This window comes from Chionomys nivalis, chromosome 23 (genome assembly GCF_950005125.1).
Source record: "Chionomys nivalis chromosome 23, mChiNiv1.1, whole genome shotgun sequence".
NCBI lineage: Eukaryota > Metazoa > Chordata > Mammalia > Rodentia > Cricetidae > Chionomys > Chionomys nivalis.
The window spans coordinates 39,446,573-39,589,340 of NC_080108.1; the positions used below are offsets into that span (position 1 = coordinate 39,446,573).

The following is a 142,768-nucleotide window of genomic DNA, read 5'->3' on the forward strand; positions in this document are numbered from 1 at the left end:
CGTTCACGCGCCCAGAAAAGAAGGACAAACCTCCTCAGCCCCCAGGAGGTTGCATAGAGGTTGCATGGCAGCCTGCTAGCAGACGCCATGGCCTGCCTGACACACAGGAGTGTGGTGAGGGGGGATAGTGTGCCAGGCAGATAGGGCGATGCTCTGTTCATCTCTGCCACTTGTTCAATCGGGTTGGGAAGACCACCAGGTTTTGAGTGAAAACATTGGCGAGGTGAAGGGATCAACACCTTAGCCCGGGAGCAGCGGATGCAGCTGCTTCTCTTTCCAGGAGTGACCTCCATTGCTGAGGGCACTGGTGGGAGGTGAAATTCCTCTCAGGAGCAGCCATGCACACCATTTCTGCAGAGACTCCCAGGTCAGCCGAGAATGTCAGCGTGAATAGGAGAGCCCCACACTCCACTGATGCCCCGGCAACACTCCCTCCCTACGACATTCCCCTCCCTAAGTCCTAAGACTGGGAGGCCTGGTGGCAAGACACCTCCAAGTCCCTTGCATAGGAGGCCCAGAGCCCTCACTCCCCCAAGTGTGCCAACAGCCAACTAGCTCAAATGTGGGAGGGGCACCTTACAGCAGACCTGCCACTGGAGCTGAAACAGGACTGCAGGGACTTTCCAGAGCCACTCGTGACCCAGTGTTATGAGCAGAGGAGAGAATTTTACCTTCACAGTCAAACTAGTGTCGGGAAAACAAAGGCACGTGGTGGTGAAGCCTCCTGAGCCAGCACTCTAAACTGACTCTGTTTCGGTAGCACATGCTATTCTTCAAAGTATGTTCCTTTGCACTCGGTACATCTGTATCACATCCTCTTCCCCCAAGGCTCAGAGACCATTGCAAAAGAGGAGGCAGAAAGACTGCAAGATCCAGACATGGTGCTTGACGCAAGGAAGCTCTTTTCCAGACACAGCCCCTGCTTGCACATGTGGACTCACAGAGCAGCGACAGTGACAGCATGCTCAGTATCGGCACACGCTCAGATCAGACAAAATCTCCACTTGGAGGGGGGAGAGAGACACAAAGTCCCCCTAGCCGAGGAGCTGATGGCAATTGATAGCCACTGGGAGAGGAAGGGTGGATTTTCTTTAAGGGTTCAGGCCCTACTAAGTCAGCCATGCTGCGGTGAATGGCCACACACTCAAGTGTATATGAGCAGAACAAATTGGGTTTGGTGGATTAAAATAATTCAAGAGAACACAAAGGTGGGTTGATAGAGAATGCTGGGTGGGCCTGGGAGGAGTTGGGGAAAAGAATTAATGAGTTTTCTATTGCTGTAGTAAACACCATGACTGGGGTGGCCTGAATGAAATCGGTCCATAGACCTGAATGCTTGGTCCACAGTTGGTAGAACTGTTTGGGAAGTGTTAGGAGATGTGGCTTTGTTGGACAAGGTGTACCACCTTTGGGTGGGCTTTGAGATTTCAAAAGCCCACACACCATTCCCAGTGAGTGCACTCTGCATTCTGTCTCTCTCCATTCTCTCTCTCTCCGTTCTCTCTCTCTCCGTTCTCTCTCTCTCCATTCTCTCTCTCTCCATTCTCTCTCTCCATTCTCTCTCTCTCTCTCTCTCTCTCTCTCTCTCTCTCTCTCTCTCTCTCTCTCTCTCTCTCGTTATCTTAAAATATAAGCTCTAGGCTACTTCTCCAGCACCATGATGGTCAGCCTGCACCAGGTTCCACACTGTGATGGACTCACCCTCTGAACTGTAAGTGAGCCCCCAATTAAATGCTTTCTTCTATAATTTGTCTTGGTTATGGTGTTTCATCACAGCAATAGAAAAGTAACTAAAACAATGACCAAAAGTAGCTTGTGGTGGAGAGAGTTTACATGGTTTGTAGGTTACATACAGTTTATCCTCAGGAGAAACTAAGGCAAGAACTTGAGGTAGTAACTTGGCATCAGAGGCCTTGGAGGAATTCTGCTTACCAGATTGTTCTCTACGACTTGCTCAGTCCACTTTCTTTCTGTCTTTTTTTTTTTTTTTTTTGCTTTTGTTTTCAAGATAGAATTTCTCTGTGGAGACCTGACTGTCCTAGAACTCACTCTGTAGACCATTCTGGCCTTGGACACAGAGATCCACCTGCTGCTGCCTCCTGGGGGCTGGGATTAAATGTGTGCAGCACCACTGCCCTGCTCAGCCCTGCTTTCCTGTACAACCCAGTATGGCCTGCCAAAGGACCACACTGTCCCAGGGGCCTATGACCTCTGACAACAACCATCAATCAAGAGAATGTCCTACAACGCAAGGCAAAGTGACCCACACTTTAATCCCAGCATTCAGGAGAATATTTGTGAGTTTAGAGACAACCTAATCTATACAATCAGTCCTAAGCCAAACAGGGTTATATTGTGAGAATTTACTTTGAAAGAAAGAAAAAGTGAAAGAGAAAGAGAGAGAGAGAGAGAGAGAGAGAGAGGTGAGGGGAGAGAGAGAAACTCAATTCTCTATTGAGGTCCCAATTCCCAGGAAATTCTAGCTTGTGTCAATTGAGAAAAGGTCAGTCAGGATGGAATGCTAGGATAAAGTAAATTATTGGAAATTCTCAAAGAAATAATAAACAGTGAGGGGAAAGAGAACTAAATTTTAGTCTGATCATCTAGCTTTGTCAGGTATGCTCTCACATGCACATGCACACACACACACATACACACACACACTTTCTTTTTGAACATACTCAAAAACAACTAAGACAGACCCATTATATTAATAAGATACATTTTCATTGAGTATAATATAAAGGATCTGAATGATAAGAGCCCATTATCTTAGTTTAATTGGAACCATGTTTTTCTTGCCAGTGTGTACATAAGTGTGCATCTTTCAGGCTTTGATTTTTCACCTCTACATGGTATGTTTCTGATAACCTTCCCTGTGAGAAAACAGTGTGTGTGTGTGTGTGTGTGTGTGTGTGTGTGCGCGCGCGCCTTATTGTGATACAGGGTATCATATATCCCAGGCTAGCCTCAACTTACAATACAACCAGGGCTGGCCTCTACCAGCCTCTACCAACCCCAGTGCCAGGAATATAAGTGTGTACCAACACCAGGTTTATACAGCTCTAGGGATACCTCTAGGGATTCATGCGTGCTATGCAGGCACTCCTAAACTGGAATCTACCTGTGGTCCCCAGTGCAGTGTCTAGGATAGGATTCCTAGGGTAGGATGAGGCTTTCTCAAAGCAGTGTTCTTCTCTATATGAGAAGAGGCCACAGATGACAAGGTCTGGAGTCAGACTGTGCACAGAATGTGACTGATAAGGCAGAGTGGCATCACTACACAGAAAAGCCTGGGAACAACGATGACAAAAACAGAGATGCCCAGGTATGACCAGAAGAAAGTATGTCTGAGATTTTCACATTTCTATCCAAAAGTTCAATCTGCAGAGTATTTGTTGGCCATCTCTAGCTTCTCCGTGGCTCCTGTGGACACCGAGAACAAGGACATCCTGTCATGTGGAGGGGAATGTGTCTTATGGCCCAGTCCCCTCAGTGCAGCCTATGTAGGAGGCTCAGAACTTCTCAGGGAGACCATTGGGTCTGAAGTAATTAGGGTTCTTGCCACTTCGGCCCCATTCCTCAGCTTTCTTGGTAGACTCCAGGCTTTCCAGTCCAAAGTTTCTCATTCCAAAATAATACCGGTTTAGGAGGCCTTGAACGTATTTCTTGCTGGTGCTGAAATCCAAGGGAGACAGGATATGAATGCCAGAGTGAGACAGCCCCACCTCAAAGGTCCCTCCTCCTCACCTATCAAGGAATGACCCAGAAAATACTGGAGGAGGAAAAATTTAGCCACAGGAAAGAGGAAATATCAGTCCCTTGGGGAAGGGCCTCTGCCTGCTTGTCCTTTTCACACCCTTTGATATGATGGATTTGACACCGCATCTTGGTGTTCACTGTTTCGTTGTGGGTGTTATCCATCCCCACTCCCCATCCTTCCCTCCATTTCTTGCTCTCCAGACCACCCAGACCCTGCAAGCACAGACAGTGGGAGAGGCCACAGGTAGGAACAGTGAGAGGCATGAAGCAGCAGGACCATCACCTGATTATTTTAGCAGCCCAGATGCCCCCAGCTCCCCTCTTTTGAGTCTCAAAATTTCCCCGAGCAGAAAAGTATCTGTCTGAGTTTGGATAGTTGGCTTCTAGATTGTCCCGATAGGCTCTCCACAAGTCCCAAGTCCCTATAAAGAAAGGAAAGTTACAAAGGTCAGCCTGGGGTCATTGGAGAAGTGGAAAAATGCAAACTTTCTGTGGATTTCCACATTTCACCCCTTGGCAGCTTAATCCTTTGAAATGTCCATGGAGGCGAGTGTATGTCCCTGGGATGTCTTCCATGGTGTTCATAAGCAGGGCACTGCTCCAAGGATTATTTTGGGTTGAGAGATGATTAGCCTTGGCTGTGTGTCATATAGATCTGTGTGTGCTACACAATGTAGGGGTGGACCTGTCAAGTAAGAGAACCAAGAGGTGACATTGACATCATACAGGTAAGATCCAGGGACAGATTGTGCCACAAGAAGAGATGGAGAATGCATTTTAACCATGGCCACTAAGAAAAACACAACCAAGAATGTGTATTAACTACTTTTCTCATGCTGGTGACGAAATCCCTGACAAGCAACTTAGGGAACTGGGCTGTATTTTGTCTCCCAGTTTGAGGAGAACACATGGTGGGGTGACCAGTGTAGAATACATAAGTAAACCGCGGTATTGAAATACACGAGGACTTGCAATGTTGAGTGTCCAGGAGTCCTACATCCTTGTTCTTGGTTGTTGTCTAGAAAAGGAAGGGAATTGTGTAGAAGGCACTATCTGCAGGTATGTGCACATTTACTAAGCGCATGTGTCTCTAGGACATACTGAGTGCTCACTTACACTTCAACACTGGTAAATTTGTGGTCTGTGAATTTGCTCTGTGGAAGACTCTCTGGAAGTCCCGACTCCTCTGGATCAGTATCAGCAATACAGAATGGACCTTGTGGCCCTGTCTGAGGATCCTTCAGAAGGTGCCAAGTGACCAGTGTAGAGTCAAGAAGCCACATAAAGCCACAGTCCTTCCCTGACTCCATTCTAGGTTTTAAATGCGAACCTGCACTGGACCGCAATGTGGCCTCTGCTCAGCGTGCATCCTGGAACAGTTAACTGTGCCCATCACCTCTTACTTCTTACCTTGTATGGCCTCCTTGAAGAACGAATACCAGCCGTCACCACTGACTCCCATGAACAAAGAGCAGAAGACAAGGACTGTGGCAAGCCTCATGGTGCTGCAGAACTGTGAGAAAAGACCCGCAGGCTGATGGTGCACACACCTGTAGATCCAGAACTCTCAAGGCAGAGACACGTGAATCTCTGACTCTAAGGCCAGCCTGGTCTCCTAGGCAAGTTCTTGGCCAGCTAGATCTACACAGCGAGACCTTGTCTCAAAGAAAAAGAGATTCACACTTTCAGCAGTAAATTACAACAATCTAATCTGCATTTTTATCTTTCATCTCTGAATCCTTGCTGCAAGGATGAGATTACTGGACTTTAGGACTCTCCTCCAGATCACTGACTGAATAAACAGGAGTTTCAGGGAACTGTTGGCTTGCAGCCCACTTGAACGTAGTGAAGCTGACTAAAGCCGATCAACAACAGCCTTTCCAGAGGCCCTCTTCCGCTGAGACCTCAGTGACACAGACATGCACTCCATACCGATGTCAGTCCATAGCCTGTGCTCCTAGGATGTCTGAGGCCCAGGCTTTCATCCCCAGCCTCACCACACAAAGCAATTCCAGCAGCAAAGGCCTTTGTTCCCAGAACTTGGAAGGTGGAAGCAGAAGGATCAGACGCTTAAGTCCATCCACAGCTACAAAACTGGTTCCAAGCCAGCATGGGCTCCGTTAGACCCTATCTCCAAGGGGAAAGCCACTAGAAAACATAATTGTTTCCAATTAGAACTTACCAACTTTATACGAAGTTGTTTTCAGGAGCACAAGACCAACACTCCCTGGAAAGGAGTGCCAGCTACACCCCTTTCTCCAGCTGAAGTTCCTGAGGACGCAGGGCTGCTAGGACCAAGAGGCCATGGAGCAGCTGCGCTCTCTCCTGGCTCTAACATAGATAAGAAGAGCGCTGTTAAATCCAGCTTGGCAGAGTCCCTCTTGCTCAATCATTCCTGTAAATACACAGCACAGGCTGGGACGGCAGTTCAGAGGAAGAGTGCTTGTCTAGCCTGCGTAGAGGCCCTGAACTCAGTGTCCAGCAGCAGAAAGGAAGAAAAACTAGTCAAGTGCTGCCGTGTTCATAATAGAGTTTTTCTGAATTACCCCAAAATGTTTGTCTTTTGACTTGTTTTCTTAATTCCTACCTCCTTGCCCTAACTACCCTGGATGACACACAGCAAGCTGTAAGCTGGAATGAACCCTTTCTTCCCCAATTTGTTTTGGGTCATGTTTTCTCACACCAATAGAAACCCTACTAAGACATAGGCACAGTTCTGGAAGGCCAGAGTCCTAAAGGTCAAGGTCTTGGTCACTGTAGTTGCTTACATGGAATCCCTGTTACTTGATATAATGCCCAGCCAGCCTCTAGTTTCATTTCTGTGGCCGGGATAAACACCCGATGAAGAGAGATGCAGAGGAGGAGCGGGTTTATCTGGCTCACAACCTGGGTTGCAGTCCATGGCTGCAGGGAGTCGCAGCAGTAGCAGGGCAGACAGCTCACCACACCACGTCAGGTCAAGGGCAGAGAGAAACGAATGCACCCCTGCTGTCTGCTTCCTGTGGCTCTCGGTTAGCTTTCTTCTTTCTTACACAGCTAGGACCCAGCACATGAAAGGGAACCGCTTATGGTCAGGGCCAGTCTTCCCACCTCGCTTAACCATCAAGACAACCCCCACAGACAGGCCCACAAGCCCATCCGATCTAGCAATCTTTAATTGAGACTCCCATCTCGGGTAATTCTAGGTTATGTAAATTTAAAATTTAAAACTCACCAGCCCAGGGCAGACTGTGGGGCCACTGGCACTGAGACCAGGATTTATCTCTACCATTTGTTCTGGCTTTTTGGAAACCATTCTCTCTGGAGGGATACCTTGCTCAGCCTAGACATAGGGGGAGGGCCTTGTTTCTGTCTCAAGGCAATGTGCTAGACTTTGTTGACTCCCCATGGGATGTCTTACTCTCTCTGAGGAGTGGACGGTGGGTGGGATGGAAGGTGGGGGGTGGAAATAGTAGGAGAAGGGAAGGAAGTGAAGGATGGATTTCGCATGTAAAATGAAAAAAGACATCTTTTAAAAAATAATTTTTAAAAAAAGTTTAGATTTGTGATTTCTTTAAGAGCCCTTAAAAGATTACCTTTCAAAATAAGCAAAAAAGTGATTGGTCCTTTCTTTGTAACTGCAAAATACAGCCTGTCCCTAAAGACCTGACTGAGAAGAATATCTTGCTTGCCTACATGGTTAATCTTTAACAAGTTGTTTGAGTATTAATGTACATTGGTTTTTGGGATAATTTTTTTCACCTCTAATACATGAAATGATTAATCATATAAAAACTGCTATTTTTACTGTAAAAAATAAAACTCCCAGCCCACACAGCTCCAGTATGTCTGAACACATTGGCCAACTGTACACATGGAAGGACCTAACTGAAGCTTCTAAATATTTCCTCATGCAATGATGATTAAAATGACAAGTAGCAACAAAGTCAGGGTGCTGACCCAACATTTAGGAGGCTGAGATAGGAGGTATGTGAGTTCTGAGCCAGTCTTGGCAACATAATGAAAACAAGTCTCAAAACAACATTAAAAAGGCAGAAAGTAGGCAGTCATGTTGGTAGATGCTTTTAATTCTAGCACTCAGGAGGCTGAGGCAGGTGCGTCACAGATTTCAAGGCCAATCTGGTCTGTACAGTGAGTGAGTACCAGGATAGCCAGGGCTACACAGAGAAAACCTTTCTTAACACAAAACAGGCAAGTTTCTTTATTTGTCTAAATCATGAGGCACATGAATTGAAGCCATGAAATTAGCTTTCATGGATAAGGCTGCAAATAATCTCTCTCTCTCTCTCCTTCTCTGTTGGAGACCTAGGTAGCTGATAGGCTCAGGTTCTCATTGGCTTAGCTGATGCCCAGTCACAGAAGAGGAAAATCTAATTTGCTGTGTACATGAATTCAAATGCAATCCCACTCACGAACATGCCCACACACAAACTAGCACTCAATATGATCCATTTGAGGACACCGGTTCCCTCACATTGAAACACCCTGGGACTTAGTTTAATCAAGGTACATTCTGAAGACTTGAGGGGGCCTTGAACTTTAGGATGTCTGCTGATGGGATATCTGTTTTTGGTGTGCATGTGTGCAGATTGCTGCTGCAGTCACTTCTGTAGTCTTTCCTGCTTCCCTCCCTCCCTTTCTCTCTCCCTCCTCCCCTTCCTTCTTTCCTTTCCTTTCTTTCTTATTTTTTTGGCTCTTACAATTAAAGCTTGCCTGGAGATCAGAGGGCTAGCTAGCCACTAGTTAACCATAGGGGCCAAGCAGTGGTGCTGCACACCATTGATCCCAGCACTTGGGATCTCATGCCTTTGATGAAGTACTTGGGAGGCACACATTTAACCCCAGGACTAGGGAGGTGGAGACAGGATTTAAAGCCCATTCAGTCTGAGGATTCATAGAGACAGGACCCCCACCCATCCAGTCTGAGGATTCATAGAGACAGAACCCCCACCCATTCAGTCTGAGGATTCATAGAGACAGGACCCCCACCCATTCAGTCTGAGGATTCATAGAGACAGGACCCCCACCCATTCAGTCTGAGGATTCATAGAGACAGGAGCCCCCATTTGGTCTGAGATTTAGTAGAGGAAAGAGGAAAGCTGCTCTGCTTCTCTGATCTTTCAGCTTTCACACTAATATCTGACTTGAGATTTTTATTGATTAAGATTAATTAGGATCACACTTCATTTTCTTTCTTTTCTCTTCCTCCATCTCTCCCTCCCTCCCTCCCTTCCTCCCTTCCTTCCTCCCTTCCTTCTTCTTCCATTTGTTTAAAGTATAAATGTCTGTCATTATTGGTGGAAATGATAAACAAAAAGAAGAGTTCTGGAGGATTGGTGAGGACTCAATGACTTGTACATACTGTGGAAAATGCTCTGAAATTGGTGGACTAAAGGACAAATTGGAAAGGTGAGGAGATGGTGTGTTAGGAATGATCAGAAGATGCATATAGACAAGACAAGATGTGATAATTGCTGGGATTTTTGCTTTCAATTTCTAGTGCAGAAGCTAAGCTGATGCTAGGAAACTTTTCCTACATTTGTCTTGGAAGCAGACTCCCCTAAGACAAATTAGCTGAAAAAAATTAATGACACACAGAACAGCTGTGTTTATATAAGAGGAATTTTTTTGGAAGGTGTCAAGATGCCTAAGAGTACTTAGGCATAGGTAAGGGTGCAGGATTCAGACCTATGGTGAAATCTTTTCATGGAACCAGGACACAGCAGTAGCCAGTGCTGTTGGACCAACACACAGAGCTTTGGAAGGAGTCCTGAATTGTGCTCTGCACATAGCACTGGGGAACCAGGTTATAGCACACCAAGGATTGTCAGTGATGCTGACAGGGTTAGAAGGGGAAGGAGGTACTAGGAAGATGATGTTACCAAGGAGAGGTCCTGAGAGGCTGATTCTGGTCACCCATTGAAGTCTGTGCACTGAAAGCCAATCCATGTGAGGGGCTAAGGAAATAAATATTCAGAACTCAGGACTGAGGCAACAGCCTTCCTTCTTCACTATTTGGGGGCTTCATGGGATGGTTGATACTCTGATGTCATAATGACATCCTTCCCAAAGATGAAATAGACTGAAAGTTGAAACCATGGGGATGCCTTGTCGGTTTTTCTGATTAGGGCCCAGTCTACACTTCAAAGCAGTTTCAGGGTGTGTGGAGGAATCAAGGTGTGGCTAGCAGAGATAGATATGGAGTTATCATATTTTTAATTATCCCTAATAATAAGTGTTTATAAGCAAGAAATTTTTTTCAAAGATGACATCCAGCATGCAGATGTGGGTGTTGTGCCAGAGACATGGTCAGGGGTATAGGGTTTGCTTTACATCTGAGGTTCTGAGTAACATAAAATCATATAAAACACACAAAAATTCATTCAGAAGAGCTTGTAGGCTACCTCTGCCCTGAGTGATTCTTGAATACAGGACAGTGTGTTCAAGTTTCACCCTAAGGAATGGAATTCATGTGTGAGACAGTCACACTCAACTCATTCCTTCTGTCATGATCATGACCATCCGAGGACAGACGCTGTTGCACAGGAGAAGAAACAATCTATGTCCAAGTCCATTTCTCTGAAAGAGCCTGTAGGTCTACAGTAGGCCTACAAGGGTCTGCAGGATTGATTCAAGGACCAGCACCCAGAACACGGCAGCCCTCAGCCACTTCTATGACTACTCCAGCTCTCTATTTCAGAACCCTATGAGTGTACTGCTTCCTGGAAAAGATGGCCCACCCCTTGAAAGATGAAAGGTGGCTCACAGAAATTCTAGGATGGGTGGCTTAGTTTGAAAGAAGGTCATGGGTCACAACGCTCTAGTTTCAGGCAGCAAAAACCAGGACATTGTCCCTATGGTGTCCTTCCATGACCCAAGGGAAATTTCTATTACAAAACACCAGAGAGCCTGTCCAGGAAAGGCCTTGACCCTGATTTCCCATCACAGATTATAAAATCCAGCTACATAGATTTGGAAACAGCATGGTCCTGAGGTAATGGGACACTTTGTTTCTTGGGTTTTTAAACCTACAGGGACTTCAGCTAAGCCCTAAATTGATACTGTGGGAGACATTGAATGTCATGTAAAAGAAGAGCTCATGACTAAAGGAAAGGGCGGGATGCAAGGGGCCCATTTATGTTCACTCACAATCCCAGTGGGATTCACAGTCTAGGAAACTGAGCATCAGTGGATCCGTGCTTCTGTTCTCCTGGCACTGCACAATGCCCCCATGGGGTGCTCTCCTGCACGCATGCATTGCTGAAGGAATGTTGTGGGGTGCCCACCAGAGAAGACCACCAGACGCAGGTTTAAGCTAAGAGAAAGTCTTTATAAAAGAAGAGTGGGTTGGTGCCTTCTCTTTTTTTCTTTTTTTTATTCATTGTTATTGAGCTCTACATTTTTCTGTGTTCCCTCCCTGTCTCTCCCCTCTCCTTCAACCCTCTCCCAAGGTCCCCATGCTCCCAATTATTCAGGAGATCTTGTCTTTTTCTACTACCCATGTAGATTAGATCTATGTATATCAGCACTTGGAAGGCAGACCAGGTGGATCTCAGTAAGCTTGTGACCAACCTGCTCTTCATAGTGAGTTTCAGAGCTGGATAGTGAGACCCTTTCGTGATAGGAAGAACCTGTCTCATGAAAAACCAAAATCCAAAGATGAAGAAAATAGGCCTTTGTTAGTTAGCCTGTGAGTACACTTGGTTTTGGGATCCCTTTGAAGCCCCAAGCCATTCTCAGGGTCAGTACAAATACCAGGTTCTGGGTCAACGTTCTTCAGCTATTTAGCAAGAACTGTTAGCTAGAGGCAGAAACAGAGAAACCAGAAAGCAAGGTCAATACATTTAGAGACTTCCCAGAACTATGGACTCTGATGAATTAGTTACTTGTTTTTGATTTTGTAGGTGATGCCAGCAATGTGGTGAGTTGTTATGGCCTGAATGGAGTTTCCATCATGGATGCACTTGTGCCAAGATCTGTGAGCCTAGTGTGAGACAGGAACGTGTTCTGAGAGGCACAGATTCATAGTTTCTGTGTGTTGCTATAAGAAATATCTTAAACAAAGAAAATCATTGAAGAAAATTAATTTTACTTATGATTCCATAGGAATAAGAATTCATCGTTCCTACTAGCTGAGGTGTGGGTGAGCCAGTCCTGATGTTGTGTGTATGGGAGAACGCCTCCCCCCATTAATCATCTTCATATGGAGGCATGGGTGGCAGGAAAATGCCCCACCTCACACCATCAACTCCTGACTTAGGTGGAAGAGCCTGCCCCGAGGTCAGAATAGTGAGAAATGCCATGTCCCTCATCACCTACAGTACTTGGCAGAGTAACCCCTACACCTCACCTGGGCAACACAGCAGAACTGGACCTGAAGATGCAGATGTAGGTGAACTGACCCTGAGGACTTCAAACCAGGAGAACTGGCCCCACTCCTTGCTCATTGCTGCAAGGGGTGAAATAGCAAGGACAATGCTTGAGAGCTCCCTCTGGTGGTGAAGACAGGGGAGAGTGGTCAGGCTAATGCCAGAAGCAGAGTTGTGCTGGCCTGCCCCAACATTCACCCCATCTGTGACCTGCTAGAGCACAGGGGAGTGACGGGGTGATCCTGCAGACCCAGAGTTTCAGGTGCTCCAGGATTCAGCAAAAGGGTGGACAGGAAAAGTAAAAATGTTGACTCAGTGTCAATCGTGTGACAGAGACCAGTGACCTTGAAAAAGACTAACTTTTTCCTCCCCCCAATGGACACTTACTGGTAAAATTGTATGGATAAAGGTTTTTTTGCCTGACTCACTGTCACACAAGGGTTTCCAGGACTACATTTTCCTTTCTTCCTTTCTCCCCCTTTTCCTTAAATTTTGTTTGATTTTGGTGGTGGGAGCAGATGGGTGTGATTTGTAGGCATGATGTGAAAAACATAAACAAAAAATAAAAAATTTAAAAAGATTCCCTCCTTCTGAGGACACATGGTAGAAAATGTAAGGCATGGCAGTGGGGGGAGGAGGCTCAAATCCAAGCAGGAAGCAGTGAGCAACCAGGAAGTGGAATGAGACCTTAAGCACTCAAAGACTACCCAGTGACATACTTCTCTGTCCTTTCTCTATCCTTGCTCAGAGCAGTAATACAAGCATGTGCCATCACCAGGTTTACATAGCTATAGGGATCCTCTACATATTCACAAATGCTAAGCAAATATTCTCTCAACTGCATTCTATCCTTGGTCTCCAGTGCAGTGTCTAGGATAGGATTCCTAGGGTAGGATGAGGCTTTCTCAAAGCAGTGTTCTTCTCTATATGAGAAGAGGCCACAGATGACAAGGTCTGGAGTCAGACTGTGCATAGGACGTGACTGATAAGGAAAAGTGGCATCACTACACAGAAAAGCCTGGGAACAACCATGACAAAAACAGAGAGGCCCGGGTATGACCAGAAGATGTTGGGGGTTGGGGCATACATCTCATCTATATCAAGGAGGAAACTGATGGTCAGCAGACCAAGGTTCACCTCAGAGCAAACTCCACTTCTGAGGAGCCTGAGAAGTTTGGCAATGCTTGGCTATCACAGGTCTTCTTGACAGGGGAAGCTGGCGTGGTAAAAGCTAGAGCAGATTTGGTGAGGTTGTATAAGGAGCCTGCATGGTTTTAGCTAGAGCCCGGTGGTCACAGATCCTCCTCTACTCATCTTCTATGTGATACATAGCAGTTCCTCCCAGAAAGTATGTCTGAGAATTCCCCATTTCCATCCACAAGTTCAATCTGCAGAGTATTTGTTGGCCATCTCTAGCTTCTCCGTGGCTCCTGTGGACACCGAGCCCAAGGACGTCCTATCACGGGGAGGGGAATGTAGCTCACGGACTAGTTCCCTCAATGCAGCTTGTGCAGCAGGCTCAGAGCTTCTCAAGCAGAGCCTGGGGTCAGGAGAATAATCAGGGTTTTTGCCACTTTGGCCCCATTGCTTGGCTTTGCGGCTAAACTCCAGGCTTTCCAATCCATGGCTCCTCATGCAAAATAACAGCACTTTAGGAGGTCCTGACAGTGTTCCCTGCTGATGCTGAAATCCAGGGAACTCAGACAGGACAGGAATCCTAGGTGAGACAGCCCCGCCTACAAGCTCCCTCCTCCTCTCCTACTAAGCAGTGACCCAGGCAATACTGGAGGAGTAAAGACTTAGGCACAGCAAAGAGAAAATATCAGTGCCTTGGGCCATGGCCTCAGCTTGCTTCTCCTTTCATATGTATTCATATAACAGGTGTGTATGTGTGTGTGTGTGTGTGTGTGTGTGTGTGTGTGTATTTTATGGAGACACAGGGTCCCTGTGTGAAGATGGATTTGAGACCCAATCTTGGTTTTCACGTTTTCTTGCATCCTTACTCTCCATCCTTTCCCTCCCTTTCTTGCTCTCCAGACCACCCAGACCCAGTAGGAGAGGCCACAGGTAGGAATAGTGAGAGGCATGAAGCAGCAGGACCATTACCTGATTATTTTAACAACTCAGATGCCCCCAGCTTTCTTTTGTTGGTCTTCAAAGGTCCCTTGAGCAGAGAAGTATCTTTCCGAGTTTTGATAATTGACTTTTCGATTGTCTCAACAGGCTCTATACAAGCCACAAGTTCCTACAAGGCAGGGAAGAGAGAGAGAGAGAGAGAGAGAGAGAGAGAGAGAGAGAGAGAGAGAGAGAGAGAGAGAGAGCAAGTTAAAATATTGAGTAAAGTGCTTCCTTTGCCATAATAGTTCTTTTTCTAAATTACCCAAAATGCTCGTGTTTTGGCAAGTTTTCTTACCTCCCTGCTCTATTTTCCCTGGATGATACACTGCAAGCTGTAAACTGAAATGAACCCTTTCTTCTCCAGCTTATTTTTGGTCATGGGGTTTTGTCCCACCAATAGAAACCCAAGCCTGCTTGATGCTGCTCTTGGTTAGCTTTCTTCTTACAGTTAGGTTCGGCACATAAAAGGGAACCACTCATATTCAGGGTGGGTTATGACAAGCTGACATGTAAACTAACCAAGCCACACAGCACACAGTAAATACTTGCCAGTTGAACACATGGATGGGCATAATTGAATGTTTAAATATTTACTCCTGCAATGTATGATGAAATGACAAGCAGCAGCCAACTCAGGTAGAACATTAATCCATACTCACATTTAAGAAAATGAGCCAACATTTAGTAGGAGGTTCATGAGTTCAAGGCCAGCATGGGTTACAGAGTAAGACCCTGTCTCAAAACATATATTAGAGAGCAAAAAGCAATCAGGTGTGGTGGCTCACACTTTCAATGCCAACATTTAGGAGGCAGAGCCAGGTGGATCTCTGAGTTCCAGGTGATCCCTGTCTCTAGAAGAAGTTCCAGGATTGTCAGAGCTACACATTAGAAACTATGTCTCAAAATTTAAAAAAAAAGAAATCAAACCAAAACAGTCAAATATCTCCATTTGTCTATATCATGAGGTGCATGAATCAGCTCAAGAGGTCCCCCCCTCTTCTCTGCTGGAGACCTAGGTAGCTGATGGGCTCAGGCTCTCATTGGCTCAGCTGATGCCCAGTCACAGAGAGGACAATCTACTGAGCTCAGGAATTGAAATGCTATTCTCATCAAGAAAGGAATAACTTTAAAGAGATTATCCCAGCAGGAAGTCAGTTCTGGTCTATGTTAACAGAGAAGAAATAAAGGCAGACTATTTCTTCCTGAGAAAAGTATGATTAAATATGTTTGAGAGTGTTCAAACAACACCTTGGTTGAACACCAAAGACCCTGAAATAAAATAAAAAGGACACAATGACCAGGGAGGTAGCACAGCTGGTAAGGGGCTTGGAATGCAAGCATTAGAAACTGAGTTCAATCCGCAGGACCCAAGTGAAAAAAATCATATATGCAGGTGAAAGACAGGAAACCAGAACTGGGTAGGAAGAGACAGACTGATCCAAGGAGCTCTGTTGCATGATTAATAAAACCCAGAGACAGATATTGGGGTTCAACCTGAAGGTCAGAAAGCAAGACAGCCAGTCACTGGCTATTACCTCTACCTCATTCTGAAAGTGACGATTCTGCCTCCAGGAATCCTCAGATGTTACTGTGTCTGAGAGCTGTCTCCTCCCGTCTTATATTCCTCTCCAGGGCTGTGAATACAGGAATGCACTTTTATCACTCAGTTTCTAGGGCAAACTAGTGTGGCTACCGGGATTAAAGGTGTGTGTCTCCACTGCCTCATCTGTAAGGCTCAACAGAGGGCTTGCTTTACTTTCTGACCCTCAGGCAAGCTTTACTTATTAAAATACAAATGACATATCACCATATTTACCCCTTTTGTCTAAAATAAAGTGGAAGGCTATAACTAGTAAAAGAAAAATTATATACAATAAGTACAATGTATATAAGATATACAGGATAGTCGGGCGGTGGTGGCGCACGCCTTTAATCCCAGCACTCGGGAGGCAGAAGCAGGCGGATCTCTGTGAGTTCGAGACCAGCCTGGTCTACAAGAGCTAGTTCCAGGACAGGCTCCAAAACCACAGAGAAACCCTGTCTCGAAAAACCAAAAAAAAAAAAAGATATACAGGATAAATACATCAACAATGTCTAATCCATTTGCATTTGACAAATTCAGAGAAGATATGCCATACCTATACTATCTTGGTGAGTCCAACATCCTGAACCTAATTTACTTTCTATCATAACTTGCTTTTTGTATCAGGTAAACAAGGAAAACTATAACTATAATCATTTCATCTTCAACTCCCTCAGAGATTATGAAGGAAACTATTTTTTATCTCAAGGCACTTTTATTTTATTTTTATTGATTTTTATTGAGCTCTACATTTTTCTCTGCTCCCCTCCCTGCCTCTCCCCTCCCCCTCCAACCCTCCCCCAAGGTCCCCATGCTCCCAATTTACTCAGGAGATCTTGTCATTTTCTATTTCCCATGTATATTAGATCTATGTAAGTCTCTCTTAGTGTCCTCATTGCTGTCTAAGTTCTCTGGGATTGTGGTTTGTAGGCTGGCTTTCTTTGCTTTATGTTTAAAAACCACCTATGAGTGGGTACATGTGATAATTGTCTTTCTGTGTCTGGGTTACCTCACTTAAAATAATGTTTTATAGCTCCATCCATTTTCCTGTAAAATTCAAGATGTCATTATTTTTTTCTGCTGTCTAGTACTACATTGTGTAAATGTATCACATTTTTCCTTATCCATTCTATGGTCGAGGAGCATTTAGGTTGTTTCCAGGTCCTGGCTATAAGAAACAAAGCTGATATCAACATAGTTGAGCACATATCCTTGTGGCACAATTGAGCATCTTTGGATATATACCCAAAAGTGGTATTACTGGGTCTTGAGGAAGGTTGTTTTCTAATTTTCTGAGAAATCACCACACTGTCATCCGAAGGGATTATACCAGCTTGCATTCACACCAGCAATGCAGAAGTGTTCCCTTTTCCCCACAACCTCTCCAGCATAAGTTGTCATCAGTGTTTTTGATCTAGACCATTCTTTCAGGTGTAAGATGGAATCTCAGAGTTGTTTTGATTTACATTTCTCTGATGACTAAGGATGCTGAACATTTCCTTACGTGTCTTTCAGCCATTTTAGATTCCTCTGTTGATAGTTCTCTGTTTAGGTCTGTACTCCATTTTTTAATTGGATTATGTGTTCTCTTGGTGGCCAATTTCTTGAGTTTTTCAGAACCATCAATCATGAAGGAAATTTTAAGACTATGATGCTCATCTTCCCCCAAAAATTGAATTATAGATGTTTGTCTTTGTTTAGTGTGCTGGTTAAAAGTTGTTGTGGACAATGGTCAAGAAAAAGCTAAACAAAAGAGATTGGTTTCTGGGCCTTGCTTTGAAAAGTAAAACAGGGGAACAGCTGTGCGACAGCGCTTTGCACACTGGAAACACTTGTCACTCATATTGGTTAAAAAGTGACTATTGTCCAGTACCCAGGCAGAAACACAGACCGGGCAATTAGACTAAGAGAATTCTGGGAAGACGAAGGCAGAAAAGCAGTCACATCAGCCAGATGCAGAGGAAGCAGATGAGATGCCTCGTTGAGAAAAGGTACCAAGCTCTGCAGCCAAACATAGAAAAGAATTATGGGTTAATTTAAGTTGTAAGAGCTAGATAATAATACATCTGAGCTAATAGCCCAAACTGTTTATAATTAATATATGCAGCCCCTGTTTTGTTGGGATTGAATGGATACGGGACTAGGCAGGACAGAAACTTCCATCTACAGGGTTCATTGTCAAGAAACACTAGCTGATCTGGAAGTCTGGAGAGTTCCAAACCACTTAGAAGCCATTGCATTGGCACAGGAGACCACTTCTTAAATATAAACCCTGGTAGCACAGACACTGTGAGAAACAAGCAATAAATGGGACCTCCTGAAACTGAGAAGTTTATGTAAAGCAAAGGGCATGGTCGACAGCACAAAATGGCAGCCTACAGAATGTGAAAAGATCTTGACCAACCCCACGTCAGACAGATGGCCTATCTCCAAAATATGCAAAGAACTCAAGAAATTGGTCATCAAAAGAACAAATGACCCAATAAAAAATGGAATAAAACCTAAACAGACAACTCTCAACAGATGAATCTCAAATGGCTGAAAGACACTTAAGGAAATGCTCAATATCCTTAGCCATCAGAGAAATGCAAATCAAAACAGCACAGAGATTCCATCCTACACCTGTCTGAATGGCCAAAATCAAAAACACTGATGACAACTTATGCAAGAGAGGATGTGGGGTAAAGTTAACGCTCCTGCATTGATGGTGGGAATGAAAACTGGTACAGCCCCTTTGGGTATCAGTATGGCGATTTCTCAGGAAATTAGGAAACAACATTCCTCAAGACCCAGCAACACCACTTTGGGGTATATACCCAAAGGATGCTCTATCACTACAAGGAAATGTGCTCAACTATGTTCATGTCAGCGTTGTTTGTTATAGACAGAATCTGAAAACAACCTAAATGCCCCTCAACTGAAAAATAGATAAAGAAATTGGGGTAGATTTAAACAATGGAGTACTACACAGCAAATAATAATAATAATAATAATAATAATAAAAATCACATCTTGAAATTTGCAGGCAGTTGGATGAATCTAGAAAACATCTTATTGAGTGAGGTAACCTAGACCCAGTAAGACAAATATATGTACTCACTCATAAGTGGCTTTTAGACATAAAGCAAAAAAAAAAGCCTACAATTCACAATCTCAGAGAAACCTGACAATAATGAGGACACTAAGAAAGACATACATGGATCTAATTGACATGGGAAGTAAAAAAAAAGGACCTTTTAAGTAAATTGGGAGCATGAGGACTATGGGAGATGGTTGAAGGGGAGGGGAGAGGAAGGGAGGGAAGTAGAGAAAAATGTGTAGCTCAATAAAACAATAAAATATAAACCATGAATAATAAACAAGGCAGACAGCCCCTGAAAGATCAAATGATGAGGTTATCCCCTGACCTCCAAAACCAAGACAAAACACACAAACGCATGCTTCTGCACAGGCAGGAGCACACACTCACACTCACATAGACACACATACAGAATCTGCGTATTAGAGACAGTGGGCTATTATTCTGATATAATGAATAGAAGTTGGTCAATAACTGGATTCTAAAGTGTTCTTGTGATGACACAAAATCTACGTGGCAGTGGCTAAGGCAGAATTCACCCCTGCAATCTTCCCATGGTTGTATCCCTGTCTACAGGGGCAGAGAAATATCAGAGAATGCAGTGAGGGAAGAGAAAGTGCTGGAACGCAGTAAATACAGAGCATGGGGGTCAGGATAGGGAAAGGTCTGAAACACTATCTCGGTACCTTCAGGACCTGAAAAGTTACGTGATCCCGAATGGGGAGTGGGCAGTCATCAGAGCTGTCTATCTGTGTGACCTGTGAGGACACAAGACCTAAGCCTAAATACTGTATTCCAGACTGTGTTTAGTACTGACCCTCTATACCAAACAGATCTACCACTGAAGACACGACGACAGGAAATTTCATCTTACGAATTTATTGCACATACACTGTATGTTCTCCATGCCCACAGTGTGCACAAAAGTAAAGAATTCCACGTCCTGTCCCCAGAGCCCGCAGCACAGCCTCCTGAGGATGAAGGGAGGATGCTCAGTATTTTTCCGGCAGGCCTTTGGGTCTGTAGTAATTGGGATCTTTGCCACTGCGGCCCCATCTGTTGGCTTCCTGGTCAGCCATGGAATCCTCATGTCCACGGCCTATGAGACTCTGAATGTTCTCTCTTAGATCACTAGGAGAAACAGACATGGAAGAAATCCATTGTCAATCATCATAGGCACAGTACATCTTCCCAGTTCTCCCATTAGCATGGAATGCATTTGGAAGCAGGCCTACCCAGCTCGAGATGAGCGCTGGCTCTGTCCACAGCCCAGGATCTACACTGAGCATGAATGGAGGAAGTAACTGCATGGACAAGTGGGCGAGGACACAGATTGGCATGACCCTCTCTGGGGCTCATCTGCCCCTGGTCTCCCAGCATAGTCAATCCCTGCCACCCAGACCCAGCGTCCCAACAGTCTGTGTTTACCTGAGGACTTCAGCAGCCCAGGCTCCCCCGGGACCCCGTCGGGCAGCATCATAGTTCCCTCTAGCATGGAAGTATTTGTCTGCACCTATCCAGTTGGCCTCCCTCATGTCAGTGTAGGCTCGCCACATGTCCCTAGTGCCTGGGTGGGAAGGACAACAGGAACGTGACCTAAAGACTCTGCCTATGACTTAGACAGGATGAAAAGGAATAAAGGAACTCATGGCTTGAGGCTGTGGTCAGAGCAGCCTGAGAAGAACATTGTCCAAATGTAGTTGGTCTCTCCAGGTTGCTCCTGAGAGTTGTTAGAAGATGCTTCTGTGAGAGCTGGTGCTGCAGCTCTCCCCTACTTGGGAGAGCTGGTTCCAGCACTCTAGAAAGATGACCTCACCTGTTCCTACAGGTATGGGAGAATTGGTCCACATGGCATGGGCTTAGATGGGCCGGCTCTGCCCCTCTCCTGAGAGGGTGTTCCCAGTGGCCCAGACCGACCAGCTCAGCTTCTGTCCAGACCCACATGCTGGGCCTTGGGCTGGCCAACCCTAGAAGCAGTCCTGTGGATACCAAGTCCAATGACATCCTATCAAGTGGAGAGGGATGTGGCTCACAGCAGGTAGAGAACTTCTCAGGCAAGGCCTGGGATCTGCAGTGATTATGGTTTTTGCAACTTTGGCCCCATTCCTTGGCTTTCTGGGTAGACTCCAGGCTTTCCAATCCATGGTTCTCCATTCCAAAATAGTACCAGTTTAGGAGGCCCTGAAAGTATTTCTTGGCTATGCTGAAATCCAAGGAATGAGACAGGAGGTAAATCGGAGGGAGAGACAACCCCACTAAAAAGGTCCATCCTCCACTCCTACCAAGGAACGACCCAGTAAAGACTGGAAGAGTTAAAAGGTAGGCACAGGGAAAAGAAAATATCACTGCCTTGTGCAAGGGCCTCAGCCTGCTTCTCCTCTCCACAACCTGTGACAAGATGGATTTGAGACCTCATCTTGATCTCACTTTGTTGCTGTGGGTTTTATTTATCATGACTCTCCATCCTTTCCCGACACTTCTGGATTTCTACAACAACCAGACCCAGCAAGTACAGACAGCAGGAGAGGCCACAGGCAGGAATGGTAAGTAGCATGAAGCAGAATGAGCGTTTTCTGATATTTTTAGAAGCCCAGGTGTGTAGCTCCTTTTCATTGGGTCTTGAATTTATTCTGAGCAGAGAAATATTTGTCTGGTTTTGTAAGTTGGCTTTTAGATTGTCCCAAAAGGCTCTCAACAAGACCAAAGTCCTACAGAGGCAGGAACCTTCAAAGAAGCAAACCTGGGGTTTCACTGTAGTGGTGGGAGATGTAAACTTCCTGTGGATTTTCACATTTTCACCCTGAAAACATAATACTTTGAAGTGGTCCAGGGGTTGAGTTCCTGGCCCTGTGGAGGGCTTCCCTAGAGACCCTAAGGGGGAATCTTTTCCTTGGATTAGACCGAGTTGGATTAATGAACGTTGTTGAATCCTAGGCGGTGTCTTCTATGACTCTGGGTATATATGCTCTGCACGAAGAGAGGTGACACTGTCACTGAAGAAAGCTAGCAAGTGAAGACCATATTCCAGCTGGAAGATCCCAGGACAGCTGGGCAGTAGAGAAGACAGAGAACGCATTTTACCATGGCCACCGAGAAGAACACATCAAGGAGCGGATGCGAACTGCATTTCTCATGGCAGTGTCAAAATTCCCGACAGGGCACTTAGCAAATTCGGCCGTATTTTGGCTTGCGGGTTGAGGGGACTACATGGTGGTGGGATGACCAGTGTAGAATAAATAAGTAAACCATGATGTCGAAATACACGAGAACTTGAACTGTTGAATTTCCAGGAGTCCTACGTCCTTGCTCTTGGCTCTATGTCTAGAACAGGATGGGATTGGGTGGAAGGTCCTATCTGCAGGCATTGCGTGTTGACTAAGCTCATGTGTCTCTAGAGACATACTGAGTGCTCCCTTGCTCTCGAAGACTGATTAAATTTACTGTCTGTGAATTTCACTGTGGAACACACTCTCTGGAAAGCCTTGGCTGCTGTCACTGCGTTTGGGGACTGCACTGGTTCTCCTCTTCCTCTCCTGGAACACTGGGATGTTCATTTCACGGCCCCCAGACATAGAGGTGAGCTGTTCATCACCTTCCACAAGGGGGCAGCAGATCCCCTCTCCTGCTGGCAAATCTGCATTTTTCAAGTACAGATTGCTCCTATATTCCTGTGGAAAAGCTGCTGTACACACATTATGTGCTCTCAGACTAGGGATCCTCATACAAAGAGGTCAACACTGACCATAAAAGTTCAGAACTACATAGGAAGAGTGACAATGTTCCCCTATCCAGGATACTTCACAAGAATGTTTGTGGTCCCTGCTCTGGTAAATACTTGGAATCCACAAATACAACCTCCTGCCCCCATCCTTTGCTCTTACCTTGACCAGCTTCTTTCATGAACTCGAGCCACCTTTGGCTGTCAACTCCCAGGACCAAGAGACACAAAATGATGGCAATGGAAGGCTTCATCCTGCTGTAGGGTCAGGGAAACACAAGGATGAACGTGCCATTTCATGGGGTGGAGGATGCGTCTATAATGTTGAGCTGTGCTTGTATGTCAACACCAAATCCCACTGGATTTTATACAGAAATCCACACACATGTAGAGAGATGATGTAAGTGGATCCCAGGGAGTTTCTTGCTCCCCATTTCCACGTGTTTCATTCGACTCCCAGTGCCTGAGAGTTTGCAAATGGACCCCTAGTATAGAGCACTTTGCATTCTGATCTTGCCAGCCAAAACCCAACTGTATAGGAAGCTTCCAGAGTGGGATGTGGTGGCTTTATAGCCATCATAGGTCTCTGGAGTCTATCTGTAGAAGTCTGACCCCACCCTTCCCTGAATTTACACAGAAGCAGACAACAAATCCCCATGGCAACAGCACTGCCTCCTGTGAATTCTAATGCATCTAGTAGATTCAGGAGAGAGACCGAGCATGAAAACACAGCCAGTGAATGCTGGTGGAACAGAGTCTGCAAAGAGCAACGCTGGAAAGTTCTGACAACTCACCTGGGGCTGACAGTTCCTGCTGAGACCTCGGGTGAGCGGCTTGTGTTGCTCGGTGAGGAGATGTGGCTGGGGCTACCTATATATACTGTCACTTGGCTAGGGGGGAAATCCCGTTTGATCTTGCATAATCCTACTTGGCCATAACTTAAGTTTCAGAACACAAAGATTTCTCTTGACATAGTTCGGCTTTCCCCAGATTGTGCAATCTACCTATGCTCAGGAATACATCACGTGGAGCTTCCAGAGTCTTCCCCATCATGACTGGGAATAACCATGGTAAGCACTTTCAATCAAATCATGTGGGGCCAGTGTCTAAGGAATGAACATTAATATTGGAAAAAGAAATCTGAATATATAATAATCATTGGGGTGCATGGCAAATCCAAAACCTAAGATTATGTCCTTTCAAAGTGTTTTCCAGAATTAAGCTGGGCCGGCGATATAGGAGAAAGGACAGCAGAAATTGACTTTTGGCATCCACAGGGGTGAACTCAACACTGGGAAAGGACTTCTCCAGACTCAAGTGTGCTTATTTATGAGCAGTCGCTAAGAAAGATAATAAAGCAGATTAATTCAGATACTGTGATAAGCCAGGAACACAAAACAATAATACAGAAATTTGCTTCAAAGTCATGAAGAACTAAGACACCATAAGCAGGCATGAGCAGGGCCCACAGGTTGTTAATTTTGCTATAGGGGTTCAGGCAGAAAGTGGCAAAGCACAGAACAGGAATGCTGGGAGAAAACATCAGGAAACAGCTGTTGGAGATGGAGAAGCAGCACTAGGTGTTTGTGGTAGTTCACATATGACTCAGTTTCCATCTGGAATCGATTCTGACTTATGAGTCATTTGAGTTCAAGCTTGCCTGCTCTGCTTTTTCCAATAATATTGAGAACTGTGAGAGACTCCTGATTTAGCCCATGGGAAAGAGCATTTTGCCCATGAGAAAAGAACATGCTATCTACTAGAAAGAATATGGCCAACGCCAAACCTCAGGAATATCAGGATAGAAAGTAAGGCTGCTTCTGAGCAGCAAGCGCTGTTAGAGAGGAGGCTGCTCATTCAAGGACCAGAATGGTCTTGTGCTTAGATACTGACTGACCGTCTGTGCTGTGCAATTTTCTGCCTTTGCTTATAAGGTTGCTCTGAAATCAACTCTGGGCTGTTTGGCGGTTTCGGCATGACCAAACAGACCTCCTGATTCTATCCTGTGTTTCTCTCAGTTCCTTTCATCTGATATTTCCTTAGCCTTAGCGTCCCCCCAATCCAGGAACCCTACCAGGCTTTGTAGCAGCGGCTCCTATAGATTTGCTATGTGAATTTATCTTATGACAAAGTCCATTCAGGTCATCTGGACCTACAGTTTGTTTGGTATCCCTCCCCCATTCAAAAGAAAAAGGTGAGTGTGTTGGCTTCCTTGGAGAAGGAAGGGTACAGCTACAACACTGTTGGTATGATGCGGGCATCACATTTGTTTCTCTGTTCTCAGGGACCCTGGACTGGAAGCCTGGGGACAGTGTTCACCCAGAAAGAAATAGCTCAGGGTTTGGTTCTTTTTTGCCTGATATTGTTTGTTACAAGAAGAGGGATGTGAATATTTCATTGAAGAGATGAGATGACGTAGACAAACCGTGCAAGCTAGAAGATGGTGAATCCTTGCCAGGAAGAAGGAATGATAGGTGAGGAGAAGGGCAGTGAAGAGCTTTTTGTTGGACTGCAAACCACGGGGCAGTATGGTGGGTGAGGAGGACTTTGGTAAAGCGGTGCAGGATGAAGCAAGTCAGGCAAGGCTGGGCACCATGTTTGAGAATATTTATCCTAGAGTAGAGCCCACTTTCTTAAAGGACCCAGTATCACCTGCCTATGGACAACACTGTCCCATTGGCCTATGACATTCCACGCCAGTCATTAATCAAGAAAATGCCCTACAATGCAAGGAAAAGTGACCCACACCTTGAATTCCAGCACTCAGGAGGATATTTGTGAGTTTGAGGACAAACTAGTTTATATAGTCAGTCCTAAACAAGATTACATGAGAATTTGCTTTGAAAGAGAGAGAGAGAGAGAGAGAGAGAGAGAGAGAGAGAGAGAGAGAGAGAGAACTTAATTCTCAATTGAGCCACTTCCCAGGTAATTCTAGCTTTTGTCAATTGAGAAAAGGTCAGCGAGAATGGAATGATAGGATAAAGTAAATTATTGTAAATTCTCAAAGAAATAATAAACAGTGAAGGAAAAGAGAATACATTTCAGTCTGCTTCTCAGGCACACACACACACACACACACACACACAGAGAGAGAGAGAGAGAGAGAGGCACACACAGTCATTCTTTTTGAAAATACTCAAAAATAATTAAGAAAAAACAATCATCTTAATAAGATGCATTTTCATTGAGTATGATATACAGGATCTGAATGATAAGAGACCACTGCCCTAGTCGAATTGGAACCATGTTCTTCCTGGCAGTGTGTACGTAAGTGTGCATCTTTTGGGCTTTGGTTTTTCACACTGTAAAGAAATACCATGTCCCACCTCTACACGGTATGTTTCTGATAACCTTCCCTGTTAGAAAACAGTACGTTTGTGGGTGTGGGCAGGGAGCAGAGAGAGAGGGGGAGGCAGAGACAGAGGCAGAGGCAGAGAGACAGAAACATAACTGCTATACAGATATGTAGCCCTGGCTGGCCTCAAACTTGCAGTGATGCCCCTGTCTCTACTTCTGTGTGCTTTCTTTACAGGAATATGCCACCCCATTTGATATCAAAATATGCATTAAGTTCCATCATGGCTTTTCATCATCTACTTATACTGCAGCATTTTCACTTCTAAGAGAGTTGCAAAGCATTGCGGAAAAATCCAAAATGCTCTACGCCACAGTAAGACTTTCTCAATTGCTAGGATTTGAGCATGGAATTTGGTGTCGAATTACAGAGTCATCTCAAATTGACTCATTACCATATTCTGCCAACTAAAATTGGAATAAAACATTCATACATTGTACAGCTTCTAGACACTTCCCCGGATTTGTTGACTTCTGGAGAATACAGATAATTTGTTTTTGGTTTTTGTTTTGGTTTTACTGCTTTTATTGAGCTATATATTTCACTCCTCTCCCCTCCCTTCCTCTCCCCTCTCCTTCTTCTCTTTCCCATGGTCACCATGTTCCCAGTTTACTCAGGAGATCTTGTCTTTTTCTACTTCCAATGTAGATTAAATCCATGTATGTCTCTCTTAGGGTCCTCTTTGTTTTCTATGTTCTCTGAGATTGTGAATTGAAGTTGGTTTTTTTTTCATGGTTTTAGAATACAGATGATTTCATTGCCATCTTTCAGCTCATGTTTGGAGAGCATCCACTCTTGAAAGAGGTAAAACAGCTGATGTGGGTACAAAGATGGCATACAGCAATACAGACATTTTTGTTTGTGAATGTTTTATAAATATATTTTCTCTGTAGGCAGGTAGGCCAACATTATAAAGTGTACTGAATGTTAAAAGTAGCAATCTGTAACAATGTCAGAAACAACTGAACCCCCAGGTCCCCAGTCCTCTATCCCACAAGCTCCATCCATCCTCTTCTCTTCTTTTGTCTTGTGCACCTGATGTTTCTGCTCCTTTGGAGTTAGTATTCCACCCAGGGGGCTGGCTTTGGCATAGCAGCTATTCCCCTATGACCGGTATCACTCTCTTCATCTGTGCACTTTTGTTCCTACAAACTATGCTGACATTCACTGGAAGAATGCCTTTGCATTGTGCATAAATTAATATGTTCATTCTTGCTCAGTTCTGCTGTGTCTCACTTCCCTTCTAGAAAGGAAGTAGAATTTGCTTAGATCAAAATACAGAGAAAATAAAATTAAGGAATTGTGACATCATAGGCATTTCTTAGGAAAAATAGACCAACGCTGGTTAGAATATTAGCTGAGAAATGCACACGTGTGTATCTCTCTGTGTGTGTGCATGTGTAAATGCATTTGTGTGTCTTATTGTGACACAGGGTCTCACTTATCCCAGGCTGGCCTCAACTCACTATACATCCAGGGCTGGCTTTGAATTTTGCGTCTGTCAGCATCCAACTCCCCAGTGCTTGGATTATGTGTGCACCATCACCAGGTTTATACCATTCTAGGGATCCCTCTAGGGATTCGTGCATGCTATGCGGAGTTCATTTTGTCAGCTGAACTCTATTCCTAGTCCCCTGTTGAGTATCTAGGTTAGGACTCCCAAGAGTAGGGGGACGTTTTCTACAAGCATTGTTCTCTATATGAAAAGAGGTCACAGATAACAATGTCTGGAGTCAGACCATGCACAGCATGTGACTGATAAGGCAGAGTGGTATCACTACACAGAAAAGCCTGGGAACAACGATGACAAAAACAGAGAGGCCCGGGTACGACCAGAAGATGTTGGGGGTTGGGACATACACCTCATCTATATAAGGAGGAAACTGGTGGTCAGCAGACCAGAGCACATTGAGAGCAAACTCTGCTTGCCGAGGAACCTGACAACATTGGCAATGCTTTGCTAGCAAAGGTCTGCTTGACAGAGAAGCTGATAGGGCTACTGGCTGGAGCAGATTGGCTGGGGCTGTGTGAGGGGCCTGCATGGCTTTAGGCTGGTGCCCAGTGGTCACAGCTCTTCCTCTACTCATCTTCTATGTAATGATACATAGCAATTCTTTCCAGAAAATATTTCTGAGAGTTCCCAATTTCCATCAACAAATTCCATCTGCAAAGTATTTGTTGGCCATTTCTAGCTTCTCTATGGTTCTTGTGGTTACTAAGGCCAAAGACATTCTATCAAGGGGAGTGAGATGTGGTTTGCAGCCTTATGCCCTCAGTGCAGACTGTGTAGGAGGCTCAGAACTTCTTAGGCAGGCCATGTTGTCTAAAGGAATTAGGGTTCTGGCACTTTGGTCCCATTACTCATTTTTCTGGGTAGACACTGGACTTTCTAGTCCATGGTTTCTCATTCCAAAATAATACCGGTTTAGGAGGCCTTGAAAGTATTTCTTGCTGGTGCTGAAATCCAAGGAAGGGAGACAGGATATGAATGCCAGAGTGAGACAGCCCCACCTCAAAGGTTCCTCCTCACCTATCAAGGAATGACCCAGAAAATACTGGAGGAAGAAAAACTTAGCCACAGGAAAGAGGAAATATCAGTCCCTTAGGGAAGGGCCTCAGCCTGCTTGTCCTTTTCACACCCTGTGACATGATGGATTTGAGACCGCATCTTGGTGTTCACTGTTTCGTTGTGGGTGTTATCCATCCCCACTCCCCATCCTTCCCTCCCTTTCTTGCTCTCCAGACCACCCAGACCCTGCAAGCACAGACAGTGGGAGAGGCCACAGGTAGGAACAGTGAGAGGCATGAAGCAGCAGGACCATTACCTGATTATTTAACAGCCCAGATGCCCCCAGCTCCCCTCTGTTGAGCCTCAAAATTTCCCTGAGCAGAAAAGTATCTGTCTGAGTTTGGGTAATTGGCTTCTAGATTGTCCCGATAGGCTCTCCACAAGTCCCAAGTCCCTATGAAGAAAGGAAAGTTACAAAGGTCAGCCTGGGGTCATTGGAGAAGTAGAAAAATGCAAACTTTCTGTGGATTTCCACATTTCAACCCTTGACAGCTTAATCCTTTGAAATGTCTGTGGAGGCGAGTGTATGTCCCTGGGATGTCTTCCATGGTGTTCATAAGCAGGGCACTGCTCCAAGGATTATTTTGACTTGGACTGATTGAGAGATGATTAGTCTTGGCTGTGTGTCATATAGATCTGTATGTGCTACACAATGTAGGGGTGGACCTGTGATGTAAGAGAACCAAGAGGTGACATTGACATCATACAGGTAAGATCCAGGGACAAATTGTGCCACGAGAAGAGATGGAGAATGCATTTTAACCATGGCCACTAAGAAAAATACAACCAATAGTATGTATTTCTCATGCTGGTGTTGAAATCCCTGACAAGCAACTTAGGGAACTGGGCTGTATTTTGTCAGAGTTTGAGGAGAACACATGGTGGGGTGACCAGTGTAGAATACATAAGTAAACTGTGGTAATTCTAGGTTATGAAAATTTGAAATTTAAAACTTACCAGTCCAGGGCAGATTGTAGGGTCACTGGCAGTGAGGATTTATCCCTCCTGTTTGTTCTAACTTTTTGGAAACCATTCTCTCTGGCAGGACACCTTGCTCAGCCTAGACACAGGCTAGGGCCTTGGTTCTGTCTCGAAGCGATGTGCTAGAATGGGAGTCCTCCTCCTCTGAGGAGTGGATGGCGAGAGGCTAAAGGTGTGGGGGAGACGGAGGGAGCAGGTGAAGGCGACAGCGTGGGGAATGGTTTCGGCATGTAAAATGATAAAAGATAATTTTTTGAAAATAAAATAAAAAAATTTACGTTTGCGATCCCTTTAAGAGTCCTAGAAGATTATCTTTCAAGATAAGCAATAAAGTATTTGGTACTTTCTTTGTAACTGCAAAACGCAGCCTGTCGGTAAAGACCTGACTGGGAAGAATGTCTTGTTTGCCTACGTGGTTAATCTATAACTAGTTATCTGAGCATGAATGTACCTTGGTTCTTGTGTTATTATGTTTTTCACTTGTGATACATGACATGATTAATCATGTAAAAATATGCTTTTTAATGTTTTAAATTTTTTTAATTTATTTTTTTTTAAAGAAAACAAACTATCTTTTTCATTACACATACCAATCCAAGTTCACACTCTCCCTCCCTCCCTCCCTTCCTCCCTCCCTCCCTCCCTCCCTCCCTTCCTCCCTCCCTCCCTCTCTTCCTCCCATTCTCTCCACATACCCCCCACCCCACCTCCATCCATTCTTCAGAAAGGGTAAGGCACATTGCTTTGGGGAAGTTCCAAGGCCCTACCTACTCTATATAGGCTGAGCAAGGTATCCATCTAAAGATAATAGGTCCCCAGAAGCCAGTACATGCAGTAGGGATAAAACATGGTGAAACTGTCCCTTAGTCTGTCCCAGCCATTCAACTGTCAACCACATTCAGAGAGACTAGTTTAGTCTGATGCTGTTCCTTCCCAGTCTGGCTGGAGTAGGTGAGCTTCCATTAACTCAGGTAGACTAATTCAGTGGGTGAACCCATCATGGTCTTGACCTCTTGTTCATATTCTCATTCCTCCTACTCTTCAACTGGGCTTTGGGAACTCAGTCCATTGTTCTGATGCTGGTCTCTGCCTCTGTTTCCATCAGTTACTGAATGAAAGTTCTATGGTCATATTTAAGATATTCATCAGTCTGACTACAGGGCAAAACCAGTTCAGGTCCAATCTTGTCTACTGCCTAGGGGCATAGCTGTGGTCATCCTTGTGGATTCCTGGGAATTTCTCTAGATCCAGGTTTCTTGCTAGAACCATAATGGCTCCCTCAATGAAGACTTCTCTTTCCTTGCTCTCATCTCGGTCTTTATCTCAACTATCTCATTCCCTCAAGTTCTCCTCCCCCTCCTCTTCTCCCCTCCTCTTCCCCTTCCAACCTCCCTTCTCTCCCATCCTCATGCTCCCAATTTTGTCAGATGATCTTGTCTATTTTGACTTTCCAGGAGGATCTATGTATGTTTTTCTTAGGGTTCACCTTATTACTTAGTTACTCTAGATACATGAATTGTAAGTTCAATATTCTTTGTTTATACCTAGTATCCACTTAATATTGAGTACATACCATATTCATCTTTTTGGATGTGGGTAATCTCACTCAGGATAGTATTTTCTACTTCCATTCATTTGCATGCAAATTTCAAGATGTCATTGTTTTTTTTACTGCTGACTAGTATTCTAATGTTTAAATGTGCCACATTTCCTTATCCATTCTTTGGTTTAGGGGCATCTAGGTTATTCCCAGGTTCTGGCTTTACAAATAATGCTACTATGAACATAGTGGAACAAATGTCCTTGTAGCATGATTGAGCATTTTTGAGTATATGCCTAAGAGCGATATTGCAGGATCCTGAGGAAGTTAGATTCCCAAAATCTGAGAAACCATCTTAGTGATTTCCAGAATGGTTGTGCAAGTTTGCATTCCCACCAGCAGTGGATGAGTGTTCCCCTTACTCCACATCCTCTCCAGCATAAGCTTTTGATCATTGGTGCTTTTGATCTTAGCCATTCTGACAGGTGTAAGATGCTATCTCAGAGTTGTTTTGATTTGCATTCCCCTAATGTGTAAGAATTTTGACCATTTCTTTAATGTCTTTTGGGCATTTGAGATTTATCTGTTGAGAATTTGTTCATTTCTGTACCCCATTTTTTCATTGGATTATTTAGAATTTTGATGCCTAATTTCTCGAGTTATTTATATGTTTTTGAGGTCAACCCTTTATCTGATGTGGGGTTGGTGAAGATCTTCTCCCATTCATTATGCTGCCTTTTTGTCTTATTGTCTGTGTCTTTTCCTTTACATAAACCTCTCAGTTTCAGAAGGTTCTATTTATTGATTATCGATCTCAGTGACTGTGCTACTGGGGTTATATTTAGGACGTGGTCTCCTATGCCACGGAATTGAAGGCTGCTTCTTACTTTCTCTTCTTTCAATTCAGTGTGGTCGGATTTATATTGAGGGTTTTGATCCACTTGGATTTGAGTTTTGTGCATGGTGATAGATATGGATCTATTTTTATTCTTCTACATGTTGACATCCAGTTATGGCAGCAACATTTCTTGAAGATACTTTCTTTTTCCACTGTATAATTTTAGCTTTTTTGTCAAAAATTACCTGTTCATAGGTGTATGGATCAATATCTTCAATTTGATACCATTGGTCAACCTCTCTGTTTTCATGCCAATACCATGCTGTTTTCCTTACGATAGCTTTGTAGTAGAGTTTGATATCAGGGATGGTGACACCTCTGGAAGTTCCTTTATTGTACAGGATTGTTTTGGCTATCCTGGGGTTTTATTGTTGTCTTTTTTCCATATGAAATTGATTATTGTCATTTCAAGGTCTATGATAAATTTTGTGGGGATTTTGATGGTGCTTGCATTGAATCTATAGATTGCTTTTTGTAGGATTGCCATTTTTATTATTTTGTTCCTACCTATGGAAGAGCATGGGAGATCTTTCCATTTTCTGGTATCTTTTTCAATTTCTTTTCAAAGACTTAAATTTATTGTATAATAGGTCTTTCACTCTTTAGTTAGTGTTACCTCCAAGATATTTTATGTGATTTGTGGCTATTGGGAAAGATGATGTTTCTCTGATTTCCCTCTCAGTTTCTTTATTATTTGTGTATAGGAGGGTTACTGACTTTTTTGAGTTATTCTCGTATCCTACTGCATTACTAAAGTTATTTATCAGCCTTAAGAGTTCCCTGGTAGAGTTTTGGGGGTCAGTTACCTATATTATCACATCATCTACAAATAACAAATGTTTGACTTCTTCCTTTCCAATTTTAATCCCTTTGATCTCCTTTTCTTGTCTTATCGCTATAGTCAGAATTTCAAAAAACCTATCTTGAAGAGATACGGAGAGAGTTGACAGCCTTGTCCTGACTTTAGTGGAATTGCTTTTAGTTTCTCTCCATTTAATTTGATGGCTGTTGGCTTTCTGTATATTGCTTTTATTATTTTAGGTATGTTCCTTGTACCCCTGATCTCTCCAAGACCCTTATTATGAAGGGATATTGAATTTTAGCAAATGCTTTTCAGCATCAATGATCATATGATTTTTTTCTTTCAGTTTATTTATATGATGGATTACACTGATAGATTTTTATGTTTAACCATCCCTGCATCTCTGGGATGAAGCTGACTTGATAATGGTGGATGATCTTTTTATGTGTTCTTGGATTTGGTTTGCCAGTATTTTTTGAGCTATTTGCATCTATGTTCATGAGTGACATTGGTCTATAATTCTCTTTCTTTGTTGAATCTTAGTGTGGTTTTGGTACCAGGGTAACTGTAGCCTCATCAAAAGAGTTTGGCAATGAATGTTCCTTCTGTTTCCATTATGTGGAACACTTTGAGGAGCATAAGCTACTCTTGGAAGTTTGGATAGAATTCTAAACTAAAACCATCTGTCTATGGGCAGTTTTTGGTTGGGAGGCTTTTGATGACAGATTCTATTTCCTTGCAGTTTATAGATCTATTTAAATTGTTTACCTGGTATGATTTAATTTTGGTATATGGTATCTACCTAGAAAATTGTCCATTTCATTTACAAATTGCAATTTTGTGAAGTACAGGTTTTGTAGTATGACCTAAGGATGCTCTGAATTTACTGAATTCTCAGTTTCCGTTTTTATGTCCCATTTTCATTTTTGAATTTTTCAATTTTGAGTTTCTCTCCCTGCCTTTTGCATAATTTGAAGAAGGGTTTTTCTATCTTATTTTCTCAAATCTCTGTTTTATTGATTCTTTGTATTGTTTTCTTTGTTTCTATTGTATTGGTTTTAGCCCTAAGTCTGATTATTTCCTGTCATCTACTCCTCCTGGGTGCACCTGCTTCTTTTTGTTCTAGAGTTTTAAGGTATAGTGTTAAATCGGTAATGAGGACTTACTCCACTTTTTTTTTTTTGGGGGGGGGGGTTTCGAGACAGGGTTTCTCTGTGGTTTTGGAGCCTGTCCTGGAACTAGCTCTTGTAGACCAGGCTGGTCTCGAACTCACAGAGATCCGCCTGCCTCTGCCTCCCGAGTGCTGGGATTAAAGGCGTGTGCCACGACCGCCCGGCTTTCTCCACTTTCTTTACGTAGGCACTTAGTGCAATGAACTTACCTCTTAGCACTGCTTTCATATTGTCCCACAGGTTTGGGTACATTGTGTCTTCATTTTCATTGGATTCTAGGAAGTCTTTCTTTCTTTCTTTCTTTCTTTCTTTCTTTCTTTCTTTCTTTCTTTCTTCCTTCCTTTCTTACTTTTTTACTGTTGAAAAAGAAAAAAAGAAAAGAAAACTCAGCCCACACAGCTCTAGTAAGTCTATATACATATTTGGCAACTGTACACATGGAATGACCTAAATGAAGGTTCTAAATATTTCCACGTGCAATGTGTGATTAAAATTACAATAGGAGCCATATAAGGGATGGTTGGTACTCAGATGACATCATCCCAAAGATGAAGTAGACTGTAAGTTGAAACCATGAGGATGCCTTGCTGGTATTCCCCAACAACGCCCAGTCTACACTTCAAAGCCGATTGGAAAAAGTGTGAAGGTGTCAAGGTCTGAACATAAGAGAAATGTTGGCTAGCAGAGATAGATTTGGAGTTAACATACATTTTGAATTATCTATAATAATAAGTGTTTCTAAGCAAGAAATTTTTTTCAAAGATGATATCCAGCATGCAGATGTGGGTGTTGTGCCAGAGACATCATCAGGGGTATAGTGTTTGTTTCAACATTTGAGGTTCTGAGTAACATAAAATCATATAAAGCACCCAAAAACTCATTCAGAAGTGCTTGTAGGCTACCTCTGCCTTCAGTGATCCTTGAATACAGGACAGTGTGTTCAAGTTTTATCCTAAGGAATGGAATTCATGTGTGAGACAGTCACACTCAACTCATTCCTTCTGTCATGATCATGACCATCCAAGGACAGACGCTGTTGCACAGGGAAGAAACAATCTATGTCCAAGTCCATTTCTCTGAAAGAGCCTGTAGGTCTACAGTAGGCCTACAGGGTCTGCAGGATTGATTCAAGGACCAGCACCCAGGACACAGCAGCCCTCAGCCACTTCTATGACTACTCCAGCTCTCTATTTCAGAACCCTATAAGTGTACTGCTTCCTGGAAAAGATGGCCCACCCCTTGAAAGATGAAAGGTGGCTCACAGAAATTCTAGGATGTGTGGCTTAGTTTGAAAGAAGGTCATGGGTCACAACGTTCTAGCTTCAGGCAGCAAAAGCTTGGACATTGTCCCTATGGTGTCTTGTCATGCTTATCCCCAAGGGAAATTTCTATTACAAAACATCAGAGAACCGGTCCAGGAGAGGCCTTGACCCTGATTTCCCATCATAGATTATAAAATCCAGCTACATAGATTTGGAAACAGCGTGGTCCTGAGGTAATGGGACACTTTGTTTCTTGGGTTTTTAAACCTACAGGGACTTCAGCTATGCCCTAAATTGATACTGTGGGAGACATTGAATGTCATGTAAAACAAGAGCTCATGACTAAAGGAAAGGGCGGGATGCAAGGGGCCCATTTATGTTCACTCACAATCCCAGTGGGATTCACAGTCTAGGAAACTGAGCACCAGTGGATCCGTGCTTCTGTTCTCCAGGCACTGCACAATGTCCCCCATGGGGTGCTCTCCTGCACGCATGCATTGCTGAAGGAATGTTGTGGGGTGCCCACCAGACACAGGTTTAAGCTAAGAGAAAGTCTTTATAAAAGAAGGGTAGGTTGGTGCATTTCTCTTTTTTTCTTTTTTTTATTGATTGTTATTGAGCTCTACATTTTTCTGTGTTCCCTCCCTGTCTCTACCCTCTTCTTCAACTCTCTCCCAAGGTCCCCATGCTCCCAATTATTCAGGAGAGCTTGTCTTTTTCTACTACCCATGTAGATTAGATCTATGTATATCAGCACTTGGAAGGCAGACCAGGTGGATCTCAGTAAGCTTGTGACCAACCTGCTCTTCATAGTGAGTTTCAGAGCTGGATAGTGAAAAAATTTTGTGATAAGAAGAACCTGTCTCATGAAAAACCAAAATCCAAAGATGAAGAAAATAAGTCTTTGTTAGCTAACCTGTGACTGCACTTGGTTTTGGGATCCCTTTGAAGCTCCAAGCCATCCTCAGGGTCAGTACAAATACCAGGTTCTGGGTCAAAATTCTTCAGCTATTCAGCAAGAATTGTTAGCTAGAGGCAGAAACAGAGAAACCAGAAAGCAATGTCAATACATTTAGAGACTTCCCCAGAACTATGGACTCTGATGGATTAGTTACTTGTTTTTGATTTGGTGGTGATGCCAGCAATGTGGTGAGTTGTTATGGCCTGAATGGAGCTTCCATCATGGATGCACTTGTGCCAAGGTCTGTGAGCCTAGTGTGAGACAGGGATGTGTTCTGAGAGGCACAGATTCATAGCTATGTTGTTATAAAAAATATCTTAAATATCTTAAGTAGTTTCTGTGTGTTGCTATAAGAACTCTCTTAAACAAAGAAAATCATTGAAGAAAATTAATTTTACTTATGATTCCAGAGGAATAAGAATCCATCATTCCTATTGGCTGAGGTGTGGGTGAGCCAGCCCTGATGTTCTGTGTATGGGAGAATGCCCCCCCATTAATCATCTTTATATGGAGGCATGGGTGGCAGGAAAATGCCCCACCTCACACCATCAACTCCTGACTTAGGTGGAAGAGCCTGCCCCGAGGTCAGAATAGTGAGAAATGCCATGTCCCTCATCACCTGCAGTACTTGGCAGAGTAACCCCTACACCTCACCTGGGCAACACAGCAGAACTGGACCTGAAGATGCAGATGTAGGTGAACTGACCCTGAGGACTTCAAACCAGGAGAACTGGCCCCACTCCTTGCTCATTGCTGCAAGGGGTGAAATAGCAAGGACAACGCTGGAGAGCTCACTCTGGTGGTGAAGACAGGGAAGAGCAGGCAGGCTGACCACCCTGCAATTACACAGGCCCAGAACCAGGGTTGTGTTGGCCCGCACAAAGTTTCGCCCCATCTGTGACCTGGTGGAGCACAGGAGAGTGACTGGGTGTTCCTGCAGAACCATGGCTTCAAGATTTCTAGGACGCAACAACAGGATGATGACCCAGTGTCAATGGTGAAGCAGAGACCTGGGACCTTGACCTAGACTAGCGATTCCTTGCAATGAACACACGCTTGCAGCATTGTATGGATAAAGGGGTTAAGGCTCACTGTCACACAAGAGCTCCCAGGACTGGATTTTCCTTTCTTATTTCTTTCCTTTTTTCTTCAATTTTGTTTTATTTTGATGGTGGGGCAGATGGGTTGGATTTGAAGGCATGCATGATGTAAAAGATCCCAACAGAGGCAGAGGCTTGGTGATGTGGATGTCTTCCTTACAAGTTCACATGTTAGAAATTTATCCCCAGTTTCCGGTGGCAGTGGGCTGTGGTGGTTTGGATGCCAAATGCTGGCTTTAACGTCTTTGTGGGAAGAGAGAGGGACCTGAGCTACCAGGCTTGAACTGTCTCAGAGTGTAGTGTTCTCAGAGGGGATGTGATACCAGACCAACCCCAGGGACCAGATTCCACCCTTGGACATCACAGCCTATAGCATCAGGAACTAAATACACTTCTACATTTTATAAAGTTTCCAGGTGTTCATAGTAAATTCAGCAACAGAAAACACACTTAAACTTTATTTACTTAAAAATAGATTTATCTCATGTATATTTCCATGTCCCGGCCTCTGTGTGTGTACCTGTGTATGTGTGCCTGTGTGTGAGTGTATGCGTATTTTATTAAGACACAGGGATGGATAAGAAAATGTGGTACATTTACACAATGGAGTACTACACATCAGAAAAAAATAACAGCATCTTAAATTTTGCAGGCAAATGGATGGAGGTAGAAAACATCATTTTGAGTGAGGTAACCCAGGCATCACATGTACTCACACATAGGTGGTTTTTAAACATAAAGCAAAGAAAACCAGCCCACAAATCTCGATGCCAGAGAACCTAGACAACAATGAGGACCCTAAGGTGTCCTCAGAAGCATGTGAAGTGCAGGACTGATCTGTGGGAGCAAGAGACATTTTTATTGAAAGTGTGGGCTACTGTGTCAGCATGTACAATCACTCACACGCTCTGCAATTATTACGCAACATGCAATTCCTCAGACTCCCCACAACAACAGATACTTAACTTTCTTCCAAACATTATGTGCATTTGCTCTTATTAGTCCCTGTATTAGAAAACTCTCTATCCAGAACTCTTGTGGCAATGGGAAGAAAACCCATGGCTGTCACAGGTTAGGTGAGTCCTCTGTCACTCACCTAATTCTACCTAGAGCCAAGGCTCTGGCCCAGAGCAGCCTTTATGAACAGAGAGAGCACGGCCTTTGGGTTGAACTCCTACTGACCCGCATCCTGCTCTAAGCTGCAGTAGCACCAGCTGTCCCTGAGTCTACCAGAGCAGTGATTCCCTCATCCTTTAAATGGGGAACAAAACGGGAACTGCTATCCTAGCGTATTATGATATATCAGTGAGAACCTTTGCAGCCACTGGATGGATTTTTGCACAACAGTTTAATGTGGTAGACATTTAAATTATTAATATCATAGTGTCATAAACATTTTAAGTAAATGACGATCAATTATCTACTCTGCAAAGATTTCCAAGGTTGTTTATATACTTCAGAGAGCCTAAAATGACGTTTGTTTTTATTTAAATTGAGACAGGGTCTGCTTTGTTAAGAAAATTACCTTAATTAATACTTTTCATATGACATGGTGCGCCATTTAAGATTCTCTTTTTCTCACATTTTAGCTCACCTCAAATTGGAATGTGGTTGACAATTCATAATGTACAATGATGACTGCTAACACTTAAAAGCTATTTTAGTACACAAGGTAGAATGTCATCATGCAGACCATGGCATGTTGCACTAAGTGAGATGTGACATGTGGCTGATATTCCTAGGCTTTCAAGATGGATTTTCATAAATGCTAGTTCTAAATTACGAAAGATAACAGCTGTGGGCACGAAAATCTTTATTTTGCTTTTTAAGAAACTTTAAGAAAAGAAGGCTTGGGTTCAAATAAGTAAGTGTGCCTCATTTTTGACAATAGCTAGATTCACAGAATATACAGAAATCAGATATTTGCCATGCTGATGTCAGTATCTAGTAACAGTTTCACAAGGGAGATTTAGGACACTGTGGGCCACCTTGAGTTGGGCTTGAATTGGAAAAGCAAGATGAGCTTGCTGCTTTGTCAGTTATGAAACTTCTAGTAAGCTTTTTAGAATACTCTGTTCTTCTGGTGTCCCTGATCATGGGGAGGGAGTATAATAGGGATATTTCACTGTGGCTGAGCATCCCACTGCCATTTATTTTCTGTATTTTGAAAATTATGAGTTTTCTGTTAACAACACCACACTCCACAAAAGCCTGATGAGACTGGAGATCTGAGCTACTACATGAGAGTAAACATAACAACTTGGCGGCAGCTTGGGACTCTGTCCATTTATCGCCAGAGTAGAGGCTCACCCATAGGGTCAGCAAGCTCTACAACTAATGCTCATGGCCGGATTTACAGTACTTTTTCAGTTAAATTAATTAAACAGTAAGAAAAAACATACACATGAATATACGGATATTTTGGAAAAACCATGGAAGCCCTTCACAGAACAAAAAGACAGCTAGCATGAGATGCAGCAATCAACTCCTGGTCACAGATCCAAGGGACACAGAGCCAGAAGCTCAAAATTGGTTCACGTGTCCGCAGCTGTGCCATTCACAATAACCAAGGAATGGGAATCACCAAATGTCTGTCTGCTGGTGAACAGGAAAGACATGAAACAGCAACACACTGGGAAACTCCTCAGCCATCTCAACCTCCGGTTACAAAATGGGACACAGCAAATACGGAGCATATTTGTTGAAATTCTCTTCAGAAATAACAGTAATTTATAGCTTAAATTGTGCTTTCTACTAATATCCCTCTTGTTCTTGTTCATCACAGCGATAACTACACTGCATCACGTGTCAGTTCTAATGCAGATGTGCAGGGTAAAATCTGGGTCCTTTATAGACTGGAAATGGTAGTGGGAGATCTGAATCCCCACCAGAAACCATAGTGCAACAAGGCTCACACTATTTCTACCGTCAAAGACATAAAGAAACAGGTCGTGAGAGAGAACAGGCTAATGGGGGAATACACAAATGTCACTATGGGGATCATTTAATCCAAATCACACTTGAGTGTGAGTTTCAACATACAGCTTGCACAACAGTGTACCCATTCATGTTACTATGGCTGCCTTGAAAATTTACTTCCCTTGAAGTTCTCATTCCAAGATTTGAATCAGGTTTGGCCAGAATTTGCCCTGTCACCCACAAGGGAAGGTGATATCCTGAGCAGAGGGAACAACTTCTCAGAATAATGACACAGGTCACTCTGTGCCCAAATATTTCCCCATAGAACCCGTGTTCTATCTCTGATGTCCAGCTTCATCCACGAGAGTCTGTACAGGACAGAGCAATATGACAAGACTTAGGACCCAGCAATGGCCACTCCTTCACCTGCTGTAAAAGCCTGTCCTTCCATCAGGCGCTCTGACTTCCCACAATCTCCAAATGACACCCAGAACTCCTCATGATCATGAGTCACGTAACACGAGGAACTAAATGAACGCAAAAATCAGAATAATCCCAACCATCCCATTTCCCCAAGCTCTCCCCATTCTCCCCTTCTCCCTTTCCCCCATCCCACCCCACCCCCCAGTTCCCAATTTTTGCCCAGCAATCTTGTCTACTTCCAATATCCAGGAGGATACCTGTATGTTTTTCTTTGGGTTCACCTTCTTATTTAGCTTCTCTAGGATCCCGAATAATAGGCTCAATGTCCTATATTTATGGCTAAAAACCAATTATGAGTGAGTACGTCCCATGTTCATCTTTTGGGGTCTGGGTTACCTCACTCAGGATAGTGTTTTCTATTTCCATCCATTTGCATGCAAAATTCAAGAAGTCATTGTTTCTTACGGCTGAGTAGTACTCTAATATGTATATATTCCACACTTTCTTCATCCATTCTTCCATTGAAGGGCATCTAGGTTGTTTCCAGGTTCTGGCTATTACAAATAATGGTGCTATGAACATAGTTAAACAAATACTTTTGCAGTATGATAGGGCATATTCCCAAGAGTGGTATTGCTGGGTCCTGGGGTAGGTTGATCCCAAATTTCCTGAGAAACCGCCACGCTGCTTTCCATAGTGGTTGCACAAGTTTGCATCCCACCAGCAATGGATGAGGGTACCCCTTACTCCACATCCTCTCCAGGAAAGGCAATCATTGGTATTTTTGATTTTAGCCATTCTGACAGGTGTAAGATAGTATCTCAAAGTTGTTTTGATTTGCATTTCCCTGATCACTAAGGTGGTTAAGCATGCCCTTAAGTGTCTTTTGGCCATTTGAACTTCTTCTGTTGAGAATTCTCTGTTCAGTTCAGTGCCCCATTTTTTAATTGGGTTAATTAGCATTTAAAGTCTAGTTTCTTGAGTATATCTTAATTAAGGGAGCCATTTTAGGGTTGGCAAGAGCCTTGACTCTAGAGAGGTTCCCAGGGGTCCAGAGAGATTTACCCAAATAGGTCCTTGGGCAGCTGAGGAGAGAGAGCCTGAAATGGCCCGATCCTATAGCCATACTAACGAATATCTTGCATATCACCATAGAACCTTTATCTGGCGATGGATGGAGATAGAGACAGAGACCCACATTGGAGCAATGGACTGAGCTCCCAAGGTCCAAATGAGGAACAGAAGGAGGGAAAACATGAGCAAGGAAGTCAAGACCGTGATGGGGGCACCCACCCACTGAGATGGTGGGGCTGATCTATTGGGAGCTCACCAAGGCCAGCTGGACTGGGACTGAAAATGCATGGGATAAAAACGGACTCTCTGAATATGGTGGACAATGAGGGCTGCTGAGAAGCCAAGGACAATGGCACTGGGTTTTGATCCTACTGCATGTACTGGCTTTGTGGAAGCCTAGCCTATTTGGATGCTCACCTTCCTAGACCTGGATGGAGGAGGGAGGACCTTGGACTGCCCACAAGGCAGGGAACCCTGACTGCTCTTCGGACTGGAGAGGGAGGGGGAGGAGAGTGGGGCGTGGGGAGTGGGGGGAGGGGGAGGGAAAAGGGAGGCAGGGAGGAGGCGGAAATTTTTAATAAAAAAATTTAATAATAAAAAAACAAAAAAAAATCTGTTAGCAAAGATATAGCAAATGATATAAAACTGTACTTTCAAGGACAAACTCAGAAGTCAAACAGTGAGGTAAAGTAAATCAAGCGAGAGAGTAAAAACAGTAAAGAATAAAGTTGCTCTAAAAACATGAAAAAAAATCCAGAGTAACTCCCATAAAACAACCTCATGGCAGAAGCTGGACACTCTGTTGGCAAGGACAGAGCCAAGCAAATTCAGTCGAACATTTAAAGCTTTTCATGATCATCTGCTGAACTTTGCAACATTCTGAACCCCTGTAGAAAATGTACAGTGGCCCCATTATCAGGAGTGCCCAGCAATCTCCAACACTGGGTATCAGTCACGTTTCCCATCCCCCATCCCTCCATGAGAACACTGGAAACTTGGTGGTTGAGAGACCGCAGCTCCAGCACAGGAGAAGAATGGACATGACAAAGAGTCCCTAGTCAGAAAAGGGCTGACAAAAACAGTTCCCAACACTGCACACATACACGTGCACGGGGAGAGTGGCTGGAAACATACCTGGACAGTGAGATCATTTACAAACACTTTACCAGGTGTCAGGTCCACTTAGGATGGGACAAGTTAAAGCATGCGCCTCCAGGATTCTCTGCACTTACACTGCACTCTGCCTGCAGGGTCCTCCAGGATTCTCTGCACCTCACACTGCACTCTGCCTGCAGGGTCCTCCAGGATTCTCTGCACCTCACACTGCACTCTGCCTGCAGGGTCCTCCAGGATTCTCTGCACCTCACACTGCACTCTGCCTGCAGGGTCCTCCAGGATTCTCTGCACCTCACACTGCACTCTGCCTGCAGGGTCCTCCACGGAGATGCGGTCATGCTCTGTGTTTATCCCCCATTGTGTTATTTATTTCTGTAAGTTCCTTATAAATGAAGGGCCGCTGAGGCAAAGACTCAGCTAATAATTCACAGGGCACTACATGCTAAGAGATTATTAGTGCAGACAGGTAAGGTAGAGAACAAGGTGTGTTTTTTTAAAGCCAGATACAGGGACAGAGGAATGTGCCTTGCAGGTGAGTGCCGGCAATAAACCAGAATCTGAGATGATGAGGAAGAGTGTGGGCTCAGATATCTGAGATGAGGAAACAGCATTGTCAAGTGTGCTTCTCTCACACAGAAACCTCAAAAAGACTGAGGGCTGACAGACCATGTATGCAGGTGATTCCCATGGAGGTGTCTCTGTGAAACACTTCCATCTAGTACCCCTAATTTAAGTGTTTCCAAAGATGCTTGACACAGTTTGGGAGAGAATAAGGAGGGACCAAGCTGGGAAGTAACTGAGGCCATGATGCCCTTTGAGATTCCCAGAATGCAGTGAGGTGAGCCTTCTGTGATGTCACAGGTAAAGTCCTGCCTAGGAACAGCAGTGTTCTCCTCCTGAAGAGAACACAGTATCCACCAAGGAGGACTGGGATTCGAAGCCAGCCCAAATGTCTGGGTAAGTTTGGGCTGTTTTCCAGGAGGGACAATACCTGAAATTCAGCACATGAGTGACTCACTCAGCGTGAGGCACTTCTTCATTGGAACATTAAATATGGAGACTAAACAGAGTGAGGGACTGGAAATGTTCCTGCCCAAGGATAGTTCATTCTAAGCAGGACGAGAAAGGGATGAGAAGTCTCACAGCAGTAAGCCTAGCCCCCAACGACCACAGGGAGAGAAAACTTCCTCTCACCAGAGACCTCTTCACCTCTTCTCCTGTGGAAGGAAGCTGCACAGGTGTCTCTGAACCAGGTAAGAAAGGAGGAACATTGCAGTTCCCATGCCCACATTAGCCCTTCACTCAGAGCTTGTCCAGGGAAGGGGAAAAGCATCTAGGATACTGATGTCGGCTTCACTAAGGACTTCTGTTGTACCAATGTCTTCATTTGTACTCATAGCTGATACAGTCGCAGAACAAACATTACTGTCACTGTCATAAGAAACATCATGGCAGACTCTACCCTCGAATTCTCTCCTGTACACGGATTTCACTTTCATGTGTGCTCATGTCTGCAGGTTTATATGCTAGGTAGGAGATAGAGAGGACACTGAATGCTGTCCCATCGCTTCCCTACCAATATCCACATTGTTGTAAGAGTCAGGGTGATCTTCTAGTCAGACTTTGTTAATAATGATGACCTCACCACATGGGACAGCCTTCTACTCTGCTGGGACAGTGTGCTCAGCACAGTGTGAGAAAGCATGGCTGTTCCTCAAGCTATACTCAGACAGAGAGGAAGAAGCTGGACAGAGGTGTGGTCAGGCGTATGTTACCTCATAAAATATCCAAGGAAAAGGCTGTACAGTTGATGGGAGGGAATCCTGTGTCTATGGGGGTAGACTGGATTCCAGAAGGAATTACAGGTATTCTGTGAGGTTTGAGGGATGTGTAGGGAGATATGCATGCAGGATATCTGTGAATATGGATTAATTAAAAATCATTGTGCTATACTGGGAAGTAGAGAATGAAAAAGGGTGTGAGGCACAATGTGGTTTTGAGGGTCCTCTTTTTTTCAATTCAGGGTTTCCCTGTGTAGCTTTGGAGCCTGTCCTGGAAATAGTTCTTGTAGACCAGGTTGGCCTCAAACGCACAGAGATCCACCTGTCTGGGTGCTGGTATTAAAGGTGTGTGCCACCACTGCTCGGCCAAGGTGCCTTTTAACAGGACCTGTGCCATAGCAGTAGAAACGATTTATCTATTGTGATATAAGCTGAGGAACTTGAAAACAAGGATTCATGGAGATGACACCCACAACTCCCCAGAGAATGAGGTCCAGAGATGACATCACCCAAACTGTACAACTGACCGATGCAGGATGAAGCCTGTGGTTGTGCTCTAAGTCCTGGCAACTGTCAGCTATGGCAGCCCACAGTGTCCAGGGCATGTGGGAAATGCTTCACAGACAACCACTGTAGGGGTCTGAGGGACTTTGTGTCTTCCCATCATTAATCTTCTCATTTCTAACTACGGATTGTGCCCACTATGACTGAAGTTAGAGACAGGATATGAAACAGAACTAAGGCCATCTTCCTAACCCCAAACCCTGCCCACTATGGACATTTATATTTAAATGCTATGTTATACCATGTATGATCTGGATATGTGTGTGTGTTTATATGTACATATGTATGAGGGCATGTGCCTTCGGGTATTACAAGCATGCAAGTAGGTGTAGGAGCAAAGACCTGAATGATGGTGACAGGGGCTCAATGTAGTTCTTGAGGTATCCTGATCTAACACACAGGAATCCTAGTAAGAAGCCAAAAGAGCAATGACTACAAGCCTGTCTGCAGAGTGACATGCCACACAAAATATCCAGGACAGAAACCTATACACAGCAGAAAGAAAAGGTCTAGAGATAACCTGGTCTCAGACCCAAGGGTAGACCCTACAGAAGGTTAATGATCAACAGCGCACAGCAACAGCTGTGACAACCCCGCGGGAGGCAGGAGCAGCACGAGGAGGACAGGAAGTGCTTCACTGGGACCTTCTCCTAGGCTTCTCCAGATGTGAACTTGCCTGGAAACAACCATCTTTATTCAGGTCCCAGGCCTTCACTACTGGGCCATATGTAGTTAGATCACACTCTCAACATCGACTTTTTACACTTGTATTTTCATTTAGAAACTTGTGTTACTCTATCTGTTAGCTGTGCATGGATCTCTACATACATGTTCATGTGAGGGCTACTATGTGAGTTCTTTATTTCTACTAATCTACACCTGTACTCTTTGAGAAAAGGTGAAATCAGCTGAGGCAGGACTCCTGGTTCCAAACTTCAACAGGAGGAAGCTCTGCTGTTATTCGGTTCTTCAGGGACTGACATTATCAGAAGTCTTCGACTACAATGACAGGGTCATGTTTGGAAACGTCATGACATCCTGTTTCCTAGGCAATCCAACCTCAAGCTGTGTTCACTGGTGGGGAGGAGACAGGTTACAGGGCAAATTTAACAGTCAGCTTGGTGGCCAGGTTCTATCAGATGGCACGGTCCAATTCAGAGGTCTATACAAATTTCCTGACAACCTTAGAATCAGAAATGATAGACCAAACATTATATCTTGCATATTTTGGATGAGTTTGACTCATGGCCATGGAACTTACTCCTGCCAGGTGTGAAGTCCACTCGAGGAGGAGGAGAACTGGATGTGAGCTTGTCCCCAAGCCATGGTCAAAAATGGAGTCTGTGGGTACTTCCGTAAGTACAAGGCCAAAAACCACATTTGCACAACAGTAATGGATTATCTGTCTCCCATCAATATATATTTCATCTTTCTATTCATATCATGTATTATTTGTATCATCTGGATGGTGGGGAATAGATGTCTGTGTTTGTGCATGTTTCCATGAGCACAGGTCAAGAATATACCAGAAAAGACCAGCAATATTCTCCTCAATAACTATCCATACATCTATTTGTTTGATGCTTTTCTTTCGCTTTTTCAGAGAAGCTAACCTGATATGAAGACTAATGTAAAAGTGTTCTTCTTTTCCAACACATGTCTTTTCAGGATCAATCACTTAGCCTAGACATCCAAGGCCAAAGAAGAAAAGATGTAGACGTGGGCCCAATGGAGAAGATATGTGGAACTGAGCCTAATATTTACCCTGAAGTAGCCTGGGCCCATTAGAGAAAACATTGTGGTCAGGCCTAAATTTTCCCTGAAGAACTGAGGGCCTAATGAAGAAATGATGTGACCTGGGCCTAACGTTTACACTGAAGTGGCCTGGGCTGAATAAAGAAAATATCTGGGCCTGGGCCTAACCCTTACCCTGAAGAGGTCGGGGCCCAATGAAGAAAAGATGTGGGCCTAGGCCAAACCCTTACCCTGAAGAGGCGTGGGCCCAATGAAGAAAAGATGTGGGCCTGGGCCTAACAGTTACGCTGAAGTGGCCTGGGCCCACTGAAGAGAAGATGTGGGCCTGGGCCTAACCATTATCCTCAAGAGGCCTGGGTCCAATGAAGAAAAGATGTGGGCCTGGGTCTAACCCTTACCCTGAAGAGGCCTAGGCCAAATGAAGAAAGATAGGGTCCTGGGCCTAACTTTTACGATGAAGTGGCCTGCGCCCATTGAAGAAAAGATGTGGACGTGGGCCTAACCCTTACCCTGAAGAGGCCTGGGCCCAATGAAAAAAAGATGTGGGCCTGGGCCTAACATTTACGCTAAAGAGGCCTGGGCCCAATGAAGAAAAGATGTGGGCCCGGGAATAACCCTTACCCTGAAGAGGCCTGGGCCCAATGAAGAAAGATGGGGTCCTGGGCCTAACCCCTACCCTGAAGAGGCCTGGGCCCAATGAAGAAAAGATGTGGGCCTGGGACTAACATTTACTCTGAAGTGGCCTATGCTCAAAGAAGAAATATTTGGGCATGGGCCTGAAAATTATCCTGAAGAGGCACGGGCCCAATGAAGAAAAGATGTGGGCCTGGCCTAACCCATACCCTGAAGAGGCCTGGGCCGAAAGAAGAAAAGATCGGGCCTGGGCAAAACCCTTAAACTAAGTTGGCATTGGCCGAATAAAAAAAAGCTGTGGGCCTGGGCATAACAGTTAAGCTGAAATGGCCTGGGCCCAATGAAGAGAAGATGTGGACCTGGGATGAACCCTTACCCTGAAGAGGCCTGGGCCCAATGAAGAAAAGATGTGGCCTGGGCCTAACATTTACGCTGAAGTGGCCTGGGACCACTGAAGAGAAAATGTGGGGCTGGGCCTAACCCTTACGCTAAATTGGCCTGGGCCCAACGACAAAAAGATGTAGGCCTGGGCTAAACCCTTACTCTGAAGAGGCCTGGACCGAATGAAGAAAAGATGTGGGCCTGGGCCTAACACTTACCCTGAAGAGGCCTGGGCCCAATGAAGAAAAGATGTCGGCATGGGCCTAACCCTTACCCTGAAGAGGCCTAGGCCTAATGAAGAAAAGATTTGGGCCTGGGCCAAACCCTTAAGCTAAATTGGCATGGGCCCGATGAAGAAAAGCTGTGGGCCTGGGCCTAACAGTCAAGCTGAAGTGGCCTAGGCCCAATGAATAAAAGATGTGGGCCTGGGCCTAACCCTTACCCTGAAGAGGCCTGGGCCGAGTGAAGAAAAGATGTGGGCCTCAGCCTAACATTTACCCTGAAGAGGCCTGGGCCCAATGAAGAAAATATTTGGGCCTGGGCCAAACCCTTAAGCTAAATTGCCCTCGGCCCAATGAAGAAAAGATGTGGGCATGGGCCTAACGATTATGCTGCAGTTGCCTGGAACCAATAAAGAGAAGATGTGGGCCTGGGCCTAACATTTACCCTGAAGAGGCCTGGCCCAATGAAAAAAAGATCTGGGTCTAGGCCTAACCCTTACCCTGAAGAGGCCTGGGCCCAATGAAGAAAAGATGTGTGCCTGGGTCAAACCCTTACTCTGAAAAGGCCTGGGCCCAATGAAGAAAAGATGTGGGCCTGGGCCTAATCCTTACCCTGAAGTGGCCTGGGCCCAATGAAGAAAAGATGGGGGCCTGGGCCTAACATTTTGCTGAAGTGGCCTAGGCCCAATGAAGAAAAGATTTGGCCTTGGCCTAAAAATTAATCTGAAGAGGCCTGGGCCCAGTGAAGAAAAGATGTGGGCCTGGGCCTAACGCTTACCCTGAAAAGGCCTGGGCCCAATGAAGAAAAGATGTGGGCCTGGGCCTAACAGTTACGCTGAAGTGGCCTGGGCCCAATGAAGAGAAGCTGTGGGTTTGGGCCTAACCATTATCCTCAAGAGGCCTGGGCCCAATGAAGAAAAGATGTGGGGATGGATCTAACCCTTACCCTGAAGAGGCCTAGGCCCAATGAAGAAAGATGGGGTCCTGGACCTAACACATACGGTGAAGTGGCCTGGGCCCATTGAAGAAAAGATGTGGGCGTGGGCCTAACCCTTACCCTGATGAGGCGTGGGCCCAATGAAGAAAAGATGTGGGCCGGGGCCTAACATTTACACTGAAGTGGCCTAGGGCCAATGAAGAAAGATTTGGGCATTAACCTGAAAATTATCCTGAAGAGGCCCGGGCCCAATGAAGAAAAGATGTGGGCCTGGGCCTATCCCTTACCCTGAAGAGTCCTGGGCCCAATGAAGAAAAGCTGTGGGCCTGGGCCTAACAGTGAAGCTGAAATGGCCTGGGCCCAATGAAGAGAAGATGTGGGCCTGGGCCTAATGTTTACGCTGAAGTGGTCTGGGCCCAATGTAGAAAAGATGTGGGCCTGGGCCTAACGCTTACCCTGAAGAGGCCTGGGCCCGATGAAGAAATGATGTGGCCTGGGCCTAACCCTTACCCTGAAGAGGCCTGGGCCCAATGAAGAAAAGATGTGGGCCTGGGCCTAACCCTTACCCTGAAGAGGCCTGGGCCCAATGAAGAAAAGATGTGTGCCTGGGTCAAACCCTTACCCTGAAAAGGCTTGGGCCAATGAAGAAAAGATGTGGGCCTGGGCCTAACCCTCACCCTGAAGAGGCCTGGGCCCAATGAAGAAAAGACTGGGCCTAACCCTTACCCTGAAGAGGCCTGGGCCCAATGAAGAGAAGATGTGTGCCTGGGTCAAACCCTTACCCTGAAGAGGCCTGGCCCAATGAACAAAAGCTGTGGGCCTGGGCCTAACAGTTAAGCTGAAGAGGCCTAGGCCTAATAAAGAAAAGATTTGGGCCTGGGCCAAACACTTACCCTGAAGTGGCCTGGGCCCAATGAAGAAAAGATATGGGCCTGCGTCTAACAGTTAAGCTGAAGTGGCCTGGGTCCAATGAAGAGAAGATGTGGGCCTGGGCCTAACCCTTACCCTGAAGAGGCCTGGGCCCAATGAAAAATGATGTGGGCCTGAGCCTAACCCTTACCCTGAAGAGGCCTGGGCCCAATGAAGAAAAGAAGTGGGCCTGGGCCTAACATTTATGCTGAAGTGGCCTGGGCCCAATGAAGAGAAGATGTGGGCCTGGGACTAACGCTTACCCTGAGGAGGCCTGGGCCCAATGAAGAATAGATCTGGGCCTGGGCCTAAACCTTACCCTGAAGAGGCCTGGGCCCAATGAAGAAATGATATGGGCCTGGGCCTAACCCTTAACCTGAAGAGGCCTGGGCCCAATGAAGAAAAGATGTGGGGCTGGGCCTAACAGTTACGCTGAAGTGGCCTGGGCCCAATGAAGAGAAGAAGTGAGCCTGGGACTAACCCTTACCCTGAAGAGGCCTGGGCCCAAAGAACAAAAAATGTGGGTGTGGGCCTAACCCTTACCCTGAAGAGCCCTGGGCCCAATGAAGAAAAGATTTGGGCCTGGGCCTAAAAATTATCCTGAAGATGCCTGGGCACAATGAAGAAAACCTGTGGGCCTTGGCCAAACCCTTACCCTGAAGAGGACTAGGCCAAATGTAGAAAAGCTGTGGGCCTGGGCCTAACAGTTAAGCTGAAGTGGCCTGGGCCCAAAGAAGAAAAGATGTGGGCCTGGGCCTAACCTTACCCTGAATAGGCCTGGGTCCAATGAAGAAAAGATGTGGGCCTGGGCCTAACATTTATGCTGAAGTGGCCTGGGCCCAATGAAGAGAAGATGTGGGCCTGGGACTAACGCTTACCCTGAGGAGGCCTGGGCCCAATGTAGAAAAGATGTGGGCCTGGGCCTAACGTTTACCCTGAAGAGGCCTGGGCCCAATGAGGAAAAGATCTGGTCCTGGGCCTAATTCTTACAATGAAGAGGCCTGGGCCCGATGAAAAAATGATGTGGCCTGGGCCTAACCCTTACCCTGAAGAGGCCTGGACCCAATGAAGAAAAGATGTGGGCCTGGGCCTAACCCTTACCCTGAAGAGGCCTGGGCCCAATGAAGAAAAGACTGGGCCTAACCCATACCCTGAAGAGGCCTGGGCCCAATGAAGAAAAGATGTGGGCCTGGGCCTAACAGTTAAGCTGAAGAGGCCTGGGCCTAATGAAGAAAAGATTTGGGCCTGGGCCAAACACTTACCCTGAAGTGGCCTGGGCCCAATGAAGAAATGATGTGGGCCTGGGCCTAACCTTTACCCTGAAGAGGCCTAGGCCCAATGAAGAAAAGATGTGTGCCTGGGTCTAACCCTTACCCTGAAGAGGCCTGGGCCCAATGAAGAAAGGATTTGGCCTGGGCCAAACCCTTAAGCTAAATTGGCTTGTGCTGAATGAGGAAAAGATGTGGGCCTTGGCCTAACAGATAAGCTGAAGTGGCCTGGGCCCAATGAAGAGAAGTAGTGGGCCTGGGTCCACCCCTTACCCTGAAGAGACCTGGGCCCAATGAAGAAAAGATGTGGGCCTGGGCCTAACAGTTAAGCTGAAGTGGCCTGGGTCCAATGAAGAGAAGATGTGGGCCTGGGACTAACCCTTACCCTGAAGAGGCCTGGGCCCAATGAAAAATGATGTGGGCCTGAGCCTAACCCTTACCCTGAAGAGGCCTGGGCCCAATGAAGAAAAGATGTGGGCCTGGGCCTAACCCTTACCCTGAAGAGGCCTGGGCCCAATGAAGAGAAGATTTGGGGCTGGGCCAAACCCTTAAGCTAAATTGGCCTGGGCCAGTGAAGAAAAGATGTGGGCCTGGGCCTAACAGTTAAGCTGAAGTGGCCTGGGCCCAAAGAAGAAAAGATGTGGGCCTGGGCCTAACCTTACCCTGAATAGGCCTGGGCCCAATGAAGAAAAGATGTGGGCCTGGGCCTAACATTTATGCTGAAGTGGCCTGGGCCCAATGAAGAGAAGATGTGGGCCTGGGACTAACGCTTACCCTGAGGAGGCCTGGGCCCAATGAAGAAAAGATCTGGGCCTGGGCCTAACCCTTACCCTGAAGAGGCCTGGGCCCAATGAAGAAATGATATGGGCCTGTGCCTAACCCTTAACCTGAAGAGGCCTGGGCCCAATGAAGAAAAGATGTGGGCCTGGGCCTAATCCTTACCCTGAAGAGGCCTGGGCCCAATGAAGAAAAGATTTGGGCCTGGGCCTAACCCTTACGCTAAATTGGCCTCGGCCCAATGAAGAAAAGATGTGGGCCTGGGCCTAACAGTTACGCTGAAGTGGCCTGGGCCCAATGAAGAGAAGAAGTGAGCCTGGGACTAACCCTTACCCTGAAGAGACCTGGGCCCAAAGAACAAAAAATGTGGGCGTGGGCCTAACCCTTACCCTGAAGAGCCCTGGGCCCAATGAAGAAAAGATTTGGGCCTGGGCCTAAAAATTATCCTGAAGATGCCTGGGCACAATGAAGAAAACCTGTGGGCCTTGGCCAAACCCTTACCCTGAAGAGGACTAGGCCAAATGTAGAAAAGATGTGGGCCTCGGCCTAACATTTACGCTGAAGTGGCCTGGGCCCAATGAAGAAAAGATGTGGGACTGGGCCTAACCCTTACCCTGAAGAGGCCTGGGCCCAATGAAGAAAAGATGTGGGACTGGGCCTAACCCTTACCCTGAAGAGGCCTGGGCCCAAAGAAGAAAAGATGTGGGCCTGGGCCTAACCTTACCCTGAATAGGCCTGGGCCCAATGAAGAAAAGCTGTGGGCCTGGGCCTAACAGTGAAGCTGAAATGGCCTGGGCCCAATGAATAGAAGATGTGGGCCTGGGCCTAACGCTTACTCTGAAGAGGCCTGGGCCCATTTAAGAAAAGATCTGGGCCTGTGCCTAATTCTTACAATGAAGAGGCCTGGGCCCGATGAAGAAATGATGTGGCCTGGGCCTAACCCTTACCCTGAAGAGGCCTGGGCCCAATGAAGAAAAGATGTGTGCCTGAGTCAAACCCTTACCCTGAAAAGGCTTGGGCCAATGAAGAAAAGATGTGGGCCCGGGCCTAACCCTTACCCTGAAGAGGCCTGGGCCCAATGAAGAAAAGACTGGGCCTAACCCTTACCCTGAAGAGGCCTGGGCCCAATGAAGAGAAGATGTGTGCCTGGGTCAAACCCTTACCCTGAAGAGGCCTGGGCCCAATGAACAAAAGCTGTGGGCCTGGGCCTAACAGTTAAGCTGAAGAGGCCTGGGCCTAATGAAGAAAAGATTTGGGCCTGGGCCAAACACTTACCCTGAAGGGGCCTGGGCCCAGTGAAGAAATGATGTGGGCCTGGGCCTAATCCTTACCCTGAAGAGGCCTGGGCCCAATGAAGAAAAGATTTGGGCCTGGGCCTAACATTTACGCTGAAGTGGCCTAGGCCCAATGAAGAAAAGATTTGGCCTGTGCCTAAAAATTAATCTGAAGAGGCCTGGGCTCAATGAAGAAAAGATGTGGGCCTGGGCCTAACACTTAAGCTAAATTGGCATCGGCCCAATGAAGAAAGATATGGGCCTGGGCCTAACAGTTAAGCTGAAGTGGCCTGAGCCCAATGAAGAGAAGATGTGGGCCTGGGCCTAACCCTTTCCCTGAAGAGGCCTGGGCCCAATGAAAAATTATGTGGGCCTGAACCTAACCCTTACCCTGTAGTGGCCTGGGCCCAGTGGAGAAAAGATGTGGGCCTGGGCCTAACCCTTACCCTGAAGAGGCCTGGGCCCAATGAAGAGAAGATTTGGGGCTGGGCCAAACCCTTAAGCTAAATTGGCCTGGGCCAGTGATGAAAAGCTGTGGGCCTGGGCCTAACAGTTAAGCTGCAGTGGCCTGGGCCCAATGAATAGAAGATGTGGGCCTGGGCCTAACGCTTACTCTGAAGAGGCCTGGGCCCATTTAAGAAAAGATCTGGGCCTGTGCCTAATTCTTACAATGAAGAGGCCTGGGCCCGATGAAGAAATGATGTGGCCTGGGCCTAACCCTTACCCTGAAGAGGCCTGGGCCCAATGAAGAAAAGATGTGTGCCTGAGTCAAACCCTTACCCTGAAAAGGCTTGGGCCAATGAAGAAAAGATGTGGGCCCGGGCCTAACCCTTACCCTGAAGAGGCCTGGGCCCAATGAAGAAAAGACTGGGCCTAACCCTTACCCTGAAGAGGCCTGGGCCCAATGAAGAGAAGATGTGTGCCTGGGTCAAACCCTTACCCTGAAGAGGCCTGGGCCCAATGAACAAAAGCTGTGGGCCTGGGCCTAACAGTTAAGCTGAAGAGGCCTGGGCCTAATGAAGAAAAGATTTGGGCCTGGGCCAAACACTTACCCTGAAGGGGCCTGGGCCCAGTGAAGAAATGATGTGGGCCTGGGCCTAATCCTTACCCTGAAGAGGCCTGGGCCCAATGAAGAAAAGATTTGGGCCTGGGCCTAACATTTACGCTGAAGTGGCCTAGGCCCAATGAAGAAAAGATTTGGCCTGTGCCTAAAAATTAATCTGAAGAGGCCTGGGCTCAATGAAGAAAAGATGTGGGCCTGGGCCTAACACTTAAGCTAAATTGGCATCGGCCCAATGAAGAAAGATATGGGCCTGGGCCTAACAGTTAAGCTGAAGTGGCCTGAGCCCAATGAAGAGAAGATGTGGGCCTGGGCCTAACCCTTTCCCTGAAGAGGCCTGGGCCCAATGAAAAATTATGTGGGCCTGAACCTAACCCTTACCCTGTAGTGGCCTGGGCCCAATGGAGAAAAGATGTGGGCCTGGGCCTAACCCTTACCCTGAAGAGGCCTGGGCCCAATGAAGAGAAGATTTGGGGCTGGGCCAAACCCTTAAGCTAAATTGGCCTGGGCCAGTGATGAAAAGCTGTGGGCCTGGGCCTAACAGTTAAGCTGCAGTGGCCTGGGCCCAATGAAGAGAAGATATGGGCCTGGGACTAACGCTTACCCTGAGGAGGCCTGGGCCCAATGAAGAGAAGATGTGGGCCTGGGCCTAACCTTTACCCTGAAGAGGCCTGGGCCCAATGAAGAAATGATATGGGCCTGGGCCTAACTCTTAACCTGAAGAGGCCTGGGCCCAATGAAGAAAAGATTTGGGCCTGTGCCTAACCCTTACACTAAATTGGCCTCGGCCCAATGAAGAAAAGATGTGGGCCTGGGCCTAACAGTTACGCTGAAGTGGCCTGGGCCCAATGAAGAGAAGAAGTGAGCCTGGGACTAACCCTTACCCTGAAGAGGCCTGGGCTCAAAGAACAAAAAATGTGGGCCTGGGCCTAACCCTTACACCAATTAGCCTTGGCCCAATGAAGAAAAGATGTGGGCCTGGCCCTCACATTTACACTGAAGTGGCCTAGGCCCAATGAAGAAAAGATTTGGGCCTGGGCCTAAAAATTATCCTGAAGATGCCTGGGCACAATGAAGAAAACCTGTGGGCCTTGGCCAAACCCTTACCCTGAAGAGGACTAGGCTGAATGTAGAAAAGATGTGGGCCTGGGCCTAACATTTACGCTGAAGTGTCCTGGGCCCAATGGAGAGAAGATATGGGCCTGGGCCTAACACTTAGCCTGAAGAGGCCTGGGGCCAATGAAGATGATATTTGTACCTGACCTATCCCTTATTCTGAAGAGGCCTGGGCCCCATTATATAAGATGCGTGCTTAGGTCTAACCCGTACCTTTAAGAGGCCTTGGATGAGTAAAAGGTAGTTGTTGACTTGGGCTTAATCCTGATGTTAAGGAATCCTAGGCCCAATGAAGAAGACATGAAGTCTTTGACCTAATCCTTTCCCTTAAGAAGTCTGTTCTTAGTGATGAAGAACTGGGCCTGATCCTACCTGTGACCTTGAAGAAGGCCAGACCAAAACAAGAAGAGATGTGGGCCTGGGCCATTCCCTAACCCTGAATAGGCTTGGGCCCAAAGAAAGAAGAGATGTGGATTCCTTAACACTGAAGGGGCTTGAGACAAAAAAAAAAAGGATAGATGGGAACCTGGGCCATTCTGTAACACTGAAGATGTTTTAGCCCTAATAAGAGAAGGTGTAGGCTTGACCCAACTTTATCCATGAAGAGGCTTGAGCCCAGATTAGAAAGGTATGTTGGTCTAAGCCTATCGTTCATACGAAAGAGGGCTTGGCCTTATGAAGCAAAATATGACCCTGTGACTGTTTCAAACTTGAAGAGGCCAAGCCCAAATGAAGGGATACGGGCCTGGGTCATTCACTAAGCCTAAGGAGCCCCTGCCCTTAGTAAAGGAGAAATGTGGGGCTGGGCCTACTTTTGTCCATGTAGAGGCCCAAGACCAACAGAGAAAATCTATGGGCCAGGGTCTATTGCTAAACAGAAGAACCCCAGCCCCAAAATAGTAGGGATGTGGGTTTCGGTGAATCCCTAATCCTCAAGAGGCTTAGGCCCAAATAAAAGGAGAGATGTGGGCCTGGGCCCATCTCTAAAACTTTTGAGTCCAAAAAAGAGCTTAGGATCTGTGTTTATATCATATGCTGCAGAGTCCAGGGCCCAAAGCAAGATGAGATGAGGCTGAGGACCTCTCCATGAATGCAGAGAGCCCTGAGCCCAAAGAAGAAGAGATGTGTGTCTGGAGCTATACCTGACCCTCAGCAATAATGGGCCCAGAGCATCAAGACATTTGGGAGAATTCAAAACGAGCAAAGGCCTAAAGAACCAAGCACACAGGAGTGTGCCCATGGTGGAATCAAAAACACAAGTATCTTGGGCCTAGATCAAACAGAGCCCTGGGACAACTGGCCCAGATTCATTCTCTCCCAATAAGCCCTGGACATAAAGAAGAGTGCCAAGGCCAAAACTAAAGAGAATCAACATTGTGTTTAGACCACGTACCATGAGCCACACTCATGAGGCATACCATGAGGCGTCATTTTCAGCTATTTTACAACCAGCTGAGACATCAATGCAGAGACATCCCAGCTTTTTCATCCATACTCATGGCCTTGACTACACTACTCTCTTTCTGAGCACTCATGGAAACTGACAAGCTGACCACATCCTCAAAACATGTCAGCAAGTATGAACCACGGCAGTGATATGCCAGGGCCTATATTGAAATGATACATCAATATAGACATAGCATATAAAAAAGAGTGTCATACTGTGCCCTCTAGCTGTCTGAGACATGAGACATAATCTTACCTCGAATTAAAGAGATCTTAAACTGATTTCTTTAGGAATGAACAGTTCTCAAATGTAATTCACACAACAGTTTTCTAAGAACTGTCGACTAATGCAAATCAGGTCTTGTTCTGAGTAACTGACTCCTGGTCCCATTATATCTTTCAAGATTCACAACTTGATGATGTAATTACTAATCTAGGAGCAAGGCCATGAACAGACCTCAAAGGAAATCTGTCCGCTCCTGAACCGCAAGTATTCTGGGCGATCATCTTCAAGGGTGTATGGGCCGCACCCTTGCTCTATACATTCCAGGACAAAATCCCACCACAGAGGAGCCAGGCCTTAAAGGGACCAAACCTCATCTCAATGATCAAAGGAAATGAACTCCCAATAACAATGACCAGGACTGAAGCCAAACATTATCTTCATGTCAATTTATTTTGTTGGACACACCATAGCCTCATCTGTGACCCAGGCCATGCCATGATCACCAAGACAACTGGAATCGTCACCAGTGAGGGACATCAGGTCATAAGCCATGAACTCTGATCCACAAGAAGTTCATCTTAAAGCTCCTTTTGGTTTTATTCTGGTTAGTAGGTTATATTTGTGATTGTACCAACACAGGCAAAATTCTCACAAATGTGTCAAGGCAACCTCATGGCTTTGAAATAATCTGGACCACACATGAATGTCAAATGACAGGAACACAGCTTGGAATGAAGGGTGTGCGGGCCGCACCCAGGAAATCCTCTGTGTCCAGGCCAAGAACAACAGTTTGACCTTGGGTATGACCTAGGACCTGTACTACTACAGTAATGTCTACACACTATAACACCATGAGTTGGTTGTCTGAAGAATGAGAAAAGGACAAAGGCCATAAACTGACATCATGGGGTCCTGCCAGCTTCCTGATTACCAGTAAATCAGGTCAAGATTAAATTTTAGGGTGTGTGGGCCACACCCTCTCTTTACAAGACCAAGTACTTTGCTGAGAGTAAGGGAGCCAGGACCACAAACCATGACCTTGAATGTGACAAGGACCCACTCTCCTTAATGATCAAAAAACATGGTTATAACTTAATATCAAGAGTGATTATATGGCACATGGCCCTATACTTACTTTAACTGGTTTTTACCTGAGGCTAGACTCTGTTCACCAAACACAATAAATGAAGAAAGAAGCCTTCCTGAGTGGATTGAAGACCCCAAATTGATAGCAATGTGGGCTGTGGCTCACTTTCCACCAAGAAACCTGTGTCAAATTTGAATTCTCTTCATCAAATGCAGGGATATGCTCACCAGGGAGGATCCAGGACCACAAAACATGGCCTTCATCATGTGTGGGAGACACCAGGGAAACAATCTGGGCAGATTTGGCAAGATGAGTGTGCGGGCCGCACCCATGAGCCATTATATGCCCCCTGTCTCCAATAGCTCCAGGACATTTGATTGTGTTTGTGTTGGCCAACACCACAGCCTCAGAGAAAAATGGAACCACCACAATGACCAGAGTTGATTTTGTGGTATATGACATCAGCCTCACAGACTTCCAGACTGTGGTCTAAATATTCATTTCCTGATACAACAGGTTCCCCACCTTCTCAGTGCTGACTTTGGCCCTCAGCCTGACCTGATTAGAAACATCAATAAAGCCATTGGATTTTGAATGTCATGACCCAGGACATAGCTTTAATAAAAACGCTTAATGGAAAATGCTAAAGTTCCTCCTCTGGAGGCATGTTTGGTGGCATGCTCAAAGACTAGACATGCATTCCAATGTTTGTTCACAGGAGCCTACCTACAAGACGACAGGATTATAACCTGATGACTATAGATCCCTCATAGGTCTAAAGCCTTGCAGTCATCAGTCTTACTACAAGTGTCTTTCCAAATGTTTTGTATATAGTTTTGAATAAATATAATGTTGATATGCTATCATGGTTGACCTTGAAATGTCTATTTGGCCCTTTCCTTTTCCTGAAGATAGATGAACTTCCATCCATGGTTTTTAACTTTTCCATTTGCAGGAGTCACTTAAAAAAAATTGAGTGAAAGGGGTCAAGTAGGCAAGATTCCTCACCTAGCTGTAAAATCACTGGGATAAAATTCCTAATTTGGAGGAGCAGCTCCCAACCACATCTGGTGGCAAAATCTGATTAGTTGCTGAGGAAGGTCTGGGAGGCAGAGGAGTAACTGAAGGTTCAGTGTGGATCACAGGACACCAGAATCTGGAAATTGTCTTCCGGTGAGACTCCATGTGAGGATGAGTGGACTCCCACTGATATCCTCCGCATGGTGCCCCAACACAGTCAGGTACAGTTCATGTCAGAGAAACAGTAAAATGTGTTCTGCTCCTTCAATTAGAGATGCTAGAGGCTGACCTGTTGCATCTCTGGACTTGCCCCTCATGATCTTTGGAAGCACAGGTTGCAGATTTGCTGGTGTGTTCCATATTGATTGTAATAGACACAGTGAGTGGGACTCCTAGAAATGACATGGAATCCACACCCATGAAACCACAAAATTGGGAGTCAAAATGAGACAGAAAGAAGGACAATCCCATTGGACAGGTTTTTGTGGGTTGGAGAAACCTCATGGGGACTCAACCCAATACAAAGAGCTGTAGGCAAGTGAGGGTTGCTGATGGAGGGAGAATTAACTGTCCCTAGAGATGAGTCCTCTACCTGGTCATTCAGTACCTAGTATTCAGACATGACAACTATACATGCAAGCTTCACTGAACAGTAACAGCCCATTGGAGTCATACACTCATGCATTTTTCCAAAGATATGTATCAATAAGAAAAAAAACATGAGGGAGAGAGAATGAAAACGATGAAAGTTAGTACAAGAAGGATAGTGAAACGGTGAGGTTTCATTTCGTTTTACAAATTATAAATGTAAAGTTTAGGAACTATTTAATGGGAAACTTTGGCTGGGTTAGATACTGAATACTGTAGCATTCATACAGTGAAACAGATTTCCTGTGTAGGTATTGTATCAACACTCTTGTCTCCACACATACATCTCTCTTCTTCCACGGAGACTCAAACACAGACATTACAGCACCATGTTGGACATGTGGGTTCTATGGAGACAGGGAGAGCCATCTTGAGCCTTTAATACAGCTGACATCCAGGGTGTAATGCTCTAGCCTATCCTACATCCTCCTCCACCCACACATTTCCCCAGCCCACCTCTCATATGTAATCAATCCCTACTATGCTCCTGCGTCTGGAAGGAAAGCAGCACAGAAGAGAGGACCACAAGCCCACTCAGATTCTCAGTGGAGCAGCAGAACCCTGGCCGGTCTTTTGTTTCAGATTTATACAGGTACCTGAGTGAGTCAGACTCCAGAACACCAGGAGTAATCTTACAAACATATCTTTCAATTTCCTATGTATATTTAGATACACACACGACTATTTTCCCACACCTCAAATACACTTACTATGCTTTTGTATTATCTACATAAAAATTAAGCCATTTTCACTTTTATGCAAATGAATTGAATAGCTGGTCCGTGTCAGGTATTAAACTCCTGAGATATAAGTCATTCACTCAGAAAAAAGCAATGAAATGAGAAGCTCTGGGTACATAAAGAACTTGTTTATACTGTCACAAGCTAAGTGCCATCTATGACCTGAGTGTCCAAACCATAGAAGAATTCTTAAAAAGTGGTTTTCTGTATCCAGGACATCAGCCTTTTCATTCAATAACTATTTTGTCAGTATCTAATATCTGGTTTGATATTTGACACCAGGTCAGGTATTGCTACATGGGCAGTCCCAGCCTTGAGCTCAAATCTCTCCTCCTTTCTCTGTCTCTCAAGTTATGAGATCCACGGCTCACCACATTAGCACACAAGGCTTGCAATCTTCACATCTGACCTCAATGTGGAGGCTTGTAATTGGTTCTACAATGACAAGGAGGCTCAAGAACAAGTGGAATACACCAATACATCTTGAACCAAGCTCCTCTGCCTATTTACCTAAAGGTTACATGGATGAGCATTACTTACGTTGTATACAGAAGAGAAGCATCAAACAGCAAGAATATTAACTAAATTCCACGTAATATCAATGAAAATTAACCTTGTATATTTCTACCTTACATAGGAAACAGCTTTAAAATCACTTTGTGAATACTCTTTTTACCTACATTTTCTGTAAGCATGCTGATTCTGCAAGGAAGGGTGGCCTCTATTTGTAATTTTGCAAATCTCATCACCAGGGAATATTTATTAGAACACTGTGGCGTTGACTCTCTGCTCTTGCTGTGCCTGGGATGTCTCACCTGAATCAACACAGGTGTCAACAGCCACACATTAGTGCTGAAATGCAACACTCTGCGGCATAAGGACATGGGGTAGAGAGAAGTAATAACGAATCTTCTTTGAAGATTGAGCAACTGAGTTCTATGACTTTCCATTTGTTCTTGGTTTAGGTACTAGTCTAATTCATAATTTAGGTGCAGAAATAGAAAAATATCAACAGTAATTAAAATAACCTTTTCTCCAAAGATGATGAAACATTTCTCACAGGCCCCAGTAAGATCCACAAGACAGGAGTTCACATTTCCTGGAAGAAGGAAAGGCGAAAAGCATAAGTGAATGACCTGAGCCCCACCCATCATCTGGCTCTGCAGCCAAATCTTTTAGTCCAAAGCACAGAGCCGAGCTGTGGGACAACGACTTCCACTGCACATAGAGAAAAATTCCGTGGCAGTGAATCCTCACCCTGTCCTTTAAAATACAAGGCTTCATAAGGATTTTAGCAGCATTAAACAACGAGCTTTCAAATAATCCATTTTAGTTAGTTTCTGAGGATTTCATACATAAATATAGTGTACATTTATCATAGTCCCCTTAATTTCTCCAGATCCTCCATGATTTCTAAATCAGCTGTGAGGTCATTCCATGTCCATCCTCTCATGTATGTAGGGCTGTCAACCAAATGTTGCTCAACTTACCCTTGCATCAGCCCCAGAAGAAAAGTTGACTCTTCCTCCTCTAGAAGCCATCAACTGTCAACATCTCTCAGTTAGGGAGGCAGTGAGCTCCTTTCCTTCCCATGCTGGAATACTGGGTGCCTTGATCACAGAGGTCCTAAGAGCAGCAGGACTCTCACGTCCAGAAGACACAGCTTCATTGCAATTCTATGACATCTGGATCTCAAATCTTTCCATCCTTCTTCCAGGATGGGGTCTGAGCCTCAGAGGAAGGCGCAATATGAATTTATACCTGTGAACTCCACAGACACTTCTCCGAGTTTTGAGTTTCTTTGGGAAACACAGATTCCTGCATTACGGAATTTCTCTGATGAGGACTGAGAGCTCACTAACGTTTGAGTATAGAGATGTGAAGTCAGAGGGCAGTCTGAGATGAACATTAACATAATAATTGTGGTAGATTCACCCTGGGAGCCTGGGAGTTTGATGGACGTAGGTTTTCTACAGATTAAAGTTATGAAATTATATGTGATTATGTGTTTCAACAAAGCATCATAAATGAAAAAAATTACCAAAAAATAAAAAAGAACAAGCAAGAGTAAAGAGAGAAAGAAGATGAATATTCTCAGTTCTGCAGGTGGAAAGATAAAGAGCAAGCCTCCAGCATCCGGATCCCAGCGACTCAGACAGTTTGCTCTTGTCCACTCACACGGTGACTGATAGAAGAGAAATGATGATAGACACCATGTGATGACATGGCACTAAGGAGCCACTAAAATCAGGAATAAGAGAAGGCTGCCCACTCTCTCCATATTTCTTCAACATAGTCCTTGAAGTTTTGGCAATAGCAATAAGGCAACAAAAGGAGATCAAGGGGATTCAAATTGGAAAGGAAGAAGTGGGGACATTTTCTTAATGGATTATTTGTGTGTGTGTGTGTGTGTGTGTGTGTGTGTGTGTGTGCAGGCCCAGCCCACTGTGTGTGGTGCTGACCCTGGAAAAGTAGTCCTGCACCGTATAAATAAAGCAAGCTGTGCAAGCCAGTATGCTGCTTTCCTCCATGGTTCCTGCCCCGAATTCCCTCACTGGTGGATCATGTCCTGAAAGTTGTGAGATGAAAAATCCTTTCCTCAGCTGAGTTGGTTTGGATCCCTGCTTCGTCACAGCAACAGAAAAGGAAGCCAGGACAAGACCTTCACAGGAAAGGATTAGGACAGTAAGTAGAGCACCCCACAGTGCAGAGGACACCTTAACTTAGTACCATCCCCGACCCTCTCCCCAGCATTCCCACCAACTGAGTACTTTAATGTCCATCAGAGCCATTTAAAGGCCTTGTTGAAACAGACTGCTAGACTTGCGTCCAGAGATTCTGATCCTTAGGTCTGGAGGAGAAGTCAGATGTCACCTTTGTAACAAGTGCTAGGGGAAGCTGTCATTACTGGGACAAGAACTTCACTCTAAAGGGTGCACATGGCTTCAAAACAAAATGAAAATAGAGCCTAGAACAGAAGGTACAGATGTGTACAGATGTTGAGTTCTAAACCACCACCTTAGTGTCCTCATTCTTGACTACATAAGGATAGCTTTTAGGCAGCAGAAATTCTGAGAAGAGTGTTGGCCCAGGTCCACCGTTGCAGTCCATTAAGAAGGCAGAAAGGAAGACAAGGTCCTGGGACAGGCCAGCAGAAGGTCCTGCACTGCTGGACTCTCCCTGCGCCTGGTCACCAGGTCCAGAGCATGGCTCCTACCGCTGTCATCAACACTGCCACGGCTGCAGCTCCACATCCATTTCCCTACATTGTGCTTCTATGGCCTCCTGCCTCCTTTCCTTTTCTCCCTATACAGTTGGTATGGAGAAATGGGTTTTCAGGGAGTTAATGTTATGCCCTGATCATGGAGTTCCCCAAAAACCACTAGGAGACTGAGTCCTTTATGTAAAAGCAAAAAGCCTTTATTCTTACACAAGTTTGCAAACTCGGTCACCCTGTGTCCAAGGTATTGGAGTGATCTGAGAGTCCAGAGTTCAGTTGGGGTTGGGTTTTTGTAGTAGCAAAGGTGGGGGTGAGGGATTTCTAAGGTTCAGGAGCCATGATCGGCTGACATTTGTCTAGGAGTGTCCTGTTGAAAAGCAATGGGTGTGTGTAGTAATAGGAGCGGTGGTGGGCTGTGTCCCGCCACCTGGCTAGCTTGTGGGAGCTGCGGGCCGCTTCCCTGCCACCCCAGCTCCCGGCAACCTGGCTAGCTTATGCCCCAAAATAATTACACGGAAACTGTATTCTTTTAAATACTGCTTGGCCCATTAGTTCCAGCCTCTTATTGGCTAATTCTCACATCTTTGATTAACCCATTTCTAATAATCTGCGTAGTACCATGAGCTGGTGGCTTACCAGGGAGTATTTTAACCTGCGTCTGTGTCTGGCAGGAGAATCATGGCAACTGCCTGCATCGGCTTTCTTTCTCCCAGCATTCTGTTCTGTCTACTCCGCCTACCTAATTTTCTGTCCTATCAAAGGGCTAAGGCAGTATCTTTATTTAACCAATGAAATTAACACAAAACAGAAGACTCTCCCCCATCAAGTGTGTGCTGACAGGTGATCCCATCTGTAATGTTTGGAATGTTAGGAATTTCCTTTGGGTGGTCTGTTCCTGGGTGGTGCCTGTGTAGTCTCAGTTTGTGGTCTTTCTTGGAACCAGGGTAAACTACTGAGACTCAGGCCTCTATTGAGCATGTTATGATTGGGTCCTATACTAAAGCTGCTGAAATTCTTCAGTGAGTCTGTGTCTCCTCCAAAGAAATAAGTTAGAAGCATCTAATCTCTCATAAGATTCTCCCATAGCACTCCTCCCTTGCCTTGTAATTTACTGAACACAACAGACTATTTCTCCTTCACTATCGTCGGTTTCTCCCACTAAATATACTCTTGCCTGTTTCTTCATTTTTGTGATCTACATGTGATCAGGGAAGAAGTAAGTGAAGCTATAACTGAGAAATATCCTCCAGCAATTCTCTACCCTCAGAGTCACCAAGCTTTTCACACAGCATATTAGCTTTACAGAAACTTAAGAAACCAGGTAGAAACTGGCCAGAGAAGCTGGTAGGCTAACCGCAGATCCTCACTGTAATGATTTCAGCCACATAAGGCTGATACATCCTTATGTATCTATGGTTCTAGGGGTCATGCAGGTACAGACAAGCCCTCAGGCAGAAGTGCCTAATGGCCTCCGGAAATGTTAAAGGGCCCCACATGACCCACATGTGGCATGGATTACACCATCCACTTATGACTCAGCTAAGCCCTTGTGGGCATGCATGGTTGCATCATCCACATATGGCTCACGTAAGCCCTTGCACGCATGCGAGAGACCCGCCATCTGCGTATGACGTAGCCATGCCAACTCCTGTGTGCATCGCTAGGCAGCTTTTAAAAGCTGGATGTGCCATCTTCCTCTCTTTCTCTGCACACTGACTTTCTCCAGGCCTGTACACACACCCTCTAATAAACTCCTAAGTGGGTTTGTTGCATGTTCCATGTTTGCTTCTCGCTTGTGCCAGGTAATTTCAAAGTGAACAGCCATGCGGCAGGACACCCCAATCTCTAGGAGCTACACCTTGGGACAAAACGCTCGACCCCTTCCCCAACTCCCTCAACTTTTCTGCCAATGAGCAGGAGAGTTTCCTGCAGGTAGGCTCACCCTGCATCCAACCCCATCCACTGGACCGTCCAAGCTACTAGCCCCACTCTGCCCCCAAACTCATCTATCCTCCTGAAACCTCAGTGGAACTCTGAAACACAGTTTGCTATAATACTGAGGGTATCAAGAGCTTACTATAACACTGAGGGGACCAAGAGAGAGGACCAAGAGAGTGAAACAGGAGAGAAGACCAAGATAGCAGGCTTAGAGAGAATTCAGAAGCTTCCTGAGACACAGATATTGACAGTACAGAGCAGAACAAGGAAAATTTCCAAACATTCGGATAGCCACTGCAAGGACTGAACCAAGGCATAAAGATAATCAGCCCCAGTTGAAAGAAGAGATGGAAAGGTGTCAGTACAAGAATTCATCAAACAACTGAAAAACCAACATGGTAACACCAGAACCTAGAGGTCACACAACAGGAAGAAGAAGGAGGAGGAGAAGAAGAAGGAGGAGAAGGAGGAGAAGGAGGAGAAGGAGGAGAAGGAGGAGAAGGAGGAGAAGGAGAAGGAGAAGGAGAAGGAGAAGGAGAAGGAGAAGGAGAAGGAGAAGGAGAAGGAGAAGAAGAAGAAGAAGAAGAAGAAGAAGAAGAAGAAGAAGAAGAAGAAGAAGAAGAATGAGGAGGAGGAGGAGGAGGAGGAGGAGGAGAAAAAGAAGAAGAGGAGGAGAAGGAAAGAAGGAGAAGGAGAAGAGGAGGAGGAGGAGAAGGAGCAGGAGGAAGAGGAGGAGGAGGAGGGAGGGGGGATTGGGAGGGAGAAGAGAAGAAAGAGAATATGAAGAAGAGAAAAAGAAAAAAAGACAACCACTTTAAGTGCAACTTTATGAAAATAATGGAGACCTTTAAAGAGGAAATGAAAAACTCCCTTAAAGAAATGGAGGAAAAGACAAACAAAACATTGGAAGAAGAAATTGACAAATCCCTCAAAGAAACACAAGAAAATGAAGAAAAAATCAAACAGGTGAAACAGTTCAAGACTTGAAGACTGAAATAAAGGTAAATAAAAACACAAACTGATGGAATTCTGGATATGGAAAATCTGGGTAAATAAACAGGAACTACAGAGACAAGTATAAACAACAGAATACAAGAGACAGAAGAAAGAATCTCAGGTGCTGATAAAGAAAATAGACTCAATGGTCAAAGAAAACATTAAATCCAACAAATTATTAACACAAAACATCCAGGAAATCTGGGACACCATGAAAAAAACCAAACCTAAGAATAAAGAAGGACAACTCCAGCTCAAAGGCACAGAAAATATATTCAACAAAATCATAGAAGAAAATTTTACCAACCTAAAGAAGGATATCCCTATAAAGGTACAAGAAGTTTGAAGCACAACAGACTGATAAAAAAAACTATCAGAATTACACCTGACTTCTCTATGGAAACCATGAAAGCCAGAAGGTCCTGGATAGAGGTACTGCAGAAACTAAGAGACCATGGATGCAAGCCCAGACTACTATACCCAGCCAAGCTATCATTCACTATCAATGGAGAAAACAAAGTATTCCAGGATAAGAACAAATTTAAACAATACACAGCAACAAATCCAGCCTTGCAAAAAGTAATAGAAGGAAAATCACAACCCAAGGAATCCAACATCAACAACACTGCCCACAATAACTCAGACATCTAGAGACCCTTCACCAGCACAACTCAAAGAAGGAAAACACACAAACTCTACTACCAAAAACAATAACAATAACCAGAGTCAACAAACACTGGTCATTAATATCACTTAATATCAATGGACTCAATTCACCTATAAAAAGGCACAGGCTAAGAGATTGGATACAAAAACAGGATCCAACATTCTGCTGTTTACAAGAAACACATCTCAACCACAAAGACAGGCATCTACTCAGAGTAAAGGGTGGGGAAAAGGTTCTTCAAGCAAATGGACCTAAGAAACAAGCGGGTGTGGCCATACTAATTTCTAACAAAACTGACTTCAAACTAAAATCAATCAGAAGGGATCAAGATGGACATTTTATACTCATAACAGGAACAATTCATCAGGATGAAGTCTCAATCCTAAATATCTATGCCCCTAATATAAAAGCACCCACTTATGTAAAAGGAATATTACTAGAACTCAAGGCAGACATCAAACCATACACCCTAATTGTAGGAGACTTCAACACACCTCTCTCGCCAATGGACAGGTCAATCAGACAGAAACCTAATAGAGAATTAAGAGAATTAATGGAGGTAATGAAGCAAATGTACTTAACAGACATCTATAGAACATTCCACCCAAATAGGAAAGAATATACCTTCTCTGCAGCTCATGAAACCTTCTTGAAAATTGACCACATACTCGGTAACAAAGGAAACCACCACAGATACAAAAAAAATATTAGTGACCACCTGTGTCTTATCAGATCACCACGGATTAAAGTTAGAATGCAGGAAAAATGCTACCCCCAGAAAGCTGACAAACTCATGGAAACTTAACAGTCAACGACTGAACCCCACCTGGGTCAAGGAAGAAATTAAGAAAGAAATTAAAGTCTTCCTTGAATTTAATGAAAATAAAGAAACAACATACTCAAACTTATGGGAAACAATGAAAGCAGTGCTAAGAGGAAAGTTTATAGCACTAAGTGCACTTAGAGAAAATGGAGAAAGCACACATTGGAGACTTTTTTTTTTTTGCAGATGACATATTTATTTTAGCTCACTATTTCTTTTTTTTATTATTCTTTTTTAATTAAAATTTCCACCTGCTCCCCGTTTCCCATTTCCCTCCCCTCCTCCCAAATATTGCCCCCTCCCCCCACTCCCCTCCCCCTATCCCCACTCCTCTTCTCCTCCCCCCACACCATTCCCCCTCCCTCTCGATACTGAAGAGCAGTCCAAATTCCCTGCCCTGCGGGAAGACGAAGGTCTTCTATCTACGTCCAGGAAGGTGAGCGTCTAAACAAGCTAAGCTCCCACAAAGCCAGTTCATGTATTAGGATCGAAACCTAGTGCCATTGTCCTTGGCTTCTCATCAGCCTTCATTGTCCGCCATGCTCAGAGAGTCCAGTTTCAACCCATGCTTATTCAGTCCCAGACCAGCTGGCCTTGGTGGGCTCCCACACATTGGAGACTTAACAGCACACCTGAAAGCTCTAGAAAAAAAAAGCAGACTCATCCAAGAGGAGTAGAAGACTGGAAATAATCAAACTGAGGGCTGAAATCAACAAAATAGAAACACAGAAACAATTCAAAGAATCAATAAAACAAAAAGCTGGTTCTTGGAGAAAATCAAACCTCTATCCAAACTAATCAAACGACAGAGAGAGAACATGCAAATAAATAAGATCAGAAATGAAAAGGGGGACATAACCATAGACACAGAGGAAATTCAGAGAATCATTAGATCTTACTACAAAAGCCTGTATGCCACAAAACTGGAAAATTCAAAAGAAATGGACATTATTTTAGATAAGTACCATATACCAAAGTTAAACCAAGACCAGGTGAGCAATCTAAATAGACCTGTTAGTCGCGAAGAATTAGAGGCTGTTATCAAAAACCTCCCTTCCAAAAAAAGCCCAGGAGCAGAAGGTTTCAATGCAGAATTCTACCAAAACTTCCAAGAGGAGATAATATCTATACTCCTTAATGTATTTCACAATATAGAAACAGAAGAGTCATTGCCAAATTCCTTTTATGAAGCTACAGTTACCCTGATACCAAAACCTCACAAAGACTCAATCAAGAAAGAGAATTATAGGCCAATCTCACTCATGAACATTGACGCAAAAATTCTCAATAAAATACTGGCAAACCAAATCCAAGAACACATTAGAAAAATTAACCATTATGATCAAGTAGGCTTCAATCCAGAGATGCAGGGCTGGTTCAACATACGAAAATCTATCAATGTAATCCATCATATAAATAAAACGAAAGAAAAAAGCCATATGATCATTTCATTAGATGCTGAAAAAGCATTCGACAAAATTCCACATCCCTTTATGATAAAGGTCTTGGAGTGATTAGGGATAAAAGGATCATACCTAAACATAATAAAAGCTATTTACATCAAGCCGACAGCTAACATTAAATTAAACGGAGAGAAACTCAAAGCCATCCCTCTAAAATCAGGAACACGACAAGGCTGTCCACTCTCTCCATACCTCTTCAATATAGTGTTTGAAGTTCTAGCAATAGCAATAAGACAACATAAGGGGATCAAGGGGATTCATATTGGAAAGGAAGAAGTTAAACTTTCATTATTTGCAGATGATATGATAGTGTACATAAGTGACCCCAAAAACTCTACCAAAGAACTCCTACAGCTGATAAACACCTTTAGTAATGTGGCAGGATACAAGATCAACTCCAAAAAATCAGTTTTTTGGAAAATCCAAAAAAATTGTCCTCCTACACACAAAAAAACAAAGCAGAGAGGGAAATCAGAGAAGCGTTACCTTTCATGATAGCCACAAATAGCATAAAATATCTTGGGGTAACTCTAACCAAGAAAGTGAAAGATCTATTTGACAAGAACTTTAAGTCTTTGAAGAAAGAAATTGAAAAGGATACTAGAAAATGAAAGGATCTCCCATGCTCTTGGATTGGGAGGATCAACATAGTAAAATGGCAATTCTACCAAAAGCAATCTATAGATTCAATGCAATCCCCATCAAAATCCCAACAAAATTCTTCACAGACTTTGAGAGAACAATAATCAACATTATATGGAAAAACAAAAAACCCAGGATAGCCAAAACAATCTTATACAATAAAGGAACGTCTGGAGGCATTACCATCCCTGACTTCAAACTCTATTACAGAGCTACAATATTGAAAACAGCTTGGTATTGGCATAAAAACAGAGAAGTCGACCGATGGAATCAAATAGAAGACCTGGATTTTAACCCACAAACCTATGAACACCTGATTTTCGATAAAGGAGCTAAAAGTATATAATGGAAGAAAGAGAGCATCTTCAACAAATGGTGCTGGCAGAACTGGAATTCAGTCTGTAGAAGAATGAAAATAGATCCATATCTATCACCATGCACAAAACTCAAGTCCAAATGGATTAAAGACCTCAATATCAGTCTGAAACACTGAACCTGATAGAAGAGAAAGTGGGAAGTACTCTACAACACATGGACAAAGGAGACCACTTCCTACGTATAACCCCAGCAGCACAGACATTAAGGGCAACATTGAATAAATGGGACCTCCTGAAACTGAGAAGTTTCTGTAAAGCAAAGGACACTGTCACTAAGACGAAAAGGCAACCTACTGACTGGGAGAAGATCTTCACCAACCCTGCAACAGACAAAGGTCTGATTTCCAAAATATATAAAGAACTCAAGAAACTAGACTTTAAAATGCTAATCAACCCATAAAAAATGGGCACTGAACTGAACAGAGAATTCTCAACAGAAGTTCAAATGGCCCAAAGACACTTAAGGGCATGCTCAAGTTCCTTAGTGATCAGGGAAATGCAAATCAAAACAACTTTGAAATATCATCTTACACCTGTCAGAATGGCTAAAATCAAAAACACCAATGATAGCCTTTGCTGGAGAGGTTGTGGAGAAAGAGGTACACTCATCCAGTGCTGGTGGGAATGCAAACTTGTGCAACCACTTTGGAAAGCAGTGTGGCTATTTCTCAGGAAATTCGGGATCAACCTACCCCAGGACCCAACAATACCACTCTTAGGAATATACCCAAGAGATGCCCTATCATATGACAAAAGCATTTGTTCAACTATGTTCATAGCAGCATTGTTTGTAATAGCCAGAACCTGGAAGCATCCTAGGTGTCCTTCAATGGAAGAATGGATGGAGAAAGTGTGGAATATATACATATTAGAGTACTACTCAGCGGTAAAAAACAATGACATCTTGAATTTTGCATATAGATGGACAGAAATAGAAAACACTATCCTGACTGAGGTAAGCCAGAGCCAAAAAGAGGAACATGGGACGTACTCACTCATAATTGGTTTCAAGCCATAAATAAAGGACATTGAGCCTATAATTCGTGATCCTAGAGAAGCTAAATAAGAAGGTGAACCCAAAGAAAAACATATAGTTATCCTCCTAGATATTAACTTTCATCAGGCGATGAAAGGAGATAGAGACAGCGACCCACATTGGAGCACCAGACTGTGCTTCCATGGTCCAAATGAGGAGCAGAAGGAGGGAGAACATGAGCAAGGAAGTCAGGACCCCGAAGGGTGCACCCACACACTGAGACAATGGGGCTGATCTATTGGGAACTCACCAAGGCCAGCTGGCCTGGGTCTGAAAAAGCATGAGATAAAACCGGACTCTCTGAACATGGTAGACAATGAGGACTGCTGAGAAGCCAAGAACAATGGCACTGGGTTTTGATACTACTGCATGTACTGGCTTTGTGGGAGCCTAGGCTGTTTGGGTGCTCACCTTCCTAGACCTGGATGGAGGGGGGAGGACCTTGGACTGGCCACAGTGCAGGGAACTCTGACTGCTCTTCGGGCTGGAGAGGGAGGGGGAGAGGAGCAGGGGAGGGGGAGGGAAATGGGAGGAGGAGGCAGAAATTTTTAATAAAAAAAAACTGGGCAGAAGACAACAGCGAGAAACACCTATGAAAGTGCATTACAGGACGAACTCAAGGCAATGACATGGAGGTAGTCTCTAGGAGCTGCCCGCTTTCATGACCATTAGCTACACTTTGAAGTCTAGCTTCTTGATAAAACTACTATCCCCCTCTCCGAGGTCCAGTTCTCCTCAGGGAATACAGTTCCTTTCGCTTCCTAACACATGGCAGACCTTCCTTGTCTCCATACTCAGCTCACACACTCGGCTCCTCTGCACACACACCATACAGGGCTTCGAGGTCTTCTTTGCGCCTAACATGACCCATTCCTCTAAACTGAGAAGTCTCTGTGTTTCACAGATTTCTTTAGTTTAGGTGTGTGGCGGGGGGTGGGGGGGCTAGCATTTCCACCTTGGGTATTTTGAACTCTGGGGTGTAGGGACCATGATCTTTATGGTCAGTCACAGAGACGCTGACTGGGGAAATTTTAACACTAGGGATTCAGCATTTAAGATTGTGTCTTTTTGTTTTGTTTTGTTTTTTGTTTTTTTGTTTTTCGAGACAGGGTTTCTCTGTGGTTTTGGAGCCTGTCCTGGAACTCCCTTTGTAGACCAGGCTGGCCTCGAACTCTCAGAGATCCGCTTGCCTCTGCCTCCCGAGTGCTGGGATTAAAGGCGTGCGCCACCACCACCTGTCTAAAATGGTGTCTTTGATTATTGTCCTGGGAGTATATCTTTTCATTCTCTAATTTTTTACATGGGATTGCAAATATAAATATATGAGTGTCATAAATGTAAACATATCAGTGGTAAAGTGTTTGCCCAGTATGAGTGAGACCCTGAATTTTATCCTCAGGTTTTTGTTGTTGCTGTTTGTTTTTAAACTTAATTTTGCTGAATGTTTACAAGTTTTCCTTTTATGGACATGTTTTTATTTCTTACTGTCAAGTCTAATAATCATGTGCATAGCCCATGATACCTAGTTTATATTAGAGATCTGTTTTATAATTAAGTGGTTCATTTTCAGGTAATTATTATACAAAGTACGTGATTTAAGTTGAAGTTCGTGTTTTTTGCCTGATGCTCAAGTTTTCCAGCCCCCGTTTTTGAAAAGACCACATTCTCTACGGAATTGCTTTCACAATTTGGTTAAAAGTTCAGGCATGGAACAGAGAGCAGAGGACCTGTCTGGCAAGCACAGTCCTAGCATAGGAAACAAAAATCAGTCGTGAGGGCGGAGGAGGTAGCGCAGGCTGGCAGCCTGAGAGACAAAGAGCTTGATGTCTGGGACTCACATGGAGAAGGACCCACCTCATCTCCACACCCTGCTTGCCTCTCCCTCTCCCAGACATGAGATGGTAAATGAAAAAAATTCAAAATTCAGTTGCGAGTTCATTCCTGGCTCTGCTTCCTCAGCCTATTGCTGCACCAATGCCATATTTTTACCAGTAGCTACTTAATTTTAAGATTGAGAAATGAGTGCCACCTTATTATTTTCTTCTATTAGTTTTAGCCATTTGAGTTCTTGGACTTTCCATTTGTGTTTTAGGGTAAATGCCCACATGTACAAAAAGAACTCATCAGGAGTTTTATATAGGAATTTTGTCAAGCTCATATTAATTTTGGAAATTCTGTTGTCTTTACGAAACTGACGTCTAGTAATTAAACAGGACGTTTCTCTGAAAAAAAACCACATATCTGATAACCACCACCAGACAAACGCAAACACTCAAACACTATTGCCGAAAATTAACCAGAATTAACATCCACTGGTCATAAATATCACTTAATATCAAAGGACTCAATTTACCTATAAAAAGACACAGGCTAAGAGAATGGATATTAAAACAGGATATAGCCTTCTGTTCTATACAAGAAACACACCTCAACCTCAAAGACAGAAACTACTTCAGAGTAAAGAGTTGGGAAAAGGTTTTCCAATCAAATGGGCTTAAGAAAGAAAGAGGTGTAGCTATCCTAATAACTAACAAAAATAGATTTTAAACTAAAATCAATCAGCAGAGATTGAGAAGGATACTTTATACTCATAACAGGACCAATCCATCAAGATCTAGTCTCAATCTCGAAAATCGCTGCCTCTAATACAAGAACACCCATATATGTAAAAAAAAAAAAACATTACTTAAACTTAAATTGCACAGCAGACCCCACACACTAATAGTAGGACACAGAGAAGCTAAAATTATACAATGGAAAAAAAAGTATCTTCAACAAATTGTGCTTGCATAACTGGATGTCAACAGGTAGAAGACTGAAAATAGATCCATATCTACCTCCATGCAAAAAACTCAAGTCCAAATGGACTAAAGATCTCAATATAAATCTGACCACACTGAACTTGATAGAAGAGAAAGTGGGAAGTAGTCTCCAATGCATGGGCAAAGGAGACCCCTTCCTAAATATAACCCCAGTAGCACAGACACTGAGAGAAATAATAAATAAATGGGACCTCTGGAAACTGAAAAGCCTCTGTAAAACAAAAGACACAGTCAATAAGACAAAAAGGCAGGGCTGGAGAGATGGCTCAGTGGTTAAGAGCATTGGTTGTTCTTCCAGAGGTCCTGAGTTCAATTCCCAGCAACCACATCATGGCTCACAACCATCTGTAATGAGACCTGGTGCCCTCTTCTGGTGTGCAGGTGTACATGCAGACAGAATACTATATACATAATAAATAAGTCTTTTAAAAAAAGACAAAAAGGCAGCCTACTGAATGGGAAAAGATCTTCACTAACCCTGTTGAAGGAAGGGTTGTTTGTTTGTCCTAGCTGTCCAGCCACAAAATAACCACTCAGAACACCACATTATTTGTAATATTGTTTGGCCAATAGCTTAAGCGTATTTCTGCTAAATTCATATCCTAAACTAGCCCATCTCTATTATTCTGTCTATCACCACATGGCAGTGGCTTACCAACAAAAGTTCAGCATGTCTGACTCTGGTGGCTTATCCATGGCTTCTACCTGACTCTGCTCTTCTTTCTCTCAGCATTCTCCTTAGTTTCCCTGCCTACCTAAGTTCTGCCTTGCTACATGCCCAAAACAGTTTTTTTTTAATTCATTAATGGTAATCACAGCACACAGAAGGGACTCCCACATCATCCTCCCTTTTCTGCTTAAATAAAAAGGAAGGTTTTAACTTTAACACAGTAAAATTACATATAACAAAACAGGTATCAAGCAAGAATTATGGTTACAATATTTATATCTACTTTATCTTTTATTATAAATAAAAAACTATAACTATAACTAAATTGTTCAATTTGATCAAAGGCTCCAGAAGGATATGACATTACCCAAGTAAACAGGAAGTACATTATAAGCAACTTCCAAAACTCTAGAATTAATAGGGACATCTCACTGCCTGGATAGTCTCCCAAAGTTCTTCTGTATCACTGGGACATCTGTCTTCAGCCTATAGTCCCATAGTATCTGACAGACTTTCCATGAAGCAGGAAATTTCAAAGACAGTGCCACCTATACTGGCACTTTGTCAGTCACTTTTTTCTGTGTCCTGCAGAATGTGTAGCAGACTCTTTCATAAAGCAGGAACCCCGAAGGATAGTCTCATCTTTAGGCAAGTTCAGCAGTCATTTCTCTCATTTCTCTGTGGGTCCTGCATGTCCAGTTCATTAAGCAGTCCAGGCAAGAACTGTTTCTTTCCCAAATGGCCAATGGACTCCATAAGAAGCCTCTTTGATGCCCATCTCCCTCTTGAAGTACATTGCAGTTGCCAGGAGCATATGGTCTCACTGTTATAGTAAGTACTAAATTATTTTTTAATTGATATTTATTGAGCTCTACATTTTCTCTGCTCCCCTCCCTGCTTCTCCTCTCCCTCTTCAGCCCTTCCCCAAGGTCCCCATGCTCCCAATTTACTCAGGAGATCTTGTCACTTTCTACTTTCTACTTCCCATGTAGATTAGATCTATGTAAGTCTCTCTTAGTGTCCTCATTGTTGTATAAGTTCTCTGGGATTGTGGTTTGTAGGCTGGCTTTCTTTGCTTTATGTTAAAAAACATCTGTGAGTGAGTACATGTGATAATTGTCTTTCTGTGTCTGTGTCACCTCACTCAAAATAATGTTTTCTAGCTCCATCCATTTTCCTGCAAAATTCAAGCTGTCGTTATTTCTTTCTGCTGTGTAGTACTCCACTGTGTAAATGCACCACATTTTTTTTATCCATTCTTCAAACGAGGGGCATTTAGGTTGTTTTCAGTTTCTGGCTATGACAAACAAAGCTGCTATGAACATAGTTGAGCACATGTCCTTGTGGCACGATTGAGCATCCTTTGGATATATACACAAAAGTGGTATTACTGGGTCTTGAGGAAGGTTGTTTCCCAATATTCTGAGAAATCACCACACTGACATCCAAAGGGGTTGTACCAGCTTGCATTCCCACCAGCAATGCAGAAGTGTTCCCTTTTCCCCACAACCTCTCCAGCATAAGTTGTCATTAGTGTTTTTGATCTTGGCCATTCTTACAGGTGTAAGATGGAATCTGAGTTGTTTGGATTTTCATTTCTCTGATGACTAAGGATGTTGAACATTTCCTTAAGTGTCTTTCGGCCATTTTAGATTCCTCTGTTGAGAGTTCTCTGTTTAGGACTGTACTCCATTTTTTTTATTGGATTATGTGATCTTTTAGTGTCCAATTTCTTAAGTTTTTTGTATATTTTGGAGATCAGTCCTCTGTCTGATATGGGGCCAGTGAAGATCTTTTCCCTTTCTGTAGGCTTTCATTTTGTCTTGTTGACCATGTCCTTTCATTTACAGAAGCTTTTCAGTTTCAGGAGGAACCATTTATAAATTGTTTCTCTCAGTGTCTGTGCTGCTGAGAGAAATCGGTCCCCTGTGCCAATGTGTTCAAGTGTACTTCCCACTTTCTCTTCTATAAGGTTCAGTGTGGCTGGCTTCATGTTGACATCTTTGCTCCATTTGAGCTTGAATTTTGTGCATGGTGATAGATGTGGGTGTATTTTCATTCTTCTACGTGTTTGTAAACCCGCCCAGCGACTGTAATCCTGGGTCAGTTATTCCAGGGTCCTGAAGAGGTGCTATCTGAAAAAGACATGGGCGGGAAAGAGGAAGGAGACCAAGCAGAGTTCTTGTCAAGGTCTCCGTTTATTAGCGTAATGGCAGCAGCTCATATAGCCCTTGGATGAGGAATTTGGCTTGGGATGGGGGCAGGGCATGGCAAGGGCCGGAAGGGATCACGAGTCGACACTTGGTCACGAGTTGGTCAGGAGTCGACACACCTAGTGTTCTCTATGCAAGCGGAATCGTTCCTTTTGTGATTCCAACCACAAACAATTCTCTAGATAGTTGGGATGTGGGGTGGGTTCTGCTAACAGCTCTCAAGATAGTTGGGTGTGGAGTGGGCTCTGCCAACAAACAGTTCTCAATACAGTTGGGGTGCGGGGCTCTCCGCAAACATCCCCAGGACAATGGTCCCTGCTATACTTTTTGGGAAAATGGCTCCTGACATGTGTTGATATCCAGTTATGCCAGCACCACTTGTTAAATATGCTTTCTTTTTTACATTTGATATTTTTTGCTTCTTTATAAAAGACCAGGTGTTTGAAGATGTGTGGATTGATATCCGGGTCTTCTATTCAGTTCCATTGGTCCTCCTGTCTGTTCTTATTCCAATACCAGGCTGTTTTCAGTACGGTAGCTCTGTAGGAAAGTTTGAACTTAGGGATTGTGATGCCTCCAGAAGTTCTTTTATTGTACAGGATTATTTTGGCTATCCCAGGTTTTTTCCTTTTCCACATGAGTACCATTCTTTCAAGGTCTTGAAGAATTTTACAGGGATTATGATGGACATTGAGTTGAATTTGTAGATTGCTTTTGGTAAGATTGCCATTTTTACTATGCTAATTCTGCCTACGCAAGAGCATGGGATATCTTTCCACTTTCTGGTGTCTTCTTCAATTACTTTCTTCAAAGATATAAAGTTCTTGTCATACAAGTCTTCCACTTGTTTAGTTAGAGTTACTCTGAGATATTATGCTATTTGTGGCTATTGTAAAGGGTGTTGATTCTCTGACTTCCTTCCTCGTCCTTTTATCATCTGTGTATAGGAGGGCTACTGATTTTTTTGAGTTAATCTTGTATCCTGCTACATTGCTGAAAGTGTTTATGAGTGGTAGAATCTTGGGGATCACTTATATAAACTATCATATCATCAGCAAACAATGAGAGTTTGACTTCTTTTCCAAATTGTATCCCCTTGATCTCCCTTTGGTGTCTTATTGCTCTAGCTAGGACCTAAAGAACTATATTGAATCGATATGGAGAGAGTGGACAACCTTGTCTTGTTCCTGATTTCAGTAGAATTGCTAATAGTTTCTCTCCATTTAGTTTGATGTTGGATGTTGGCTTGGTGTATATTGCCTTAATTATGTTTAGGTATTCCTTTTATTACTGCACTCTCCAAGAGCTTCAACATGAAGGGATGTTGGATTTTGTCAAAAGCTTTTTCAGCATCTAATGAGATGATCATGTGGTTTTTATTTTTCAACTTGTTTATATGGTGGATTACATTGACAGATTTTCATTTGTTGAACCATACCTGTATCTGTGAAATGAATCTGACTTGATCGTGGTGGATGATGGTTCTGATGTGTTCTTGGATTCTATTTACCAGTATTTTATTGAGTATTTTTGCATCGATGTTCATGAGTTAGATTGGTCTGTAATTGTCTTTCTTAGTAATGTCTTTCTGTGGTTTGGGTATCAGGGTAATTGTAGCCTCATAAAAAAGAGTTTGGAGGAATATTGGTATTAGTTTTTCTTTGAAAGTCTTGTAGAAGTCTGAGCTGAAACCATCTGGTCCTGGCCTTTTTTTGGTTGGGAGACTTTTGATGACTGTTTCTATTTCTTCAGCAGTTATAGGTCTGTTTAATTTGCTTATCTGGTCTTGATTTAATTTTGGTAACTGATATTTATCCAGAAAGTTGTCCATTTCCTTTAAGTTTTCCAATTTTGTGGAGTACAGTTTTTTGAAATATGACCTGATGATTCTTTGTATTTCCTCCTTGTCTGTTGTTATGTCCCCCTTTTCATTTCTGATTTTCTTAATTTGGATATTCTCTTGATGGAGGTGGGTCTTGTATTTATCTATTGCTTTCATTGGTTAATTAATAAAGAAAACTGCTTGCTCCTGATAGGACAGAAAATTAGGTAGGTGGAGTAGACTGAACAGAATGCTGGGAGAAAGAAACCGAGTCAGTGAGTTGCCATGATTCTCCCACTCCAGACAGATGCGGGTTAAGATCTTTCCTGGTAAGCCAGCTCGTGGTGCTACACAGAATATTAGAAATGGGTTAGATCAATATGTAAGAGCTAGCCAATAAGAGGCTGGAACTAATGGGCCAGACAGTGCTTAAAAGAATACAGTTTCCATGTAATTATTTCGGGTAAAGATAGCCGTGTGGAGCTGGGCGGGAATGCAGCCCACCGCTCTCCATACAACATTCTCTCTCTTCCTTTTGGTTAGTTTGGATTAAGGTTTGTCTATTTTGTTGATTTTCTCGAAGAACCAACTCTTTGTCTCATTGATTCTTTGTATTGTTTCTATTTTGTTGATTTCAGCTCTCACTTTGATTATATCCTGCTGTCTAGTTCTCTTAGATGAGTTTGATTCCTTTTGTTGTAAAGTTTTCAAATGTTCTGTTAATTCACTAGTGTGGGATTTTTCCAGCTTCTTTATGTAGGCGTTTAATGCTATGCACTTGCCTCCTAACACTGCTTTCATTGTGTCCCATAAATTTGGGTATGTTGTATGGTCATTTTCATTAAATTTTAGAAAGTCTTTAATTTCCCCCTTTATTTCTTCCTTGACCCATTGATGATTCAGGTGAGCATTGTTTAATTTCCATGTTGTAGCGGGAGCTGCGGGCCTCTTCCCACAGCCCGGCTCCCGCATGGTTAGCTTTATACCCGAAATAACAACACAAGCATTGTATTCTTTTAAACACTGCTTGACCCATTTCTATTCATGTGTGTAGCACCCCAAGGAGCGCTTACCGGGAAGATTCTAGCCTACGTCCATCCTGGGTCGGAGCTTCATCGCATCTGCCCCAGAGAGGGGAGCATGGCCTCTGCTCCAGAGAGCAGAGCTGTCGAGTCTGAGCTCACTTCCTCTTCCTCCCAGCATTCTATTCTGTTTACTCCACCCACCTATGTTTTAACCTATGAGGGCCAAGCAGTTTCTTTATTACTTAACCAATGAAATCAACAGATTGATATATGACACTCCCACATCACCATGTGTTTGTGGGTTTTCTGGAATTAGTATTGCTGTTGACTTCTAGTTTTAAACCATGGTGATCTGATAAGGTACATTGGGTTATTCCAAATTTTTTGGTAGTACTTGAGGTTTGTTTTGTTACTGAGTATGTGATCAAATTTTGAGAAGGTTCCATGAGGTGTTGAGAAGAAGGTATATTCTTTTCTGTTTGGATGGAATATTTTATAAATGTCTGTTAAGTCCATTTTAGTCATAACATGTTAGTTCTCTTTCTTCTCTGTTTTTATTTTGTCTGAATGACCTGTCCAATGGTGAGAAGGGAATGTTGACATTTCCCACTATTAGTATATGGAAGGTTTAATGTATGATTTAAGCTTTAGAAGTATTTCTTTGACATATAAGGGTGCCCTTGTATTTGGGGCATGGATGTTCAATATTAAAGTTTACTCTTGATGAATTTTTCCTGTGACTAATATGGAATGTCCTTCTTTGTCTTTTTTTGATTGATTTTAGGTTGAAGTCTATTTTGTTAGATATTAGGATAGCTGTACCCGCTTCTTTCTTAGGCCCATTTGATTGGTATTTTTTCCCCAACCCTGTACTCTGAGATGATGTCTGTCATTGAGGTTGATAAGTGTTTCTTGTCTGAGGAGGAAGGATGGATTCTATTTTTGTGTCCAATATGTTAGCCTGTGCCTTTTTATAGGTGTGTTGTGTTCATTTACATTAAAAAATATTAATGACCAGTGATTGCTATCTCCTGTTAATTTAGCTTTCATTGTTGGTGATGTTAATTCATGCATTTTTTCATTCATTGGGATTTGCTGTTATGACATCATCAATTGTGTTTTTGTTGGTGTAGCCATATTCCTTGGGTTGGAGTTTTCCTTCTTGTATTTTGTGTAGGGCTGTGTTTGTGGCTAGATACTGGTGAAATCTAGATATGTCATGAACTATCTTGTTTTGTCCTTCTATGGTGATTGACAGTTTTGCTGGGTATAGTAGTCAGTGCTGGCATCCGTGGTCTCTTAATGTCTGCATAATGCTTGACCATGACCTTCTGGCTTTCATTGTCTCCAATGAGAAGTCAGGTATAATTTTGATAGGTCTACCTTTATACCTTGCTTGGCCTTTTTCCTTTGCAGCTCTTTGATTATTATGTGGCAAGAGGACATTTTTTGGATCCAGTCTATTTGGTGTTCTGTAAGTTTCTTGTATCTTCATAGGCATATCTTTCTTTAGGTAGGGAAAGTTTTCTTCTATGATTTTGTTGAATAAATTTTCTGTGCCTTTGAGTTGAAATTCTTCTTCTTCTACACCTATTATTCTAAGATTTGGCCTTTTCATGATGTACCATATTTCCTGGATATTTGGAGTTAAGCTTTTTTAAGATTTAATGTTTTCTTTAACTGGTGAGTCTTTTTCCTCTATTGTATCATCAGCGCTTGAGATTTTCTCTATCTCTTGTATTCTACTGCTCATGCTTGCATTTGTAGTTCCTGACCTTTTGCTCATGATTTCTCTTTCTATAATTCCTTTGGCTTGTGTTTTCTTTATTGTTTCTGTTTCAGTTTTCAAATCCTGAATAGTTTCTTTTATATGTTTGATTTCTTTTTCTTGGTTTTCTTTAAGTGATTTGCTGATGTCTTCCAATTTTTGTTTGTCTTTTTCTCCATTTCTTTAAGGGAATTAATTTCTCATTTCATCTTTAAGTGTAGTGAGGAGGCGAGCAGGCCTGCTTTTCATCCCGCCGAGCTCCCTCATGGCTAGTTTTACACCCGAAATAACAACACACAAATTATATTCTTTTAAACACTGCCTGGCCCATTCTAGCCTCTTACTGGGTAATTCTCACATCTTGCTTTAACCCATATCTCATAATGTGTGTAGCACCACGAGGTGGTGGCTTACCGGGAAGATTCTAACCCACATCCATCTTGGGCCGGAGCTTCACTGCATCTGCCTTGGAGAGGAGAGGCATGGCCTCTGCCTGAGTCATCTGCCTCACTGCCTTCTACCCAGCATCCTGTTCTGTTTACTCCACCTACCTAATTTTCTGTCCTATCAAAGAGCCAAGGCAGTTCTTTATTAACCAAAGAAAGTAACACATAGACAGATGATTTTCCTCCATCATTTAAGAATTTCAAACATTTTCTTGTATTTACTTTTAAGTCATTTTCTTCTGGTTCATTTATATTTGGTTGTTCAAGTCTTGCTATTGTAGGGTCTTTAGGTTTTACTGGTTTTGTGCTGCTCTTCGTAGTACAGCGTGTGATCTTACCTTTTCTACTCATCTTTTCCTCTAATAGGTGTGGTTGGGTCTGTCTGAGATTCTCTTGAATCATCTTCTCGGTGCCAGTGAGTCCAAAGCTCAGATGGTTGTTCCTCGTGGTACAGTCAGTGCAACAGTATTAGTTACCTTGTTGTTTCTTCTGTGTTTCTGGAGATAGCTCAGTGCTCCTGTGCTTTGCTCTGCTCCCTTGCGCTGTCTCAGATCTACTTTGGCTTAGGTTTCTGGCTTTGATCTGTTTCTGAAAATCCTAGTCTGGTTCTCCTCCTACAGAAGTCCCTGGCTTGAAGTTGGACTTGTTCTGGTGGAGATCACTGACTCTGGATCTGATTGCTGGCTCAATCCTGATCCACCAGTGTTCTGGGACTGGGTTGGCTCCCAGGACTGGATTTGCTCCTGGCTTCTGCTCCAGGTGGAGCTTGTTCACTCTCTATCCTGGGTGGCTGGTTCTGTTCCACTCTGGTTCTGATGAAGATCACTGACTCTGGGTCAGGTTGCTGGCTCATCTTGGTCTGCCAGTTTCCCAGGACTGGGTTGGCTTCCGGGACTGGATTTGCTCCTGCCTTCTGTTTCCTCAGGACCTCTGTGTCCTGAGTAGCTCATTCAGAGCCACTCCTGAGGAATTTGTTGGCCAAGGTGGAGTTCCTTGTCTCAGGGCAAATGTGGCCTAGGTTACCAGCTTTGACCTGTATCTATAAATCCTGGTCTGGATTACCTCCTGCAGAAGTCCCTGGGTTGGAGTTGGACCTGGAAAGGTTTCTGGCTCCAGTATACTGCTTCGGAGTTCCTAGGCTCAGGTGTACCCGGACCCACAGAGAACCTGTTTACTCCCTCAGAGATCACAGACTCACGCTCGAAACCACAGAGGTTCAAGGTTCTCGCCTATTCCCTTTGCTGTCCCAGACCAATTCCCAGACCCACAGAGGTCCTGGCTCATGCCTACTCCCTCTGAAGACCCAGAATCATGCCTGGTTTTGCTGTGATATCTGGTTTCTGCCTATTCCCTCAGAGGTCCCAGGTTCACTCATGCCCAGACTGGCAAGGGTCAGGCTCAGGCCTAGTTCCTGGGAGGTCCTGGTCTCATGGCCAAACCCACCAGGGTCCTGGCTTAGGTCTACTCCCTTGAAGGTCCCAGATTCATAACCAGACCCTCAGCGGTCTCTGTAAATTCTTAAAACATTTTAAATGCCAGTCTGTAGTCTTTGAAAGGTTTGAAGAATACCTATCTATCTGAAATACATCTCTGTACATCTAGAAAATCTAACTAACATGACTAGAAGCTTGACTATTATAGATGAGTATCTATTAAATTATATTTCTTAATTATACCGTACATTTTAAATAAGCTACACAAACACAATACCTTAATCAAGATCAGAAATACATATACATAGAAGAAAATAGACCTTAAATTTGTATCAATAAACCATGATCCATACCAATGCAAATTATTCATATATATAGCATATCCCCTTTTAAAGATAAAGAAACATTTATAGACAATATTTGGGAATATGGGCATAGTTTTCTCCATACTGCTTCCTACTGATTGTTGAGCATAGTAATTTATGGAAGTGTTCACCTTGGCCCTCAGTGGGTTTTGTTCCATCAAACCACACCAGTCTGGAAGCAATCCATAGGTTCTTATCCTCTGTGGAAACAAGAAAAGAACCTCTTTTCCAAAGCAACATGTCCTTAGACCCAAATTTGGAAGTCATGATACCTTAAGAGTATACATGCTGGTTTAGTTTAGCAGTCCATACAATGAAATGTCTTTCTGTACTTAGCTCATTTGCAGTCAAAAAAAATTCAAAGAAAACACAATATACATAATCCAGACTTTCTGTGTATAGTCTATCTTTATGTGGTTTATTTTTTACTCCTTTTAATCTATGGCTATCTGTACTTTGTCTCTTTAAAGACTTTACCTTTTTTTCAAACCATTAACTTCTTTTATGACTCTCTATACTCTTTTTCTTCTCTCTCCCAAGCCTACATATATTTATCCAACACTGTGATTCATTTAGAGTTCTTTTCCATCTGGGTTTGTCTTTATTGGATAGCTATAATTCTTTCCTGTCCAGGAGCGCTTTTTAAAATGCTCAGCACTTCTTAAAACTGAAGCTGCAACCATTACTAGGGTATATATGGTAAATTCTGCTTGCCTGCCAAGTCTAAAACCAAGCTGTGTCATTACCTCCTGCTTACCCTGTCCAGTCCAGCATGGTGGAGCAGCTAGTGCCTTTAGCTGTGTTCACCACTTCCAGGCACACAGCCAGTCCATGTTGCCACCAAGCAAGCCATAGCACACTGCTCACACACCCCATCCAACTGCTCAGTTTCCCCAAAGAGCCAGTGATTGAGCTGGCAGCCCAGACCAAAAAGTCGGCATTTTAAAATGGTCTCGGCTGAATCAGGAAAAAAGGTCTCTTAAGGGAGCTGTAGCACACCACCAGCAAATAGCAAGAAGCTGTGTCACAGTCTGTGTTTTTGTGTTTAGAATTCCTTTTCAAGTTTTCTCAGGTTTTACGTGGATTTTAGTTGGCCACATGGGTGCCAATTTGTTGAAGGAAGAGTCACTTGTTTGTCTTGGCTGCCAGCCATGCTATAACCACTCAGAAAACCATATTATTTACAATACTGTTTGGCCAATAAGCATATTTCTGGCTAAACTCGTATTCTAAACTAACCCATCTCTATTGTTCTGTATATCACCATGTGGCAGTGACTTAATGGCAAGTTTCTGCATGTCTGACTCTGGGCAGTGGCTCCATGGCATCTCCCTGATTCAGGCCTTCTTTCTCCCAGCATTCAGCCTAGTTTTTCCTGCACATAAGTTCTGCCTTGCTATAGGTCCAAAGCAGTTTCTTTATTCATTAATGGTAATCACAGCACACAGAGGTACTCCCACATCACAACACCACATCAGACAAGGGAGTGAACTCGAAAATATATAAAGATCTCAAGAAATTAGACATCAAAATTCTAAATAACCCAATAAGAAATGGGGTAGAGAACTAAACAGAGAATTGTCAACAGAAGAATCTCAAATGGTCAAAAGATACTTAAAGAAATGTTCAACATCCTTAGCCATCAGGGAAATGCAAATCAAAACAACTCTGAGATACCATCTTATATCTGTCAGAATGAATGACTAAGATCAAAACCACCAATGATAGCTCATGCTGGAGAGGATGTAGAGTAAGGAGAACACTCATCCATTGTTGGTGGAAATGCAAACTTGTACAGCCATCTTCAAGTTCAGATTCTTTGCATGTTTCTTTAGTAAAAAATCTACATATTCTTATACATACTTATATATTTAGTAAAATATATGTAAACATATACACACAGGTAAAATGTGATGTAAAACTTATATTTAATTATATTTGAATAACTTCAATTTGTGAAATGGATACAGTATAAGAAGCTGTGCTAGGACTCTGCAATTTCTACATGCTGTGGGAAGGTGTATAGCTAGCAACTACCCACCTACTGGGGCATGGCATCATAGACTATTTACCTGGATGCAGAAGTGCATCCGACCCATTCCTCTCTGCTTCACTCTGGGCCCCGTCTGCTGTTCGGTTTGCTTTGGATCTTATCTTCATCCATTGTTCAAGAAGAGAATCCTGACTTTGTAAGTTTTACCCTTTAATAAACACCGATCTATTTCTCAGTTCTGAGCTAGTGTGGGATTCCATTTTTTAAGCTTTCGATCTCTCTATCATCATCAACATGTTACTAATTTATTATTCATGGAAATCAATTCCATTTCTCTACCTGTTGTTAGGTAACACTATTGTAGTCAATATGGGGATTATAGGGTGACAGAAAACCTGCTGGGGCTTTGGTCTTATACTTATACAAAGGAATATGACCAGGATACTGGGTCCCTCACAGATCTCAGATGCCAAGGAGCCTGCAGTGTAGAAAGCATAGCTGGTTTCTCCAACTCCTGCTGTCCTCAATGGATCCAGAAAAGATTTCTCCCATATCCCATAATCCAAGTTTTTCATGCCTGACTCCCATCCTTAGCTTCCAAGCCCTCTTATTGGTGTTTCTTATCTGTAAGCACCGTATCAAATTTCTTCTTACTGGTGGTGTTTCTTATCTGTATGCTCCTTATCAAACTTATTCTTACACAACAGTCACAAATTTGCTTTCATATTGTGCTGAGAAACAGCTATGTGGAGTTTATTTGTTGGCATGTACTGCTGCCTGCACTTTTTGTCAGTGGATTGCCTCAAATAAAACAAGTTGTGTTTGCTTACTGTCTGGGAATTCACAGAACCCCAAGGGGATTTTATGCCATTTTTGATGGCACCAGAAAATCCTTAATTTGGACAGCATCTCTGTGTCCACCTTTCTTTTGGATCACCTCCGTTTAACTATATTTCATTAACATAAACATAGTCAGAACCAAAGCCAGACAGTGGTGGTACATGCCTTTAATCCCAGCACTCAGGAGGCGGAGGCTGGGGGATCCCTGTTAGTTTGAGGCTATCCTGGTCTACAAGAGCTAGTTACAAGACAGGCTCCAAAAGATCCAGAGAAACCCTATCTTGAAAAACCGAAAGAAAAAAAAGAAAAAAAAAAACATAGAACCAAAAAAGTCACCAACCCAGACCAAACTCCAGGTCAAAGAAGCAACTCAGTGGTTACCAGCCAAGCACAAATACAGCTGGCTATGTAACAATTATTGTCAAGCAACCCTGGAAAAGGCAAGATTGAAATTCTTCCTCAAAGGTCACAGCACCTGTAGCAAATGGTGTCAGTGCACATGTGCAGTGAGGGCCTGGTGCTCTTGCTTGGCCTTAGTTTACACTGACCTTGCAAAGTCTTCATTTTCAAATTTGAATGGTACCTTTATTCCCTACAGTAATCATCGTTCTTGGGGGGTTTCTTTATTGGATGGTGTGAAATTGTCTTGGGATTTTCACTGAAAGGTCATGTTATTTATATGAGCTTGCCTTTGTAGAAAGATGGTACTTCTATCTATCTATCTATCTATCTATCTATCTATCTATCTATCTATCTATCTATCTACCTAACTATATTTCTATCTCTCTCTGGCTGTTGAAAATAGAGTATAGTCATACAATATATTCTGATTACAATTTTCCCTCACCTGACTCCTTCCACATCCTCTGCATCACCTCACCAAATCTAAGCTCTTTCTCTCTCTCTCACTGGAAACAAACAGGGATATAATAATATAATAAATACAACAACCATACAAGATAGAATGAAACAAGGAAACCATAATAGTGAAAAACAAACACAGCAAAAATGCAGGTCAAATAAGAAGCATAAGAAACAAATACAGCGAGGGAGACACACACCTTTGCACACAGAGAAATCCCAATAAAACACAAAATTAGAATCCATGATATGTAAGCAAAATGATTTTTTAAAAGACCATCTAAAATTTTACGAGACAAAAACACTAAAAAAAAATTACCACTTAGTTCCTTCTGTGCTGGCCAACTACTGCTGAATATGTGGCTTGTCCTTAAGTGGGGAATAATGATCACTGATATTCAAAGCTATCAGTGAAGAATGTTAGTCCCTTTAATTTGTTGTGATGGTGTTGGATTTTTCTCCCCTTCTTTTGATTTGCTGATCTAAGATTATTTATTCTTTGTGTTTTCTTGGGTGTGGATACCACTAGAGGTTGATGTTCTTCTATCACCTTCTGTAGACCTGAATTTGTAGATAGACACTGCTTAAATTTGGTTCTACTGTGGAATGATTTTCTCTATCTATTGTGATTGGAAGTTTTCTTGGGTACAGTCATCTTGGCTGGCAAGACTGGGCTGTGGTCTCTCAGTTTGTAGACTATCCATCCAGGCCCTCATGGCTTTTAGAATCTTCACTGAGAGGCGATTGTTATTCTCATAGGTCTGCCTTTCAATATTATTTGATTGTTTTCCCTTGTGGACTTTAATACACTTTCTTTGTTCAGTAGATTTAGTGTTTTTATTATTATTGTGTTGTGGGGAAATTCTTGTCTAGTCCAGTCCATCTGGTATTCTTCATATGACTTATAGCTTGATAGGCACCTCCTTATTTAGGTTATGGCAATTTTCTCTATGGTTTTGTGGAAAGCATTTTCTGTGAGCTTGCCCCCAGTTTTTATCCTTCCTCTATCCCCATTATTCTCAGATTTGGTCTTTTCAGAGTGCGCCAGATTTCCCTGATGTTTTGTGCCTGGGTGATTTTTTAGATCTCACATTTTCTCTGCCTGGGATATCCACTTGTCCAATTTGTCTTCAATGCCCACGACTCTCTTCCATTATTTGTATTCTATTGGTGAGGCTTACAATTGAGGATTTGATTGAACTTCCTGAATTTTTCCTTTCCAGGTTTACCTCAGTTTAGTCAATCTATTTCTACTTTCATGGTTTTAACATTTCTCTTCATTCCATTCCACTGTTGGTGTTCTTTGATCCTCTTTAAGGTCCTTGAACTTATTTACACTAGCTATTTTGAAGGCTTTGTCTTGTGCTTCAGTTACATTGCATTTCTCAGGGGCTTTGTTGGGTCTGTGTCCCATTCTTGGGTTTCTGTTGAACTCTTTGGACCTTAGGAGAGGGTGATGGCCACGGGTTGTGTAGTAGGAAGTGCATCTGAGTTCCTGCCAGGTGTGATCACTGGGGTTGCTGTGTAGAATGTCTTTCTAGCTACTGGGGACTGACAAAAGTGAATGATAGGCTGGGGGATGTGAGAGGGTCCACAGGAGGGAGGGAAGCTCAGTCTACCATGAAGATCTACAGAGACCCAGGAAGTGGACATAGCGAGAGAAGATGGGCTTCTGTAGATGTCAACTACAGGACTGGGGATGAGACTGGGAAATTGGAACTAGAGGAAGAGAAGGAGAATTAAAATCACCTGATTGGCAGGTTAGTGTGGTCAATGGGTTTCCAGGTAGAGAAGGACTCTGGGTATTGTTGGCTGTGACCAGGGGATGGGGTGAGGAAGGAGGTCTAAGTGTGGTAAGAAGATCTACACAGCTCCTAGGGAAGGCAGACAGGGAAGACAGGCCTGCCATGGTCTGCTACAGGGATGGGGATGATACATGAGATCCAGTACTTCTCTCTTGACACTTCTCTCTAAGGTCTTCTGGGTCTATGTTCTCTTGACGTTTTCACTGCAGTGAAAGACATTAAAGTTATATTTACTGCGTGGTCAGGAGTGATGTACTGGGCAGGAGGCACAGACATGGAGATCTCTGTGGGTTCAAGGTCAAGGCCAGTCTGGTCTATATAGAGAGGTCCAGGTCAGCCAGAGCTCCACGGGAAAACCTGCCTTCAAGAAAAAATTTGCTTTAAAAAAAAAGGGAGGGGACTATTTTGATTAGAAGATGATACAGAGATGCTCTTTTCCAGACACGACTGATGTGATTCTAAATGTCTTCTCTACAAGCCTGCTCATATATTTCCTTGAACCTTGGGAAATTTCTACTAGTGTTTCACAGAACATGTTTTCTATACCCCAAATATCACTACAGTATCTTCAAATTCATTACTGTCTTCAGAATAGATTTTGTGGGTGGATGAGGACATAATCTTATATGGAATTGGGCTGGTCTGAATTCATGTTGCTTCCTCAGTTTACCCAGTGTTGGGATTAGAGACAAGTGCCACCAAGCCTGACTTAGATAATTTATTGCTTTCCACATTAGGTTACAATGAATGATTATTCACTTTTGTAAAATGTAATTAGAATATTATGGTTGAAGCTACAGATCCCACTCTGACCCCAAACCCTCCTATCCCCCGCAACTTCAGTAGAACTCTGAAACACAGCCTACTATACAGAGAGGACCAAGAGGTGAGTGACCACCTGCCCCGCAGGACACTCTCTAGGCCTTCCATACGATAGCAAAACCCTGGACCCTTATTCCACCTACCCTGGCTTCTCTAGCCAGCCAGAAGGAAGTTTCTTTCAGATAGGCTGCCCCAACACCCCCATCCCAGCCATCAGACCCTGAAAGCTACAAGTCCCACTCTGCCCCCAAACCCTCCTATCAAACCCCCACAACCTCGGAGAAATGCTGAAACACAAGCTGCAACTACACAGAGAGGACCACGAGAGAGGACCAAGAAAGAGAACCAAGAAAGAACTCTGACGCACAAGCTGTGACTGCACACAGTGGACCAAGATAATGAATCAAGAGAGCAGGCAAGAGAGACCTCAGTGGCTCCCTGAGACACAGACAGTGGCAGTACACAGAAGACCAAGAACACTTCCCAAAGACACAGACAGCCACTGGAATGATTGGAACAAGATGCAAAGACACTGGCAACATTAACTGAAGGAAGAGATGGGTAGACACCAATGCAAGAATTCATCCAACAACCTAAAAAGCAATATGGTAACACCAGAACCCAATCGTTATACCATAGAAAGACTTGATTATCCTAACCCAGAAGAAGCAGAAGAAAATGATTTTAAATGTAATTTTATGAGGATGTTGGAGACCTTTAAAGGGATATGAAAAATTCCCTTAAAGAAATGGAGGAAAAGAAAAACAAAAAATTAGAAGAAATCAATAAATATCTTAAGGAAACCCAAGATAACCAAGGAAAACCAAGCAAACAGTTCAAGACTTGAAGACTGAAATAGAGGCAATAAAGAAATACAGACAGAGGGAATTCTGAATATGGAAAATCTGGGTAAATGAATGGGAACTACAGAGGCAAGCATAACCAATAGAATAAAAGAGATGAAAGAAAGAATCTCAGGTGTTGAAGATACTGTAGAGGAAATACCATTGGCCAAAGAAAACTTTAAATCCAACAAATTCTTCTGGTTCCTGCCCTGTAATTCACTAGGGGATGGGCATTTAAACCAAAACAAACCCTTTCCTCTTCAAGTTGCTTTTGGTCATGTTATTTTACTACAGCAATGGAAATCCTAAGTATGACACAACATTACTTCTTTCTCTGAGATCAGACCAAAAAGGAAACGTGTCTTAGCAAGAGTTCTACAATTATTAACAGGGCAGATGTACTGGGCCAGTGGGATTTCTCTGGTTGAAAATCTCAGAGTTCAAACTGCCTTTGACCTAAAACTTCATTCCACTAAGATGCTGAAAGGAGAACGCTACCAGGAGAGCCTTTGCCAGGGATGCTGCCTTTTTTAGGTCTGTGTCTGAGCTGATGCTCTAAGAGCACAGCAGGAGGCTGGGAATATCACATACCACCATCAAACCACAATGCCACAACATGACCAGCTTTAAGTTCCCAATGCCTCTGATGACACCAAAGCACTAGTTGTGTTCCCAAGAGTCAGTCACAGGACACTCACTTGGGCTTCGTCAACATTTTAAGTGCTATTCAGTATGCAAAATTCTGAAGTTCTTAGCTTCAGCCAAATGTTTTCTTAAAATATTTCTCTGTGATTCTGAAACAAAACAGTATGCTTATTCCTGTGTGTCATACACGCTCCCTGGCGGGCTCGAATCTGTGGATGAAAAGATGGCAGGTAGAGGCACAGCAGACACTGACTACAAACCACAGCAATGACCAGCACAGCAAGACACAGCCAAGGGTGCAGTAATGGCATATCTATCTTTAGGGAACCAACTGCCACTTAATTGGACCCAAGGCCCATTCAAAAGTAGGGGATTCATGCCTGGTACTATAACCTAACCAACCACCCATGGCTGATGAGGCCATGAACCCTAGAGGAGAACCCATTACTGACACTTTCCTAAACCAGTATAGTTCCCAACTCCAGTCTAAACAGTTATCCTTATATCCACAGAGAAGTGTAACTCACGCTGATATCAAAGTAACATCTTTTGGCAGCAGATGGAGACTATCCCAGAAATTCACACCTGGTCAAAATGCAGAGGACAACTAAGGTTGGGGTGCCCATCCATAATCGATACATCTGCAACACAAGCTTTAGATCTAAGGCCCAGGAAACAGCACGAAAAATGTTCTGGGCAGAAAAACTATCAAAACCAGATGACCAGAATGCCTGCTGAGAAGAAAACAGTGCTTTCTATTCATGACACAGAAGAATACCCATGAAATCTTAACAATATGGCCACCTAAACAAGACTTGCACAATGATATAACTAGCTGATATTTCTAGGTAGATGGAGATAAATCTCACAAAGATCTTCCACTTTCATATAGAAGTCATTTAATTGATCTTTACTAAGAAAATGAGCAATTTTTTTCTTTCCCAAAGTTTAACAATTTCAAAACAAACTCGATGCTTCACAATATTATGAAAATATCTGAAAGTTTTCTATTTCTTTTCATTTCATTTTTACTGAAAACAACTTTATTGTAAAGATCTTGCTAAAGAAAGGAATAAAGAAAGAAAAAGTGAGCAAAAGAAAGAAATATAGGAAGATAGATACATACATACATAACGATGGAACTAGCTAGATCAATGTAACTACTCAAGCAAGTGCTTACCCAGATCCAAATTCCATATACTTTAATGAAATTCTATACAGCTACAATAGCCATCCTGAAGTTGTGAAGCTTTGTTTTACATTTTATATGTGTATTATCAATTAGATTTTTATACACTTCTCTACTAAAAGTATGTGTGTGTGTGTGTGAGTGTGTGTGTGTCTATGTGTGTTTATATGGGGGTGAGGATTCAAGACAGAATTAAAACTAGAAAAAATTTAGGTTTATATCCTGCCATGACTCATGTGTTCTCTAACAGCATTCTCTATCCTTTTCTATCTCCTATTATCTTTACTTATTCGCCTTTGTAACTGTAAAGACGGTATCCATCCTTACATCACATGCTGCAGTGCAGGTACAGCAGTGTGATAGGATGACTGTGATTTTCTCTATCAGTGGTGAGAACTCTTATTTCTTGACCTCCGAACAGCTACATGAGAAATAATTGCAAGGGAGTGGGTTAAACAACCATGACTTTCAAAACCACAAATAATCTAACCTTAGTACAAGGGCTAGCAAGCTCCCAATGGGCACCAGAGAAACCTACCTACCGTAATGCAAGTCACTGACGTAGCAGGAACAAATGCTCCCTGCTTGTATGTATGGGGTGTGATAGAAAACTCCATATATCTGCCATTGAAAGAAAATCAGAAATTATGGAAGAGTCATGAACAAACAGTAACTTTCTATACTAGCAGTTGCCAGAGACGGTATTCAAGACATAAGACAGTGAAGGTACACTGAAGAACTCTTGAGATACAAATTTCAAACTTTACTAATATGCTGCAGGAGCTCTGTACTCCTCTAAATCCAAGCTTTTTGTTAAAAGGAACATTCAGAGTTTCTGTCTCATACTGGGAGCCATCTGGTATGGACAGAAGGAAGACTTTAGGAAAAATTTTACTTCCTCCATGCCTTTTTTGTCTATATCAAAGCATACATACATTGAATGTATGTTTATATGAATGATGTTTAAGTTTTTCATGATGAACGTAGATTTTCCTACAGATCCTTTCCCTGCAGTAATCTTTGAAGTTTCCAGGAAGAAGATGGGGCCCCACAACAACAACTCCACCTAGCTGAGACGACACCATGATGCAGACAGCGTTAGTATAAGACCGCTTGTTGGGGACCAGCTGCTGGAATGGTACACCTTCTCATGTTCTGGCCAGAACTCCAAATGAGAACTTGGAAAAACAAAACAAAAAAAATCCTATTGATTGCTCAGAAATTGTTTGCAACTATACTAGACAGTAATTTTGGAACTTAACCACCACTTAATTTTTGCAGGATCCCATTAAGAGAACATTGCCCCTATGACAGCGGGAAGCAATTCTAGAAGATGATGCCCCCTATTCCAAAAAAGTTTGTCCATAGGGTTGGGAACGCTGTTTAGGGGTTGTTGATTATTCCTTGTTCTAGATAGAGGGTTGGGGTGAAAACTATGTTGGTAAAAAACAAAAAAGAGAGAGAGAGAGTAACAGTGGGTAATAGAGTGAATACTTGCTACCTATTATAAATAGATGATTTACATTGGTATAGATTTTGTATATTGATACAAGTTCAAATTATACCTGTTACTTTTGTTTACATTTGTACACCGATGCAAGTTATTCTGTCAGATTGTATATATGCTGTTTCTACCTCGGCTTAGGACATTTTGTATATTGACACAACTTTTAGGATATATTTTCATATTGCATTATATATTACTCCTACTTCTGATCAAAATACTTATAAATTGTTTACATTTTGAGGTCACTGTCCTGATTTGTTGCACATTTATTTACAGATTATTTAATATTTTGACATGAAGTTTTACTCTTTAAGTTATACAGGTATTATTATAGGTCAATAGTTGTTCATATGTTGTACATATAGTCAGATCAATTAGGTTCTTTAGATATATAGAGATTGTATTCTGTCTAGATAAGGAATCTTCAACCATTCAAGGATCTGTAGAACATGGTATTTAAATAACTAGGGGTTTTGTTGACATGAGACATGACTGCTTCTGACAGCGCCAATCTAGTCCCGGGAGAATGTTGAACACCTAAAGACACTCCACTTTGAGCTTGTTTTCTTCTTGGCAAAACTGGCCTTTGGGCAAGGACTGACAATGCCTCAACCACTGACAAGTTACATGATATCCAGAAATAGATAAGCAGGATGGTCAAATCTTGCCAAGACAGGATAAGACGGTTTTGAAAAATTTCCTGCCTCTGAAAATGATCTGTCAATTATGCTAGTTTATAGCCAAAGTTGGTTGCTTCCACGTTGCAAAATGAGACGTTGGGTGACTGCTCAGGTAGCTAATTGTCTCCGTCATATATTGCTTGCTTTGGAAGCTACTTGATTGTACTTCCTGCCTGCTCAAGTAATGTTATTTCCCTTCTCAGGCCTTCGACAGGATTAAAGATTAGATAGTCGCACGCCTTTAATGGTGGTGGCGTACGCCTTTAATCCCAGCACTCGGGAGGCAGAGGCAGGCGGATCTCTGGGAGTTCGAGGCCAGCCTGGTCTACAAGAGCTAGTTCCAGGACAGGCACCAAAGCTACAGAGAAACCCTGTCTCAAAAAACCAAAAAAAAAAAAAAGATTAGATAGTCATAGTTACCATCCTCTTATGATCTAGCCAAGCCATTTCCAATACAAGACTTAGACTCCTTAGGATAGAATATTTATTAAAACATTTAGCATATGTTTCTTGCTTAATATTGTTTATGCTGCTTGTAATTCTAATCTTATAGTTGATATCTGTTCCTAGTATATATTGTTTTGTATTGGGTTTGGAACTCTCTTACTTAAAACAAGACGGGGAGGTGATGCACTAGCTCCTTCTCCTTCTCCAGCCAATAGCCTTTAAGTTACTAGTGTACTTGGGCGTGGTCTCTTTTGTTTTAAAAAGCAGCGGTAGCCCTGTTCTCCCTCTCTTGCTTCTGGCTCCTGCTTCCAGCTGCTAGACTCTACTCCTGGTTGCACCAAGGGCTGTTTTCTAGGACAGTGATCTGTAAGTTTTTGCCCTTAAATAAATAACCCTTTTATTAATTATAATTCCAAACTGGTGTGGGACGGTTTTGTGACTTACGCCTTCACTATTACTTTAACGATATACTGCTGCCTGTCAGTAGCTGCAGGTGCCTGTTCCAGGATCCTGTTAGATACTAGAGTCTGAGTCAAGTCTCTCCTAGAAAATGGCCAAGTGTTTGTACACAGCTCCTCTCTAGATTCCTTACAGTACTGAAGATATTATCATGTGTTGAGAGCAGATACAAAGCAAGTTTACATGTATTCCGTACAGACACAAGTATTTAAAAGTATTTGTGGCCAGCAATTACAGAAATTCACATATGGAACACAAGGAAACCAAAGACCAACTGTAGCAGAGAATTTGGGATATTCAGACATAGTTGTGTAAAGACTCACAGTAGATATATACACACTTTTCCGGAAATTTATTGCTTTTATGTGATTCAATACCAAAAGAACCCCAGAATAGCAGGTTGCACTGCCAGTCAGCCCAGATGCATCTCACAGTTACTTGGAACCCTTTAAATGAACCTATTCATACTAATGAACAGGCCTACATTTCTGCTCTAAATGATACCAATGCTGAAGACTTCTGGTGAGATAAATCCTGGAAGCATCTGTTGAATCTGGGAGGCAGAATACTATTCAACTGTCAAATTAGTGTTTACAGGTTTAAACGAGTATGGCCATAAACAATGGACTGGAGAGGACCCTACAGCCTCCACTAGAACCTTACTAACAGCTTTATGCTCTAAACTGCCCTAAGACTACTGAACAGGTTTGAGGTCTTCCAAAGATTTTTCTAAATAATTGCCTAACAAATGAAAGCTAGATGTCTTTCAAATGAAAGGGCATACCACACCACCTTATTCTTCATTGGCAAAATTCTTCTGTAAGCTCATGCTGTGCTGGCTCTTCCTTATGTCACCCTGACACAAACTAGAGTCATTCGAGAGGACAGAACTTCAACTGAGAAAATGCCTCCTTCAAGCTTGTTGGCATCTCTTAGTGAGTGACTCATGTGGGAGGGCCCAGTGCATTGTGGGTGGGGCCACCTCTGGATTGGTGGGCCTGGGTTCTCTCAGGAAGGAGGCTATGCAAGCCATGAAGAACAAGCCAGTAAGCAGCACCCCTCCTCGGCCTCTGAATCAGCTCCTGCATCCAGGTTCCCACATGGTTGAGTTCCTGCCTTAGTTTTCCTCAATGGACTGTGACTGGGAATACGGAAGGCCAAACACACCCTTTCCTTCCTAAGATGCTGTGGGTCTTGGTTTTCATCACAGCAATAGCAACCCCAACTAAGATAGAGCCCTAGTGCCAAACAGCTGATTGCAATGACTTGATTTCCATTTCTTTAGTACAGTCCACACTAATGTTCAACTCCATTCTCTGAAAAGTCAATCTTCTTTTTCTTTTCCTCTGTTTGGGGATTGTTTCTTATATCTCATTTAAAACACAAAACATCCACCAAATATTGGTGCACACAAAAAAGAAAAAAATAAAAATATTTCTGCAAACAGAATTCAAGAACATATAAAAAGATTATTCACAATTTTAAAAAATGTTTTGTTCAATGCACCACATAAATTGGTTCATGGACAGAAATCACAAGATTATCTTAATAGATGCAGAAAAGGATTTCAACAAAGTAATCTTCATATTAAATTTCTGGAGAAAATAGAATAAAAAAAGAACATATCAACATGAGAAAAGCCATATATAACAAACCTATACCCAAACTTATACTAGTGGGGGTAACCTGAAAGCATGTCCAATAAAGTAAGAAACAAGACAAAGATGTCCCATCTGTACTTTCTTCAATATTATGCCTTTAGTTTTATGTAGGACAACATAATGAAAGAGAAATAAAAAGGATACAAGTGGAAGAAAGAAAGAAGTCAGGCTAACCTTATCTTCAGATAGTATCTACACATAAGAGAACCTAAAGACCACCAGAAAACTATCAGAGCCAATAAAAACCACTTTCAGCAAAGAGACAAGGTAAAAAAATCAGTATACAAAAATTAGTAGCTCTCCTAGATACCAATAATGAACATGTTGAGGAAGAAATCAGAAAAATAATCCCATTCACAATTACCTCATAAACAAACAAGCAAAAGCCTCGTAATAAAGCTATCCAAGGAAGTAAAACACTTCTACAGTGAAAACTTTAAAATCCTGAAGAGATTAATCAAAGATACTATATGATGGAAAACCATCCCATGCGCACCAAGTGAACAATAAATTCTGTGAAAATTGGAAGACTATAAAAACAATCTACAAACTGGATGCAATTCCCATCAAAATTCCAACACCATTCTCCTGTACAAATAGGAAAAAAGGCTAAAAATTCACAAAGAAACACCAAAGACCAGTTAGTAAAGCAAAAGAAAAATGCTGCAGGTTCTCACCATACCTGATTCCAACATGTACCACACAGGCATGGTAATACAGACATCACTGGCACAAGCCTTTAATCTCAGCACTCAAGAGGAAGTAGAAGGGTAGATTTCTGTGAGCTTGAGGTCAGCCTTAGGGACTTAATGAGGTCCAGGCCAGCCGGAGCTACAAAGTAAGACCCTGTCTCAAAAAGAAAACAAAAGGCATCATAAACTAGGACAAAGGCAGAGACAGAAATCAATGATGGCACAGGAGACCTGATATAAACCCAGAGGCCACAAGATGTTTTTACAAAAATCAGAAAAATACACATCGGAGCAAACAGTCTTCTCAACAGACATTGCTGGCAAAACTAGCTATCTACAGTGGAAGAATACAACTAGACCTGTGTCTCTCACAACATAAAAAAACCAACTCTAAACAGATCAAAGACCTTAATGCAACACCTGAAACCCAAAATCTAGTAAGTACGAAGTAGAAGAAATATTTAACATGCCAGCACAGGCAAATACTTCTAAACTCAGTCTCTCAAGAAATAGCAGCGACAACGAGAAATGGGTTTGCATGAACAGAAAGAAAATGTATACAGACTCAAGGAGACAAATGCACGAAGAGACAGCTCACAGAATCAGAGAAACCCTTGCCGCTATGCATCTGACAAAGGGTTAAAATCTAGAATACTCAAAAATCTCAAAAACCTGATCACCAGTTATCAAAAAAACTAAACCACCTAATCAAAAACCAGTCTAACGAATTAGATCGACAGTTCTCAAAAGATGAAGTACAAACAGGCAACAAATGTAGGAACCCAAGAATGTTAGAGCACATCTTTAATCTCAACATTTGGAGCAGAAGCAGGTGGATCTCTGTGAGAGCAAGGCCAGCCTAGTAGACACATCAAGTTCCACATAGTGAGATCTTGTCTCAAGAGAAAGAAAATTTCAAAATATATGAAAGAACATTTAACTTCACTAGGCATTATAAACATGAATTAAAAACAACAATGAGATTTTTATCTCACTTCATTCAGAATGGCCTTTATTAAGAAAACAAATAATGACAAATGCCGGTGAGAATGCAGAGAAAAGGGACACCCTTATACACTGCTGGTGACCACGTAAACAAGTCCAGAATGTGTTAATATGGATGTCCTTGAAAAATCTAGAAATGAATCTCCGTTATGGCTCTGCTATAGCACTACTGGGTATTTGCCCCAAAATTAAAACAAATCATAGAAAAACTTGCACTTCAATGTTTACTGCACCACTGCCCAGCACTGAGGAATTGAAAATGAGGATGTGATTTACAGACAATGGAATTCATTTCTGTCATGAAGATGAAATTACGTCATCCTATGTAAAATGAGGACAACTGGAGATAGTTATAGCAAGCAAATTACGTCATCTCAGAAGGACAAATCCCCATGTTTTCTCTCACTCATGGGCCCCATACTTAACAGGTACATGAAATGCTCTATGTGGAATGAAATGGAATGCACATAGAAGCAAAACTGGGAACAAAGGAGAGTGACGGGAAAGGGGAGGCGTGAGAATGGTGAGAGGAGGGAGGGATGGGGGGATAAACTCAAAGTCCACCGCATACCCGTCGGACGTAAACCTTTATAATAATAAAATGAACTATTAAAGTATCCCGTGTGCTTTTGCTTGTCAGTCGTGGACAGGACTGGTACCAGTCTTCTACAATGAGCCCATTCATCTCTTCACTCCTTTTAAAAGACAGCTTTATTATGGTGTTCAGGGGATTTCTAACTTTAATATTCTTCTGCACGTTTTAAAATGTATAAACACATGGCTACAGTTCAAAGTCATCTAAAGAGAGGATCAAGCTAATGGATACAGAAAGTAACACTGAGCGGCTGGACAGATGGCTCCGTGATTAAGAAGGAATGTTTCCTGTTCTTCCGGAAAACCTGACAGAGGTTGCCAGCATCACAACCACCTGGAACTCCAGATCAAGGGGACAACACCTCTCTCTGACCTCAACTGACGCCACAAGTAACACATTCACAAACACACAAACGATAAATAAAAATAATTCCTAAATAACACTAGAAAAATCATGTAGTACCAGAATTTACTATAAACTGTGAGTATCCTTATTGAATAAAGCTGCCGTCCTAAAATGAAACGCTGACAAAATCCTTTCCTTAGAATTTAAAAGTAGCTTTTCACGTGACAAGTCACGCTCCATTCCAAAGACAGTCTACTCATTCTCATAATACACTTCAAGTGAGTTTAACTAAATTGTGTGATGATTTGAGGAAAAAACAACAAAACCAAACCAACGAAAACAACAACAACAACATATCGAGGCATAAGGAATATTTCCGACTTCAAATATTGTGAGTTGGGAATCACATAAACTGTATTTTATGCCCAATGCACAAGCTACTTATAAAGTCTGATGATAAAACAATACTGAGGTTATTGCAAAATCAGTAAGATAAAACATGGCTAGCTGTAGTAATGACTCCTTTAACTTCTTCAAATACACAAACCAGGTCATCCAGATGAATCTGAAATTCATAGGATTTTAATTGTAGCCCTTGCAAAACCTAAATCACTTAACCCACAGTCGCCTGATAATAGTTTTTTGTTGCTCTTGTTGTTGTTTTAGGAAAAAAAAAAAAACAGCATTCTGAGGTGAACCTTTTACTTCAGCTCTGGGGAGGGGACCTGCAAGGCTCCAAGTCGCGCTGGGGAGGGGAGGGAGAAGAGGGGCAGCTCACCGTCCAAGTTTTCCAGGTCCCTGATGTGCCACTGGTTGCAGCCCGTGTCCTCGCGGCTGAGGTCCCTGTCGGCCCGGTAGGACTCCATCCTCGAGTGCACATTCCTCCGGAGTTTAGGGCTGGACGACGCAGCACGGGGCTGTGTTTCCCTCGTTGACCGCCCGGCCGGTAGCCCCCGGGCCCAGGCGCCGGCTACAGAGCAACGCAGGTCGCCTGTATCCCGCGGAGGACGGAAGCCGCGCCGGCCCCGGTTCCGCAGAGACAGCTGGACACCGCTATGGATGGAGGCGACAAGCGGGTGGCTAATGCGACAGGCCGGCCCCGGCCCTGGAGGCTACAACTTCAGCCCCGCTTGGCAGCAGAGGAGCCCGAGTCCGCGACTGCGCCCCGCGCAAAGCTCACCCACGCAAAGGTCACCCACGCAAAGCTCACCCACGCGGTGCCATGGCGGGCGGGACAGCGCAGGCCGGCTTCCCCCGCGCTCTCGTTCGGCGCCCGGCTTGGACAAGCGGTTTCGGTTAACTCTGGGGACACACGAGGAACAGGCGAGGGACACGCGAGAAACACTCGAGGGATACGCGCGGAAGAGCCACGTTGAGGCAGGAGTGGGTGCGGCCCAGGAGGGGCGTGGCGAAAGGCGGTGCGCGAGGTGGAGTCCGAGAAGCCCCGCCCATCCGTGCGACCTGCTCCAATCTGGTGCGCTTAAGCCACGCCTCCCTTCTAGGCCCCGCCCCTACCCGCGGAGATAAGAGACATTCTAAACCATGCAGAAATAACAGAATATAAACACATTTCATCCAACTCAAAAAAGAGTATAACTTCTCAGAAATTCCCCAAAATTGAACATATACTCAGTCACAAAGCAAGTCTCAGCAGACACAAGGAAATTGAAATAATCCCCTTCATGATATTAGACCACCACCGATTAAAGGTGGAGTTCAACACCTGAAACAATAGAAAGCCAACAAACTCGTGGAAACTGGACAATTCTCTACTAAATAAAAACAAGATCAAGAAAGAAATAAAGAAATTTAGGGCTTCTAGAATATAATGAAAATGAATATACAACATACCTAACCTTATGAACCTAACCTTATGGCACACAATGAAAGTAGTGCTAATAGAAAATTTAATTGTAGTAAGTGCTTATATAAAAAAATAGAGAAATCTCCTAGCAACTCAACATTATACCTGAAAACTTTAGAATTTCTGCAAGCACACCCAAGAAGAGAGGGAAGTAGGGAATATCCCAATCTGAGAGCAGATTCAAATCACAAAGTATCAATGAAAACAATACAAAGAATCAATGAAGCAAAGAGTAGGTTCTTTGGGAAAACTCAACAAGATAGACAGACAAACTAAATAAACTAAATAAAAAACAGGAAGAATACCCAAATTAATAAAATCAGAAAAAGGGGGGACATAATAACATATACCAAGGAAATCTAAAGAATTTTTATTACACTTTAAAAACCTGTACTCCATAAAATTGGAAAATAAAAAAGAAATGGACTAGGAAGGTGAGCATCCAAACCGGCTAGGCTCCCACAAAGCCAATAGACGCAGTAGGGTCAAAACTCAGTGCCATTGTCCTTGGCTTCTCAGCAGCCCTCATTGTCCATCATATTCAGTGAGTCTGGTTTTATCCCATGCATTTTCAGTCCCAGTCCAGCTGGCCTTGGTGATCTCCTAGTAGATCAGCCCCACCGTCTCAGTGGGTGGGTGCCCGCCTCGCGGTCTTGACTTCTTTGCTCATGTTCTCCCTCCTTCTGTTCCTCATTTGGACCTTGGAAACTCAGTCCATTGCTCCAATGTGGGTCTCTGTCTCTATCTCCATCCATTGCCAGATGAAGGTTCTATGGTGATATGCAAAATATTCGTTAGTATGGCTATAGGATCGGGCCATTTCAGGCTCTCTCTCTTCAGCTGCCCAAGCTAGGCCTGGATGGAGGGAGGAGGACCTCGGACTGCCCACAGGGCAGGGAACCCTGATTGCTTTTTGGACTGGAGAGGGAGGGGGAGGGGAGTGGGGAATAAGGAGTGGGGAAAGGGGGAGGGAAAAGGGAGGCGGGGAGGAGGCGGGAATTTTTAATTAAAAAAATTTAATTAAAAATAAATAAATAAATTCTAACCAAAAAATAAATAAAAATAAACTTTCCATGACAAAAAAAGAAATGGATAATGTTCTTAATAGGTCCAATTGACAAACTTAAATCAAGATCAGGTAAATATTTTAAATAGACATATAACCACTGTGGAAATAGTAGCAATCATTAAAAGTCTCTGAACATTAAAAAAAAAATGCCCAGGGTTATCTGGGTTTATGGCAGTATTCTATCACACTTTTAAAGAAAATACTCCTCAAAATATCACACAAAGTAAAAGGAGAAACATTGCAAAATTTATTTTATAGGGCCAAAGTCACCCTGATAGTCAAAGCATACCATGATTGAACAAAGAGAATGACAGACCAATTCTTCTCATGAACATAGACACAAAAACACTCAAAACACATTCAAAAACTAAATCCAAGAACACATCAAAAACATCATCCACCATGACCAAGGAAGCTTCATCCCAGAGATGCAGAGATGGTAGCTCAAAATATGAAAATCAGTAAATGTAACCCACCATATGTTTAAACCGAAAAAAAAAAATGTCACTTGATCTAATTAGATTCAAAAAAAGGCTTTGACAAAAATCCACACTGCTTTATGAGAAAAGTTCTGGAGAGAGTAGGGATACAAGGAACATACTTGAACATTGTCAAAGCAATCTAAACCAAAGCTACAACCAACGTCAAATGAAATGGAGAGATACTCAAAGTGATTCCACAAAAATCAGGAACAAGACAAGGCTGTCCACTTTTTCCATACGTATTCAGTATTGTACTTAAAGTAATAGCAGGGGAATCGAGATAACTAAAAGAGATCAAGGGGATACAATTTGGAAAGGAAGAAGCCAAAGCGTTATTTCTGCAGATAATAGAATTGAAAGCACAAGCAGCCGAAAAAATTCTACTGGAGAACTACTACAGCCGATGAACACATTCAGAAAAATGGCTGGATACAAGTTAAACTATAAGATAAACTCAATATTTTTCCTATATGCAAATGACAAATGGAATTAGAAGGCAATCAGGGAAACCCCCTTTACACTAGCCACAAGCAATATAAAATAGTTGGGGTAACCCTAGCCAAACTAGTGAAAGACGTTTATGTCAAAAAACACAACTCTAATTGGGTTAATTAGCATTTTAACGTCTTGTTTCTTGAGTTCTTTATATATTTTGGAGATCAGACCTTTGTCTGTTGCAGGGTTGGTGAAGATTTTCTCCCAGTCAGTGGGTTGCCTTTTTGTCTTAGTGACAGTGTCCTTTGCTTTACAGAAGCTTCTCAGTTTCAGGAGGTCCCATTTATTAAATGTTGCCCTTAAGGTCTGTGCTGCTGGGGTTATATGTAGGAAGTGTTCTCCTGTGCCCATGTGTTGTAGAGTACTTCCCACTTTCTCTTCTATCAGGTTCAGTGTGTTCAGACTGATATTGAGGTCTTTAATCCATTTGGACTTGAGTTTTATGCATGGTGATAGATATGCATCTATTTTCATTCTTCTAAAGATTGACGTCCAGTTCTGCCAGCACCATTTGTTGAAGATGCTCTCTTTCTTCCATTATATACTTTTAGCTCCTTTATCAAAAATCAGGTGTTCATAGGATTGAGGGTTAAAATCCGGGACTTCTACTCAATTCCATTGATCAACTTCTCTGTTTTTATGCCAATACCAAGCTGTTTTCAATACTGTAGCTCTGTAATAGAGTTTGAAGTCAGGGATGGTAATGCCTCCAGACGTTCCTTTATTGTATAAGATTGTTTTGGCTATCCTGGGTTTTTTGTTTTTCCATATAAAGTTGATTATTGTTCTCTCAAAGTCTGTGAAGAATTTTGTTGGAATTTTGATGGGGATTGCATTGAATCTATAGATTACTTTTGGTAGAATTGCCATTTTTACTATGTTGATCCTCCCAATCCAAGAGCATGGGAGATCCTTCCATTCTCTGTTATCCTCTTCAATTTCTTTCTTCAAAGACTTAAAGTTCTTGTCAAATAGATCTTTCACTTCCTTGGTCAGAGTTACCCCAAGATACTTTACGCTATTTGTGGCTACCGTGAAAGGTGATGCTTCTCTGATTTCCCCTTCTGCTTCTTTGTTTTTTGTGTGTAAGAGGGCAACTGATTTTTTGGAGTTGATCTTGTATCCTGCCGCATTCCCAAAGGTGTTTATCAGCTGTAGGAGTTCTTTGGTAGAGTTTTGGGGTCGCTTATGTACACTATCATATCATCTGCAAATAAAGAAAATTTGACTTCTTCCTTTCCAATTCGAATCCCCTTGATCTCCTTATGTTGTCTTATTGCTATTGCTGGAACTTCAAGCACTATATTGAAGAGGTATGGAGAGAGTGGACAACCTTGTTTTGTTCCTGATTTTAGTGGAATGGCTTTGAGTTTCTCTCCATTTAATTTGATGTTAGCTGTCGGCTTGCTGTATATTGCTTTTATATATTTAGTTATAAACCTTCTATCCCCAATCTCTCCAAGACCTTTATATAAAGGGATGTTGAATTTTGTCAAAAGCTTTTTCAGCATCTAATGAAATAATCATATGGTTTTTTTCTTTTAGTTTATTTATATGATGGATTACATTGATAGATTTTTATATGTTGAACCATCCCTGCATCTCTGGGATGAAGCCTACTTGATCACAATGGATAATTTTTTGGATGTGTTCTTGGATTCGGTTTGCCAGTATTTTATTGAAAATTTTTGCATCGATGTTCGTGAGTGAGATTGGTCAGTAATTCTCTTTCTAGGTTGAGTCTTTGTGTGGTTTTGGTATCAGGGTAATTGTAGCTTCATAAAAGGAGTTTGGCAATGACTCTTCTGATTCTATGATGTGAAACACATTAAGGAGTATAGGTATCAGCTCTTCTTGGAAGTTCTGGTGGAATTCTGCATTGCAACCACCTGATCCTGGGCATTTTTTGGTAGGGAGGTTTTTGATGACAGCTTCTAATTCTTCACAATTTACAGGTCTATTTAAATTGTTCACCAGGTCTTCATTTAATTTTGGTATATGGTACTTATCTAAAAAAAAAGTCCATTTCTTTTACATTTTCCAGTTTTGTGGCATACAGGCTTTTGTAGTAATATCTAATAATTCTCTGAATTTCCTCTGTGTCTGTGGTTATGTCCCCCTTTTCATTTCTGATCTTATTAATTTGTATGTTCTCTCTCTGCTGTTTGATTAGTTTGGATAGGGGTTTATCAATCTTCTTGATTTTCTCCAAGAACTAGCTTTTTGTTTCATTGATTTTTTTGGATTGTTTTCTGTGTTTCTATTTTTGTTGATTTCAGCCCTCAGTTTGACTATTTTCAGTCTTCTACTCCTCCTGGGTGAGTCTACTTCTTTTTTTTTTCTCTGTAGAGCTTTCAGGTGTGCTGTTAAATCTCTAATGTGTTCTTTCTCCGTTTTCTTTATATGGGCACTTAGTACTATGAATTTTCCTCTTAGCACTGCTTTTATAGTGTCCCATAGATTTAAGTATATTGTGTCTTTATTTTCATTGAATTCAAGGAAGATTTTAATTTATTTATTTCTTCCTTGACTCAGGGATAGTTCAGGAGTTGACTGTTCAGTTTCCATGAGTTTGTAGGCTTTCTGGGGGTAGAATTGTTGTTGAATTCTAAGTTTATTCCATGGTGATCGATAGTACACAGGTGGTCACTACAATTTATTTGTATCTATGGATGTTTGCTTTGTTACTGAGTATGTGATCAGTTTTTGAGAAGGTTTCATGAGATGCTGAGAAGAAGGTATATTCTTTTCTGTTTGAGTGGAATGTTCTATAGGTGTCTGTTAAGTCCATTTGCTTCATTACATTGTTAGTTCTCTTATTTCTCTGTTAAGTTTCTGTCTGGTTGACCTGTTTATTGGTGAGAGCAGAGTGTTGAAATCCCCTACTATTACAGTGTGGGGTTTGATGTATGCTTTAAGTTCTAGTAATGTTTCTTTTACATATGTGGGGGCTTTTATATTAGGGGCATAGGTATACAGGATTGAGACTTCTTCCTGATGAATTGTTCCTGTTATGAGTATAAAGTGTTGAGATGTGTTTCTTGTAAACAGCAGAATGTTGGATCCTGTTTTCATATCCATTCTCTGAACCTGTGCCCTTTTATAGGTGAATTGAGTGCATTGATATTAAGTGATATTAATGACCAGTGGTTGCTAACTTCGGTTATTTTTTCTGGTGGTAGAGTTTGTGTGTTTCCTTTCTTTGAGTTGTGCTGGTGGAGGGTTGTTAGATGCTTGTGTTATTATGGGTGTTGTTGACTTCTTTGGTTTGTGGTTTTCCTTCTAGTATTTTCTGTAAGGCTGGGTTTATGGCTATGTATTGTTTAAATCTGTTTTTGTCCTGGAATATCTTGTTTTCTCCATCGATGGTGAATGCAAGCTTTGCTGGGTATAGTAGTCTGGGCTTGCATCCATGGTCTCTTAGTGTCTGCAGCACATCTATCCAAGACCTTCTGTCTTTCATGGTTTCCACTGAGAAGTCAGGTGTAATTCTGATACGTTTCCCTTTATATGTTACTTGACCTTTTCCCATGCAGCTCTTAATATCCATACTTTATTCTGTATGTTTTGATTATTATATGCGAGGGGATGCTTTCTTTTGATCCAGTCTATTTGGTGTTCTGTATGCTTCTTGTACCTTCATAGGAATATCCTTTTTTAGGTTGGGAAAGTTTTCTTCTATAATTTTCTTGAATATATTTTCTGGGCCTTTTAGCTGTAATTCTTCTCCTTCTTCTACCCCTATTATTCTTAGGTTTGGTCATTTTACGGTGTCCCAGATTTCCTGAATGCTTTGTGTTAAGAATTTTTTATATTTGTTATTTTCTATAATCAATGAGTTTATTTCCTGTATAGTATCTTCAATGTTTGAGATTCTTTCTTCCATCTCTTGTATTATGTTGGTTGTACTTGTCTTTGTAGTTCCTGTTCATTTACCCAGATTTCCCATACCCAGCCTTCCCTCAGTTTGTGTTTTCTTCATTTCCTCCATTTCATTTTTCAAGTCTTAAACTGTTTCCATTACCTGTTTGATTGCTTTATCTTGGTTTTCTTGGGTATCTTTGAGAGATTTGTTCATTTCTTCTACCTTTTTGTTTGTCTTCTCCATTTCTTTTTTTTTTTTTTTTTATTTTTCGAGACAGGGTTTCTCCGTAGCTTTGGAGCCTGTCCTGGAACTAGCTCTTGTAGACCAGGCTGGCCTCGAACTCCCAGAGATCCGCCTGTCTCTGCCTCCCGAGTACTGGGAATAAAGGCGTGTGCCACCACCGCCCGGCTTTCTTCTCCATTTCTTTAAAGCAGTTTTTCACATCCTGTTTAAGGTCCTCTATTATTTTCATAATGTTACATTTAAAGTCAATTTCTTCTACTTCTTCTGGAATAGGGTGTTCAGGTCTTCTTGTTGTGTGATCCCTGGAATTTGGTGTTGTCATGTTGCCTTTCAGGTTGTTGGAGGAATTCTTGCTTTGGTGCCTGCCCATCTCTTTCTTCAAATGCAGCCAGGAGAGTCTTGGCGTCTTTGTCCAATCTATGCTACTGACTCTGGGTGGATCTCCTCAGTGCAGGAGCAAAAACTGTTCCTGGGCCAACGACCTCTCAGACAGTAGGACAGACTTGGGGGAGGCAGGATCATGTGGAACAAAGAAGCCCCTGCAGCAGGAGCTTAAGGGGCCCTGTGCTCCCTTCCTAGACTTTCCACCCCGCCCCGGGATGGCACCCACTCACTGGTCTGGATGGTTGTCCTTAGCACAGGGAGAGGGACTCCTGGAGGTCCAAGGACCCCGCAGGAAAATAAAACTTGTTGTCCAGTTTTTTTTAGTTCCTTTCATGTTTTACTTTTTATCCCTCTATCAGATGTGAAGTTGAAAACAATCTTTCCTCATTATATAGTCTGCTGCTTTGTCCAAATGATGGTGTCCTTTGCCATACAGAAGCTTTTCAGTTTCCTGAGGTTCCATTTATTAATTGTTCTTCTCACTGCCTGTGGTAATGGCGTTCTGTTCAAGTCTTTTCTGTGCCAAAGAGTTCAGGGCTGTTCTCCACCCTCTCTGCTATCAGGGTCAGTGTATCTAGTTGTATGTTGATGTTGATCCATTTAGAGTCAAGTTATGTGCAGGGTGATAAATATGGATATATTTGTGTTTTATAGGCCACCATCCAGGTTTACTAGCACCATTTGTTGAAAATGCTGTATGTTTTCCAGTGTGCATTTCTAATTCCTTTATCAAAGGTCAGGTGTCCATAGGTGTGTGTCCTTATGGATAAGTCTTCAGTTTGATTTTCTTCATCAATGTCTGTTGTGATGCCACTACCAAGTTTTACTTATTACTCTATCTCTGTAGTACAATTTGAGATCAGAGAACACCAGCAGTTCTTGTATTACATAGGATTGCTTCAGATGTTGCCTCTGTGTGTGTGTGTGTATGTGTGTGTATTATATAGGATTGCTTTAGATATTTCCTCTGTGTGTAAGCGTGTGTGTGTGTATGTATGTGTGTATTATATAGGATTGCTTTAGCTATTTCCTCTGTGTGTGTGTGTGTATTATATAGGATTGCTTTAGATATTTCCTCTGTGTGTAAGTGTGTGTGTGTGTACTTCCATATGAAGCTGAACATTGTCCCTTCAAGATCTGTGAAGAATTGTGTTGGAATTTTGCTGACTTCATTGAATCTGCATATTGCTTTTGATATGGTGGTCATTTCCGCTAAACTGACCCTTCCAGCCCAGGAGTATGGAAGATCTTTTTGTCTTCTGATACCATCTTCAGTTTCTTCCTTCAGTGTCTTAAAGTTTCATTCTACAATCTTTAACTTGCTTGGGTAGAGTTACCCCAAGATGATACATGTATAATTTGGGGCTGTTTTGAAAAGTGTTGTTTTTCTGACTTGTTTCTCAATCCATTTGTCATTTGTATTTAGGAAGGCTACTGATTTTGTGTGATAACTTTGTATTCTGCTACTTGCATGAAGTATTTGTCAGATTTAAAGGTTTCTTGGCGTAGAAGTTCCTAGGTTGTTTGTACATATGTAGTCATCTCATCCACAAGTAAACACTTTACAGTCTTCCCTTTCTATGAGTATGCACTTGGTCTCCTTCAGTTCTCTTACTGCTCTAGCTAAGAATATAAGTACTCTATTGCATAGGTATGAAGGGAGTGGACAACCTTGCCTCATTTCTGCTTTTGGTGGAAATGTTTGGATTTTCTCTCCATTTAAGTTAATGCTGGCTATGGGCTTGCTGTAAACTGCCTTTATTGTTGTCAGTTATGTCCCTCAATCCATAATCTCTCCAGGAAAGTTGTCATGAAGTGGGATTAATTTTGTCAAAGGACCCATTCGTAGTCTAATAAGGTTACCGTGTAGGTTTTGTCTTTTAGTTTGTTTATATGGTGGATTACATTTATCGTTTTCTGTATGTTGAACTATGCCTGTATCATATTCACATATCTACATATGTTTATATAATTTCATAACACACAATCCATCCTCCATAGCGGCATTCTCCGACTTTGCCTGAAATCTGTTGAACTTCTGTGAATGAGCAAAGTACAAAGTGGTTATAGTCTTAAGGCAGTGTCTTAGGGATTCTAGTGCTATGGAGACACCATTTCCCTGACAATTCTGAAGAAGGAAACATCTGTTTGGGGGCTTGCAGGTTCAGAAGTTTAGTCCATTATCATCATGTCAGAATATGGTGACACAGAGGCAGACATGATGCGAGAGAGGTAGCAAGGACTGGAGAAGGGGCTATGTCTTGATGGTACAGAAAACAGGAATGGGTGTGAGGCACTGAGTGTGGCTTTAGCCTATATGAGACAATCATTGAAATATAGTGTCATCTAGCGTTCAATACTTCTATGTTCGGTTTAGAGTATTCCAGTTTGTAAGTGTGTTTTTGATTGCTGTTAAACAGCAGCTAATATTTGTACTCCTGCTGATGGTAACGAATGTGCACACTTACCAACAGGTGAGACAAGCCCCCTTCAGGCATGAAGGAGAACTGCAGACACATGACAGTCACATTACTGACTTAGAAGTGTTTGAGGGTATTATCACCTGCAAAATGGTGTGAATTTTCAGCTACTTTGGAGAGTTAACGAGAAAATACTGTATTATAGTCATGAAAGCATTTACTATATCTTACATCCCATAGCATTCTTAGATTTCAGTCACATCATTTTCTATTTTCCTTTGATGTATATTAACCAGTTTTCCAAATTTTAATGTTACTTCTGTGTGAATCATCACCCAATTTAGTGTCCCTATGGGATAAAAGCACATTTCAGTGTCATGACCCATCTTGTGTCATATTGGGTGTGCTGTCCATATGTTCTAGATACTCAGTAGGAAATAAAAACCATGGTGAGATATATGAACAGAAATGATTACCTTGATCAATCTGTACACATTGGGTGGAGCTCTGCTTGTGAATGTGTTTCCTCTGGTCTATTGTCTTGCCTAAGGAGGAGCTCAATGGCTTGATGGATGAGTGGGAAGACGAGATCTTCTGTGCCAAACTCTAGCTTTCCGTACACCCTTCAGACACTTATTTGCAAGTGCTTTTTTCTGAATCTGAGAGGGCAGTTGTGTTCTTAGAAGCCAACACATCCTCCCTGAAACACATCATCAATGACCATTTCACAGATTATCTTGGGACTGGAGGACACCACGGGATGCAGAGGATGTTGCTTCCTTGAAAGACACCCTTGGTGATATTGAGCTTGATGCTGGGCTTGATCGACAATGGTAAGTAGTAAATTTTATAAAATATCATGCGTAATAGATGTTGTTCTATAATAAAGCATTGGCCTATTTCAGCACCCAAGTTAATTACTGAATACATGTGGAGAAAGCTTGGAGAGCATAGAATGGGACCTAGAATAGCATACTAATACAACATGTATTTAGCCGGAACTACAGTTTTAATAATATCCTGGGCTATGTGACTTGAGAGATGGCTCGGAGGTTAGGAACACTAACTGCACTTCCAGAGGTCCTGAGTTCAATTCCTAGCAACCACATGGTGGTTCACAACCATCTATAATGAGATCTTGTGCCCACTTCTGGCATGCAAGCAGAACACTATATATAATAAATGAATAAATCTTTTATAAAAAAAAAAAAAGGTCTCCTGGGCGAGTCCTAAAGCAAACAATAATGTTCTTCCCCAATGAATACAAAGGCTGTGTATGCCAGAATTACTTTCTATTCTAGAATGTGCCATGAGGGAACAACTGGCCAAAAGAGGGTGTAGAGTATTGCAGAGGTCAATACAGGATGCTTGAAGGAAAAGTGCACAGTATCCTGAGAGGAGGTTCGACGAAGTGATTAGTGGCTTGTTTCAAACCTGCGTCTGTGGTTAGGCAGACAATAGGGCGCATAGTGCATGTGTTCCTTCCCAGCTATGTTCAAATGTACAACTGTAAGCATTCCTGGAGTCCTGAATTTCTAGGGAAATCAGCCCTGGTCTTGAATGTCTTCATCCTGGCAGCATATCATGTCTGTGCTAGGGAAGTGTTGATGTTTCTATGCTAGTAAGCTTTTCCGGGGATCCCGATTGACAGCTCTATAAGATGGTCAGTAGAATTTGTCTGACCCTCCACAGCAGGACAATTGAGGAGGAGATTCATTCCTTCTCCAGGAAAACCACATTATTCTTCACTGTTTGTTTTATAGTTTCTCTTTTCCCTTTATGAAAAGTTGGGTTTTTGCATATACAATTATGTGTTCTTAATATGTCTTTTTACAGCACATCAATTTGAGTGTTTAAATTTATTGAATAAACATTGTGAGTTATCAATTCCAAGTTATTGGTGTCCATTTGAGCTCTGTAATTTCCCATAGATATGTGAGTTATCAGTGGAGTCATTCTCTAACGTCACAAAGGTCATTGTGTCTCACTCTTACCTTCCTCTTTCTTTTGGTTTCCGAGACAGGGTTTCTCTGTAGATTTGCAGCCTGTCATGGAACTAGCTCTTGTAGACCAGGCTGGCCTTGAACTCACTGAGATCTGCCTGCCTCTGCCTCCCAAGTGCTGGGATTAAAGGTGTGCACCACCACTGCCCAGCTCCTCCATACCTTCTTTAGTTTAGATAAATCATTGCACTGAGACATGTTTTTATTTCATTATCCACAAGCTGATAAAAAAAATATGATATTATGCTTCTGTTTCTGAAAACACTACTATGCATGAAAATTATAGTGATATAGCAAAGGTTTTTTTATTCTCCTCTCATATATTACATCCCAAACACAGTTTCCCCTCACACCCCTCCACTCACTTTCTCTCCACCTCCTTTCTCCCACAGACCCACACACCTCTGCCTCCCCTCAGAAAAGAGCAGGCCTCCCAGGGACATCCCCCTACACAGTACAACAAGCCACTCTAATATCAGGCATATACTGTCACATCAAGGCTGGATGAGGCAACCCAGTAGGAGGAGAAAAGGAGTCAGAGACAGCCCTTGCTCCCACTGCTTTCTTTTCCCATTGTATATTTCTGGCATCTGTATTTAAAAGCTATCAGGTGTCCATAACTGTGTGGATTCGAGTCTGCATCTCGGATTGGACTCCACTGACCCCCCTGTCTGTTTCCCCCAATACCACGCAGCTTTATCACTACAGCTCTGTAGCACAGCCTGGAATCAGGGAGGTGATGACTCTGGAAGGTCTTTATTACATAGCATTGTTTTAGCTGTCTTGGGCTTTTTGCTTTTCCGTATGAAGCTGAGTATTGTTCTTTCAAGGTTAATAAAGAATTGTGCTGGAATTTTAATGGGGATTGCATTGAAACTAGATTCTTTCTGATAAGATCTCCATTTTACTACATTAGTCCTGCTGATCCATGAGCGTGGGAGAGTTTCCCATCTTCTGGTATCTTCTTCAGTCTCCTTCTTCAAAAACTTGAAGTTTTTATCATACATGTCTTTCACTTCCTTGGTTAGAGTTACCCCAAGATATATTATTTGTGGCTACTGTGAAGAGTGTTGTTTTCCTGATTTAATTCTCAGCTATTTGTCATTTGCATATAGGACAGCTACTGACTTTTTGTATCCAGCTACTTTGCTGAAGGTGTTTATCTGATGGAGGTGGGTCTTGTATCTGTCTGTTGCTTTCATTGGTTAGTTAATAAAGAAACTGCTTGGCCTGATAGGTTAGAACATAGGTGGGTGGAGTAGACAGAATAGAATGCTGGGAAGAAGGGAAGTGTGGTCAGAGATGCCATTTCCTCTCCTCTCTGGGGCAGACGCTATGAAGCTCTGACCCAGGATGGATATAGGCTAGAATCTTCCCGGTAAGCGCACCTTGGGGTGTTACACACATTAATAGAAATGGGTAATCAAGATGTAAGAATTAGCCAGTAAGAAGCTAGAGCTAATGGGCCAGGCAGTGTTTAAATGAATACAATATGTGTGTTGTTATTTCAGGGTATAAGCTAGTCAGGCAGCCGGGAGCTGGGCTGTGGGAAGAGGCCCGCAGCTCCTTCAACATTTATCAGCTGTAGGTGTTCCCAGATAGAAATTTTTAGGTCGATTATGTATCCTATATCATCTACAAATAGTGAGATTTTAGTTCTTCCTTTCTAATTTGTATCCCCTTGATATCCTTCAGTTGTCTTTTTGTTCTAGCCAGAACTTCAAGTACTGTGTTGAGTAGATACAGAGAGATTGGACAAGCTTGTCTTGTTCCTGGTGTTAGTGGAGTCACTTTAAATTTCTCTCCATTCAGTTTGATTTGGGATTTAGACTTGATGTACACTGCTTTTATATGTTTAGGACTGTGTATTTGTTACATTCTCTGGGTTTTTCTGGGGTGAGATTATTTATTGCCTTGTCTCGTGGACGAAGTTAACCTCTTTTGTTGGAATTTTCCTTCTAGTACTTTTGGTAGAGCTAGATTTGTGGATAGATGCTGTTTAGATTTGATTTTGTCATGAAGTATCTCTTCTCCATCTATGGTGATTGAGAATTTTGCAGGGTATAGTAGTCTGGGCTGGCATCCGTGGTTTCTTGAGTCTGAAATACATCTATCCTGTGCTTTTTAGCATTTAGAGTCTCCATTGAGAATTTTGGTGTAATTCTAATAGGTTTAACCTTCATATGTTACTTGGCCTTTCCCCCTTGCAGCTTTTAATATGCTTTCTGTGCTCTCTGTGTTGATCATTTTGTGGTGTGGGGACTTTCTTTTCTGGACCAGTCTGTGCGGTCTGCGAGGTTCTCACCTTTCACAGTCATGGCCTTCTTTAGGTTAGGAGACTTTTCTTCTATGATTTTGTTAAATATAATTTTGGAGTTTTGAGCTGAGATTCTTCTCCTTCTATTCCATTATTCTTTTCATGGTGTCCCAGATTCCCTGAATATTTTGTGTTAGGAATTTTTAGATTTAACATTTTCTTTGACTGATGAATCTTTTTCTTCTATCATATCGTCAATGCCTGAGATTCTGCCTTCCATCTCTTTTGTTCTGTTGGTGATGTTTCTGTCTGTTGTTCCTGTTTGTTTACCTAGATTTTTCATTTCCAGAATTCCCTCAGTTTCTGTTAATTTATTGCTTCTATTTTTATTTTCATTTCTTGAACAATTTCCTTTGCCTATTTGTTTTTCTTGGCTTTCTCAGAATTCTTTAATGAATTTATTTATATTCCCCAATTTTTGTTTGTCTTTCTCTCAATTTTTAAGGGATTTTTTTTCATTTCTGCTTTAAGTACCTCTATTGTCTTCATAAAATTGGTTTTAAGGTCATTTTCTTGTACTTCAAATGTGTTGGAATATTCAGGTCTTTCTGTCATAGGATAGCCGAGCTCTGGTGGTGCCAAATTGCCCTGGTTGTTGTTGATTGTGTTCTTATTCTGGCATCTGAGTTTGAAATGATTATAGGTCTAGGTGCTGACTTCTGAGTTTGCCTTTGTTGATAGATGTTTTGCTCATTGGTTTCTGTTTCCTCTTTGGTCTTCTGGTTCTTGTGGTCTGGATTTCTTGTGGCTACTGTGACCTCTGATCCAGGAGGGAGAATCTGTCCAAGTTGGGGACTAGACTTCTGGCAGCTAGCTTGGTCTTTGGTGCAGCAGAAGGTGGGGATGTGTTGGGGGAGAATAGGGGAAATTGAGTGGGGCTTTAGGAACTGGATCTAGGAAGTGGGACAGATCAGCTGTCAGGCAGGTCACTCCCTGTTTTTCTGACTGGTGTGACCTGGTTCTGAGCAGTGGAAGTCCTCAGGAGTGGGAACAAGGCCTGGCAATGGGGCGGGGGTGAGGTGGGAGGAGATCAGTGATTGGATTTAAGACTATCTAAGCCTCAGCACCAAGCCCAAGTGATAATATACTTTTAATATATTTGTATAGGAGAATTCTTTTTTTAATGGTTGGAAGGGTGTACTTAATGATAACATTATCAAATAATTAGGGCTTGATTTCCTATAGGGAAGACAGGAGAATAGTAAAAAAAGACTGAACCAAAGCAAAACCAAAACTCCATGAGGAAAACGCAAAGTCGCATATCTCCAGATCCGGCCACTAAGTCATTTATTTGATCTCAGGTAATGAACTCTAAAGAGCATAGGGAGACCATCCTCCTCAGCCTTTCCTTCTGCAGCTCACATGGCCTCTCTTCCAGGATTGCTCCACTCCAATCCAACCCAATCCCAGGATTGAACACAGGTTTCCTTACACACATCCTACTTTCCTGGCATCTTCAGCATCCTGATTTGTCCACAACAACTTAAACCTGACCCTCACAGCTTTATAAATTGCCTTATTTGGAGCTTTCAGTATGGAATTCAATATTATTGCACACCACCTGAACAAATCCAACTATTTTTGAGATCTTGGTGCAAGTCTTTGTGTCTCCATAACTCTGCTTTCCTGTTCAGCCTCAGCTGTCAACTTGATGCAGACCTGTGTTGTATGAGGGGGTCTCAACTGAGCAATGCCTAAGATCAGTCAGACTCTGGCCATGTCTTGATTGATCAATGATGTGGGAGAATCCAGCACGATGTGGTAGGCTTCACCCTCAGACTGTTAGTCCTGGGCTGTGTAATAAAGCAGGGTGAGCTAGGCAGAATGTGAGCCAGCAAGCCATGTTCTTCCCTGATTCTGACCTGGATTTTCTGTCTTATATTTTCTCAATATTGGACTAATAGCTAGAAATGTAAGACAAATAGACCCATTTTCTTTTTTTTTTCAAAGATTTATTTATTATGTATACAACTTTCTGCCTTCATTTATACCCACATGCCAGAGGAGGGCGCCAGATCTCTTTACAGATGGTTTGGAGCCACCATGTGGTTGCTGGGAATTGAACTCGGGACCTCTGGAAGAGCAGACAGTGCTCTTAACCACTGAGGCATCTCTCCAGCCCACCCATTTTCTCAAGGTGATTTTAGGCAGAGTATTTCATCAGGGCAATGGGAACGGAGATAAAAGTCTTACATCCTGCACGCTTGAAAACCAGCTGCTCAGGCAAGACAAGTACCACTGACACCTAAAGAAGTGGCTGGAATTTTAGACCACAGCTGTAGTGGCTTCTGAGTGCTGGGGCTGGCAAGAACCCAGGAAAACACTTCCCCAGTGGCCCTTTTCTAGATGGGTTCTAGAAAAATCTCCCTGTGTCAAGACAAGGCAAGGTTTGGCCCGTACACTGCCAAATACATGAGTCGTGCCGAAAGCTTTCGTCAAGAAGAGAAAAGGTACAAACATGAAGGTGCTGATAAGAGAGAGATGTCAACAGTAAGAAAGCAGAGTTCTGGGGGATGGACCCATGTTAAGGCACTTGCTCTGCCAAAGGACCCAGGTTCAGTTACCCACACCTGCATGATTACTCCCACCCATCTATAACTCCAGTTCCAGGGAACTGAACCCCTTTTCTGACATTGCATTGTGCTAATCATGCGCATGGTGCAGATTCATAAGTGAGAACACTCACACAGATAAAACATAACATCTTTTTAAAATCTCAGACGATTTTGCAGTAATGATTTGGGCAGTTCCTAACAAATTGGTTAATTCTTGGTTTGCATTAGCAAGCCAGACTCAAAAAACAGCACAGACCCAGATGGATACTGCCATGCGCTCTTCAGAGTTTCTGAAGGACAAAGGTTGTGCTGTTGGTAACTCTGACTGCCACCCGTCTTCACCTTGGCCTTATCTGCAACAGTTATTGTTGTAATAAGAGCGGCAGGGCTGCGTCCCCGGCACCCAGCCGCCCACATGGCTAGCTTATGCCCCGAAATAATTACACGGAAACTGTATTCTTTTAATCACTGCCTGGCCCATTAGTTCCAGCCTCTTATTGGCTAGCTCTTACATATTGATCTAACCCATTTCTAATATTCTGTGTAGCCCCACAAGCTGGCTTACCAGGGAGGATCTTAACCTGCGTCTGTCTGGAGTGGGAGAATCATGGCGACTCCTGACTCAGCTTCTTTCTCCCAGCATTCTCTCTGTTTACTCCACCCACCTAAGGGCTGGCCTATAAATGGGCCTAGGCAGTTTTCTTTATTAGTTAACCAATGAAAGCAACAGATAAAATACAAGAACCACCTCCATCATTTCCCCTTTTTCTGTTTAAACAAAAAAGAAAGGCTTTCACTTTAACATAGTAGGATTACATATAGCAAAACAGTTATCGAGCAAGAATTACAGTTATAATATTTATATCTATTTTATCATAACTAAGGAAAACTATAACTATCTATCCATTCTTCAACTCCATCAAAGACTCCAGAAGGATATAATATTACCTAAGTAAACAAGAAATAAGAAACTTCAAACTTTAGAAATGACAGAGACATCTCACTGCCTGGACAGTCACCCAAAGTTCTTTTGTGCCGTTGGGGCATCCATCTTCGGCCTACAGGCCCATAGTATCCAGCAGACATTTTCATGAAGCAGGAAATTCCAAAGACAGTTCAGTCACTATCTGCTGTGTCCTGCAGAATGTCTCACAGACTCTTTCATGAGTCAGGAACCCCGAAAGATCATCTCATCTTTAGGCAAGTTCAGCAGTCCTCTCTCTGCGGGTTCTTTGTGTCCAGATTATGCAACAGTCCAGGCAAGAGCAGTTTCTTGCTCAAATGGCTATCAAACTCCATAAGGATCCTCTTCGATGCCCATCTTCCTCTTGAAGTAGATTGGTGCTGACAGGAGCAGATGTGTCTCATTGTCATGAAAAGCCCTAAGTTATTAAAATATTTTAAATGCCATGTTCTGTAGTCTTTGAAAGATATGAAGAATGCTTATCTAATTGAAATATATCTCTATATATCTAGAAAATCTAACTAACATGACTACAAGCTTGACTATTATTAATGATTATCCATTAACAACCTATATTTCCTATTTTACATTACATTTTTAAATGAACTACATAATCACAATACCTTAATCAAGATTAGAAATATGCATATACATATAACAAAATTGACCTTCAAATCCACACCAATGCAAATTATTCATATCTATATCATATCCCCCTTTAAATGTAAAAGAACATTTATAAACAATATTTGGGAATATGGGCGCAGTTTTTTCTCTCCAAACTGCTTCCTGCTGAATGGGGGCGCTATATTTAGATCTTTCGTGGTGTAACCTGTGTGTCAGGGTCATCTCAGTCGGCAGTTGAGTGAAGTAATTTTCTGAAGGTGTTCACAGCAACCTTTCAGGAGGGCGTGGTCTATCATACCATATCGGGATAGACGTAATCCACAGAGTCTCATCCTCTGTGAAAACAAAAGAAGACCCTCTCCAAAGCATCATATCCTTAGACCCAAATTCTGAAATCATAATACCCTTATATCCATTCTGGTTTAGCTTGGCAGCCCATATAATGAAATGTCTCTCTGCACTTAGCTCCTTCACAGTCAAAAATTTTAAAGAAAACACAATAATACAAAGAATCCAGACTCTCTGTGAATTTTCCATTTTTACGTGGCTTATTTTTCTTTATTTCTTTTAATCTATAACTATCTGTACTCTGTCTCTTTAAAGACTTTACCCTTTTTTTAAGACATTAACTTTATTCTTTATATATATATATATTTTTTTCTCTCTCTCAATCCTATGTACATTCATCCAACAGTGTCTGAATCAGTTCTATTGTGAATCTGTAATTTTTTTACTATCCAGGAGCACTTTGTTTTGTGCTTTTAAATCACTAAGCGCTTAAGAATCTAAGCTGTGACATTCCTAGGTCAAAAACAGGTACTGCCTGCTTGCCCCGCCCAGTCCAACATGGCAGAGCCGCTCGTGCCTCTGATCCTTGCACATTGCACCAGTAGCATGGTGGAGTTGCTTGTGCCTCTGAGCTGCAGCATAAAATGACTTCCTTTTAGGCACACAGTGAGTCTAGTTGCCATCAAACAAATCGTAGCACTTTACTCCAAATGCTCCATTCAAAAGCTCTGTCTCCCACAGGAGCCAGACAGAGATTGCAATGGCGGCACAGCCCAGAAAGCCGGCATTTTAAAACAGCCAGTTTTTTCCTGTTGCTGAGTCAGGACAATTTCTTTGCGGCACGCAATCCACAAACAGCAAAAAGCTGTCTTAAATTCTCTCTGTGTCCTTTTTAAGCCATCTCAGGTTTTACATGGAGTTCATTAGCACGTTGGGTGCCACTCTGTTGTAATAGAGCGGCAGGGCTGCGTCCCCGGCACCCAGCCGCCCACATGGCTAGCTTATGCCCCGAAATAATTACACGGAAACTGTATTCTTTTAATCACTGCCTGGCCCATTAGTTCCGGCCTCTTATTGGCTAGCTCTTACATATTGATCTAACCCATTTCTAATATTCTGTGTAGCCCCACAAGCTGGCTTACCAGGGAGGATCTTAACCTGCGTCTGTCTGGAGTGGGAGAATCATGGCGACTCCTGACTCAGCTTCTTTCTCCCAGCATTCTCTCTGTTTACTCCACCCACCTAAGGGCTGGCCTATAAATGGGCCTAGGCAGTTTTCTTTATTAGTTAACCAATGAAAGCAACAGATAAAATACAAGAACCACCTCCATCAAGTTATACTTTTCTTGACCTAAGATCTCAAATGTGTTTAAAGATGTGAGACTTGTAAGAGTAAAGAAACCCACCACATATACTGGGAACAGCGGCATCCCACAGTCCCTGGAAGAACAGTAAGCAGAAAACCAGAGCTCAGAAAATGTGCTGAAAACATTATTGTAGTATTTACATAAGCTCTAAGAATATTTTTATGTAACACCAATCACAAAGGTTTTTTCCTGTGGTTTCTTCTATAAGTTTTATAGATCAACCTTACACATGGAGATTACACATCCATGCTTTGTAAGTATGTGTAACTGGAGAGGTGAACGTTCAGGTACCTTAGACAAATAAATGATGTGAATAAAAACTTAAGACTGGAGCTAGAGCTGTGGCTCAGTACTTAAAAGCAGCCTTCTCTCTCAGATCATCTGAATTCGGGTTCCACTAACCACACTGGCGCTTTTCATAGCTCACAACAGCCTGTAATTCTAGCTACAGGGTATCCAATTACATCTCTTGACTCCCTTAGGAACATGTGTGTGTTTGTATAAACATACACATGCACACACAAAACACACACACAAATAAGAATAATCTTGGCTAAAAAGTAAGATTATGAGCCAGGCGGTGGTGGCGCACGAATTAATCCCAGCATTCGGGAGGCAGAGGCAGGTGGATCTCTGTGAGTTCGAGGCCAGCCTGGTCTACAAAGGAAGTTCCAGGACAGGCTCCAAAGCTACAGAGAAACCCTGTCTCAAAAAACAAAAAAACAAAAAAAAAGTAAGATTATGAAAAACATAATTTTTCCAATTTGAATGAAAGTAAAAATTCATAGAACTTAGAAATAAGGTTTATTGACTTTTCAGGCAGATGACTTCAAATCCCCGTACAGAGCATGTGCAGGAGGGTATTCTGAAATCTAGGAAGTGAGCAGGAGAAGGTTGCTTTCTAGGCACGATATATCCAGAGCTATTGTATTCACCTAGAATCTGACCATGATTCCCTGAATTTTAGACAAAAAGAAAAAGTCAAGGTTTAACAGTATGCCAATAAGTAAAAATTCACCCTTAAAATATTAATCCTATGTTCTGTGTTAGGAGCTTTTTAGATTTCCAGTAGAAGGGGGAAGGGCACAGAAGAAGGAATGGAGATGGGAACAGGAGGAATCGGGTGGGGGAGGATGGAGGGAGACTTACAGGGAAAGACATGGGGAATCTGGGGGCATTTGGGGGATTAGCTAGAAACCTAGAGCAATGGAAACCCAGGAGTCTATGAGGGTGACCCTAGCTAAGACTCCTAGAAATAGGGGATACTACAGAGCCTGAACTGGCCATCTCCCGGAACCAGGCAAAACTTCCAAGGGAGGAACTGGGACTGGAACATCAGTCCAACCACAAACCCTTCCACTTGCAATTTGTCCTAGCTGCAAGATGTCCTGAGGTTAAGATGACACGGAGATCATGCGAGTGACCGACTAATGACTGAAACAGCTAGATACCCATACCCTGGGAGGGAGCTCACCCCTGAAGGACAGGGCCCAGAGGTGGGATGTATTGGCATTTCATTTGTATTTTAATAAATAAAGCTTGCCTGAGGATCAGGAAAATTAAACAGCCACACTGGCCAGCCTTACAGGCCATGCAGTAATGATACACCCCTTTAATACCAATAGTCACACTAGCTTGCCATAGAAACCAGGTGGTAGTGGTGCATGCCCTTAATCCCAGAACTAGAGAGGATTATAAAACGGGAGGAGACGGCTCTCAGTCACAGTCTCATTCTGAGATTCCTGGAGCAACATCGCCATTTCAGACTGAGGTAGAGGTAAGAGCCAGTGACTGGCTGTTTTTGCTTTTCTTACCTTCAGGTTGAACCCTAATTTCTGTCTCTGAGTTTTTATGAACCCATGCTTCAGTGAGATACCTCAGAGACCTAGGATAGAACCAAACATAAATGGCAAAAAAAAAAAAGTCAATGAAATGATTCCTAATGACACTCTGCTATCATAGAGTGATGCCTAGCCCAGCTGTCATCAGGGAGGCTTCACCCAGTAACTGGTGGAAACAGATGCAGAGACCCACAGTCAAACACTGGGTGAAACTCAGAGAATTCTGCTGAAGAGAGTGAGGAAGGATTGATTGTAGGATCCAGTGGTGTCAAGTGCACAACAAGAAAACATAGAGAAACAACTAACCTCTGCTCACAGGGGCTCACAGAGACCAAACCAACAACCAGGGAACCTTCCTGAGACTGACCTAAGCCCTCTGCATCTATGTTAGTTGTATAACTCGGTCTTCATGTGAGACTCCTAACAGTGAGAGCAGGGGCTCTCTCTGATACTGTAGCCTGCTTTGGGGCCCATTCCTCCTACTGGATTGCTTCATCCAGCCTTAATAGTAGTGGAGGTGCCTAGTCTCAGTGCAATCTGATATACCATGGCTGACTGAATCCATGGGAGGACTGGTTATATCTAAAGAGAAATACTGGAGGATGGATGGGGTATGTGGAAGGAACTGGAAGAGGGGAGGGGCAGGAAAATTGGGATGTAAAAGCAACAAAAATAGCAAACAAAAAATATTAATCCTATGTTCATTGTGCATTATGTAATATCGATTCTTGTTAAAAAAAAAATACAAAGGCTCTCCATACACTTGTCTCCAGATTCCCTTTCTCACTAATCTTCTAATGCGTTCCTCATCATTTTCATGCTAGTTTTAAGAAATGCAGTAAGGGTTCCACAAAGAAAGTTCACGTGAGTCAAAGGCATGCTTTCATACTTAGAAAAAACAACAGACTCTACATCTGCTGTGGGATTCCCCTCTGTATGCTATAAATATGTTTTATTGCCATTTGGTTAATTAAAAAAAAAAAGCTGTTTTGGCCTATGGCATAGCAGAATATAGCTAATCAGGAAAACAAAACTGAATACAGAGAGAAAGAAGGCAGAGTCAGAGAGATGCCGTGTAGCTGCCAAAGGAGAAAGACACCAGAACCTTACTAGTAAAGCACAGCCTAATGGTGATACACAGATTAATAGAAGTGGGCTAACGTAAGATATAAGAGAGAGCTGGCTAGGAATATGCCTGAGCATTTGTCAAACAGTGTTGTATTTTATATTTTCTGTGTGATTATTTGGGTCTGGGTGCCCAGGAAAGCACAGTCTCTGATTACATACATCTTTAAGAACTAAGTCGTAAAAGTTCCAGCATTGTAAGATTAACATAAAGATACTTTATATATAAGGAGAAAAAAATTGTCAGAAAAAAAGAAAGCTAGAAAAATCCATTGCACACTGTCAATAAAAAACAATGAAACATTAATGGGTTAATCATGACCAAACCTATGAAATCCAATCTCAAATCTATAAAAGGTGCAACAATACGCACATACACAAATAAATGTAAAGATGTTCTCTGCTGTAGACTGAAAGGGTGGTTGCCAAACTGTCTATGCAAAACTGGAAAATTAAAAAACATGTTAATATAACCAAAAATATTCTAAATGTTCTTATGGAACTAAAAAGTTCCTGGTTAGAAAGGAAATTGTGAGCAAGAAAAGCTGGAAGTACCACATTTCCTGACTTCCCAAAACACAGCGCTGCACTGACCAGAGCATGGAGGCAGTGCTTTCACAACAAGCAAACAGAACACAGAGTGTGCACTCAGCACGGACCAACAACTGATCTTTCATAAAGGTGCCCTGGAATTACAATATGAAAAGGGCAGTGTCCTCTGTAATGCATGTTTGGATATCTACATGCAGAATCGAACAGGATTTGTATCTTATACCTTACACCACAGTCAAAGGTTGTTGAATGCTTTTGTATGGCAGACTTATTTTTAGCTCTTTGAGAGGCTTTCACACAGATTTCCAGGTTGGCTGAACCACTTTGCAGTTTTACCAGACTCTGAGGTTTCCCTTTTCCTCCGCTTCCTCTCCATCATTTGCTGTCAGCTGTTTGGCTGGTCTTTGCCATTCTGCCTGCAACTACTGCAGTTCCCACCAACAGATCAAAGCCACAGTCTACAGAAACAGCAGCAATTTATAACATCAACAACCTCCACATGTTGATAATAGCCAATGTAACTAATTTTGAATCCAGAATAATCAACACCTCAAAACAACAGTCATGAGTTGTGTGCCTCATAATGTACCCAGTTTTACTGAGGAACTCACCTATGAGGATTAGCCAGGCTGTCCCTGCATCAGTAGCTCGCCTTCATGGCCAGTGCCAGCTGTCGTTCTGCTGTGCCTGTGTCACACAGAGCCCCAGACGAGACCAGCACAGAGTCAGTGTCTGATGCAAACGCACTGGGGCGTATTGAATACAAGTTATCACACTCGGACCACAAACTCCCACCACTGCAGTGGGTGGGGAAGAGCAGCCATTGGGCTTCAGGGATTTTAAAGGGGAAACCACAAGGAGGGTGGCAGAAGCCTTGACGTTTCGGGATTGGGTAAAAGTATACACTTTTGAATTTGTTGGTTGGGGTATAGGGGAATTTCAAAACAGTGACTGACAGCAGACAAGAATTTCAAAGCAGTGGTTAAGTTAATCAGATACCTAGGAGAATGTTTGAAGCAAGCAGATGTTGTTTGGACACCCTGCTGGGTCACTTTGACAGGGCTGGCTCAGTTTCTTGGGAACGTTTATGACTTTGCTGAACTGCCTGCATTCCTACCTGGTTAGGTCCTGTCTAAAATGGAGTTCTTTCTCAAAATGGAGTTTGTTCTGCTCCTTCATTATCCCCTCTTTCTTGTTCCTATGAGAGCCCAATCATGGGTCTCGCTCTTGTTTTAAATTACCCAGTTTCATCAGGGCCACCAGTTGATATCTGGTGACCATTGGCTGAATAATTCCAAGACTCTCTTTTTTTTTTTTATTGAAAAAAAATTTTCCGCCTCCTCCCTGCCTCCCATTTCCCTCCCCCTCCTCCCGCCCCTCTCCCCCTTCCCCCACTCCTCTTCTCCCTCTCCAGTCCGAAGAGCCGTCAGGGTTACCTGCCCTGTGGAAAGTCCAAGGTCCTCCCCCCTCCATCCAGGTCTAGGAAGGTGAACATCCAAACTGTCTAGGCTCCCACAAAGCCAGAACCTGAAGTAGGATCAAAACCCCGTGCCATTGTCCTTGGCCTCTCGTCAGCTCACATTGTCCGCCATGCTCAGAGAGTCCGGTTTTATCCCATGCTTTTTCAGTCACAGTCCAGCTGGCCTTGGTGAGCTCCCAATAGATCAGCCCCACTGTCTCAGTGGGTGGGTGCACCCCTTGTGGTCATGACTTCCTTGCTCAAGTTCTCCCTCCTTCTGCTCCTTATTGGGACCTTGGGAGCTCAGTCCGGTGCTCCAGTGTGGGTCTCTGTCTCTATCTCCATCCACCACTAGATGAAGGTTCTATGGTGATATGCAAGACATTCATCAGTATGGCCACAGGACAGGGTCATTTCAGGTTCCCTATCCTCAGCTGCCCAAGGAACTAACTGGGGACATTGCCCTGGGCACCTGGTAGCCACTCCAGGTTCAAGTCTCCTGCCAACCCTTAGGTGGCTCCCTTAACTAAAATGTGTGCTTCCCTGCTCCCCTATCCAACCTTCCTTTATCCCCAATCATCCCGTTTCCCCAAGTTCCCCTCATCCTCTCCTTCACACTTTTCTCTCCCCATCTCCCCTTACCCCCATCCCACCCCACCCCCAAGATTCCAATTTTTTGCTTGGCAATCTTGTCTACTTCCCATAGCCAGGAGGATAACTATATGTTTTTCCTTGGGTTCACCCTCTTAACTGAACAGTCAACTACTGAACCATACCTGGATTAAGGAAGAAATAAAGAAAGAAATTAAAGTCTTCCTTGAATTCAATGAAAATAAAGACTCAACATACTCAAACCTATGGGACACTATGAAAGCAGTCCTAAGAGGAAAGTTCATAGCACTAAGTGCCCACTTAAAGAAAACAGAGAAAGCACACATTGGAGACTTAACAGCCCACCTGAAAGCTCTAGAAAAAAAAGAAGCAGACTCACCTAGGATGAATAGAAGACTGGAAATAATCAAACTGAGGGCTGAAATCAACAATATAGAAACACAGAAAACAATTGAAAGAATCAATGAAACAAAAAGCTGGTTCCTGGAGAAAATCAACAAGATTGATAAACCCCTATCCAAACTAATCAAACAGCAGAGAGAGAATTTGCAAATTAATAAGATCAGAAATGAAAAGGGGGACATAACCACAGACACAGAGGAAATTCAGAGAATCATTAGATCTTACTACAAGACTCTCTTTTATAAATTGTACTAGCAAGGGCCAGAGGTTAGGAGTAGAGTTGATATGACGAGGTGGGACCCATTATTGTGGAAATTAAGGTAGTCAGCCAGGAGGAGCTGGTAGTCACGATTCCAATCATTGCTGGTTTGCCTCTCATTCTCTTTTGTGTTTTGTTAGTCCTTCCCTCACCTTGGCCATGGATTCTTTGACTACCCCCGGATGGTCAACATAGAAACAACATTTTTAACCCAATGCAGCACATAGTCCTCCTATGTAAGGGAGTTTTCATTTGACTTAGCTTCTCAACCAGGGTTCACAGGATGACATATGCTTTTCTGTATCTGCTTCCAACTAACTTTAGGGCATTGTTGTCAGGGGCCAGAAAGGCTGAAATGCTAGTCAAGAGAAAAGAGGGAATTCAGGCAATAGGGTATTTATCCGAAGCATCTGGTTTGCAGACTCTGTTGAAGAGTCAGGGAGCGTTTACATCAGCTGCACTGGTCCACATCAGCTTTTACCAAGTCCAGAGCTCACAGACCTTCAGAGCAGATTGTAGTCAGCAACTGGATGTGTCTACCAGTCAAGAGGAAACCTGTTGAGACAAGTTCAAACTAGGAGCAGATGTTAAAGCTTATGTTCTTAAAGAAAAATAATGTATATTTGAAACTTTTAGACCCATATTGAAATCCGTATCATAAAATAGCAGGAATAGACACATATCTTTGAGTCCTAGCAAAAACTACAGATTTGGGTTAGAGGCATTTACATTTTTCTTCTGTTCAAAGAGCCAGGTATGGATTGGACAGAGATGGTTTTGGCATGATGAGAAACACCTTTAAGTTTATATTTTGATGGCAACCAGGATAAATCTAAAATCTTGAGCTTGTGACCCAAACAATAAGTAGTTACTTTTCTACAAGGTTATGAGAACTATGCCATAGAAGGGGAAAGAAACTTGAAACATTTTTATATCTTATTTATGTATTTGTACTGTTGTAACCTGTATTTACATCTTAAATCATCTTCTGAGACCGTCAAACTTATGATTATATCCTCAGACCTCTATATATAACGAGCTAAAAGCTGGCTATAGCCATGTGGAAGGATCTGGCTGTCTGATGTTGCCAAACTGAAAAGTCATAGCTAGCCTAGCCATCAATACTATCAGAGATCCCAGAAGGATAAATAAATTATACCTAAGTACATACCAAGCAGCTTCGAAATCTATTAAAAATGACAGGGACCAGTTCATATGCAGCCATCCTCAGATCTCCAAGCATTAGAGGCAGAAGTACCAGAACAGCAGGCTTCACCGGACCCACAAGATAAGAGGTTCCTGTGGAAGAGGGGCACGGAAAACACTGACCTTATTTTGTCTGGGAAAAAGTGGTGCAATCAATTCTCCAATGTCCTGCTGTTTGCCCACCGTCTGGGCTAGATCCTGGCAGCAGGTGTTGCACTGGGGTATCTTGCCCAGTGGTCAGCATCATCATAATCCAGGTAGAGACCTCATGGTGCCCCATAATCTTCTCTGGAGACCTTGGGTCACTGCTAGGATCTGAAAGCCTCTATCTGCCCACTGTTCTTCTGAAGAGATGACTTTGTCTCTCTCCCCTTCTCTCTCTCTCTCTCTCTCTCTCTCTCTCTCTCTCTCTCTCTCTCTGTACCCTCATACCCCCTCTACCTTCATACCCTTCCAGTACCCACTAAATAAATTCTTCATACCCAGGCTCTCTCTGCATGGTGTATCTGTCTGCCCCTTACCCACCACGGTCCTCCCACCCACCATGGGACCCACCAAGAGTCACTCACACTATAAATCATAATACGGGTGCATGACTCAGCCAGGCTTTCTCCGTGTTCCCTCCAGCCTGTGAGCCAACAGGCTGAGTCACACTGGGATTCTGACCCAGACCACTTTCCAACTGTGCAGCATCGCTGTGCAGAACACCAACTACAAATGGTAAGGTCCCTCCTCCAGGTCAGCTGTCACTGACATTCACCTCTGGCAGTCCCCACATCTGAGGACTGAAACCTCATTTCTCATCTCAGACTGTTGTCCCTCGGGTTACTCGACCCTAGTCGCCACTCCCTGAACCAATAGACCTTGGGGTGGCCCAACCGATCACTCTGTCTCCAGGATGCTTGTAGATCTTGTTAGTCACTGGATCTTGCTAATTTTTTTTTCTCTCCCTCTCTACCTCAATTATGGGAATAGGCCTAAGTATCCCTTACATAACAACTGAAAGTAGCCACCTAACAGTACTTTATTTTATTTTACTTACTTATTTATTTATTTATTTATTTATTTATTTTTGGTTTTTTGAGACAGGGTTTCTCTGTGGTTTTGGAGCCTGTCCTGGAACTAGCTCTTGTAGACCAGGCTGGTCTCGAACTCTGTTGAAATACGAGCGGCGGGGCTGCGTCCCCGGCACCCGGCCGCCTGCATGGCTAGCTTATGCCCCGAAATAATTACACGGAAACTGTATTCTTTTAAACACTGCCTGGCCCATTAGTTCTGGCCTCTTATTGGCTAGCTCTTACATATTGATCTAACCCATTTCTAATATTCTGTGTAGCCCACGAGCTGGCTTACCAGGAAAGATCTTAACCTGCGTCTGTCTGGAGAGAGAGAATCATGGCTGACTCCCTCATTCGGCTTCTTTCTCCCAGCATTCTGTCTGTTTACTCCACCCACCTAAGGGCTGGCCTATAAATGGGCCTAGGCAGTTTCTTTATTATTTAACCAATGACCTTCCTCCATCATTTCCCCTTTTTCTGTTTAAACAAAAAAAAGGCTTTCATTTTAACATAGTAAGATTACATATAGCAAAACAGTTATCAAGCAAGAATTACAGTTACAATATTTATATCTATTTTATCTTTTATCATAACTAAGGAAAACTATAACTATAACTAACCATTCTTCAACTCCATCAAAGACTCCAGAAGGATACAATATTACCTAAGTAAACAAGAAATAAGAAACTTCAAACTCTAGAAATGACAGAGACATCTTGCTGCCTGGACAGTCACCCAAAGTTCTTTTGTACCGTTGGGGCATCCATCTTCGGCCTACAGGCCCATAGTATCCAGCAGACATTTTCATGAAGCAGGAAATTCCAAAGACAGTTCAGTCACTTTCTGCTGTGTACTGCAGAATGTCTCGCAGACTCTTTCATGAATCAGGAACCCCGAAAATCCATCTCACCTTTAGGCAAGTTCAACAGTCCTCTTTCTGCGGGTTCTCTGTGTCCAGTTTATGCAACAGTCCAGGCAAGATCAGTTTCTTGCCCAAATGGCTATCAAACTCCTTAAGGAGCCTCTTCGGTGCCCATCTTCCTCTTGAAGTAGATTGGTGCTGCCAGGAACAGATGTGTCTCATTATCATGAAAAGCCCTAAGTTATTAAAACATTAAATGCCATATTCTGCAGTCTTTGAAAGATATGAAGAATGCCTATCTAGCTGAAATATATCTATGCATATCTAGAAAATCTAACTAACATGACTAAAAGCTTGACAATTATCAATGATTATCCATTACCAACCTATATACATTACATTTTTAAATAACTATACAACCACAATACCTTAATCAAGATTAGAAATATGCATATACATATAACAAAATTGACCTTCAAATCCACACCAATGCAAATTATTCATATCTATATCATATCCCCCTTTAAATGTAAAAGAACATTTATAAACAATATTTGGGAACATGGGCGCAGTTTTTCTCTCCAAACTGCTTCCTGCTGAATGGGGGCGTCGTTAATTAGGTCTTTCATGGTATAACCTGTGTGCCAGGGTCATCTCAGTTGGCAGTTGAGTGAAGTAATTTTTTGAGGGTGTTCACAGCAACCTTTCAGGAGGGCGTGGTCTATCATACCACATTGGGATAGAAGAAATCCACAGGGTCGCATCCTCTGTGAAAACAAAAGAAGACCCTCTCCAAAGCATCATATCCTTAGTCCCAAATTTTGAAATCATAATACCCTTGTATCCATTCTGGTTTAGCTTGGCAGCCCATATAATGAAATGTCTCTCTGTATTTAGCTCCTTTACAGTCAAAAATTTTAAAGAAAACACAATAATACAAAGAATCCAGACTCTCGGTGAATTTTCCATTTTTACGTGGCTTATTTTTCTTTATTTCTTTTAATCTATAACTATCTGTACTCTGTCTCTTTAAAGACTTTACCCTTTTTTTAAGACATTAACTTTATTCTTTATATATATATTTTTCTCTATCTCAAGCCTATATACATTTATCCAACAGTGTCTGAATCAGTTCTATTGTGAATCTGTAATTTTTTTACTATCCAGGAGCATTTCTTAAAATGTTAAGCATTTCTTAAAAACCTAAGTTGCACCATTTAGAGGTATTACGGTACAGCCGGTGTCCTGCCCAGTCTAAATCTTAACTGCGCTGTTATTATGGTAATTACAGTAGTTCCTGCCTGAGACCAGCAGAGTTCCCATGGCGGAGCTGAGCTGCTCCTGCATCAGAACCATTTGGTGCCCCTGAGCCACACACAGTTCCAGGCACACAGCAGTCCACATTGCCATCAAGCAAGACGTAGCACTTTACTCCAAATGATCCATTCAAAAGCTCTGTCTCCAGCAGGAGCCAAACAGAGATCACAATGGCGGCACAGCCCAGAAAGCCGGCATTTTAAAACAGCTAGTTTTTTCCTGCTGCTGAGTCAGGACAATTTCTTTGCTGCACGCAACCAACAAACAGCAAAAGGCTGTCTTAAATTTTCTCTCTCTCCTTTTTAAGCCCTCTCAGGTTTTACTTGGAGTTCATTAGCACGTTGGGTGCCACTCTGTTGAAATACGAGCGGCGGGACTGCGTCCCCGGCACCCGGCCGCCTGCATGGCTAGCTTATGCCCCGAAATAATTACACGGAAACTGTATTCTTTTAAACACTGCCTGGCCCATTAGTTCTGGCCTCTTATTGGCTAGCTCTTACATATTGATCTAATCCATTTCTAATATTCTGTGTAGCCCACGAGCTGGCTTACCAGGAAAGATCTTAACCTGCGTCTGTCTGGAGAGAGAGAATCATGGCTGACTCCCTCATTCGGCTTCTTTCTCCCAGCATTCTGTCTGTTTACTCCACCCACCTAAGGGCTGGCCTATAAATGGGCCTAGGCAGTTTCTTTATTATTTAACCAATGACCTTCCTCCATCAGAACTCACAGAGATCCGCCTGCCTCTGCCTCCCGAGTGCTGGGATTAAAGGCGTGTGCCACCACCGCCCGGCCCTAACAGTGCTTTAGATCCCAATATTATGCAGGAGCTTTCTAATTTCCGTCAGCAAACTAGCAAATGGAAAATTTTCTATATATCCAGCCATGCTAAACTCTGCCCCGCCAGCATCTCCCACCTGTCCACTCTTCCCTCCGTTGGGTCACCATGGCTAAGCCTATCTGGGACGGGATCTCAGGCAGGAGCTGGCAAGCCTGGTTGGTCTGTGGTCTGCACAGTGGCTGTTCCAGTCCTAGCCCACTCATCTGTCCTAACGTACCCATTCAGAGCCTGCAAGGGGCTGACTACTTTAGGCACTAATATAGTAGGCACTGATATGTATATAACAGTTGTTTAGCTGTTTAGCTTTGTCATCTTGTGGGACTCCTAACAGCAGGAGCAGGGGATGTCTCCACTCTTTCCCTGGCTTTTGAGACCCTACTCCTCAGCTGGGTCACCTTGCCCAGCCTGAGTACATGGGGAGGTTCTTAGTCTTACTGCATTCAGATACGCCATGTTTTGTTGATACTCATGGGAGAACTGCCATTTCCTAAACAGAAACGGAGGAGGAGTGGATAGGGGGGCAGAAACAGAGGTTGGGGAGAGTCTCAGTTTAAGAAGGGATCCAGCCCATCGTGGTGAAGGAGGCATGGCAGCCGGAGCTTAAGCTTAAGGTGGCCGCAGGAGCATGTGGTGGGTGGTCACATGGCACCCACAGCCAGGGAGAGTGGCCAGGCTGGAAAACCTCCAGGCTCATCCCCAGTGACCCACCTTCTCCAATCAGGCTCCACCCTCTAAGGGTTCCTCAACCTGCTGAACCAGCGCCACCAGCTGGGGATCAAGTGTCCAAACATATGAGCATGTCTGTGACAGAGCCTTTCATGTTCAAACCACAACATGCATATTCTACAGATTACACGGACTACAGCAATTTAGAATAAATTCTAGCCATGCAGTAACAAATGTTATCCAATAGATTTTGTGTGTTACAGTTATAATTTTTGTTTTATGCCAAGAAAAGACCTTAGTGATCAACTACAATGATCAGCTACACATGCCTTGATCATAACCCCTGAATCTGCATCCATAAAGTTAAAAACTCTAATTAGGAATAAGCTGTCTCCTCAGAGGACACCTGTCATTCCTCACTATGATAAGAGCCGCGGACGGAAGAGTGGTACAATTGATAGAATATTTCCTAGTGTACACAACGCCCTGGGGTTGCTCTCCAGGTTGCACAAACCAGGCATGCTCTAGCCCCCAAGTTCTGGGATTACAGGTGTGCACTGCCTGCCCAGCTGGTCCCACAACTTGTCTCTCTAAACCAAGTAAACAGAAGTCTCAACTCCAGAGCAATCGCCACCATCCCCAGGCACTATTCCGGATCCCGCAGGTACCCTGCTTTGTCTTTATCCCCTCTCCCCCGTCTGTGATCTAACACCTGCCCCACACCCTCACACCTTCACACACCCTCACACCCCCACACCCCTACACACCCCCACACCCTCACACCCCCACACACCCCCACACCCTCACACCTTCACACACCCCCACACACCCTCACACCCACACACCCTCACACCTTCACACACCCCCACACACCCTCACATCTTCACACTCTCACACACCCTCACACCCCCACACACCCTTACACCCCCACACCCTCACACACCGACATACCCCCACACACCCCCACACACCCTCACACCTTCACACACCCCCACACACCCTCACACCTTCACACTCTCACACCATCACACCCCCACACACCCTCACACCCTCACACACCCCCACACACCCTCACACATCCTCACACCCCCACACACCCTCACACCCTCACACACCCTCACACACCCACACACCCTCACACACCCACACACCCTCACACCTTCACACCCCCACACACCCTCACACCCCCACATACCCTCACACCTTCACACCCCCACACATCCTCACACCCCCACACACCCTCACACCCTCATACACCCACACACCCTCACACACCCTCACACTCCCACACACCCTCACACCCTCATCCTGGTCGTCTCTACCCTGTTGTACTTCGGGTGTGGATGTTCATCCACACAGGTCCAAGGAAGAACAAAGAAACCTCAAGGATCGTTCTAGCCTTTCAGCTGCACGAGGAATCAGTCTCTCTCTGGACTGAGACACCTTCCCTTAGCCAAGGGCATTTTTATTGTTCTCCAGATTTACACTTAAGCAAGTTGATTTCCATATCCTCAAAACAGCCTGACTGAGCCTCCAAAGGGACAATGCCAAATGCAAATGCATAATTTGCTGGGTTTTCCCCAACAAGGTTTTCATACGTTTCATACCTTTGGGAAACCTCAAGACAGCATTCACATAGAAGGCAGCAAGAGAAACAAAAGATGGATTAGGGCTAGGAGGTGGCACTATGGAGCAAGACCAGGAATGACGTTTGGGAGTACTCCCACACCACCCACACTACGGTGGGGAGGCAGCTAGTCTCTTCTAATAGGTGAGCTCCAGTTAAAGTGGGTGGAGCCTAAGGAATGACAAGTGGTGAAGTTGTGCTCTGGCCTCTCTAGGCAAACAGACATACGCATGAACATACACAGACATGGGAAAAATATTCAAATTGTGCACTTTGCCTTCTTTTCAATTTGCAGTTTACACGGAACATCTTTTCTTTCTCTGGCCCCTTTATATCAGCCCTTGTCCCACACCATCTTGACAAAGCTGTCTGAAGAACAGGCTGAGGATGTGCAGGCATACACCTACTGCCTCAGATTGCAAGACCTCTCTCCAAGGACAAGGTTGGGCAGCCCTTCGAGAAAAGACCAGAATTGCTACCCTAGGGAATCCTTAGCCAGGCAGAGCATTCAGATGCACACCACCATGTCCAACCTTGTATGCGTGTGCTGGAGATCAGAATGGATCTCAGATCTCAAACTGTTTGACCTTCAGGCCCCACAAAATTTGAGTCTGACGTTTTCAAGATAGTATGTGACAGATTAAGGCACGAGTGACTCTGGAAGGTCCCACTACAGGTTGGAGAGGCCATGGCAGGTGGGAGATAGGCAGATACAAAATGCAGAGAGAATTTGATTATGGAGAGTTTATTTAGTGGATATTGGGAGGATAGGGAGTATGGGGGAAGAGAGAAAGGGGCAGAAGGAGGGAGGCAGAGGCTGCCTCCTCAGAAGAAGAGGGGACACAGAGAGACAAAGAAAGAGACTTGAGACCAGCATGCCTATGCGTGAAGGGGGAGATTGTCTCTTAAAGGGACACGGTACCCAGGTGACAGGGCAGGCCAGCATGATTATAATTATAACATTCCCATCTTTTCTTATAATAAAAAGGCAAGGAGTTGGGCATGTCAGGTTAGGGGGTGAGGGTGTCGAGTTCTCAAGAATCCTGCTGATTTGTGGACATCAAATTCTCGGGAAATGCTGTGGGAACTCCTTCAGCCAATAGCCTTTATGATACCAGCCCACTTTGGGCATGGTCTCATGTACTATAAATGCAGAGGAAAAGCATGTGCAGGTGCTGGAAACAAAGACCTGTATTTGGTTATATCCATCTTAGTCACAAATTAAGTAAGCTGTTCAGAAGCCTCTGTAGGGCAAGTTTGGGGCCTAGGATAACCCTTATCTCCCTGTGAGTTAAGATTGCCTGCAGACCTGTGCTGCGGATCTCAGGCACCCGAAGTGATCAGCACTTCCCCTGTAAACATTTACAGACCTTCAGTATTTCTTTATCTCTTCATATCAGCTAGAGAGGTCTCCAGACCTGACATTCCAGCATCCTACCCTCCCCCCTGCCTTTTTGCTATATAATGCTCCTGAGAAGAAGTAAAATTTGACAGCTTGATCAAAATACAGACTTGTGTCCATTTCTCATGTCTCTTGCTCCTTCTTTCCTCTCTCTTCCAGGTTTGTACTCCCGTTTGTGTCCTGGACAAATGGTGCCTGAAACCTGCGGAAACCGTGGAGGTTTGAAGAACGTGGTCTTCACTCATTGAACCACCACGGCCAGCACTGGCTGAGCAAAGAATTGCCACAGAGAACCCGACTGTGAGTCAGATTCAGATATTTGGATACACAGTGGCACAAGGTAAAATTATATCATGGGACAAGCATTCGGAAAACAGGATTTGTTTATCTGCAGACTCAAGGAGTCCCTCAAGACACAAGGAGTAAGGGTAAAATCCATGCTGCTCCGCCCACCAGAGCTTGGAAAGGCAGGCTGGCAGGCAAGGAGAGACTGTGTCCTACCCTCTGCCATGTGGCAGAGCTTCAACTGGAAGCTGAAAGGCAGGTTTGAAATAAGGTAGCCTCTGAGAGCTGCAACTTCAACAATTAGAAATAAACAAGCAGGTTAAATATGCTTCTTTTCCATTTAAAAATTTTGCTTCTTTGTCAAAAATCTGCCGTTTGTAGGCATATAAATTTATATCCAAGGTGGATTGATTTTAGTACTGTGGTTCTGTAGGAAAGTTTTAAAGTCAAAGATTGTGATGCATTTAGAAGTTCCTTGATTGTATACAATTTTAAGATTGTTTAGGCCATTCTAAATTTTTATCTCTTTCTTTTAAAGCTGAGGATTGTTCTTTTGAGGTCTGTAAAGAATTTTGCTATAATTTGCATTAAATCTATAGATTGATTTCAGTGAGGTTGTCATTTTTGCTGTGTTGTTACTATCTTCCCAAGAGAATAAATCTTTTCATTTTCTGATGTCTTAAATTTCTCTCTTGAAAGATTTAAAGTTCTTATGATACAGGTTTTTCCATTTGTGTGGTTAGAGTTACTCCAAGACATATTATGGTGTTTGTGGATAAAGGATGATGACTCTCATTTATCATTGTGTAAAAGAGGTACATTTTGGGTTGTTTTCAAGTTCTGGCTATGATAAAGTAATTTGACTGTGAACATGGTTGAGCATATGTCCTTATTGTATGGTTGAGCATCTTTTGTATATAGGCCCAAAAGGGGTATTGCTGAGTCTTAAGGTAGATGGTTGCCTAATTTTCTGAAAAATTGCCATGATCCAAATACTATGATCCAAACCGGCTGTGCCAGTTTGCATTTCCAGCAGTAGAGTGGTGCGGGATAATTGTTTGTATTCTGTCAATCATGTTTTAAATAAACGCTGATTGGCCAGGCAGGAAATATAGGCAGGTCAACTAGACAGGAAGTAGAGGCAGGGCGATGAGAGCAGGAGAATTCTAGGAAGGAGGAGGCCCATTCCTCCCAGTCCTGCCTAGATCACCGAAGCAGCAGGATGTGACCTGCCCCGCTGAAAAAAGTATCAAGCCATGTGGCTAACATAGATAAGAACAATAGGTTAATATACGTTATAAGAGCTAATATGAAGCCTGAGCTAATGGGCCAATTAGTTTATATCTAATGCTCGCTGTGTGATTTTCTTTGGGGCTTACTGGCTGTGGGAACTGGGTAGGACAGAAACCCAAACAAGCAGGCCCTCCTGTTACAGAATGGTGCCCATGTGAATAACTGCATCCACAGAAAGCCTGAGGGAGCTTGGGAAAGAATAGAGAAAAGCATGTCTTCTTGGTAGCAGCAATTTCTCAGGTCTGATCCACTTGCTAGAGGAAAGCAAGCACTCTCATCTAAGAGAGGCTTCCTGACTCAGCTTTAGCTGTAAAGTCTTACAGCTCTTTTAAAAGGTCACAAAACACTTAAATAGTGTTGATAAAAAGCTGACTGCATGTTTTTCAGTTTTCAGCCATAGCAGGAAAAAAGCTATGCCATTTTAAAATGTTGGCTTTCTGGGCTGTCCTGCCAGGGCAAACTCTGAATCTTTCAGGCAGGTGGTCCGATTATGGAACATTTGAGTGTGGTTTGTGGGTAGACTGCTGCAGCTTGCTTGCTGGCAGGGACCTTGAAATGCCATAGAGTTGTGGCAATAAATGTGACTCCAGCCGGTACCTCTGCCATGAGGCTGAAATCTCAGAAAGCTAAGGAAGGGGCTGGATCCAGCCGTCAAGGCCATGGCTTTAATCCTAGCCATAGTGCTTGGCAAATTAAAGACTCATGTGGTCAGAAAAAGAGAGATATACAGTAAAGAGAGACTCAAAGATGAAGAAAACCTCTAAATGGTTTACACCGTGTTTAAAAAATATATGTAGGCTAAAGGTTAAAGTCCTTAAAATAAAAAAGAAAGAGAGTAGTTGGGTGTGGTGGTACACACCTTTAATCCCAATGCCTGGGAGGCAGTGGCAGACAGACCTCTGTGAATTCAAGGTGTGGTGGAGGACACCTTTAATCCCAGCACTTGGGAGGCAGAGGCAAGTGGATCTCTGTGAGTTCAAGGACAGCCTGGTCTACAGAGTAAGTTCCAGGACAAAGATACACAGAAACCCTGTCTCAAAAAGTAAAAAGAAATAAAGTTTAAAATAAAGCCATGTAAATATGGAAAACACACAGAGAATCTGGATACTGTATATTATTATGCCCTCTTTGAATTGTTTGAATGATGAGAAAGGAACAACAGCTGCTAAAAGATATTTGCTTATAAATGCTGCTGTATTAATCTAAGATAGGTATTTTGAAAATACCTTGACTTCAAAATTGCAGTCAAAGGTATGTTACTTTGGAGAAGAGATTTTGCTTTTGTTTCCACGGGAAATGAGAGACTGTGGATTCATTATGAGTTAAGAAAAATCAGGTTTGATCAAGGAAGACCACCTGAGAAATCTCCGGCAGGAACAGATGGCCCAGATGTCTGAGTTCTACATCCAGAACAGATACAAGACTACTGTCTGAGATGATCAAGACTCACAGGATACTCCAGTCAGGACTTGATCATAATTCTAAATTTTCTTTAGGTCCCCATAAGATTATCAGTGCCCCCAACCAGCCGGAAGTAGCATGGACTACTACGCCCACATTCCCAAAAAATGGACTATGGATATTTTCCTTTGTTAAAAAAAAAGGGGAGGGGTGGTATGGGATAATTGTCTGTATTCTGTCAATGATGTTTTAAATAAATGCTGATTGGCCAGGCAGGAAGTATAGGCAGGTCAACTAGACAGGAAGTAGAGGCAGGACGATGCAAACAGGAGAATTCTAGGAAGGAGGAAGCCCATTCCTCCCAGTCCTGCCTGACCACCAAAGAAGCAGGATGTGACCTGTCCCACTGAAAAAGGTACCGAGCCACATGGCTAACACAGATAAGAACAATGGATTAATATAAGTTACAAGAGCTAATAAGAAGCCTGAGCTAATGGGCTAATCAGTTATAACTTATGGAGACCTCTCTGTGATTTTCTTTGGGGCTTACTGGCTGTGGAAACGCGGCAGAACAGAAACTCCAAAGAGCAGGCCCCCATGTTACAGTGGAGGAGTTTTTTTTTTTCTTTACTCCACATTCTCTTAAGCATAAACTGTCATAGGTGTTTTTAATCTTAGTCATTTTTACAGGGATAAGATGGAATCTCAGAGTTTTGATTTGCATTTCTCTAATGGCTAAAGAATGTTATATTTAAGCATTAAGTTCATCTGTTGAGAGTTTTCAGTTTTGGCCTGTAACATAATTTTATTGGATTATCTGTTCTTTTGATGACTAATTTCCTGAGTTTTTTGTATGTTTTTGGAGCAGAGTAGTGGTTAGTAAAGATATTTTCCCATTCTATAGGCTGATATTATGTCTTGTTGATTATATCCTTTGCTATACAGAAGCTTCTCAGTTCAGGAGATCTGATTTATTGTTTCTCTCAATGTCTGTGCCCCTGAGGCTGTGTTTGAGATATGCCCCAACCACTGACAACGTATATGATGCCTAGACTGGACAAGCAAGATACAAGAAAAAAGACTGCCAAACCTTGCCAAGACAGGGTAAGATGGCTCTGAAAATAGTCTGTCAGTTACTCTAGGCCTTAGCCAAAGTTGGTTGCTCCAACACTGCAAATGAGACTTTAGGTAATTGCTCAGGCACTGAATGGTCTCTGTCATCTACCACACATTTTGGAAGCTGCTTGACTGCACTTCCTGCCTACTTAAGTAATCTAATGTCCCTTCTCAGGCCTTCGATGAGGTTGAAGATTAGACAGTCCTAGATAGAATACTAGTTACCGTCCTCTTATGATCTAGCCAAGCCATTTCCAATGCAAGACTTAGACTTCTTAGGATAGAATGTTTGTTAAAACATTAGGACATGTTCCTTGCTTGATATTGTTTATGTTGGTTGTAATTCTAATCTTACACTTGATATTTGTTCCAAGTGTATATAGTTTTGTATCAGGTTTAGAACTCTCTTATTTAAACAAAATGGGGAGGTGCTGTGGGAGCTCCTTCAGCTCCTTCAGCCAATAGCCTTTAAGATACCAGCCCGCATGGGCATGGTCTCTTGTACTATAAACACAGCTGTAAAGTGCATGCTCCTCTCTTGCTTCCGGCTGCTAAACTTGGTTCCTGTTCCCCATTCGTGCAAAGGACTGTGATCTAGGACAGTGATCTGTGAGTCTCCCATAAATAATAACCCTTTATTATACGTAAATCTGAACTAGTGTGGGATTATTTTGTAACTTCCATCATCATATCCTAAAATCTAACAAAATAGATTTCAAACTAAAAATCAATCAGAAGAGATGGAGGAGGACACTTTATACTCATAACAGAGAGAATCCATCAAGTTGAAATCTCAATCCTGAATATCTATGACCTAATATAAGAGCACCTTTGTATATAAAAAAAAATTACTAAAGCTTAAATTGCACATCAAACCCCACACACTAATAATAGGATACTTCAACACTCCACACTCACCAATGGACAGGTTAACCAGACAGAAACTTAACAGAGAAATAAGAGAACTAACAGATGTCATGACTCAAATGGACTTAACAGATATCTATATAACATTCCACCCAAACAGAAAAGAATATATCTTCTTCTCAGCACCTCATGGAACCTTCTCAAAAATTGATCACATACTCAGTAACAAACAAAGCAAAATTCCACAGATACAAAACAAAAGACAAAAAAAAAGAGTAACCACTTTTATCTTATTGAATCACCATGGTTTAAACTTAGCATTTAACAATAAAATTACTCCCAGAAATCCTACAAATGCATTAAAATTGAACAGTGAACTATTGAACCAACCCTTGGTCAAGAAAGAAATAAAAAAGGAAATTAAAGACTTCCTAGAATCCAATGACAACGAAGACACAGCGTACCCAAACCTATGGGACAGTATAAAAGCAGTGCTAAGAGGAAAGTTCAAAGCACTAAGTGCCTACATAAAGAAAGTGGAGAAAGCTGACACTGGTGACTTAATAGTGCACCTGAAAGCTCTAGAACAAAAAGAAGCAGATGCACCCTGGAGGAGTAGAAGACAGGAAATAACCAAATTGAGGGCTGAAATCAATAAAATAGAAACAAAGAAAACAATTCAAAGAATCAATGAGACAAAGAGCTAGTTCTTTGGGAAAAATAAAGATAAACAAACCCTTATCCAAACTAATCAAAAGGCAGAGAGAAAACATCCAAATTAACAAAATCAGAAATGAAAAGGGTGACATAACAACAGACACAGAGGAAATCAAGAGAATCATTAGATCACACTGCCAAAACCTGTTCTCCACAA

The 142,768-nt window shown here is 42.9% G+C and overlaps 3 protein-coding genes across 6 annotated transcripts; all 3 read right to left on the minus strand.

The window, feature by feature from the left end:
* Positions 1-2,711: 2,711 nt before the first annotated feature.
* On the minus strand, positions 2,712-6,299 carry Saa4 (serum amyloid A4, constitutive). 3 transcript variants are annotated; one of them, XM_057756420.1, is made up of 4 exons: positions 5,945-6,299; positions 5,173-5,275; positions 4,046-4,184; positions 2,712-3,678 (listed from the first exon to the last, which is right to left on the minus strand). In XM_057756420.1, the coding sequence occupies exons 2-4, from the start codon at positions 5,261-5,263 to the stop codon at positions 3,516-3,518; spliced, it is 393 nt and encodes a 130-aa protein (XP_057612403.1). In that variant the 5' UTR covers positions 5,264-5,275; positions 5,945-6,299; the 3' UTR covers positions 2,712-3,515. The 3 variants fall into 3 exon arrangements, with proteins under 3 accessions (XP_057612403.1, XP_057612401.1, XP_057612402.1); XM_057756418.1 differs by having other exon boundaries at positions 5,173-5,417; positions 5,945-6,297; XM_057756419.1 differs by having other exon boundaries at positions 5,173-5,422; positions 5,945-6,297.
* A 13,486-nt stretch (positions 6,300-19,785) lies between these two features.
* LOC130865393 (serum amyloid A-5 protein-like) lies at positions 19,786-23,591 on the minus strand. Of its 2 annotated transcripts, none has more exons than XM_057756422.1 (4): positions 23,423-23,591; positions 22,792-22,883; positions 20,339-20,477; positions 19,786-20,041 (listed from the first exon to the last, which is right to left on the minus strand). In XM_057756422.1, the coding sequence occupies exons 2-4, from the start codon at positions 22,880-22,882 to the stop codon at positions 19,903-19,905; spliced, it is 369 nt and encodes a 122-aa protein (XP_057612405.1). In that variant the 5' UTR covers position 22,883; positions 23,423-23,591; the 3' UTR covers positions 19,786-19,902. The 2 variants fall into 2 exon arrangements, with proteins under 2 accessions (XP_057612405.1, XP_057612404.1); XM_057756421.1 differs by having other exon boundaries at positions 22,792-22,886; positions 23,423-23,582.
* Positions 23,592-61,018: 37,427 nt separating this feature from the next.
* Positions 61,019-102,212, minus strand: LOC130865126 (uncharacterized). The gene is made up of 5 exons (XM_057756005.1): positions 102,121-102,212; positions 101,971-102,062; positions 101,539-101,865; positions 61,672-61,742; positions 61,019-61,078 (listed from the first exon to the last, which is right to left on the minus strand). Exons 1-5 carry the CDS (start codon positions 102,210-102,212, stop codon positions 61,019-61,021), a joined length of 642 nt encoding a protein of 213 aa, XP_057611988.1.
* Between the last annotated feature and the right edge of the window lie 40,556 nt (positions 102,213-142,768).

Excerpts from the sequence above, each read along its gene's own strand:
- Saa4 (XM_057756420.1), bottom strand. The coding sequence starts at position 5,263 with ATGAGGCTTGCCACAGTCCTTGTCTTCTGCTCTTTGTTCATGGGAGTC. Across the intron at positions 4,185-5,172 it reads CTTCAAGGAGGCCATACAAG|GGACTTGGGACTTGTGGAGA; the intron begins GTAAGAAGTAAG and ends CTTTCTTTATAG. Across the intron at positions 3,679-4,045 it reads TGGGCTGCTAAAATAATCAG|CACCAGCAAGAAATACGTTC; the intron begins GTGATGGTCCTG and ends CTTGGATTTCAG.
- LOC130865393 (XM_057756422.1), bottom strand. The coding sequence starts at position 22,882 with ATGAAGCCTTCCATTGCCATCATTTTGTGTCTCTTGGTCCTGGGAGTT. Across the intron at positions 20,478-22,791 it reads CATGAAAGAAGCTGGTCAAG|GCACTAGGGACATGTGGCGA; the intron begins GTAAGAGCAAAG and ends CTTCCCACCCAG. Across the intron at positions 20,042-20,338 it reads TGGGCTGCTGAAGTCCTCAG|TGATCTAAGAGAGAACATTC; the intron begins GTAAACACAGAC and ends TGTTTCTCCTAG.
- LOC130865126 (XM_057756005.1), bottom strand. The coding sequence starts at position 102,212 with ATGGGCGGGGCTTCTCGGACTCCACCTCGCGCACCGCCTTTCGCCACG. Across the intron at positions 102,063-102,120 it reads TGCCTCAACGTGGCTCTTCC|AGTTAACCGAAACCGCTTGT; the intron begins GCGCGTATCCCT and ends GTGTGTCCCCAG. Across the intron at positions 61,079-61,671 it reads TCATCATCTTTGGAGAAAAG|AACCAATTACAAGCCTCCAC; the intron begins GTTATTTTAATT and ends TTGTCATTGTAG.